This window comes from Falco cherrug, chromosome 1 (genome assembly GCF_023634085.1).
Source record: "Falco cherrug isolate bFalChe1 chromosome 1, bFalChe1.pri, whole genome shotgun sequence".
Lineage (NCBI taxonomy): Eukaryota > Metazoa > Chordata > Aves > Falconiformes > Falconidae > Falco > Falco cherrug.
In genome coordinates this window covers 88201248-88330282 of record NC_073697.1, presented here as the reverse complement: position 1 = coordinate 88330282, position 129035 = coordinate 88201248, and the positions used below count along the sequence as shown (strand labels likewise).

General features: G+C 41.8%; 3 protein-coding genes and 1 long non-coding RNA gene across 11 annotated transcripts; all 4 read left to right on the top strand.

The window, feature by feature from the left end:
• Window positions 1-21300: 21300 nt before the first annotated feature.
• Window positions 21301-37686, top strand: TOP3B (DNA topoisomerase III beta). Of its 4 annotated transcripts, none has more exons than XM_005445226.4 (18): window positions 21301-21426; window positions 23340-23509; window positions 24226-24357; window positions 25294-25400; window positions 26799-26873; window positions 27790-27986; window positions 29013-29169; window positions 30247-30360; window positions 31247-31337; window positions 31653-31807; window positions 32038-32143; window positions 33012-33158; window positions 33860-34033; window positions 34799-34927; window positions 35170-35319; window positions 35761-35861; window positions 36103-36304; window positions 37169-37686. In XM_005445226.4, the coding sequence occupies exons 2-18, from the start codon at window positions 23440-23442 to the stop codon at window positions 37648-37650; spliced, it is 2589 nt and encodes an 862-aa protein (XP_005445283.2). In that variant the 5' UTR covers window positions 21301-21426; window positions 23340-23439; the 3' UTR covers window positions 37651-37686. The 4 variants fall into 4 exon arrangements, with proteins under 4 accessions (XP_005445283.2, XP_027669850.2, XP_055560238.1 ...); XM_027814049.2 differs by having other exon boundaries at window positions 21365-21386; XM_055704263.1 differs by lacking the exon at window positions 21301-21426 and adding an exon at window positions 22999-23073.
• A 5299-nt stretch (window positions 37687-42985) lies between these two features.
• PPM1F (protein phosphatase, Mg2+/Mn2+ dependent 1F) lies at window positions 42986-71104 on the top strand. 4 transcript variants are annotated; one of them, XM_055704312.1, is made up of 9 exons: window positions 42986-43282; window positions 53660-53793; window positions 57928-58127; window positions 58764-58952; window positions 60118-60261; window positions 61231-61324; window positions 62455-62579; window positions 63032-63123; window positions 69985-71104. In XM_055704312.1, the coding sequence occupies exons 1-9, from the start codon at window positions 43107-43109 to the stop codon at window positions 70052-70054; spliced, it is 1224 nt and encodes a 407-aa protein (XP_055560287.1). In that variant the 5' UTR covers window positions 42986-43106; the 3' UTR covers window positions 70055-71104. The 4 variants fall into 4 exon arrangements, with proteins under 4 accessions (XP_055560287.1, XP_055560279.1, XP_055560273.1 ...); XM_055704304.1 differs by having other exon boundaries at window positions 42987-43282; window positions 62455-62856; window positions 63032-71104; XM_055704298.1 differs by having other exon boundaries at window positions 42988-43282; window positions 62455-71104.
• Window positions 71105-73976: 2872 nt separating this feature from the next.
• Window positions 73977-88512, top strand: LOC114017568 (uncharacterized). Of its 2 annotated transcripts, XR_003562706.2 has the most exons (4): window positions 80329-81150; window positions 81806-81926; window positions 82695-82845; window positions 87539-88512. It is a non-coding gene; the product is annotated as an uncharacterized LOC114017568 (long non-coding RNA). The 2 variants fall into 2 exon arrangements; XR_008730676.1 differs by lacking the exons at window positions 80329-81150; window positions 87539-88512 and adding an exon at window positions 73977-74175 and having other exon boundaries at window positions 82695-87226.
• Window positions 88513-90844: 2332 nt separating this feature from the next.
• On the top strand, window positions 90845-127912 carry MAPK1 (mitogen-activated protein kinase 1). The gene is made up of 9 exons (XM_055704208.1): window positions 90845-91221; window positions 108082-108264; window positions 109987-110176; window positions 115937-116053; window positions 117658-117772; window positions 118339-118470; window positions 120548-120657; window positions 121367-121494; window positions 123763-127912. The coding sequence occupies exons 1-8, from the start codon at window positions 91079-91081 to the stop codon at window positions 121481-121483; spliced, it is 1107 nt and encodes a 368-aa protein (XP_055560183.1). The 5' UTR covers window positions 90845-91078; the 3' UTR covers window positions 121484-121494; window positions 123763-127912.
• Window positions 127913-129035: the final 1123 nt, after the last annotated feature.

The following is a 129035-nucleotide window of genomic DNA, read 5'->3' as shown; positions in this document are numbered from 1 at the left end:
CTCTGCCTTTGGTGATCACCGAACATCCTGTTATTTACTGGAGCTAAAAATAAAGCATGTTTTCCCAGAGCAGAGAATCTAGCTTGTATGAAAAGGTAGGTGCTTCCAAATTGCTTTCCTTGTGGTAGGTATCTCTGGTTCATCCAGCGACCCTTGCCTCCTTCCCTAACCTTCCTAAAATCACTGCTTACCTTGGGTGGACGGGGACTGGGGGCTTGTCAAGTAGGTTTTTATTCAGTAGGAAAAGAAAATAAAATTAGTAGCTGTGTGTAGATTTATTTCTGAGGGAAAGACAGCTATAACAGTCTGTGTGGCAATTTTCTGAGGTTACAGCAACAGATACCCTTCGGGATTAAAAAAAAAAAAAAAGTCCGATATTTACACTGCACAGACACAATGTCTTGCCAGTAATTATACTGCTTGCTAATACTAAGATTATTGTTCCATCTGAACTCATCCGTGATACGTCTGCAATCAGCCGCAAGTGAAGACGAAAAGGGACAGATAGGCAAGGAGAGATGTGATAGGGTCACGATTTAAGGTTGGCCATGGACTGTATATGACATTCTTGTAAGTAAACTGACAGTGTCCAGGTTTATAATAACTAAACTCCTCGGTTTCCTTTACGTAAACATTTCACTCTAATGGAACATTATACCCGGGACCGTGCTTCAGCAGACATGCGTGTATATGAATTGCATAAAGATAGACCAATAGATAAATAGATATCTGGATTTAATAAACACTCATATTCTAACACTAATAGGCTGGTGAAATCTTACAGAGAGGGAGAGAGAGGATGAAGGCAAATACAAAATATTGTTGGGAGTTTACAGACGGGCACAACTGGAAGCGCTCGGCATCAAAAGAATGAGGGGAGGAAAAGGCCGAGATGGAACAGGCAAATTCTACATCAATAATGTTCTCTCGTCTTTTGGCAAGGGATGGCAAACAAGCCAGTGAGGTGGGTGCCTGCTATTTCTTCAGAGGTGAAATCATAATCATCATCATCATCATCTAAATCAGAGTTTCACTTATGAACTATGGAAGTAGAAGGATTCAGATATGTTTTTCCGAAGTCAGAGGTTCTCTAGGAGTTTATTGTCCTTGAAAGTCAGGTAGGTACTTTTGAAAATTTTATCCTTGGCTTGTCTTGGAGGCAAGAATGCTTTTCTAGTAGGGAGATATTTTCTTCAGGTTGATAATTTTCCTGTATACACTTCTTGACATTTTCTCCACTGTAATTCACCAAGGAGGGGCAGGGTGGGGAGTGCCAAACAAAATCCTCCATTTCCTGTCCCCTCTCAAACAAATATCTCTTCCAATTCTTGCTCTGGGAACCAAAATCCTATAACAATGGCAGTTCTTACTGAACTTGTTGAAATTGTGCCATTGATAGAATACAGTCCTGACAGCCAGCATGGAAAGTAGGAGGGTTCTGTATATGAGAGCCTGTGTGGGAAGGCTCAAATTATGTGCTTCAGTTATTTCCCATGACTTCAGAATTCAAGGTAACTAGGTGAGAAGGAAGAACTTCCTGACAGTAAATAAGCAACAAATCAAACAAAACCAAAAAAAATGACTCAAACTGGGAAAATTAATTTCTAAGTTACAGCTTGCCCACTCTGGTCTCTCTTTTAAACTGGCATTGTCTATTACCCAGGTAAGGTCAATGCAGCTATTACCTCAGCCCAGACACCCTTTTTCACTTTGCCTGGGTTTATTTTTCTTCCCTTTATTTGGCTCCATGCCATTTCATTGGCTAACATTCACCTTGGCTGGATATTCCAAGGAAGGGATGTTCATGGCTCCATCTGTGGTGTGCCCAGTGAAACCCACTCTTTCCAAATGGCTCATGCCATTGATTCAGTCTGCCATCATGTTGACCCACTGCATTTTGGGGAGCCAATGACTCAAGAAGCAAGCCTTCTTTTTAGCTGTCTTTAATTATCATTCTGAGCTGGACTACAGAACAGATTTCCCTCCTTTGCAAAGAGAAAGCAATAAAATTAAGGGGGCAAAGCAGCCAGGAGAAGAGCACAAGTGGAGCCCCCGCATGTGCGCGGGCACCATGTACTCTCCCACCAGGGATCTGGCAATCTTGCATGCATGAATTGCCTTGCAACGGCCACTCGGCTGTCATTCTGTCAGGCCCATTTACAAACCACATAACAGGTTTAATTTTGAAATCTCTCTCCCCCCACCTTATTTTTGCTGAAATGGATTTACAATGAAAGTATTTGAAAAGGAATAATTATCTATATGAGCAACAGCAACACAATGCCTGCAGCCTGCAGTGTGGGGGTAGGGCGCGATCAGAAGAAATGCGTCTTAAGTCAGAAATCTGCTTTTATACATGTCTACATATTTACAAAAAGCTAGATATTTGTAAATACCTTTAAAACATTTGGCATATGTGGATATGACATGATTTTAAATTGTGTGTGTATACATCAGACATGTGAAGCCTGATTTCAGCTTTTGTTTTTCTTGTGCTAAAGGCTACACTTTAAGTCTCCCACCATATGATTGTGTGCATTTTATATCTAAAATTATATTCATCAAGAAATAGGTTACCAAAACCTTAGAAATGTTTTCCAGAGCAATCCAGCCCAATTTATAATTTAAAAAGGGCAACTAGCTCACCCTCTGAAAGTGCAGGAGAGACTGTTCTATGCAGTAGTGGACACGAAGCTGAAGCTTTTTCTATAGTCTCTGTCCATTTCTCAGAGTGAATTGAATCCAGTCAAAGGTCAAACTGGCCAGAGGCACTTTTATTGTCATGGTAACCATGACTTAATCAAACAATCCTGAGATTCCAGGTTTGTGGGAACAGGCAAAGATCTGAAGAGACTGGAATGAATCAATCAAAGGGGGCAGGGAAGAAAATCCTAAGATATATGACTTATCCTTCCAAATCTATTACTCTGTCCTTAAACACACAAGAATTATGCCTCGGACAAAGCCTCTTTTCAGACCAAATACCTCTGATTTTTGTTTTCTTGTCCTTTGCATCAATTTCCTAACATACCTCTGTTCTACAGCAATCAAACCTCAGCCCAGACTTAACCAACAAGAGACAAAGAGGGGAAACAACAATTTAGGAAAGATGAGGATTATTTTGTAAAAAGATACTTAAAGGAAAAGAAAAAAAAAAGCGGAAAAGGAAAACCAAGAAAAAATACAATCAACCACCTTTGGTTTGAAAACCTATTTAAGCTTGTTAGTGGTGAACTAATGCAGATCTACAGGCATCTACAGGCAGTAAATGCATTTTTAGGCTTGCTCTGCTCTCTGGCCAACTGCTGCATCTTCTTGGGATCCTAAGGCTGTGGGGCTTGCTCTTCTCTCAAGCTCTGGAGTCATTCAGCAGTGCTGAGTTCATACAGCCTCTGCTCTTTTCTGAGAGCCCAACTACTTAAAGACTGTTTTGAGGCATCTGGTGAGTGCTGGGCGTTGGTTAAGCTGGAACTCAGCTGGGGCTAAGCCTACTCTGTTATAAGGATGTTTTGTGCATCTTTGGTTTTATTTCAGAAGCAATTTGTGTATGTCTTACCTCCTGTGTTTTGCTTGTGAGTCTAATGGCTTCATTTCTCAATTGGAGGAAGAGGTAGACATGTAGGCTTTGTTCCAGCACCATACTAATGGCGGGGAATGTCTTATAGTTTTTGAGGACTTGACTGCAAGCTATGTCCATGTGCCATTAAACCCCCAAAATAATACTTGCTTTGGCTTCTAGTAAAGTTAATCTCTTGTTTTGGCTTGCTCTGCCCAGAGAAGTGATAAATAAAATAGGAAAATCATGGGGTATGGTGGGAGTAAGAGGGCTTTGCTAAAGTGTTAGTGGCAGTAGGTTTGACTTGTTATACCTGGTTAAGTGGAGGTACCACTTGTTTTCCAATTTCAGAGAAGAATTAGCTAGAAACCTGAAATACGTTTTCTCTTGAAGGCTTTGCTGAAATCAGGTGTCTGGTGGGTGGGATCGGTTGCATAGTATGCATGCTCAGTTACTTTGTGATATACAGTCACGGAAACATTGACAAGCTGTTGGCTGCAACGCTGTGCTGGAAGCCTGGTTTTAATGACATGTAGAGATGTTCACCTTTCTGCCCTGCTCAAATGCAAGGCAGGCTGAGAAGCAGCCACCTATTGTCTGGTGACTACTCTGTCCTAGGGAGATTGCTGCTGAAATTCTGCCATATTCATAATATATAAGGAATGCAGGTAATTACTTGCAAACCCCAAACTTGCGTATCTTAATAGCAATCAGAGCATGAAAAGAACTGATTGCTTCTTGTTCTTAATGTAGAGGTATCCTTACAAGAAAATGTATCTTCTCAAAGCTATTGTGGGTGATCTCAGCAACCAGTCTGTAACAGGTGAATTGTCCCAGAAGACAAATTCCTTTCTCACTGCCAGATGAGTGGGGGGTCACCTGCAGAGACAGTTGTTGGTAATTAAAATATGCAGGAAAAAATTTGTATGGTAGACTGTAGTAGACAGACTCCTGGAGTGCCAGGGTACTGGCAGAACAGAAGAGAAATTACTGAAGCCTGAGCATCAGACAGGGAAAAGGGAAACAAGTAGCTGAGGAGGTCTGGAAAGAGGGAACACTGGCCTGTGTACAAGGAGGATGAGTTCTTCAGGTGTAAGAAAAGAAAGGTCCCCTTTTGGCTCAGCTGTAAGGAGACCACTGGTACCCCTGAGAGTGCTTGTGGAAAGAGATGTTTGAAGCCACATGGGAGGAATGGAAAAGGGTCTTCACATGGAAGAATAGCAAAGCTTAGAAAATGATGGAAGGAGGAAGCAGAAAGCTGCTTATGTCAAGAAAGTGCCTTTTCCAAGATCTGTATGTATAGGAGCAAACAAAGGAAATAGAAAATAACAGTGGAGATGAAATGAGAGAAAAGGACAGGGGGACCAAACCCGGGAGCTTGGGGACTGGATGAGCAACTACCTGAGAAAAAAGAAAGTGATGCTTCTGACATGGGGGTAAGGCTTGCTTAATAGCAGAACAAGAAAAAACTTTGAGGAAGAAAGGCTGTACAGGGCCTGCTCTGAGGATGAAGAGGGTCTGTAGTTAGAGATATTGGTATCAACAAAATTGAAGAAACTTTTGATTTTTTTTGATAGGAAAGGATTTTCTTAATTTCTTGTCCACAGGGTCTTCAATAATCTTTAAAGACCAGGGCAAAGAACAGCACTGATAGAGATGAATTGCTGCCTCCTGCAGAAGTGCTGAGCATTCTTCCTATCAAAACTACTAGGAGGAGCAGGCACTCAGCACCACTGTGAAAGAAGGCTTAAATCCTCTTTGCTCCTAATAATTGATCTTCTTGGGACAAAACTGAGGAAACTGGTGAGATGAGGGACCATGGGTAGGTTATATGCAGAGCCAGCACCACACGTGGCCTATGTTGAAATGAAATCTAAGTCTGAGACTTAAAAGCCCCTGTAAAACTCCTTCCCCTTTGCAAAAATACACTCCAAGTTAGCTTTAACATTTAAGTACCATGGTTCCTGAATGCTACCTTTAAAGGTTAAAGCATTTAAACTATAGGAACAGCCAGGGGCAAAAAGAGGCCCATTTCAATTTGATATGTTGAGGTCCTGCAAAAAGCCAGGCTGGGGGGTCTCTGAGCTCTTTGTGCTTTCCTTCCCTCCTGAACCTGAGATGGCTCTGAGGCCCAGGCTGGGCTGTGTTTCACTATCCTTTCTTTCTCTCCCTATGTTGTAGTAAATTAGCCATTTCCAAAGGGCTCAAGCGGGGCGGGGGGGGGGAATTCTCCATCCCTGACTTGCTGCACAGGGCTGCTTTGCAGGAAGGAACTGAAAGTAGATCAGGAAAGACTGGTGCACGAAGAGAAGAGCTACACTTCTCTCAAGGGTTCAAAGCTTTGTGGAGACATACTACATTTGTCTGCCACCATGAGTACTGCCAGGGACCGGTGGGACTGGCCCCAAGCAGTGTCACTGTCTTCTCAGAGGGACCTCATCTGCCTTTCATGGTAGATCACAGGACGCCTGCCTTCCCTGGAGGGATCAGGGTCTGTCCCAGCACACTGTGATGGACATCAGTGTTTTCCCATTTCCCAGCCTTTATTTCGTCCCTGCTTTTTGAGGCCTGACTCTTACCGTTTTACACAGCATCTAGCAGAGTCATCCCCTCTCCTGGTCAGTCTGTTAGGTGTTACTGCAATACAAATAGCAGGACTGTCCTGGTGTACGATGAATGTTTAGCTTGCAGAGATATGAAAACACCCTGCAGACTTTACCCTATGCTGTAATCGAAAAAGTACTCCTCAGTTTACTCTAGCCTAAGCCTTTCTGCAAGCTGTTGCCTTTTACTGTATTATCTGGTATGATAGCAATGATATTAATAGCAGGAACCTTCCCTGCAAACAACCAATTGCAGTTATAGCATGGCTTCCATTGCACTCCTTGCTTGCACTGCTATCTCTGTACAAGAAAACACTTCCAGGTTTACCCCAGTGGTTACAATTAATGGAGATCTCCATCCATTTATTCTGCATCAGCATAAACAGTTCTATCTGTAGGTTGTGTCTGCTGTCAAGCTTCTGCTCTTTAAAATTATGCTGGAACTTCCTTGTACTCAGAGATGTGAGTGAAGGTCTCCAAAACTTTCTAGGCAAGAGCAAGGATGAAGGTGACTACTGGGGAACAGAAGTGTAAAATCTTTCTGGGAGCCCTGCCACAGAGAGGTCTTCTGCCATTGTGTTTCCCTCTTTAACAAAAATTTCTTTAAAAACATTTACAAATATATGGAGGGATTTGCAAATGATCATTTCGGGGATCAGGAAAGCCCAACTACTTGATAAAGTCCTTTTACCTTTAGTAAAAGAATGTTAATACTGGAAAGCTGCCATGTGCTCTCACACTGTTGTCTTTACAAAGAGATTTCTTAGAATAGCTGCTTTTCAGGAATGAAGAATAGCTGTGTCTGATCAGGAAAGCTTTCTGAGGGTCTCTTCCAAGGCTTGCTAGCTGATATAAGGAGAAAGCTTTGAAAGTTGTGTGAAGGTTGGGGTGGAAGGCACCTGACTCAATTCAGAGGAGAATGTCTGATGCCTAAATATAAATCAATTCCTCCTCTAAAAAAAAAAAAAGTAATGTCCATTAATTTTTATGTAAAGAATAAAACTAATTCTGCCTCCCTGCATTTTTATTACAAAAAATCCCCAAACCAAACCCTTCCAAGCTCATGAAAAGAGAATAATACTGCTAAATGAAGTCTGCAGTCTTATTCTGACTTCACTTTACAACAGCATGTGAATATGAACTTCGGTAGAAGTTGATGAATTTACACCCCTTAGTGTCCACTTGCAGAGCATGCAAGTATTGAATCAGAGCCCCAGCAGTGCGAGACCTGTAGGCAGGAAGCTGCATCAAGCTGCTTTTGAGGAAATCACACTTTTTGGATAAATATCAGTCAGCTGCAAACATTTTTCCCTCCAGGATGTGTGTGCTTTTCTAATGTTTAGAATAAAAATGTGGTGCTAGGAATTGGGAATATAGTTTACACATATTTGATTACTTCAGCATTAAAGCAGCATGATAATATTAGTGGTAGCCTTTAACATGAACTTTGTTCTGTAACTTCCAGGCTTCCAAAACTAATGAGGAGTAAAATTGGGGAAAAAAGAGTCTTCCGACAAGCTGGTCTTCAGCACCTTCTTAATGGATAACAGATTTGCCGTCATCGCATATCACTGGGAATACATTATGACAGGACACACAGGCTAATATAATGCATTGTCTACAAAAGGCTACAATATATTAGTGAATTTCTCTTTAACTTGCTAGAGGTTGAATCAGTTCCAGCTACAGAAGCTTTTGAATTATTTTCTCTGAAGAACCTAAACCCAGAATCTTCCAGTGCTGGTACCCACTGTAATCAGACAGCATCATCAGATACTTTGCTACAGAAGTTGCAGAATGGTCCCTTTGCTTCTGTGGGATTCGGAAAGCAAAGCATGAAAGGAGTTTCTGACTTTCAGCACTTAAGAACAAGTTTTCAGGAAACTGGGCAGGCAGTAAGAAATGTCAGGTTTTCACTGTACTGAGTTCTATTCCCAGAGGTACAGAGAGTTTGATGCACCCTGAGTCTGGCTCATTTTCGTTTCCAGTATTCAGATGTGAATCCTGGGTGGGCGTTTCTCAGATCTTTCAACTACTGGCTGTTGGATGCTTGCTGTTTTCATCAGTTTGGCTAGCAGGGGAGCGTTTTCGACAGTGTAAAAGCATCGAATATTCCTTCCCATACAGGGAAAGCAGGGTGATAAAAGAGATATAAACCTAAAACTTAAAACAAAATACCTTGTGTTATTAAAAGGCTAGTACGTGCAAAATATTTTTAATTAAAAAAAAACCAAACTTGATCAACAGAACAGTATTAGCTGATGTGAATGCATGCTTCCCTGCAGCAGGCACAACTATCTAATAGGCTACCATCAAGACTCCCTCTTCTGCTCTGTTTCTTCCTCAGCTGTAAATGGCAGATCCAGAAATCTTCCATTCCCACTTCCTTGTCCTGGTTTTGCCTTTTCAGTCAAGAAAGTATAGTGCACACTTAAAACCTTTTTAAAAGTGCTCTTCAAACTTCTCCAGGCAGGTTGATGGATATGTGAAACCCGAATGACCCAGCAGCACTGAGTCATCTACTGACTTTTTTCCCCCCCACTCTCCACTTCTACAAGCAATGATTTGTTTTCCTCCTTCCTCTTGATTAGCTCTATAATACATTCAGATTGTAAAGTGAACATAATTTTGTGTCTCATATTATCTGTAGCGTCTCATTAGCCTTGGTACCATTATAACCCCTCTCTGAATCATCGGTTTGTACATGGATGTCTGACGTATCAGCTGATTGGCCCTTTTTCTCTTTCCTTTCCCATCTCTTCTGAAAGGCAATGAAGCTATTTCTGTTGATACTTAAATATTGCAATTTCTCGCAATATCACTAACAGCATAACGGTATTATGAAGAACCTTCCTGCAGTGTGTTTTTGTGTGACATAATGCAAACAAGGTGGAACTCAACGAAAACATAATTAAAAGTTGCCCTCTTAAAATTCATTCAAATAAGAACAAGCAAGATGTTTGGATCAAACAAGTGTTGTTTTGGGGGGCTAAACACTGAATGAAATATTTCCATAACAGTTTTGGTCAGGGCAGGTTTGACATGGAAGAAGGTACCATAATGTTTATATGCATATGACCATAAAATAGGCTCTAGTGCACAGAAAATCGGTGTCTACATGCTACTGCAGACCATTGTGTCACAAAACTAGTCCTGTTTTCACTATTCCCATAGGGTGTGCTGAGAATAATTTCCCTAGGGCTTATAAGCATTTTTCCAGACATATGCTAAAATGAGATGTAGTGTCTCCTCCTTCAATATATTGGGTAGTCAAAGTAATGTTAAACTCCCTTTGGCTTTCTCTGTTTGTGTGGTGTAGCATGAGACTCTTGCATGCATATTGCTTTATTTTTGTTTTCTTGACACCCATAGTCACAACCTGTTTTTTTTCTTCTTCTGGAGACCTTTGTACAGGGAGGGACCTGCCACTTGCAAAAAATAAAATAATGAGAAATATTGTTGCTTCTCCCCACCCCCCCACCCCCCCCCGATAACAAATTCTGGAAGGTTTTCAGTACTTGGTATCCCACAGGAACTAGCACTGCTTTGCAAACATCCCCAGATTTTCAAGATCTTGTTCCGCTAAATACGACCTGCATTTTTCTAATGTTTTTCTTTGCTTAGCTTCCCTGTTGTCTCATTCCATGTGGTCTCACTTGAGTATTACTTTAACTATGATAAATTCTTTCATTTCCCTATTCATCTTATCTTCACAGCCACGTTTATTTTTCCTATTAAAGCCAGGCAAAAATTTCTTAGTGTCACAGCGCTGATGTAGCGGTACCCAGAAAGCCAGAAAATGCTTCTCAAGAAGCATGGCTTGTATGTACAAGCGAAGCTGCACACACATACAGCATGCACTTTGCTGGATTGGGGCTTTTCCTTGATGCAGTTTGCAATGTGTTTGAGCAATTATTTCGCTGCAGCAATGGGATGTTGAGCTGTCATGCTTTCCTCATTCTGTGGTTTCCTGAAAAGGCATATGATTCAAAATAATCTTAGAAAACTACAGTTCTTTGCTCTACAAGACTAGGGAACATTGAGTTCAATTGGTATTCTTGATGGATTTTAGTTTTGCAGAATTTGCTGTTAAAAAAAAGAATCACCCCTAATATTTAGGGCTTAATTAGGAACTTACTTGAGAGTCAAGTTGTGCTTGGTGATGTCAGCCTACCTGGGAGTATCAGTAAAAGACCTGATGCTGCTGTTGCTGTCCTGCAAAGGCACATTGGTGGCCCTTGTCTAGGCTCTGCCCAGTGTTGGCAGGCAGTCCTGGGGCAGGAGAGTGGTGGCTGCTGTGTTGGTGCTTGGGGAGGCAACGGGCATTTTGGCAGAAATATTTACTGCCCAGCACCTGCCAGGGTTTGTTTACTTCTCTCTGTGTCCTGGGGAAAGGAAGAGTGCTGACAAACAGGGCAGTGAAAGGTGGCAATGAGCTCACCTTCCTTTGCATGGGTGTGAAAGCAGGTGGTGGGCTTGAGTCTGTACTTTTCCAAATGCAATAGCTTTGCCTGTGCATCCCTCAGCAAGTAACTTATTGGGGAGATCCCTGTTCTTACTTGGTTAATTAAGTGTTAACATGTGAGTGTTACCTTGCACAGGTAGGTCAGGACTTGCACAGAAATTAGAAGGTTCCCTTTCCATCACTTGCTTTATTTTGGCTTGTGGAATGGGTGAGGATTTGTTCTCCTCTCCTGAGTAGTCATGCTGTTACGATGGAGAAGCTGAAGGGCCCAGTTACCCACCCTGTGATGTTGTTTGTGAAGCAATTAGAACTGACAAAGTGTGATTAAAACCCAGAAGTTACCACTTTTTTCTTGAGGCAGGAGGGTGACTGTTTACAGATAAGTATGTACCAAATCTACAATGGGAATAATTTCCTCACCCACTGTGTAATCTCCTCCACTTCATTACTGGCTGAATGTATATAGCTATATAGTTTTCTGTACATGAATTAACACTTGTAGCTAATAGCAGTAAACTCACAAATGGACTATTACTTTTTATAGCCTTTTAGCAGAGTTAGCCTAATGGAGCAAAACTGTTAACAAATTAAGGTACTTTTGACAAGGCTTCAAGCAGGAATCATAACCCCGGAGTCACCGTTTGGGACACAAATGCAAACTTCTCTGTAGAACTAGACTGTATCTCAGCTGTTGTGTGATGTCGAGTGCCAAACCACAAAATAAAAGAGCTAAGGCAATAGTTTTCTGTTCTTGGAGAGATTTTTCAGAGCAAGGAACTGACTGCCTTTGATGTTTGTAAAGATGCTGCCACATCTGTACTGCTGCAGGATATAATAACAACAATAGTCACAGTAAAAATAGTAGTCAGATTTGTTTGTGGCACTGTACATCTTTTAGGTATTGCATGATTACCAGGCTACAGGAACTGGTCTGGGGAGAGTGTCTTTAAGCCATGGACAGGATATAAATACAGTGCAGATGCAGGGCTCGTGGTGGTGGTACGTAAGCATGAAATGAACTAGAGTAAGAAAGGCTGTAAGAGCTACCAGATATGTTCAAAAAAAGACACCTTTTCTAGCAGACACTCTGCCCTAGCCTAACATGGCGTGGGCTTTCAGGGGGAAGTATGTGGCTTCAGCTCCATGAATCTGGGGTTTTTTTGTGTGTATTTTGTTTCAAGTGAAGAAGTGGAGGTGTCTGGGCAGAGGCTATGTTTGCAGAGCAGCTAGATGTGCACTGGTTCCTCTGGTGCATAGGAGTTAACACAGGGTAGCTGCCCACCTCAGGGCTTTCAACCTCTCCTAGTCTAGGCTTTCAACCCTGTCATTCTGCTTCTTATTAGGGGTTTCATAGAGTATCTAACGTCTTCTGCCTCATCAAACCCCATCTCAGTAAACCAGTGTCAGCTTTAGCACTTCCCTTGTTTTGGAGCTGGCTGACGGGATGCTTGCATCTGACACTGGTTCATTTTCTGCCCTATTTTTCCACAACTCAACACTGCATTTGTTAAGACAGAGATGCGAAGTAAGTCTTGAAGCCCCAGCATAAGCTGTACACTACCAGGGGGCTTTACTCCAGTACATTCTTATTACTGGATCTTGTTGACTATGTGCAGCACCACATCGTGCACCTGTGTATACTCCTGTTGAGGAGTTCAGTCCATGCCACCAGCTCCCCAGTTGCTATATTAATCAGTAACTCAAAGCCCAAATCTAGAGACATTCAGGTTGTTTTTACTCCTCTTTATCTTGAACCTTCACTCCCCCCTAGGCTTGATAAAACTTCATTCAGTGTAACGTGAAGGCTTGTTCTCTCCCTAATACCTTGTGATATTCTGCTAAGAATATCCAGAGTTACAGTTCCAGCATAATTATATTTCTCCATAGGTATAAAATGTGTCTGCTTATTAAGAGTGTAATAAAAATTATGACCCCATAGTTCTGCTATTAATATAACAATTCAGAGCCAAGAAAACTCCCTGATCCTTCTTATGCGTCTGCTGTAACATGGTACAAGAGCAGAACACCTTAAGCCGATTTAATCCCTTCTTTTCACCCCCTAGCAATATACATTGGCCCAAGAGAGTAACATGAATTGAAAGTTTAATTTATTAATATGCAATAGTGATAATGTCAAAAGAACAATATATAAAACCCCCACAGAACAGGATTACACAGTACATAGGGGAAAGCCTAGAGCTAATATTTAATATAGCAAAACACAGCCAAAAATAACTTCTCATCCAAGGACCAAAAGACGGAGAACTGCAGGTGCTGAAGCAGAGGAGCTGTGGAAGCAGCCTCTGCCTTCAAGTGCACAGCTGGTCCCAACCAGCCGTGCTCTGGCTGAGCCTCCTCCCCGCTGGCAGCCCACAGAGGCTGTGGTGCTTTCTGTGAGTGCCAACTGTAGGGGCAGTGACTGAAGTTCCCCGCTATCACTTTGTCTACCTTAAAGTCTCTCACTGCTCTAATTTAACGGTGCACACAAGAATCAGAGGAGCAGACACAAGTGGCACACATGGAGAGCAAGCCACATGCAGTGCACAGCAAACTGCAGCAAACGGGGAGCTTCACAGCTCAGAGCATTTCAGTAAGTGAAGCATGAAACCAACTGTTCGCTTCAGCTATATTGTTCACTTAAGCTTGGATGATTAAACTTTCACCAGTAGCCAAAGTATCCTACAGCCTGAGCAGGGGGATGGACACATTATCGTTTCACTAGCTTTGTCATAAATGAGCATTTTGCCCTATAGTCTTAAACCAGTAACACTCATGTGAGTGGAAAATGTTTGAGCCTCCAAGGAACTGAAATGAACAAGGGAGGAAATAAAAAATGCAAAGGAACAAAATCCAGTACTTTCCTAGTGTTAGTGAGCATTCAATGTACCTCTACCAGGAGAGCAGAACTCACTCTTAGAGGGCAAGCTGAGAGAGGGATCAGATGGGGGTAGATGCCAGGCCAGGACCTGGCTGCCCTGCAGAGTTCCTGCTCTGCCATACATTTCTTGAGCAACGGGCTGAGGTCCAAGCTGACCATCTAGCCTGCCTGCTGCTTGGCACTGGCACATCCCTGTATGCGCACACCAAAGGAACTGAAACAGCAAATAACTATGTGGCCAAAATATGGGACCTGCTTGTTTCTGACTGAATCTGGCAGGCAGGAACATGATGCTGAGGACAGGTGAGTCTCACTGGTAAAGTGAGTTTTACACCAGTGCCTCCCTGGCTGCTTTCTGCTCTACCATTACATAAGGGGGTGCGTAGGGTGGTGGGAATCTGTTTTGCACATCTCATTGTATTACTTCAGTCAGATGTGGGGATGTGATAGATGGGGTGAAAAAAAAAGTGGGAGACAGAAAATGAAGAAAAGTGCCATCCTGTTCAGTACAAATGATTTTGCCCTGAGCTGAAGAGGGCAGAAGGAGAGAATGACAGACAAGTTATCAACCAGAAGTTGAAAGGCAAACCTGAAAAAGAGCTGAGAGGAAATAGAAGGAAGTGATTCTGCAGTAAAGGGAAAAAATATTTAAGATCTGACCTAGATACAAAGATCACTCCTACCTTGCCCCCCATTTGCTAATTCAGGAGAGGTAATGAGGAGAGCAAGATGTCCCAGGGATTGCTGTGAAATTCTTCCCAGGTTCTGAGCCTACATGAGGAGGCTCAGCAGGAAACACAAGGTACCTGTGCTGCACCACGTGAGAGCTGGTATCTGTCTGGGTGCTGGTGAGGTCAAGTGCAGCAGAAATAATCTTGCTCACTGTGTGTCCCCATTCCTCAGCTCCTCACAACATCAGGTCAAAGCCAAGAGGTGGAGGAGGAGGATGTGTGTGAAGGAATGGGCGAGCATTATGTTAGCCTGCAAGTGAGATGCTTTTACTCAATGCTCAGCTTAACAGCAGCATCTCAGCTCCCACTGTGTGCAGAATCTGACCTCCTCAGTTCTTTTTATATGCTTTTCCCCTGCCCTGTGAAAGGTCATGCTCTTACTGTTGTCCATCTCAAAATAAGGGTGCGTAGCTCAGCTGAACAATGTAATCTAATGACAAAATGCCGGTAGGTGATGAGTTTAAAAATATCAAGACATATCATGAGAAACAGAAGAAGAACAGAACTAGGAGTAATAAAATGAGGTTGATAAAGGAAGAATCACCTGAAAAGTCTCCTGGGAGGTCTGCTATGCTGAGGCATGGCCTCTTGGGATAAATGTGAGCCTTCCTATGAAACCATTCATAAATTATGTGAACTGTTTGCTTTTAAAAGCCTTGTGGCAGAGACAGCCATCCATATCAAGTCACCTGTTAACTTTTGTTATTTCCAGCCTCTTTTCTTTGCCTGTTGTCAGTACCCTGATTGCAAAGCTTTCTTACACTGATGAGTTACCAGTCTTATTTGTACCAGCAAGGCTTATGGAACTTATTCACAAGAAATTCAACAAAAATATTTCTTGCTCAAAATTCAAGCTATTTTACTTGGACATTGATGTTCTATGTTTGTATGCTGGACTTGAAGTAAATTTTTAAAAGTGCTCAAAGTGACTGTTAAATTCTAGTTTGATTTTTTTAAAAGTGACTTGGGTACCTCATTCATGGAGAATTCAACCCATTTGAATTTGGGTCCATGTAAATTCTGGCCAGGTTTTGGATCACATATCCCTCCAGCCAGGGTTGGATCTTTAATGGTAACTGAATCCAGACCTTTGTGCTTATACTCTCTAGTGTGAACTGTGAAGGAAGAACGTGCATGCAGACTCTTGTTGATAAAACCTTTAGGTACTTGTGTGAGATGTATTTAAGTAATGTTAGGTTGTTGTTGGTTGTTTTTTTTGTGGAAAAACATATTCAATATTTGTTTTTTACCGATCTCTAGAGACTAGCAGTGAACACAAAAAAACAGTGTAGCATGAAAATAAATCTTTTCTCTGCTGGCTTTCCTAAACATGGCACACAATACTTTTTTTCGACTCCAGAATTTGAGAAAACATTGATTTGATTCATTGAAGTGACAAATGCCCACAAAGTAAAACCCTTTTTCTGGAATGATGACCTTGGGCAGAGTAGAACAGCTTGGTAAGAAATCCAGCAAGTATTTATCAAAGACTTCTAAGACAGTGCAAATTCTAGTGAGTTCAAAAGCAGGATACTTTTAGTCTTCATACAACTGACAGGGTCATAACGTTTCAAGTATGCCAGGAATCTGTGTGGCTGTTCCATTAAACACCCCTGATTAGTGAACGTGCTGATAAACTTTGAGAGTCAGAGGTCAACACTGTGGAGCCAAGGTACCCCAGGTATCTGAAAATGTCTCCAGAATTCACGCTTCTTTTGCCCAGTTAACCCCTTCCATCACTCCACCCATGGAGACTCAAAAATGGAAAGAGAAGTAAGTGTCTTGGACACAATATTTTCCAGACAATTCTGCAGAGATGTTGAGTTATTCTGAAAACTATGGAAAAATTACCTCAGGCACAAATGTTCTCGACAGCTGGTGGTTCTTTGATTTCAGCTTGAGCTCATAGTTAATACATGTGTAAAATACCACATTGCCACTGGCTCATCCAGCCTCTCTCCCCTCAACTTCAGGTGACACGATGGCAGCAGGCTGTGCATTAAAATACCTCTAGAGCTATCAAATTGCAAACATGACTGCAGCTTCAAAATACTCGGGACCAGTCGCACCAGCCGGTCACTGTGCAAAGCGCTCTGCTCTGTTAAGGTTTTGTTGCAAGAGCTATGGCTATACTCCTGCCAAGTGCCTGCAGCAGGCATTGGGATATCTGTGAAAATATGGGCAGCGTGCCTGACTGTCACTTCTGCAGGGCATTGGTTTAACAGCAGCACAGGCAGGAGGGACCCAGGAGGGCTGAATTATCCCAGCAGCTCCCCAGGGTGGTAGTGCATTTTTCAGGCGATTTTCCTAACTGGCAAGTCCACCCCAGTGCAGTATGGACATTGCTTCTGCCTCAATCGGCCAGGCAGCAGTGCAGGGCTCAGAGTTTAACTGGTCCTGCAATACATGGCTTTTCACTCCACGCTCTCTTTATGAGCTGCTAGACGTACTGAGAATTCATGTCTGCTGAGGGCCACAGTGTGACCCCATCAGTTTCTTTTGAAAATCAAAAGGAAAAATGTTGTAGAATGCAAAGGAAGCAGGAACAGTCAAAGTAAAGACAAGCGATGTCCTGTAATGAATCTGAAACACGCAAGGTCACAGATAATTAGGAACCTAATTCTCCTTTGAAAGAATCTGTCAAGTTACTTCCCTACCTCAAAAACAATTGCTGATTGATGTTATTTATGGGCTAACAAATTAATTGAAGGTAGTCTGAATGGGAGTTGTACAGCCTTTACTATCCAGGTGGAGTTAGGTAGCTGCAGCTGTAAAAGAAAACCCAGGTAAAGAGGTTTTCAGTGTTCTAGTAAAATAGTCTTGATAGGACATGTTTCACAAAGGTGCCAACGCTGCTGCAAGTGAGAGCCACAGTGCAGCAATTCTGTAATCAAACCCTCAACAGTTTATGCTAGAGAGCTAGCATTTGGATGCTTTACCTGTGCTGCAGTTGTTCAGAAATGACATGGGAATGGCAGAGTTGCCTTGGGACCATGCAAAAAGCATGCAGAGCCCAGGGCAGGCTGGGAGGTTGAGGCACTAACATGAGCTTTACAGAAGGAAGCAAAATTCAGGGACGCTTTCTCAGCGTATGTTGCAGTTAACACTTCAGGAAGCAGACACTGAGCTCTGTAGGCTGCATCTGGTAGGATTTTGAAGCCAGTTTGTACCAATGTAGGCTACAATGTGCTGCTGAGAGCTGCAAAGCAGGAGAGTCAGCAACAATAAATGTCAGATTCCTTCCTCTCTATTACATTTCTACCCAACTGGTTTTGGTTTTACTTCTAGTTGTAAAGAGTGAGGAAAGTGCTGGTCTCCTGTAGGAGAGAGGTAAAAGGTTTTATAATAAGTAATTGGGCCAGTTGTGAAGAGGGGTGGCTTTTTTCCCCGGACTCTGTGTGTGCCTGGAGCTGGTGGTGAGGGAGCTGTGGCATGGATCCAGACCCAAAGCAACTTCCAAACAGTGGAGATGCAAGGCAAATTTGAACTTCAGCACAAGCGCGTGGGTGTTAGCTCAAAATGTATAATGCAAAATTGACTCACAGCTCAAAGGCCAGGGCCACAAGCAGTGAAACAGCAACCCCACAACTCACAAAGTTTTAGGTTTAGGCTAGGTGGCAGAGACAGTCCCTGGAAGGAAGAGGCTATATGAACCTCTCACATAGATATAATTTTCAAAACACTGTAATTGTGAACTGTGTTTTGAGACGTTTCTGGTAATGAGGACTCTTAGATTTGGGTTTGTTTGGTTTGGTTTGTGTTTTTTTTCAGAGTTTGTTCTTTGTTTTTTCCACAGCTGCTTCAACCTCCGCAAGGTCCTAGACTTGTAGGGAGATGGGTGGTCTTTCCCAAAGAGTGAGCAATGTAGCTACAATTTTTTTGATCATTTTAACTTCAGAGATGTGAGATAGAAAAAGGCCATAAGAAAATGTGGTTGCAACAAGAAGGATAGAACATATAAAAATATGATGAAGTTTTCAGAGTCCGCAATTCTGCCCCATCCTGAGTGGAGTGAGATGTGAAATTCAGGCAAAGATGAGCTTTTGGCTGGCTCCGCATGGGTTCAGCTGGCGGAGCCCTCTCTGCACTGATTCAAAGTAGAAATACCACGTTCCAAACCCAATAAAAACTATAGTTCAAAAACCAGCTGAGATTTCTGCAAGACAGCCAAGAACCCTGACTTACACAACTCAGACATTTAGAAAGCAGGGACATGAATAATTAGGTATACACTAAATATTACAAGGCTGTCTAAATCTCCCCATATGGTCATGAATTACAAATTATGTATTTCTTCACATCCAGGTATTATTTTTTTTTCCAGTGGCGTTGTTTATGGCATGCTATTTTGTAATCTAGACTTGTATCATTTGAACAAGAACTTCAAAACTGCAAATAGAGTCAATAGTCAGTGCAAGCACAGCACGGTCAGAGCACGTGTGGGTCTGTTCTGCCCGATCAGTGCTGGGTTTCTGACAGGCCAACTGGAGTGTCTCCGTGTTACAGTATTGTAATTGGGGCTGCAGTGTATGTATAGGTGGGGGGGACGTGGAGCAGACATGAGCACTCTACATGATCTGGCTCAGCTGGGCAGTTATTAGCCTGGTCTCAGCGCCAGCTCTGCCTGAGCCAGTGGAAGGGAGGGTGGGCAGCAGTAGCTGGTCTTCAGGGTAGGAAATGAGAAACTCCACAGTGCAGGGCAGAACAGAGCCAGTTTTCTCGGGTGAAACTCAACCGTGGGAGCTGGGAAACCCTGCGCAGGAGCTGGAGGGCTAGCTCAGCTCTTGGGAAATTTGCACATCAATGTCCCTGTGCCAGAGGCTTCCCTGGTGTGTGACACGAAGACAGTGTTACCTTCCCTGGGAGCGCTGGGAGGATAAGCTCTCCTGAGGTGAAGCCTGCTGAGTCTGCTGATAGCATGCCTACATGTAGGGCGTGCCTACACCGAAGTGGTGAGATTGCAATTGATGCAGATCTTTCTACTCAGGCTCCCACGTGGGCTGCGCTACCCAGGTCTCAGCTACTTGCTCAGAGGTTGGGACTTTGGCCACGGCTAAGTTGCTGTTAATTTGCAGGTAACCCCATGAAAGCAGGTGAGATCCGTGCTTCCTCCAGCCATACTTGTGGGTCTGCAGTACAGCCCCATATAGGTTCCAATGTCGCCTTTGGGTTTCTTTCTGCTGTTTTGTTTTGTTATTGCACACTACATTTGGAGAGGGACTGTCTTATCCCACCTGGATTATGAATTATTGTCAGTACCACAAATGAGCTGGATTGTACAGCTATTGGTGCGAAATCAGACCTGAACAAAAGTATGTGTCTGGTTTGTCTTGTTCCATCCCTGTGGATCCATTCACACAGATCCCTTCCGCATCTCTTCGTCAATTTAAAGTGGCCTTAAAGTGAGAAGAAATGCTGCATATGGTAAATGGGCACTTTTAACTCCACAGACTCTATTCTGGTATTTCCACACACACACATTTTAGTAGGTGAGCCTTTGTTTCTAAGCAGTACTGTACTAACTGGCAGATGTACGTTGGATATGTATGGAACTGAAACCTGGATGTTTGCTAACACAGAGCTTTGGTTATCTGTGAATTTTTGCATTTTGCTTTGAATGACAGGCTACTAGTTCAGGGGAGAACAGTCAAGACGCAAGCATTTACCCTCTTCTCTCCCTTCCATTATTCAAATATTATTTCTTTTAAAATTTCTTATAAGAGACACAAGCATAACTTTCATTCCAGCATAAAACACTTCAAGCGCTGTTGTTGCTCTGTATGTGGTAGGCTCTGTCTCATTTTTCCCAGAACTGAAGTATCTGGAGCCCAGATTTGTAGTCAAGATTCAGGCACATTTTTGTGGCCTCTTATTTTGTGGTTTGTTTTTTTTTTGTTTTTTTTTTTTTTTAAAAAAACACCCAAGTTTTAATAATTTGACCTGCATTTTCATAATTTCTAATGTCTGTGGCATCCTTCCAGATGTGTTTCTGCCTGCCTGACCCTCCTGTCAATACTTATTAATTTCACGGCAATCTTTTCAAGTGGCTGGAAACAAACAGGGAAAAGTTACTCTAAGGTCAAGAATGAGCCCAGGGAAGCAAAACAGGGATGGTCATGCTCCAAACAATAGTATACATTGCTGTAGCTTTTTCTATTCTTGCTCTTAAAATGGTCCTGGAGGTGAGAGGAGGCATCAAGGTGCTGGCCACTGGAGTGAATCGGTGAGTCACTGGTAGAACAAGGAGGTCCAAGGCTCTAACTGCTGTGCAAGATCTTCTGATGGAAAGTGATATGTGGGCATTATAGTCAGGGTGAGGGCTTTGGCTTCTTAAATAACCATTCACTGGAATAACCTGGGGGGTAAACTGTTTGGAAAACTTGGGACTCTACGGGCAGCAGGACCAGGGAGGTTGAAGTGTCCTCAGCCTGCAAAGTGCCTACCTGGAGCAGTAGCTTTCTTGATGTGATACGCTTACCAAGTCGATGTAAAACAATACCTAGCTAATGATTTAAACCTAGAAACAAACTTGATTTTCTCGGAGAAAACCACAGGAGGAGCTACTTGCTTTGGGGTTTTATTATTGTGCCCCATGCATACAGCAAGAGCGCTGTGTTCGTGGGTCTCGGTGAGCAAGTGAGGAAGCAGCGAGCAGGGCCGAAGGAGACTGGGGGCAGCTGTTGGCAGCCCTGGCTGCAGCCTGCCCCGGGGCTGCTGGCAAACGGGGCACGTTTTTCCTAGTAGGGCCGAGGAGCCTCCCGGGGCCGTGGGGTACGGCAAGATCCTCTTTGGAGCCGCCGGGAGGGCTGCGGGAGGGCGGGCAAGCCCGGAGCAGCGGGAGCCCGCGGGGCAGACGCCCTCCGAGAGGGGGTCGCGGAGGGAGCCGGGCCCAGCGGAGGGGCTGTCGCGGCGGGCGGGAGCCGGTTCCCGCGGAGAACACGGTGAAGCCGGGAGCGATGTGCCTGCGCGTCGCGCCCAGCCGTAGCCCAGCGCTGGGCGGGGCCTGGCCGCCGGGTGGGCGGGGCCTGGCCTCAGCGGCGGCTCCTGCGGTGGCAGCGCCCTCTAGCGGCCGGCGCACGCTGCACGGGGCCGGACGAGCCGCGGTCGGTGCTTTCGGCCGTGGCGCGTCTCCACGCCGGGGGCCAGAAATGGGGTGAGGCTTCCCAAAGCGCCGGGGGCTTCCTACAGCGCCGGTGGGTGAGCGGATGGCCCGGTGTGCCCCCTGGGTCGGGCGGAGGGGGGCTGGCGTACCGGCACGGTGCGGCGGGCTGGGGTTCCTTCCTGCAGGCTGGGGAGGTCTGCCTGCGTGTGCCCCCAGGCCCACCGGGACTCGGTGCCCGGGGTCCCTCGGCCCCGCAGTGGAGACCCCCGCCTGCGGTACGTGCGGGTCTGAGTTTGCACATCACGTTGCGCATTCAAAAAGAAAAGGTTGGGTTTTTTAGAGGGCTTTTACTAGAGGAAATGAAAAAATATGTATCTGACATATTCGAAGAGTTGGTTTCAACTTGCATCCTGACTGTGCCAGATGTTCCCCAGATGTCAAAGGGAACCAGGCACTGAAACAGCAGAACACATTTAAGTTCTAACTTTGGTATTGTCAAAGAATGAAGAGTCCTGGGTTTGTTTTGATTTTTCTTTCACTTAGTAACTTTGATATCTATTAATTGTCTACTAATCTCATTGAAGGTGAATTAGTTCCTTTTTTTTCCAGGCATTGTGAAGTCTATACACGTCCTGGCTGCTGCCCAATCTCTGCTTTTTGGGTTGGTGTGGTGCTGAGCAGCTCTTGGAAAAGCGCTGTGAACATCGGCAAGGATTGATTCATGCCGCAAGGGTAAAAACAGAGTGCTGGGCTCCTCCATGAAGGCGTATAAGTCTCATCAACTTGAGGCTTGCCTCTTTAGTGCTGGCCTTGACAAAAAGGTTTCAGGACACATGGAAGAGTCAAAGGCTGCGGGAGAGGTTGGAAACCACTCCAGTCTGCTGATGAAGCCCCATCGGCAGGGCCCAGCATCCTCGGGAGTGGCAGCAGGGCAGAAGAGGGGCTTTGGTCCCGGGGGCAGGACTTGGCTGGGGCAGTCCTCGCCTCCTCCCCAAGGAAAGCGGGGTGGGGAAAGAGCGTGCTTCTGCCTTGGCCGCCCCTTCTCCCTCTCCTTTCCCTTCTTTCCCTTTCTGCCTAAGTAAGAAAGCAACATTCAACTAAAATTTAGTGTGCAAAAAAAAGCATTTTTTTCAGTGCACAATTCTGAAATCAACATGATTTCCATTACCTCGTCTGGGTGCAAGGGAGTCAGGTGCTCCGAACGCTCCCAGAGCATCTCTGCCCTGCAGGAGATGCTGTGCGTGGCACAGACTGTTCACAGCGTTTGGAGGCTGCAGCAAGTAGGCACGGGGTGACGGGTGTGCGCGGGCGCGTTGGCTGGCTGCCTGGATAAAACAGATCCAACGTGCATGCAGGGGCGTTCTTGGAGAGCTCTGTAAGGTGTGTTTTGTGTAGGTCTTTGCTGTTAAACCGAGGGGAGGCACCCGCGCGCTGCTGGTCTGCTGCGGGGCACCGGGCACGGAACGGAGCCGGCGCTTCCAGCGTGCGCGGCGACTTCTGGAAGGGAATGGTGGCGGAACATTTTTCTGACGTGCTTGTGTTGGGCTTTGTATCCATATGAATCCCTAAGGACCTTTTCCGTGTTGAAGTCCTCGGAATAGCCCGGGGATGTCTGGGACGGCGTGGCTCCGCCGGGCCGCCAGGGGGCGCGCCCGCAGCCGGTTCCGCGGGGGGGCCGCCCGTGCCTTCCGGCTCGGTGACCCGGCAGCGCAAGGCGAGGCCATGGCCGCCTGCTGAGGTGCGGAGCGCGGCCGGGCGGCGGCGGCGTGGCTGCCCTCGGCCTCTCGTTGCCCGCCGGCCGCTATCGAGCCTGGGGCTGGAGCGGGCCGCCGCCGCGCTGGGCTTCTGGCGGGGCGGGGCGGGCCCGGCGGAGCCCCAAGGGGGTGGCGCGCCCCCCCGGCCCCAGGAGCTGCCAAGTCTGTCACCGCCTGTTCCACAGTTTTGGGGTGTTTTTTTACTGGAAGCGGTTGTGCGGCAAAGCTGTTTCATACTCTCTCTGTTTAGGGTGAGGACCGGCTTTCGCTGGTGGGCCGAGCGCCGTGGTGGGCCGTGAGCCAGGCCGTACCCCTGGGCCCCGTGGCACTCTGTGTCCCGTCAGCTGAAGATGAAGACTGTCCTGATGGTGGCGGAGAAGCCTTCCCTGGCGCAGTCCATCGCCAAGATCCTCTCGAGAGGTAGGGAGGGAAGCGTGGAGTTCTGTCCCGCTGGTTCTACCAGTGGCACCGTCCAAGTGCTCTTGAGCACGGGCCCCAGCTGCGGGGGTACCGGTTAGTTGCCTGGGGGCAAACTGATGCGGAGGTTGCCAGGCATTGCTGTGGGTAAAGTGAGATGGAGAAACATCCCGGGCAGTTATCTTGGGGCAGCTGCCGCTGGGAACCACAGTTGCAGTTTATAAAAGAACTGGGTGGCCTTTCACATTCGGATTATTTTTATGTGCTGGTGCCTATACAATCCAAGAATCAAGGAATCTGGGGTTATACTTTATGTAACTGTGGCATATGTTAGTGCACAGCGTTTCCAGAAAGTGTCAATCAAGTAGCTGTGCTGAGATTTTTGAAGCTATAGTAAATATTTTATAAACCACGTGGAAAATAGAATGAGTTAATTATAACTGTGCGGGTCTAGAAAACTAGCTGTATTTTCATAAGGATTTTTTGGTGGGAGGGAAAGGATGGAGGAGAAAAGGAATAGTTTCAATTGAAAATGAAATGTGCTTTAAAAAAGGTGTAAAGCGATAATTAACTGAAATAAAAACATTGATTAAATGAGTAGAATTTTGCGACCAGGAAGACCCTAGCCATAAGATCTAAGAAAAGGAGGATGTGATTTTGAACAAAGTAACTTATTGCAATAGTTTTTCTTGTTGACATTTATGATGTTATTTTCACAGGAAACATGTCCTCTCGCAAGGGACTGAATGGTGTGTGCTCTGTGCATGAGTACACTGGATCATTTGTAGGACAGAGTGCCCATTTCAAGATGACATCTGTGTGCGGTCATGTCATGACTTTGGATTTCATAGGTATGTGTCTGTCCATAAGATATTTTAACTGATACCACTTGTTGAGCTGTCAAGGACTTCTGATAGGAAAATGGTTATTGTGGAAGTCATTCAGGAAGAGTTTTCAGGACAGAAGTAGAGAGAAAAGGAGGATGAAAATACCACTGGGGTCAGAAGTTCTTGATTTTTATTTGTAGATGTCTGGCAGACTTCTTGCATGACTTTGATCGTGCCACTTACCTTTTCTGTGCCTGAATTATGTCCCTGGAAAATGAGGGGAGGCAAGGTTCAATTCAGATGAAAAATGATTAAAGGGTGCGGAGTCCAAAAGGATGTTTTCTGAAACATTGTAGGTTATTACTGCAAAATAGATGTCTGCTAAGGATTATGCACAAAGGATCCTGTCACTAACTTGCTTTGAAATTGTTGGACTAGTCGTGTAACTACTGTATTTCCTCTAATGGTAATTGCCTCACAAGTTTTATGAGGACTGAATTTTGAGTTATTCACACAGTGCTTTAAAGAGGTTTGGTTTTGTGTAGCTGCTAAGCAATGTTATTAATGGTTACTTCAGAGAAATGGAACTGAACAAATGGATTGTAATGTAAATCATAAGTAATGAACAGTAAAACAGACAACGTGCATGTTATATGTGCACTGTGAAAACAAGGAAAGAAAGCTATTTCCTCTTGGCTTGAGCAATTACTGTACAGCCGAAAGTGTGTTAAAATTTCTAAAAGATGTGTAGTATTTACTTTTTTTTACTTCGTATGTCATGTTTCAAAGTGATAGTTGCAATTCGTGTAAAAAGCTAAGGCGTCCCTTGATACACAGTAAAGCAAGATGTGTTAGTGTAGAAAATTTTCCAATATGAATTTTGAAAGCAAAGTTTTGCAAAGTAACGTTTTTTTTTAAATATAGATTTATAGCTCTACTTCACATACTTCTACTTTTCAGGAAAATATAACAGCTGGGACAAAGTGGATCCAGCAGAACTTTTTAGCAAAGCTCCCACAGAAAAGAAAGAAGCTAATCCAAAACTGACCATGGTGAAGTTTTTACAGGTATTCTTTTTTATGAGTAGTGTTTGAGAGATATCTTTTTCTCTTGGCATTCTTTTTCTTTATTTCATCTGGACCATATTCCATTTTCAAACATTCATTGTTTGTATTCTTCGTCTTTAGATACAAAGCAATGAGACCTATTTTTATCCTGCAAGAAAAAGAAGTGAAATTATTCTGTGGTTCTGGAAAGCAATAAAAAATACTAATAAAGTTGAAAGAGATGTAGCATGTTGTTATGAATTAGCCTTGCTTTCTAAAAAAAATACTCATAAAGTTAGGCAACTTTATTTAAGAACCAAAAGTATAACCCTCTTCCAGCCCTTAGAGTGGATCAGTTATGTTCACTCTAGTATAAAAAAACTGAGTCTGTCTTCACAACAGATAGTTTTCTGTTGGAGGGCAATGCCAGAGGACTCTGTCCTTTAAAACATTTGTTACTTATCTTCCCTCTACTGAGGCAGACAGGCCATCTGAATGTAGTGTTTCTCACACTGCAGACTTGAATGTTTGATTTAGCGGGTCTATTTATCTGCTTCCCAAAAATGGGCGGTGTTTGGCACTATGCTGTACAATGTGCTAGCGTTCTTCTAGGGTTGAAAAGAAGTATGTTCCTAAATTAGGATTTTCTTCCCTGCAGGAAGCAACTTTTTGTCATGGTTATATCTGTCTCAGTAATTTTACTGTTTCTTACACTGTCTGAAGTCTTTGCCATGTTGAATTCACTTTTGCCATCACCTTCTGGGTTTTTTGATTGTTGATATCCTGTTTCTCAAAATTGGAGCATTAGGTGCATGTTTTGGTTCTAGCTTATAAATGCCTTCTTTAAAATAAGCCTGTGTTAGTTACTGATCACTCTTCACATGCACCCCTCTGAGAGGCAAGCAGTAGTTGGATGCTTTTACAAAATAAAACTTTCTGAAAGGCAAGCACATGGGGTGTGAAACTGATTTCTGTCAGATTAAATTCATACTTTGTGGTATCTTTATGAACTAAAAAAGTGGTTTTTGTTTTGTTTTTGTTTGTTTTGTTGGGTTTTTTTAATGAAGTAGAAATTAAGGTACAGAAAGGGGAAGGGACTGTGCCCAGGGTTGCATACACGTATTGTGGCAGTTTCAGGAGACTTCCATTGCTATAGAGATATGCTGATTTTTTTCAGGCCCTGCAGAAAAGCAGCATGTAGGCAGACTTGTGCTCCCATGAAGCAGCACAGCTTGCTTCTCTCTTTGACCACTGTTCCAGTACATGCAGACTTCTTGTCACTTCTGCTATATTCTTCCAATACTTTTTGCACCAAGTAAATTATCACTGGTACTTTGAAGTAGAAATTAAAAGTACACAGTTAGTGAGGGCTAACTCTTTCTTTGAGTTGCTGAAGAACTGTGCTAATTTTTCTCACAGGTGGAAGGAAGAGGTTGTGATTATGTTGTGTTGTGGCTGGACTGTGATAAGGAAGGAGAAAACATCTGTTTTGAAGTAAGATTTCAATTTCTAAGACTTATAATACTGTACTGGATTTGTGACATACAATACTAGCAGTGTATTGTTTTATTGGAATATACAGTAAAATTCAAGCTAAGTTGAATAATGTTTTAAAAGCATGGAGGGTATTGGTAGAAAAACTTGTGTGCTTTTGAACTCCTAAGTTAAAGAGTATAAATCAGTTTCATAGATGTTGCTCATCTGAGGTGAATGCTTAGGTTTCTTAAATGTTAGAACTTTCCAGTGCTTTGGGACTTGGTCTGTATTTCGCAGCTGGCGTAGTTATTTTGCTGTCCTTATAAAACTTCATTATTAAGCAATTAGACACTTTTGAGCTTGGAGACTGCTTTTAGATGTAGGATTACTGCAGGAATTTGGACTCTGCACATACAAGGTATAGAATTAAAACTTTCATATGCAAAGATGATTTCTTAACATCCTATTCCCAGAGGTCTACTTGAAGAGTATTCTTTATTTTTGTTTAAAGAAGCACATCTTATCAAGTAATTGTTTTAAGTTCTTTAAATGCCACTGTATCATAACTGGGCCCTGGCAATACGTAGGTAGAATAAGCCCAGATAGAAACTGGTATGTTCTTACCAAAAGGTGTTGCAGCTGCACTGGTGAATGTCTTTGCACTTAGCTACGATTAGTTCTTCACTTCCAGCAGTTGCTGTTTAATAAATAAATCCTTCAGTTTTTCTAATTCCTAATATGCTTCTGAGTGGATAGACAAATACTGCTTTTGCTTATTAGTTAGTGTGTTGGTGTGACACCTTAGTGAATTAAAAAAGTAGTTACATATAAGCGAATATTTTTTGGAGAGTGGGTTTTTTTTCTTTAGAGAGAAAAACTAAGTTAAGCCCTTACTTTTCAAATACTCTTAAAATATGCTTCTGATCTTCATTAGGTTCTTGATGCTGTTCTTCCTGTTATGAACAAACCTCGTAGCACCGAAAGGACGATTTATAGAGCTAAATTCAGTTCTATTACTGACACCGACATCTGCAATGCCATGAATCACTTGGGAGAGCCCAATCGCAATGAAGCTCTTTCAGTGGATGCCCGCCAGGAGTTGGATCTTAGAATTGGCTGTGCGTTTACAAGGTGACAGCTTAGATTACAGACAGGTTTTTGAAAGGTTCAGGAGTACTGCTCTGTCCACTGTCATGGTTTAACCCCAGCCTGCAACTGTGCATCACACAGCCACTCACTCACTCTCCCCACCGCTGGAATGGGAGAGAGAGTCAGAGGGTAAATAAAAGTGAGAAAACTTGTGGGTTGAGATAAAGACAGTTTAATAGCTGCGCATGCAAGCAAAGCAAAATAAGGAATAATTAGTTCACCACTTCCCACCGGCAGGTGGGTGTTCAGCCATCCCCAGGAAAGCAGGGCTCCGTCAGGTGTAACAGTTACTTGGGAAGACAAACACCATCACTCTGAGCATCACCCCCTTCCTCCTCCTTCCCTCAGCTTTATACACTGAGCGTGACATCATACGGTATGGAATATGCCTTTGGTCAGCTGGCGTCAGCTGTCCTGGCTGTGTCCCCTCCCGACTTCTTGTGCACCCCCGGCCTGTGGGGGTGGTGTGAGAGCAGGAGAGGCCTGGGCACTGTGTAAGCGCTGCTCAGCAATAGCTAAAACATCTCTGTATTATCGATGCTCTTTCCCGCACAAATCCAGAACATAGCCCCATACTAGCTGCTGTGAAGAAAAGCAACTCTGCCCCAGCCACAAGCTGTGCCCACAATGTACATCTCGGAACTCTGGTGGCTGTTTCTGCTCAGCACCAAACTGAACAGTTTTATGCACAGACAAATAAAAAGAAAATAAAAATTGTTTTACAGCTTTAACTGAGCTAGGTAAAGTACTTAGAGCAACTATGGTATGATCTTATGATGTTCTCCCACTTTTCTCTGGGAATAAACAGGATTCAGTGGGGCAAAGTAATTTTGAATTAGGTGTAAGAGATGATATTTCTCAGAATGCTTTTTCCTGATGCCTGAATGATTTAATAAATTACTCGTGTTTGTGTGTATAACTTAATGAAAACTTCTGCTTTTCATAGGAATGAGAATGTTAATGTACTTGTTCTTGGGGTTTTTGTGTTTTTGTTTTTCTCTCTCTCAGGTTTCAGACTAAATATTTCCAGGGGAAATACGGGAACTTAGACAGCTCCCTTATCTCCTTTGGGCCGTGTCAGACTCCAACACTTGGATTCTGTGTTGAAAGGCATGACAAAATCCAGTCATTTAAGCCTGAGACTTACTGGGTGTTGCAAGCTAAAGTAAGTTTTACAATATGTGTTTGTATACGAGGACCATACATTTTTAACAAAGAAATGCACTTATATGTTCATTTTGTTCATTCATAAATTTGTAGCTGCTGACAAGAATTCACAATGCCTACAATTTACTCATGTGTTCTCATTCAGTTCACATGTGTGTCACCATTCTCTCGAGAACACATTCCAGGATGTCAGTTTTGTATTTCAGTAGTTATTGTCTGCTGCTTTATAAGAATTTTTCAGTGCTAACCATCTAAGCTTAGATTCAGCCAAAAAGAATACTTAAAACGGTTTTCTTTTGTTCCCTGGGGTCCTTGGACTGACTCTGTTGTTAATTTGAATCCAAGATTAATTAGGCTGCCAACAAACACTAGCATTGCCAAGTATTGGAATTTTAAAGCAAATAAAATGCTCATTGTGTTAATTGGCAGTTGAGCTCTCTGAGTACTTTGGCAGCTTATGGCAGTTTTATAGCCTCGCTGCTGTCCAAGCTCTGAGAGCAAACCAATATGGTTTTACTGCTTGTGATGACAAGGATTTTTTTAAACAAATAAGGGATAGATGGTAAAAAGTTGCCATTTTTAGATTTTAAAATAAAGGAAGATGAAATCTGCTGTCTACTGTCATCTCCCTTCTGACACGTCTCGTGTCATGCTAGGAAATATTTGTGCCTGTTTTCAGAGTTTAGTGCTTTCTTACATTGGTTGCTTCGTAGTTATTTTTGTACATGGGAGTTAAACCACGACCTAGTTACAGTTTAATACATATGATTGAATTTGCTAGATCAAAATGGTAAACTTAGAATTTCTGCCCATTTCAGCCTTTACTGTTCCCAGCACTAAAACCAAGAACAGTATTTCAGTTAACCGCAGGAATAATTCCAGTCATTCCCTTGGCCCCAGAACTCAAAGTACTCCGTCTTTCTCAAAAAGCCCTGTGAAAAAGAGTACAAGTGCATGTTTGAAGCACTTGTGTCCTAGGACAGGTGGTGTTAGGATTTGCTTGCTGGATTATTGTTCGAAATGCGCTTTCTCATGCTTCTGGTAATAGTGTTTGGGTTTTTTCCCCCTCCAAAAGGTGAACCCTGAAAAAGAAAGTTCTCTTACTTTGGATTGGGATAGAGTGAGGGTATTTGATCGTGAGATTGCTCAAATGTTCCTGAATATAACAAAGATGGCAAAAGAAGCAAAGGTAAGAATATTCACTAAATGTCAGTGGAGCCCTCTTTCATATAAAGGAAATTAGTATGTCATTTGCTGCATATTGAGGTTTTTTGTTTGTTGTTGTTAAAGACTAGTGTAGAACGTCTGTATCTTGGATTTTAGTCCATTCAGCTTTGTGTAAATGAGAATAGAAGGCAAGAGATTTTTTTATTGTAGTTCATATTATGATAGTGTGGTCATCCCAGCAGAAGCCCCTTCTTAGTATTGACTTTGGAAATGATCATCGCTCGTGATAGGAAGTCTTCATTACTAAACCTGCTAAGAAATACCATTCAGATCTCTCTGAGCAGACCTCTTATTTCCTGTGAGACATTGTATAAATCAGAATTTAATTACTTATATGGCAATATTCCTGTAGTTAGATTTTTAATCGTGTATGGTACAGTCTTTATAGCCAATTAACTTCTAGTTCTGCTCTGTTCAATACTTGTTTGACAGTATGTTTGGATTTAAGTGCTTATAGCCATCAAGGTTCAAAGACTGCATGAAGCTTTTACAAATCTGGATCCGTACAGTTAGGACCCCTAAATGCTTGTAGTGCTGAAAGTACGTGCTGCTGAGGTAAATGGGAAGTAACAACAGCAATACGCCATCTTGCTGTGTTCCCAGTTGTAGGACTGACCTGGTCCATAGCACAAAGGGACCTTAGGACTGTAACTTTAGAATATAGTAAAATTGTCTCCAGGCAGATTTTCTAAAGTAAAAATACATTAGTGGCTACTGTTTTAAGAAAACAAAACAGATGTGACAATAGATAATGGTAGGTATGCCACATGTTTATAGGCATGATTGAAATTACACATTTACCAGTTACCAAACTTCAAAACTTTTACTGGGAAAATGCTATTTTCTAGGTAGAATCTGTGAGTAAAAAAGAGAAGGTGAAGCAGAGACCACTGGCTCTGAACACGGTAGAAATGCTACGAGTGGCCAGTGCTGCTTTAGGTATGTGTAAAAGTTCAGATTTTCACACTGTTTTAAAGCAAAATATTTTGGCTTCTCAGATGAAATAATCAAGGACATACCAAATATAGTTAGATAACCTCCTCTCCTTGTAATACATCATTCTGGGGAAAGGATCAAATTTAGAAAGCTTGTCAAAAGTGAAATGTTGGTAAGATCAAGGTACAAAAGTCTTATGGAAAGGACAAACCATGATTTATTTAAATGCTTTGATAAAGTACACTTTCAAATGCAGCAGACAAATCATAATCACAGTAATTTGTGACTGATTTTTGCTTTTTCCCTATCCCATCTTAGGAATGGGTCCACAACATGCCATGCAAATAGCAGAGCGTCTTTATACACAGGGTTATATTAGCTACCCTCGAACGGAAACTACCCATTATCCAGAAAATTTTGACTTGAAAGGATGTTTGAGACAACAAACCAATAATCCTTACTGGGCAGAAACTGTGAGTATGCAGAGCAAAACCTGTACTGATTATTGACTAGTCTGTGTTTTAGAATATATCTTACTTGGTGTATTATGATTTACAGGTCTTCAGAAACAATAAATATCTGTAATTGCTTTTCTTTATGGATGTTGTATTGTTATGGATTTGATCTGCAAAGTTTTTAACCTGCTAAGAGACCCCTGTTTCCCACTTCAGCCAGCCTGTTTTCTCTCTCTTCGTTCACCCAGGTAAAAGCATTGCTATCAGAAGGCATTAATCGTCCAAGGAAAGGCCATGATGCAGGAGACCACCCTCCCATCACCCCAATGAGAGCTGCAACAGAAGCAGAATTAGGTATAGGCAAATTCAGTAGTGTTGGAACACTGGATGAGGAAAATCGTTCCTTGAGGTGTAGGAGCCAGTTTGAAAATCCCTGAGTTTCAACAGAAAACAGAATTACTTGAATGGCAGGAAGTGAATAGAGCTTGGGCTTTATCTGAACTTAAACTGCTGGTGACAGTGGAGTTCACAGCTGGTCTGCTCTTCAGTAATTGATCCTAGGGACCATGGTAGTGCTGAGAAAAAGGAGTAGTTGACAACTGAATGCCTGCATTCTCTAGGAGAAATATGTCCCAGAATAATAGCTTCCAAGTATTGAAATTCTATTGTATTCTTGTGCTTGTAGGTCAAATTTCAACTGCATTTTAATTTAGTCTCTGTGGTTTGTGGGCTTTATGTTAAGGTGTAGTATTTCAATTTGTGCACACTGTGATCCCTCAAAAATTATTTTAAGGTTATAATAAAGTGTAGGGAATGTATTGTATTGTTTATTAGATATAGCTGAGATTGTTGTAGAAGATTGATAACTTCTGGTTTTCATGAACTGGTGAAATAACCTCTGACAGAAAAATTTTTTTAAGCAAAAAAGAAAAATCTTTTCTGCTTCACACTGTCATTCAGACTTGTTGCAAGACTGGGAGATAGGCTGGCTAAATTGGCGGTCCTTTTCCAAAAGCATCTGCATGCAGCTCATGTCTGTATGACATCATGGTTTTATAGGCTGGAAGTTTTAAAAAAGAAACTGGAAGAATTTTTGAATGTTACTTTCTTTTAGGTACCAGTTTTTCCTGTGCTATCTGTGGAAATCTGGTACCTTTTAGTGCAGATTTTATGTAGAGCTACAGGATGTGAGTTCTGTGGGTAAGATGTTGTTTATCCTTAGGTGGAGATGGATGGCGACTATATGAGTATATAACTAGGCATTTCATAGCCACTGTCAGCGCTGATTGCAAGTACCTACAAACCACCATTTCTTTCAGTATTGGCCCTGAACGTTTTACCTGTATTGGAAAAGTGGTAACTTCGCCAGGTAAGACTAATCAGGGAATAAGTAGTTAGCTACAGACCTATTTTTTTTTTCCCTGCATTAATACATTGAATGGATATAAAGTGACACTTTGGGGACAAGGACAATTTTAAAGATATTTTTTAAGCTATGAAGACCAGAGACCAAAGCTTTGTCTTTGTTTCCATACTTCAATGACAATAGAAAAAGTCTTACTTTTCATGTAGTCTGAAAGTTTCAGTGCCACATTTGCCAGTGTGAAGACCAGTCATTTTACAGACAGCAGATGTCTTTTGGGGGATAAATTACACAAAGGCCAATTTTTTTTTTTCTTGGGCCTCTGTAAAAAGAATGTAGCACCACCACTGATATTTTTGTGGTAAGCTGGCCCAGTAGCCCTTATTACATTAATATGATGTAGTATTTGTATTTCCTTTTTAAGAAACTTTTCCCATCCATCCTGGCACTGTGCTTTCATTCAAGGGAAGTGTTTACTCTTTTTTTTCATACATCTGATGTGGTGTAGTGAGAGATACTGTCTTGTGGTACCGTGTTTCCTCAGTATTCCTAGCCTCAGGCATTTTCTGCATGGTATGGCAGACAACTTCTTAACACTGATCTGTAAAATGCAGCCCAAGTTAAGACCAGAAACATACGCCTTGGCTTTTTGAAAGCTGTGAAGGTAAGCTGTCATTATTTTTTTTTGTTTCTTTCTTTACCTCCAGGGTTCACAGAAATTATGCCATGGCACAGCATCCCATTAGAAGAGAGCCTTCCCCACTGTGACAAGGGAGATCTTTTTCCAATTGGTGAAATAAAATTGCTGGAAAAGCAAACTAGTCCTCCTGATTACCTGACAGAAGCAGAGCTTATCACTCTGATGGAAAAGCATGGCATTGGTAGGAACTTGCTTAACTTAGATTATCCTGTAATACATCCACCAAGAGTGCAAAGAGTCTGAATTGCTCCTTTGAACTCTGTCAGTAGCGACCTTTCAGTAATTATTTGAATACATACAGTAATTATCCCTTTTCCCCTTCAAATCACAGTGTCTGTAGCAGCTCTTAGCAGATGGTAGATTGTCTTTTCTCCCATATTCCTTTCCCTTTCTTATCCTCATGCCTCATTTCTGGCCAAAGCAGTATCCTTTCATAACATGTCCGTGTCACTTCCCTGTCAGAAAGACATTCTTCCACCCATCAGGTATCTCCCCACTCTTAGGAATGATTTCTTGTCTTTACAGCTTGCTTCAGCTTTGCGGGCTCCAGTAGTCCTTGTATATCTTATTATACAGTTTACCATAATATTACTTTTCTTTTTCAATCTGACTTGTTTCTGTTGGTGCATTTTCATAAATTTTTCCAGTCAAAACATATCATACTCTACTGTGTTCTTCCGGAATGAGTGATTGTGAGTGTCTTCCTTGGAAGAGACAAAAGGATTAAGGTTAAAACATATGTTTCAGACTTCTCAGAACTGAAAATTAATGTAAGAATTACTAGAGAGAGAAGTTATCCACTGGAAGTTGGTTAACAGTGAAAAGGTATCTAAATTTTAAGCAGTCTCAGGAGCCTTATAATTTGACATAAACCCAGAGAAATCAGGAGTAATTCGATGAAAACTTTTTGTTCAGGATGGATATATTGTTTTCCTTTGTGTGGCAGGAACTGATGCAAGTATTCCAGTCCACATTAACAACATTTGCCAGCGAAACTATGTCACAGTGGAGAGTGGTCGGAGACTAAAGCCTACAAACCTTGGCATTGTTCTGGTTCATGGTTATTACAAAATAGGTCAGTTAAATATTCTTTTTGCATCCTTTTACCTTCTTTTCCTTCAGTATGTCAAGGGCTGTTGTCACTGTATAAGTAGCATTTCTGTCTCAAGTGATGCATCTGGGAAAGTATTACTAATTCCAAAGATTAACAATTGAAACTTGTTTATTTTGATGTCAGTTTATGTATGGTTTTCTACCCCCATTTTTTGATCTTTCATTGCTGCTTCTCTGTTGATGCTGTTTCTGGTTTTCTGTTAGATGCAGAATTGGTTCTTCCTACAATCCGCAGTGCTGTGGAGAGGCAGCTCAACTTAATAGCTCTGGGTAAAGCGAATTACCATCAGGTCCTGGAGCACACCCTTGACATTTTCAAAAGGAAATTTCACTATTTTGTGGATTCTATTGCAGGTAAAACCTTTTACATGTGAAGTTCCCTACAATTACTTAATTGTTGCAAAAATGCTAGTAGAAAATAATGTATTAGGTTCCTTTTTCAGAGGTTTAGACTTACTGAAAAGTTGTGCCAGGACTGTAAGTTTCCAGTGAAATTAAATTGCTGTCCAAAAGGAAGTGGACTGAATCATGGCTCCAAAACTGTACTTCAGATTTTTTTGTGACTGTGTAGTGCTGAGTTTTTTAAAACTTCAGACTAGCTGAAGTGCTTAACCTTGTGTGTTTGTGCATGCTCAGTGCAAAACACTGTGTATTTAAAGTCTTTGTAAACAAGGAAGAGCATTGTGACTAAAATATTTTAATTCTCACTTCTTCACAGGTCTTGTAGATGATTTTGTGCGAGATTTCCTCATAAGAGCTGGAATTCTAACATAAAAATGATTATCTCTTTGGCAGGTATGGATGAACTGATGGAAGTGTCTTTTTCACCCTTAGCTGCCACGGGTAAGCCTCTTTCCCGCTGTGGTAAATGCCATCGTTTCATGAAGTATATTCAGGTATGTTGACCTCATGTTTGGAATTTAAATTTCACTTTCTGGGGAGCATTGAGTAGAAACCCCTTTGCCATTATTGAATTTGGATTAAAATGTAGTTGCAAAGAGTGCATTTCTAAAACAAAAAGCTTGATGGAGGTTTTCCACAGGCAGCAAGCCAGAGAGCAGCCCTACTTGGATTTACTACAAGTTTTGAACTCTACTGGCACTGCAGTTTTTCAGGAGATTTGTATTCCATTTGCAGGCCAAACCAAGTCGTCTGCACTGCTCTCACTGTGATGAAACCTACAGTCTCCCACAGAATGGTACCATTAAACTCTACAAAGAGTTGCGATGCCCCCTAGATGACTTTGAGCTTGTGCTGTGGTCGTCTGGATCCAGGGGAAAGAGCTACCCACTCTGTCCATACTGTTACAACCATCCTCCCTTCAGGGACATGAAAAAAGGTAGGATTTCTGCAAACATGCAGGAATCAACTTCACTTGAAATAAATTAGGTGCAGTCTGTACAGTGTGCTTTTTAGAAGTTTTTAATCAGTGTTGTTTAGTATAAAGTGCCATTCAAATGAGATTACAGATGACCTAAAGTTCACATCAAACCTGCTGACCAAAATTTATTAACTCATTTCTGGGTACTTTTTATAAAGTAAGAAATTAATGTACATGCACGCAGAGTAGGTGACCTTCGTAACACTCAGTATGCAGTGAAAGACACTGAGATTCTGACATCTTGTGAATTGGAGTATGCTTGGTATGGATAGGGCTATAGATTAAGATCAGGTCTTGTGAGTGTTTTGATACTGAGTTAGACGGTGTGTCAAAAGCTGTTTGAGGAGCTAAGAAGGGGTAAAAGTTGCAGTTGGTTTGGTAACTGTGAGGCCAAAACTTACCTGAAGTAATGCTTTGAAGCTCCTAGCATCAGGAGCTTTTTGGCGTCTTTTTCTTACCATCTTTTAATTAAAAATGTCTTTGCACTAAGAGGGTATAGTGCAAGTATAAAACAGCAGTTAGGAGCTGGGCATTTAATTGAAAACATAATTACTTTCCGTCACTGATGTATCCAAACTGCCTGTACTGTACAGTGGCAGGATCTGGCAATTCTGAAAGCCATTCTAGAAGAAAATTTTTGAGCAAAGGATTATTCTGAATCTGTGAAAGGCAAGTTGCTATTTGGGGAGTGGTTAGTGATTTAGAAAACCTATAATATACTAAGCTGTCTTTGACTCCTGTGTCTCACTTCCTCCAGACTGGGTAGTGCGGGTAGTGGTATAAAGGATTCCTTGTAGTATGGTTTTACTCTTCTTCCACCAGGAATGGGCTGTAATGAATGCACCCACCCCACATGCCAGCATTCTCTTAGCATGCTTGGAATTGGGCAGTGCGTTGAATGTGAGAATGGGGTTCTGGTGCTAGACTCGACATCAGGTCCCAAGTGGAAGATGGCCTGCAACAAATGCAATGTGATTGTGCACTTCTTTGAGAATGCCCACAAAGTCCGAGTGTCGCCGGAGACCTGCGACTTGTGTGATGCAGCCCTTGTGGACGTAGATTTTAACAAAGCCAAATCTCCTTTACCTGGTGATGAGACCCAGCATTCAGGCTGCATATTCTGTGATCCTGTGTTTCAAGACCTGGTGGAGTTGAAACACGCAGCCATGAGGCACCCCATGCACCGTGGGGGACAAGGGAAAAGGCAAGGTCGAGGAAGAGGTAAAGGCCGGAGGCCTGGAGGAAGACTCAATCCAAAGAAACCCAAGGACAAAATGGCAGCTCTGGCTGCTTACTTTGTATAATGGCCACACAACAGAAAAATAAACTTCTTATAAAAATTTGTTTCCCTTCAAGTTAATTTTTAAGTATTTTTGATCTTCACTACTTTCCTGTTCTCTGAAAAGTTAAACACCTTAGATTTACACCTTCATTTAGTCACAAAACAAATTCTTCTTGATGATCAGTTAGTAACTGAATAAGCTTTAAAGCTTTTAATTGGAATTCATTGGTCCAAGTAGAGCTCACAAATAGTAGGAGACTCAAAAAGTCTACCTAGACTGTTACCTGTGGCTGATAGAAAGGAAATTAAATTTCCCTCTACTGCCCTTCCTGGGGCTTCTGTCAGCAGTACAAGCCAGGAGTGTAAAAGCTGATTAAGTGCTATGCTGCTGTAGTCTTTAGGTGTGGAATGAGACTTGTTTCATCTGACTTTGAATCTTCAAAAATAATAAATGATTGGTACTGTTATATTTTTAAGTTACATCTGCAATAGCAAGAGCACTACTTCAAATCTGTCTCTCTGCTGCATAAGAGGATATTGCCAAGAGACATACAAAATGGAAATTATAAATGTAAAGGGGAATATCTGCCTTAGCAGTGATTCCCAGATTATGGTCTATGCAGCCAAGTTGGTATCTTTTGGTCAATGGGTCCCAGTCCTGCTGCTGGAGGACAGGTGGCATACCTTTGCTGCTCTTTTCCTCTGAAGAAAAGGAGCCTCAGGGGAGACCTTGCCACTCTACAACTACCTGACAGGAGAGTGTAGCAAGGTGGGTGTCAGTCTCTTTTCCCAAGTAACAAGCAATAGTACGAGAGGAGACTGCCTCAAGTTCTGCCAGGGGAGGTTTAGATTGGATATTAGGAAAAATGTTTTCAATGAAAGGATTGTCGAGCACTGGAACAGGCTGCCCAGGGAAGTGGTTGAGTCCCCATCCCTGGAGGTGTTTAAAAGCCGTGTAGATGTGGTGCTTAGGGACACGGTTTAGGTAGACTGGTAGTGCAGAGTTAACAGTTGGACTCTATGATCTTAAAGGTCTCTTCCAATCTAAACAATACTATGAAATACAGTTTGTACTGTTTGTGCCCCAGATTGTCATATTGGTGTCAGTTAGTTTTGTCGTCAAAAGGACAGTGTCCTCATGGTTTTGTTTGGAGCTGTATCTAACCACTGTGGCACTGGGTGCCACACTGCAAAATCTAATTGTACAGATACATAATACTCTCTCCTTTCCTTCCATGTGCGCATAGCTGATCATGTCTGGTCATCTGGTCAAGTACAGTTTGTATCATCTGTACCCCCAAAACAGTTTCAGCACTAGTTGTGGCTGGGTGGGAGGATGCCATTGCAGTTTTACATGGTGCAAAGGCTACTGCATTTGAACACAGAATATGCAGGGAGCAACTTGACACGTGATTCACTGGCAACAGGGAGGAAAGACAAGTCCCTACAAAAAGGTAATGTACAACTCTGCTGTTTTAATTGGCACGGTGCGTGCATTTACCGAACAAGAGAACACAGACGAAACACCACAGCCCCAAGCCTGTTCCTCTGATCAAATGTTTATACAGTTACAGCTCAAACATGAACTATGTTTTAATAGTATTGCTTAAAAGACCCAGCCATAGGTAGAATGTCTTTCTGTGGTTCTTGTTTGTTTTTTTTCCTAAATATTAAATGTTCCTCCTGGTAAAAACAAATGGTCTTTGCTTCTCCCTTAGCCTGGAGTGAGTATCTTCTCATGTTTTAAAGATCATCTTGCTATAGTGTCTCAGAGCTGCAGATCTTGGCATAAACTAGAGTAGCTTTCAGGGTGCTTGTATTGATTCAGTTGTCCAAGTCCTCTCTTAGCTCTGTAGCCTGCTTTGGTACACTAGGATACTGCTCTGAAAATACCTGTGTGCTCAGCTGGCTTGTGCTGCTGAGAGCTGGCTGTTGGCTGGGATTTCCGTCCTACTTAAACGATGGCCCTGGAAGTGTGGGAAACCTCTCACTAGTCATTATTCATGGCTTTTGAGGGGTGCGAGAGCACTTTCCTCTTTCTCCAAGCATGGCTTTTATTTTGGCCAATTGCAGACAAACTTCTGCTTGTAAAATCTCTTTGCTGTATTAGCCCCGGTGGAAATAAAGTGCTGGGAACTTTCTCTCAAGTGCTTAGAATGAGCCATTGATGTGTTCTGGCAGATTTCAGTGGCTCCCTTGTAATTACTGCAAACAGCAAAGTTCTTTCTGATATAGGTATGTCAGTAACTGTGAACAGTTATTCCGAACTGTCCGTGCCTGTGGCTGAGGAGTGAAGGCATTGGGTTTGTGCTGCACCAGCAGCCGTGGAAGCTTGTCCTCCCTCTGCAGCTGGGCAGCGCGGGGTGGCTGTGGCCCTGGAGAAGGCTCACGGTGCGGGAGGTGCCACAGCGCCTGTCAGTGTTGTGGCCTGGCACACAGGCTGGTGGTGGCAATGGTCTCCAAAGTGGAGTGGAAAAAATGCAGGGGTGATGAGTGGTTTGGTTTCTGTGTAAAACTGACAGGCATATTCCTGGGATTGCTTTAAAAGGTACAAGAGAGCAAGAAACTTCTTAAAATTACGAAGTCCCTGGATATGTGTATCTCACCAACATTCAGGTGAAAACTGCATGTCTTGTGTTTATGGTTCTTACTGGGAAAAAAAGAAAAGAATTATGGCATATGAAATTTCAGTTTACATTCCATGGAAAAACCTCAGGGGAGTTTTTAGTACTTAGGAAGTTACCTTTGAAATAGCATCGTTCACTCAAGAGGGGAGAATTGATTTGGCTCCCATAGCTGATAAAAGAATAAAAATTGTCTGTGTGATACGGCTGCAATGCTTGTCCCTGCTGAGCTGGCATTGGTGTGCCCCAGGGAGCTTGCTTTTGTCGGCCTGGGGAGAGGGAAGTAGCAGTTGGTCTTCCAAGAAAGTTGGTGCTAAAAGACAGACAGTGCTCAGGAGTACAAAGAGGATCAAAATGCAGTCGTTTGTTTGTTTATTTGTTTTTTAAAATTCAGTAATTATTTTTGTATGAAAGGAAAAAAGAGAATATATCTCCGATAGGAGCAGGGAAAGAATACAGTGCAGACAAAAAGCACCTGACTGAAAGGGATCAGCGGCCATTTCATGGTCAGTAATACCGAAGGGGTGATTTCATTCTGTATCTAAGGTTACTCTCCTAAATCACTCAACTATTTAAAAACATTTCTTGTTTTTTGGAACTGCTGGTAGGGAGTGATTACAGCAGGGATGTTGCAGGATACAGGTCGCTGTAATTCAGTGTGGGAATATGAAGGGAAGAGGTGGTATAGGAATCTCCTTAACGTCAATGGCTTGGAAATCTCTGAAAACCTCAGCAGTCTCTGTTGCTGAACACAGTAAACTTTGTGCCTGATGCTTCAATCTGTCATGAATCCTAAAATTTTATTAGCTTCAGCAGGAGTTTAGAGCACTCAGATCCTTTACAAAATGGAGCGTCCAACTACTGAGTTAAAAGCCTGCTTAAAACTGTGATAACATTTTTATGTGATCCTCTGTGAAGTATCCCGGTATAAAAACAAGCAAGTTTTGAAAATATTAACGGTGCTTCCCGTTTCTTTTCAGAGATCTCTTGTAATTTTAAAAAAGTGTGAAGTATATTGTGTTTGCAGACTTTTTCAGTAAAATGGGGACAGCACATGAGAGAGTACTCTGAAATAAAGGTGTCTGAGAAGGAGAAGACAAGAAATCAAGGTACCACACATGCTTGCAGCAGTGTTATTTCACTGAACATGTACTAGTGCTTCTGGGTAGTTTGCTGTCTGTCCTGGCTTTGCAGCCTCTGGTATTTTATTCCTTCCTCCTCTAAAAATGTTCTGTTATATGCAGTTACCCCTGGCAGATGTTCCAATGTAAGGACAGAATCCTTACCACTCTTCTAATACCTGAAGTAAAAAAGTATTTCTAGTTGTGCATGCTGGAAACTGCTGCTGTTTGGAAGACATCACCTGTTCATGTCTAGATCTTTGAATGTTGAGGAGGAGATGGGAAATACAAATAGGATTAAAGATGTCGGGGGGGGGGGGGGGGAGGGGAGGGGGAAAGAGTTTGGAAGTTCGGGTGGGCTTTTTTCCCAAACTGAATATTCAGGTTAATGGCTTGATAAAACTATGTGTTTAATACTTCCCAAACGAAAGGCCTGTGTTTTACAGTGTTAAAAATCAGAAAGCCAGTAGACAAAGTAATAAACTTAGAGTCCTGTTTTTGGGAAAAACTTCTGCCATTTCTTGGTTGGATGAGATAAATGAATGGCATTGTGCTGTGGTACCACACTTCAGCGAAGTCACGCTGTTACACTGCTCTGTGTGAGGCAAGATGGGATTTTAGTTGATACGCTGTGAATTCCCAGAAGGTCCCCAAAGATCTATGAGCAGGGTCAGATTCTAGGTGCTTGCATCTTACTAACCTCACTGGGGGTTTTGATACCATAGTCTTTTTGTGAGTCTAGGATGCAGGATTTTCATTCACTCTTCTTGGAAGATTCCAGCTTGGGACAAAGATCCATCTAGTTTACTGACACTCTCCCTTTTCTACACCAGAGCTACTCTTGGACGAGACAGAAAAGGTTAAATTTGATTGGTGGATGTGGTTATTTAACTACAACTAGTTTGAGAAACAGGTCAGTTTGGTATAGTTCTCTTCAAACTCGCTATGGCTTTAGTGAGCAGTCTGTTGAAGCGACGGTGGCGTGTATTTTCGCCAGTGGTAAGGTTTTTAAAGCTAGTGCCAGTGTTTTGAAAGTGAATAGGCAACAACCTGGCTCGGCTGTGAAATCCGGCTTTGAAGCCAGTTTTTATAGGCGATTCAGTGGAAATGGAAACACGAAGGGATCGTGAGGATCAAGATGGGTGGGTGGGTGGGGATGGGGTGTCTCCGTGAGTAACTTTGGGTGAACCTGCAGCCTGTGCAGCCTTCCCAGCCGCAGGTACCGCTGCACCCGACTTGCCAGGGCGCGTAATTCTTTATAGTCTGATGTAGAATTAGGAAATCAGCGTTTTCGGGTGGGACAGCCTTCGGGCGGGAAGTGGCGAGCTCGGCGCGCGGGTGTCGCTTGCCAACGTGCGTCTGTTCCGCGCCGGCTGGTGCCAGCCCTCCCCGGGGGGCAGAGGGGGCAGCACTGCCTGCTCGTGTCAGGGAACTGCCGGCCGGCCCGCCCGCCCCGGGGGGCTCCCGCCTGTGTGTCCCCCCGCCCCCGGGGGGCTCCCGCCTGTGCCGCCCCGCCCGTCCGGCCACGTGGCTGCCGCGCCCCCCCGCATTCCAGACATTGTTCCCGGCCCCGCCCCCGCCGCGGAGGCCCCGCCCCACCCCCGCGCTTCGCTTAAAGGAGCCGCGCCGGCGCGGCTGCCCGCTGGCCGTGCCCTCCCCGGCCTGCCCCCTCGGCGCCCGTCCCTGCCCAGGGCAGGCGGCGGCCGGGCAGCGCGCCTCAGCGCGGCGCCGCCATGGCGCTGGACGTGGAGGCGGCTGGCGCTCCCCTGAGCTCTTTCCTGAGGGACTTCCCGGCGCCGCTGGGCCCGGCGGAGCCGCTGCCGTGGAGCTCCGCGGGCAGCGGCGCCCTGAGCAAGGCCGAGGTGCCGGGCGCGCTGGCCGAGCGGGCGAGGAGCCTCCTGGGCGGCAGGTGAGCGGCGGGCGGGCGGGCGCCCCTCAGGGCCGGCGCCGCGCTGACAGGCGGCGGGCGCGGGGCCGGAGCAGGTGCAGGCGGCGGGCGGCGCCTCCTGAGGCGCCTTCCCAGGCCCGGGGGCCGCTCGGGGCCGGCCGCGGGCACCGCTCAGCCTCTCGTGGGGGGTTCTGGCCCCCCGCCCCCCTCTTAACTGTTCTTGTGCGTATGCTCCTGAAAGCGGGGCTTCTAGCAGCGTGCTCCTGCCACAGGCCTGCCCGGGTCGGTGCCTCTGTAGTAACTCGGAGATGTTTCGCTCCCACTCTGGGTGCAGGAGAGATTACGTTTCTCTCCGCAGTTAGTGTGACAGGGCCATCCATTCCTGTGGTACAGGGCCAACAGCTGGAGCTCAGCTCCTATGGGAACCTGCGCGACACGCCTGCAGGCCTGCGGCGGGAGGGGGCTTGGTGGGCTGCAGGGCTGCCAGGCCTGGGCAGTGGGCCCACCGCACGGGCCTTTGGCTTCCCAGCCCTCTTGGGTTGTCTCGGCAAGTAGGACACGCTGGCATGGGCTTCTCAAGTAGATGTTTCCTCAAAACTTCCAAGAGCATGCTTGCACCGCCACTGGGAAACGCAGCACTTCTCTCAGCAATGTTTCTGTCAGTCCCTGATTTCAGGAGAGACGTCTTACTGCCTTTATCCTGACCAGTTTAGACTTCAACACCGCTAAGAATTTGGATGCAGCATGCTTCTTTCAGTCTCCACCAAAGAACAAGTTGTCTTGCTCTAACCTCTTATCTCCTGGTAACCTCTTGTCTTCGTGGCTGCTTCCTGAAGCACTTCAGTGGTAGGGCCTGCACATTCCAGGTCTTACAGAGTTCCTACCGTGGCCTGCTTAGGTAACGTGTTTGTTAAAGAGTGGGAACAGGGGTTATGGATGGCCTGAAAGAATCTAAGTGGGGAGCTGACTTTGTGCCGAGGGTAACTAGTGAAGACAAGGAGTTAAGGGAGGCCAGTTCTCTTTAGGTATATGCTGAATGTTACCTCATTACTAGCGGAATTTGATAGAAAACAGGGTTTGAATTACATGTCTGTCTACCATCTGGTGCATTTATGAACACTGGATAGGTATTTTTTTTTATTGTTGAGTAGGTATATTGTTGTTGAAAGTGTACAGGTGATTTTTAGGCATGCAAATTGCCATTAAAACATGAAGTTACTTCTTATATTACAGAGGTGCTCCTGGACATATCCTTCAGGTAGATGGTGTGCCTAAACCTGAAGTTGAGAAATGCATACAAAAAAAATGTTTTTTAGGCTGCAGTTGAAAAAAACCCAGATGATCATTGCGTTGCTTAGTCCTGTTTTAACTAAATTGCTCTTGAACAAAACATAGCTGTTGCATTCCTGAATGAGATTGCAAATTCATTGTATGCACTTAATCTTAGAACTCTGTGGAGCCGCAGTGGTTCTGGATGAGCACTTTAAAGAACACAGCAATGCCAGTCTTGAAAAATACTTACCATATGGTAACCCATTTGCTGCGTGGGGCAGGCTAATGTTTTCTAAAATACTTCTGAGAGGACGGTAGGAAGCTGTACAAGATATGGGGTATAGGTTCTTAAAACTGTAGTGATTTTTTTATAACAGCATTTCAGAGTTAACATATCTGCTAACATTCTGTTGTTCTCTAGTGGACATATTAACAGGTGGAAGCAGCAGAAGAGTGCTGCTTTTAGAGTGCTTTCATCTCACCTGTCACTTCTGGTGTTTACACAGAAAGGAGCCTGCCCTGTCAGAAGCTGCATTTTTCACATACCTGCCCTGCAGCCAGATCTGATTAGACAGCGTGCTTTGTGCAGCGTCTTAAGTTGCAAGCTGGAGGAAAAGAAAAAAGGAAAGAAAAAAAACCAGGACAGATTCCTAAAGAAAGTAAAGCAGAATACAAGTGCAGTAATCTATTTATCTTTCTTTTCACAAAATGTACTTGGAAAACAGAAATATGTAAGGAAAATGTTTTTACAAATTCTTGTGGCTGCCGACAGGCAAAACAGTGAAGCAACCCTGTGTGTGATGCTGTGTGCTTGGGTGCAGTGTATCGTGCCTAAAGTGTCAAATGTAGGGATCCCAGCAAATTTACAGCTCAGTTTTGGACTCCTATGATGCAAAGAAACCTCATTTTGCAATTTGAAAAAGGCTGCAGTTTCCTGTTGGGTGTGCTAACTTCTTGCATGTGGAGGAAAAGACCAGTAGAGCCCAAGAGAAGGATCTAGTATTTTGAAAGTGGAGGCCGCCTTCTCGTAATCCATGTAATTAAGGACCAAACCTGAAGTCTCTGATTGTGTGAGAAATCGCCAAACATTACGCTTTCTTTCCACGTTCACTGCTGCAGATCAACTCAAAATGCAGTTTCAAAGGTTAAATAAACTTCTTAATTGATCAGAATCCCCTAGATCCTTGCTAAAATAGATAGGGAATGTAAGGAAATAGGAGAAGGAAGGATGCTAAACATTTTAAGGAAAAACAAGGGGAGGGAGATGAAGCTTAGAAGACATTTAAAAGTTTGTGTAAAAGTTGTTAAAGGTGCAGAAGTGATGCCAGATTAGGAAGCGAGTTCACGAGAGGTCACTGTAGCTTAGATCCAGTGATGTGCTGTTGCAGGCTATCACAGTAGCATCCCTAACACGCAGATGGCAGCTCAGTGGAAAATACACACGTTCAAATATCACAGTGTCGATATAACTCGGTTTAACACCATGAAGATGTTATTGGATGTACCTTGCTGGCAGGTGGCATTCATGATTGTTCTGTATTTCCTCAGTTTGAAACTCTTCTGACACTCCGGCATCATAGAATGTATTGTACGTGATGATTAGTAGTGATGAAGGATTTCTCTGTAGATCAAGGAAGTGTTAGGAATTGTATTTGGCACACAGTTCTGCTGTTCTGCTTCTTATTTCTGCATTGTCAGATACTTCATTTACACTTGCACAGATGTGTGGGTCATGCCTTGAAGGACCCAAGCCAATACAGGTCCAGCAATATCCTTGGCTCATGAGATGACATACGGTGATGTTTAGCGTGTTCTTCCAGTTGTTTGGAGGCATAAACCTTTGTGTCTCTGCAAGGCAAAACAATCTTCCTCCACCACCAATCAGGATTTTCACTGAGAAGAGAATGGGGTAAGGAATAACATTTGTTAGGTCCAAATTTTCTAATTTGGAAGGAGTTTCTGAATGCTGTTGCTTCTCTAAGGCTACACACATCTCTTATGTGGAAGCAGTTGGATATCTCAGGCTAACCCCCTTGAATGTCTTTACTAATCTGAAATGAACTATTTCAATGGACTCTGGCAAATGCAGCTAAGCCAAACGCTAGCTAAAACAGCCAACCACTTTTGCTTCCTGGCAGGACTTGCACTTAAATCACTAATCTGGTGAAGCTTTGCACAGGTTCCTTCTTTGAATAATTCATTCAAATCAATGGAACTGCCTGCCTTGTATGGAGCTAAATACATATGTAAAATTATGAAGAATTTAGACAGGCTTAAATAATCTCGTTTTGCAGAATTTGAATTAATACATGGTTTTTGGTAAGAGCTATGTGTTCTGACAGTCTGTGGAAATGGATGAATGTGAATGTAGAGTCCATTAGTTACTTCCAAAACTTTAGAAATTAACGTGAAATTTTACTAACTTGCTCTGAAACAGAACATGAGATTAAATCAGACCCCCAAATACGAAAAAGCTTCTGTCAAGGGAAAGGAGAAAGAAACTTTGTATGACCATCTTGTGACATAGCTAAAGAACAATGTGAAATTCCAGCAGCCTTCCTGTTTGAGGAGACTTTACTACAGTAACAGTTGTGAGACTTCAGCTTCCTGTTCTGCCCCCTCCCAAACGATTCACTGTGTTTCATCTCTCAGTTGCCTCAGCATCCTGTTTTGTGTCTTTGTGTTTTACACTGTAAAGCTTACACCCAGGGTGTGGCCCTGGTATCTCTATTTTCAGCATTTCACTGCTCTTAGAATAGTTAATTCAGCAGTTCTGATATTTTGATGGTTTTATGTGATATAAGCCTGAAAGGGGTGGGGGGAGGTGGGTGGACTGTTGCCTCTGGTTTACCCAGTCTCTTCTTAAAACTCCCTTTAGTCTCTTCCTCTGTGAAAACTAGTAATACCCTGTTTACCATGACCTCTGCTTTTAATAAATCCCCTAAAATTTACTTCCTTGCTCCTAATTTGTACCATATAGTGTATGTTATTATAATGCACTATACTTCTCGTTTCTAGGAATCTATTTACAGTATCGGTGATCCATCTACTTCAGACAAGAAAGTCAATTTCACGTGTCATTGCGTGCAAACAAACTTTCTAGTTTTCATGGGACCAGTTGTGTTTGGTAGCAAAAGCAAGCATGGGATTAGCAGAAACAGCCTACTCTTTCAGGAACATGAGTGTTCTCGCTGGTTTATGATTAATAAAGTTAGAATTGGAAGTCTGGATAAAGTTAACGCATAGGAAGAATGTGGCACTTCTGCTGTTTACTAGTTAACAAAACTGGCTCTGGTAATTTTGGGTAGTGGTTAAAACTAGCTTATTTTCTGTTGTGTGTGGTTTGTTTGCTGCTGCTTCTGAAGATGTTGGGAGGACAGTAAAATGGCTTGAAAGAAATGCTGTGTAGCTTGCGTCAGTTCTGACCTGCCTCTAATAGTATATAGAGGTTGGAGAAACTCTTAATTTTGTGATCAGTAAATTGCTTTTTAGAATACATTTCTTAATTTAAAACTCTCGGGGAGTTTTCCCTGTTACAAGATACCCTCAGTAGTAATTTTGGGAAAGAATCATTTTGCCTTTAAAAAGAAAGTGTATGTATGGGGACACCTGCAATATAAGAGAAAAGAAACTTGATTAAATGCTGAAAAAAAGATCAAATCTTAATGATGAGGAAACTTTTAGGGCTTGCCAGTTTCTTTGGTTTTGCTTGGAAAACTGAAGTTGTCTTTCCTTAGGACTTCAGTATTTTGCTCTTACAATCTGTGTGAAACATCCTTTCTATTGCTGTTCAGATTGGGCACCAAGATAAGAAATACTCTATTTTGAAATAACAGATTTAGAGCTTAATTGAAAAGTAGCTTTTGTCAAATTAAGCCTCTCATGTTCTACTGTGTGGTTTTTCTTCCTGCTGAGAATGAAATGCAAGTAGCAGGTGACTCTCCATTGCACATTTTCTGTAAAACTGTTCAGTGATGACTGAAGGGCCTAAACAGATAGATTCTGCATTCTAAAGCTGCTTCTTCTAATAGTTGCAGAAATAAAACTGAAAAAAACCTGCTTCATGTGAAGATGGAAACATAAAAGATTGAAATTATGTGTCTGGCATTGTTTATATATTTGTTTTGATAACATCTTGTTCATCTAGTGAAAAGACCTGATGTCATTAACACAGGAAACAGCTTTCTATGTGTTGTAGGATATCAGATGTTCTCTCCTCAGCAGATACATATTTGTACTTTTCTGGTCACTGTCACCCTGGGAACTCTGGGTGCTGCTGTAATAAATACTAATGCTTAGAGCCACTTGAGTGGAAACATTCTGTCGTTGATTATAAGAATAAAAAGGGGGGAGGGAAATAAAACTAGCAGATTGGGGAGAAAATACTGAATACAAGCAGCTTTTGTTTATGAGGGAGCTTGTGACCTGCTATTATTTTGGCAGTATGAGAGGATCTTTCACTTACTAGAGAACTGCTAGCATTTGCAGATCTGCACTAGAAACACTTTGCTGATATAGCTGTAATGTGCTAGAAATGCACACTGAGTCCACAGTGACAAACTTTGCTTTACTGGCAAAGCTGTGCTGTATGTGATCTGGTGTTGCAGAGCCCGTGTAGCAAGCAAGTAAGTGCACAAATACCTCTTCCCTCAGGTATGCAAGCTTGTGCTAGAAGCTATTGCTAGGAGGTAGAGCACCTCTTCACTCAACAACGTACGTGTGTGTGCGCGCGTGTGTACGCACACTCTGAAAGCAAAAGAGTATCGTACAGTGGTGCTTGCCTGCAATACCACTGCTGCCTTGTTGCCATGACTTTGGTAATGATACCTAGAAAGAACATCATGTAACCTCCCCCTGCCCCCTCCAGTATGAATGGTGACAAATGATCAACTACATGACCAATACAATTAGTAATCTCCTGTGCTTCTCTTTGTATAAAGGTTTCCTGACAGTAGTGTGGGAACTTGTGGCTGGGGGTTGTGAATTATTTTCCTTCCAAAAAAAAGTAAAAAATTCAGAAGGCTTTGCATAAACACTGGGTGTTTGATATGGCCTAGTGAGGCTTTGTACCACTCTCCGCCAGGTCACACAGAGCTTGCTTCTCTCTGCTCAAAGTGCTGAAGAGCAGCTGTTCAGAGTCTGCCATCTGCTGCGCTGCTCTGCTTTCTCAAAGCTGCTGTAAGCTGTGGACATAGAGCACAACGGAAAGTCTGTCATCTATTTTCAAGCCTTTGAAAAAAGTGTAGTCATAGTTGAGGCTGTGGATGAGATGTGGTGGCCTGACCTTTGATGCTCTGGATGCTTCCCCCTTGCCCTGCAAAGCTGTTTACTAGAGACTTCTGAATAAACCCTCTTAAATTTGAGAGGAAGAAGAGGTGGGGGCATCTTTGAACTTGGGACTTGTTTGCAACACTCACTGCAAGGGTACTGGGGATCTTTTAACCCAAATAAAACCAAATATGTGATCTTACTAGGGTTTCTGCTTCCTGAAGGAAGATGCGTATATTCTGTCTTTTCTTTCTGAGGGCTGATACGTAAGGGGTTAATAACAGTCTTACAATTGATCTGGCATACATGAATATGCTGTGGCTGTGGTGGCATGACAGCTTGTCTTTTAAAGTGAAATAAAATAGAGAACTAAACTGAAAAGAAACAAGATAAACAAGAAGAGAAGTAAGTTCTGTTCTGTAACTCATGCCAAATCTAAAGTATGCAAAATAGCGTAATTGCTTTCTACTTCCGTGTGTAACTTTATTTTGGCCCACAGGTACGTGTACCAACAGTAGCTTTGCATAGCTCCTTTCAACAACACTGCATGTGTCCAGTAGTCCAGAATCTTTCGAGGAGGATGACATATACATTTGTGTTCTTTATTAGCATAAGTATTGGTTTACTGTTCAACTTGCCACTTTTATCTATACCCAAGTTTTAAAAATGAGGCTTGAATTTTACTGTAAGTGGCTGGAGGTTATGAACTCCGTGCTGCAGGCACTGGCGATCTGACTTTAGCTGGCGGTGAAGCTACAATGCCTCATCTGCACTGTTACAACATGCATTAATTCTTTTTTATTATTTTTTTGTTGTGGTCAAAACACACCCTTTTTGTTAGCAAAGAAATAGCCTGTAGCAAAGAAATTCTTAAGTACTACTACTAGCCTGTGTATGCTGAGGCTAGTAATTAGTGTTGTGTGTGTCATAGAAATGGGGCTGACATGATTCTCATAAGAAAAGGTAACATGTTTTCCACATAGCATGCCCCACCAGCTTCTGTCTTCTTCCCAACACAGTTGTTTTTCCACTTAGGAAGCAGCTACAGTATTTCTTATGATTCATGAAGATTAAATTATGCTTGGTTCAGCCTGTCAGCAGGGTGTCTTGGGCTTCTTTTGAAAGTAAGATTTTAACAATAAGTGACATTCTTCTTTGCTTACAGAAGAGGTTTGAAGTCTGTTATGGTAACTGCAGTGGGCTTCTACTTTTACACTGGTTGCCATAGGTACTGTGCCTGCTTCCAAATACTCTCGAGCCAAGTGAGACCTTGTAGCTCTCAACTAAAGCAGCAGTCCTTACTCTTCTTTAATTGTATATTTTGTTAACTCTTGAAATCTTTGATTTAGAGGATGATACTAGAACCAGTAAACGTTGAAACTGAACGGAACATGCCATTGCTGTGGAGCTCTGTTTACGTGAGCTTGAGAAGAAAACCAGGTTTACCAGTATGGTAGTACTAGCATTAAGATTTCATTAAGCTATCAACAAATATGTTCTGTTCAGAACCAAGGTAAATGGGTAGTGTCATTTTTTAGGCTTTTATTTTATCGTTTGTCAATGTGTCGGAATCAACTGCTCAGTGTTGTTGGTGGCTGCGTAACAAATAAAATCCTAATAAACAACAATTTTCTTTGTATAGATTTGCAAAACCGTGGAGGGGGAGGAAATGCATAGGAAGTAAAGCTGAATGAAGTGTATCGTCACTGAGGAATCTGAATTTCCTTTTTAGGAACTGGGTGGCAACTGGAAAAAGTTGAAGGATGTGACATAATGACTTGTAAACCTTTTCTTTGTTACAGGCATCCTGTAAGCAGAGGATTATACAGGACTTGTGAATTACAGCAGTTTGTATACTGCCTTTTGTTTAAGCTTCTCTGTGTGGACCCAGCTCAGTAAGTCAGGGCTGTGGAAAGCAGAAGTCTGCAACGTTTAAAATCAAAGTATTAAGCCCTTTTCTGATGCTGAGCTGGAAACCCAGACAAGATTTGCATTTTTCCTCCAGCATAGCAGAGAGATTCTGAAGATGACTGAAGCTGTGGCCCTCACTGTGCATTTAAATGCATAGCTGTTTCATTTAATATTTTTTTGTCTCTGTTCTTGGAGCTGAAACCTGATTTAACTAAAGCTTCTGACTTTCAGCAGCATCCAGCTACACATCTGACATTGTGTGGCTTACATCTTCATATTCCTTTCTTTTTCACCTATACAAACAAAAACAGGAAGTAGGACTTTGTGTGGGGGTTTGCCAGAGCAGTTTTGGATGTATTTCTTGCTTGACTTTTTAAAAGGTTGTCTGTTAGTGTCAGAGTGATTGTAAGCAGGCATTGTTACTTGTATCTTGGGTAGGAAAGGAACTGACTCCCTTAAACATACTAGCCTTAAAAAAGAAATAAAAAGCCAGTTTCTGGCTTCCCTTGATGTGATATGACTGTAGCTAGCACTGAAAGGACTGCAAACACGTTGCCATCTATTTGAAGTACCAAAATGACTCATTAAAGTAGGCCATCACTGTACCGAATGCGTAGCATAAACCACGGTTCTGTTAGCAGCCTGCTGACTAACACAATGCTTTCTGTTTGCTGCCACAGGAGGTACTCATACATGGCTGTGAGGCTGTGACAAGGCCTCTCTTTCAGAAGCACAATGGCAAAATGCATTTCAGCTTGTTGTCACTGGGATCTAAAACCTCATGGTCTTCCCCTTCCCACTCTTCTGTACGCGCAAAACCAGTCATCTCTGTTGAACATCTGCAGAGACTGGTTGCTTCCACCATTTCTTACTCTGTAGCTAGTTTTATGTGGGACTTTCTAAATGTTTCCTGGCAAAACAAAAGTCTTGTCTTTGACTTGCTGCAGGTGCCTTAATGTGTTGTTTGCTTTGGTTGTATAATTTGAAGCTTTGTGGGTGTCAAACACACCATGAACGGCAGATAAAACGCTTTTTATGGACATCCACGCTTATTCTTCATTGTGCTTATAGGCAATGTCTGGAATGCGCGTTATGTACTGTAATTGTTAGTGCCTGCCATGGGAATATAGTGAATAGAAAAGAGTTATTTTCTAGTAGCCCCATTTTAAAGTTGGATTGGGCTTATTTGTTTATAGATTCAAAAGCATTATAGCAAGTATGAGCTTCCTGTAAAGCACATAACTTGCATAAAGCATTAAGTAAAAAGGAGAGGGTGTGTAGATTGTGTATCATTATTGTCTTCTAGATGCTTCAGCTGAATCATAAGCCTTGGAGTCTTTTCTTATCCTAGTCCCCAGTGCCAACTCTTTGCACCTTCTTCCTGGGTGATTTCTTTGGGGAACTTCTAGTCAGGAGAAACTGAGTGTGAAGGGGCTGTGGGTTAGTACTGAGCATGACTTCTCTTGTGGAGGGAAGGGAATTGGAGTCTTAAGTAACCTTTTTGGAGATTTGCATGTACCACAAGGCAGAGATCCTGATACTGTCTGTGGTGAGACAGTAGACTGCAAGCAAGAAATGTTGTGTAGTGAGTAGAGCCAAAATGTTTGTATTCAGAGGCTAGAACTGAAGGTAGCAGTTCCCATCCAAGAGCTCAAGAGAAGAAGGTACCATCTGTGACTGGAGCGTGAGGCAGCAGTTTGAAAACATGATTCATACGCATCTTCCTCTTTGCATTCTTGAGAAAGCAGTTGTCTAACTGAAGATCTTACTAAAGATCTGTGAATAAATATTGAACATATGGTTTCCTCTACTAGTTTACTAATGAAGTTGGAATTACTGATTGTGTGTAATCTTTCTAATTCCGAGGTCACCAGCCATAAACAGCGAAGTTGTAGCTCAATTTAAACTAATGCAGTCTGTTTTGCTTTCCCTTCCTTTTCTTACCAGCAGAGGTGTTTCACCACTTCTTGCAGCATCATTGATCCATGCTGCGGTTGACGAAGTTCTCCAAACAGACTTGACTGAATTTAAGCAGCAAAGTGTGGAAACAGAGGGAGAAGGAGATGAGGAAAGGTTCACCTGTAAGTATACTTTTTTCCTTCTGTGGTTTTCCTAGAGGATGTCTCTTGGAAGACTTCAGTGTTTTGAAATGTTTCCCAGAATATTTGGTTAGGCTGTCTGGCAAGCAGCAGTGAACAGAACTTTACTTGCTCCTGCTGCGTATCTGTGTGATGAAAGGTAGCTATGCTAGTTTTGTGGGCAAGATGCAAACATGGTGTCTGGAGCCCCGGACTGATTGTGTGGATTGGCTTTCTGGAAAGGGAAGAGAGTTTCTCTTCCCAAAAAGAATTAATGACTGTGTCCACTGTGCTTCCTGAACTGCGCTGATTCAGAAGTTTTCTTTTCCTTGTTGAATAATTTCATTCAAATTGAACTGCTTCAGTTCCTACCTTAAGTTGATAACCTCTTATATTTTTGAAGTGTGCCCTTTTCTCTTTGGTGGATTGACCTTAGCTAATGACTCCTACGTTTTGACACTGGCATCATCACAGTTGCTGTTGTGCAGCCATGCTGACACCTTAAATTCATCTGTATAATCCATCTTGCTTTTGTTTGTCCTTGGGAACCAGATTTTGGGACCTGTGGCCCCCTCCACAGCCTGAACATTGTGAAACTCCAGATTTTTCTCTTGGCAAGTTTCTCAGCAGTCTCTGTCATTATCGATTACTTCTCTTCCCACCTTCCTCTATAAAGATGGGATGCTGAGGGATGAAAAACGTGATGCCTGAGTCTCCTGCCTGATGCCTGCATTCTCTCCTGTCCGCGTGAACTGGAGTGAGAACAGACCTTGGTGACTGAGTATAGGGTTTGTGCCTCATCTAACAGATGGCCCTACGGCATTTACATGCTGAAGTGTTTAAGATTAGACTTCACCAAGCCTTCAGTCCCAGTGCCAAGGATTTAAATGCAGCAGGATGCAGGCGGAGTGGGAGATAAAAATGGAGCACAGATGTCTTAGGCAAACTAGTGTGTCTGTAAGGGGAAATACTCGCCCTTCCATTTCCCTGTAATGACTTGAAAGGTGGTTCAGCGTGCCCAGAGGATATGTCTCCAAGCAGAGCTCTGGCAACAGCCAGGATACCATACTTCCCAGACACCTATTTCAGTAGTCACCTGCAAGTCTGAAACGGCAGGAGGGGGAACATATGTGATGCAGTTCTGCTGCACCCTGAATATTCCATCCCTTGCCTTAATGCTTGTGGCCTTCATCTGGCCGGAGAGATTCAGCAAGCTTCCAGCGCATTGCATGGGAAGAGCTGGCATCGCATCAGCTTGGCTGGGGTCTGAACGACGGGCCGAGCCCCCGCTCAGCTCCTGCGGTGCGGGGAGGGCAGGCTGGTGGGCAGGGGGCAGCGGCACGGCCTGGACCCCTGCCCCTCACTGCCCCGCGCCCTCTGGCGCCCTCTGGCGGATCGGGCCGCGGCCTCTGGCGCCCCGCGGTGGGGCTGCGGGGGCCCTCCCGCCACCCGTGCAGAAGCAGGTTCCCAGATCATGCCGCAGGCCTTCAGAGGTTCTTGCGGGTGCCTCTGCCACTCGCTTTGAATTGAGCCCCCCCGGAGCGCCCTGTCCCTGAGCTCCCTGGTGTCTGTCTGGGAGCAATTGTGTGGGTTTTGCTGCCACTGAGGAGTTTTACGTGGCTAGGTGGCTTTGTGCAGGGGAAGATGAAAGTACACATCTTCCATAACTAGAAGCCCTATGTCACATTTGCAGCGTTGGCTGCAAGGCACATGATAAGATACACCATTGTCAAAAGCGATATAAATGCATCTATCATACTTTCTGCCTTACATCAGAGAGAATTGTGGCTTACTTCGTTGTGATTTTGTGCTCCAGTAGTGTATCTTTACTTGCTATCACTCAACCTCTATAGAAAAATAAGGAACAGCATATTGTAACCCGCATACAATAATTATGTAGGTTTTCGGCACAAATAGTTGACAAAGCAGCTGGAAACTGGTCAGCAGAGCATGTTGCAGTCACTCTGCTGGGTACTCTTCATTGACTCCCATGTAATGACCTTTGAGGTGAACTGTAGCAGTAATACAAGATGTGAACTGCTATGTATTTGTGAGCCTAGGGTTATAATTTCTAGTTCTGGGCCTTATGAAAATCTTGGGCTCGTGGAACTTCAGTTAGTGAATCTTACCTGAACACCTAAGAAATTATAATGTTTAGAAACAGTGGGTAATGAAGAACTTGATAGCACACAGGCATTTGCTTGGTCACAAGCATGTAATGTCTCTGAAATTGTGTATGATCCCATTATACTGGTGACACTTGTACAATAATTCCTGCTACTGTTTTGCTGTAAAAGCTGTAAAGGTACAGGATTGGAGTCCGCTTTTAAGATAGCGCAGGCAAAATCAGAAATTCCTTGGATGAGTTCTATCTTGAACTAGTTCAGGTCCTCTCTCACCACTCCTTGTCAACAAATGCCCTAGAATCTTCCCTGTTCTGATGGCTGAAACCTTTTTAAATTTCTATCATATGTATTCCGGTCTATTTTATGTTTGGTCGTTTTTGTGCCACCATTGTCATTTCAATTCCCTATTCACCATTCCCCTATCAAACTTTATGGCAATCTGCTTACTGTTCAGGTGTTTGCGTTATCTAATCTCAGCAAGGAGTATCTACTTTAAAGGCATTAATTTTTCTGTGCATTTGGATTGTACTTGTTTTCCCTGTCTTGTAATAGCTATTACATCACTTTAACTGTAAAACTAGGAAGAAAGATGTTCCTTGTGCTGCAGCATAGTGTGGACTCTGTCTTCCTGCATTGCAATAATAACTCACTGGCAAAACAACGTAATTGGAATGAAAGAGAAATGATTATATGAAAGCAAAGTATGTACGTGTGCCTATATGAGTACCACTGTTTGATGTGGTATACTACGGAATTATTTCTGGTGTTAAGGTGCTAAATTTAATGTCATATTTCACAAGCTTCCTATTTAAACAGCAATGTGTGTCCAAGTCTTCTGGTCAGTATTAGTCAAGACATTTACAAATATGTAAACTAATAATAGCTGTAGACAAAGCTGTCTAAGGTGCTGTCCTATTTAATTATATTTTTATATGGGATGACCTAATATTTAAAAGTTTTAATATCTTGCCCATTCAGACCGGCATATTAAGCAAACTGAAAGTAGTTTTGGTTAATAGGTAGTGACTGCTAATCAAAGATCTGTGTTTAAATTGAAGCTTTCAATTCACCAGGACCAGAGCTGCATCTGAAGCTTTGAGGCAGGGTTCTTACTCAAATAACAAAACTTTAAATTATTACCTATTCTGAGAGACACGGCATTGCAAAGCTAGACACAGTGCCAAACACCAAACCATTTAGTCTAATGAACAATAAGTTTGGATTAATTGATCTTTGGGACCTGTCAGAAAAGGATTGGATTTGAGTGTCTGGCTGGAGCTTTTCACACTATGCTCAATGGATGTTTACAGTTCTGCTCTGTAATGACAAAGCAGGAAGGTGGCGGAAGTGTTCTTCTGTCCCTCTAGCTCCTGCAACCATGTGTATTTAAAAAGATTTAAAAAAGCTTAAAATTCTAATCTGTTCAGCTCAACTGTGAGTTGAGTTATTGACCTCAACAAAACATTCTCAGACTTCCTTGTTGTTTTCTGTGGAAGTGGTTCAGTAGGACATAACCTGACCCAAAACCAGGCTAATGCTTTTTCAACCCTTGTGTCCAAGAAGACAGCAGTCTCTTATCTCTGAGGCTTTTCTGCCTGCTTGATTATTCCCTTTGTTTTTTGTTTTTGTTTTTTTTATAAGGGGTGCACTCCTACCACTATACCTTGTGCATTTCACTCATATAACAACATTAATATCTAATATGCCAGATGGATTTTGGGGTCTTTGTTAGGATTTTTGAAATGTAATCACCTACTTGTTAAGCCTCAGTTTTGAAAGAGAACTAGTAAGTAAAGAAGCTGCTCTTATCCTTAGTATTGTATTATTTTCCATTGCCACTTTGTCTCCACATTATTCTCAGGAGCCTATTTTAATTCTTACAGAGCCTGTAAAGACAATGTGTGTATGTAGCTCTACGGAAAGAGACTTGAAGGAAAGAGAGGCCAAGAGATGGAGTAGTGTAGGAAGATGGGGTGCACAACAATGGTTTTTTTTTCTCTTTGTCTGTCAGTGCTGGATGGAGAGTCATTGCAGCGCTGCTTCTTTAACAAGCTTCGGGATGTTTGCTTTGAGTGGCAGAAGCAGCTGCCACCACTGAGACCACTGAAGCGATTCCTGCTTGTTTCCATCCACGCCATCCGTAACACTCGCCGGAAAATGGAGGACCGCCATGTTCTGCTCCCAGAGTTCAATCAGCTGTTTGGTTTATCAGTAAGTCTGGGCAGAATTGGGGAGGGCAGGTTGTTAGCTTTTCAGCATTCCTGTGAACACAATGACCTCATGATGGATCATCTGTGAAATGGTAAGAATTTGTTGCCACAGATTATTTATCACATCTGTGCTGGAGGCAAAGACTTACTGACTCAGATCACTAGGGGCTAACCACTGCCCTCATACAGAAGGATCCTGTGACCTTGGGTTTCACGTTGTGATACAGGGTGATGGGTGGTTCACCTGGTGTTACCTTGTTGGAATTACAACGTTCTTGTGACTGAGGTAGCAGATATATTAAGAAAAGAAGGGGGGAGAACAGCAGTTGTACAAGTATAAGCACCAATTAATGAAGCTGCAGTGGGACTACGTAATCAGCTGTCTGCTGTTTCAATCCCAGATTATTTTCAAGAATATTAAATGACTTAGCAGCAAAGAAAGAAAAGTAATTCCCCTGCAAATTGCCCATTTTATGCATTTTGTACATGGTAAACTGACTTAAATTGCCCTTACCTATGTGGTATTGTATGGAAGAAAGTCCAGAATAAAGAATCTTTGCTTGCTGGTACCAGTCTGTGAGCTGTTTTGGTTTTGAACGTGAATGTGTCTTCCTCTCTCTCCCCCTCCCCGCAAAAGGATGACGTTGATCGCGCTTACTTTGCGGTATTTGACGGCCATGGTGGAGTGGATGCTGCCAATTATTCAGCAACCCATTTACATGTAAATGTTGGGCTACACAAAGAGATTGTTAAGAATCCAGCTGAGGCCTTGAAATGCTCTTTCCAGAAGACAGATGAAATGTTTCTTTTCAAAGCCAAAAGAGAGGTGAGTGGGTAGAGATTAATTCCATTGTATTTAAATAACACTGAGAACTGTTGGACAACATGGTATTATCTAGAAAATTCTGGCAGTACAGTTTCTTTGAATCACTGACTTCTTTATGAAATTATGCTACGTGTAAAGGTTTTCTTTGATCAAATTATTTCTTTTTTTTTGAGGAAAAACAAAATGACAGTGCTTGCAAGTTCAAGATGAGTGATTAAAAAGAAGTGTTAAGTGGTTTAAATGATCCTGACATACCAATTGTTTAAGAGAACACTCTGCTGCCTCTTTGCCTAAATTAGGCAGCCTCTAGATGTTCCGTTGTACTACCTCTTACCTGGAAAAGATGTCTCTCTCTTCCTGATAATACAGTCACTGTCTTCCTCTTTCTTGTCCTGCCACTAGTGTCACAGGTGGTTGTAAGATGAAAAATATTATGTGATTTAAATAGGACTTAAATTAATTAAACTTATTGATCAGGTTTCAATCCAGTTGGTATGATGAACATCCTTTCTTCAAATCTACGTAATGGGAGGATGGTTTATTATATAGTTTAATGAGAACTCTTTTATTGTAGCAGTAACTGAATATGGAAGTCTGTTGTCAATATCGTCATTTCTGTCAATGAGGTACAAAAAAAGGGACCAGCATCTTCATGAGGTCTGACTCTCAATAATCTTTACAGGGAATCTGGGAGAGTTCGGTTCCTTGCTTTGTTGACATCCTCATTTAAATACCCAAGGATAATGGGTTATATGCAGAGCAAGGTGTCTGTAGTTGCTAGTAGCAGAGTGGAGAGTGTGAAAGGGACTGGGGAGACCTGTGTGTATTTGTGAAATGTTTATACTACTGAAATTCAGATCCTTTTTTCTGTGTGTCTCTGTGTTTTGAACAATAGAGGTCTTAGTTTCCTGGATCAGTTTTGGAATTGATAGCAGAGAAGGAAGAACATAACAAAGGCATTATTCTCCATCTGCATGTTAGAATATGTAAATAGTTTCTTTCAAGTCTGTCTGATATCTTGTACCTTTTTTTCAGGTGCCTGAATTATGATTGGCAGATCTACTCTGCTGCATTTAAGTGTGATTAAACTTAGGTTTATAATATTGCCATGTAGCCTAGTAGGGCTTGTTGAATATTCACCTAACATACCTGTTTTCTTCTGTAGAAGCTGCGGAGTGGTACAACAGGTGTATCTGCATTGATTGTAGGAAACAAGCTACACATAGCATGGCTAGGGGACTCACAGGTAATGCTTGTGCAGCAAGGAAAAGCTGTGACGTTAATGGAACCTCACAAACCAGAGAGAGAAGTAAGTCTGACTTTATTTTCTCTGATATGTGTGTTGTCAGAATCTTTCTTGAAATGTTTTGGAATCAAGCCTTCTTGAGTGCTTGGTTTTTTACATAATTACGTATATTGTATGGTAGGATTCAGAGAATTGGTAATTTCTGGTTTTTCCATCCACTCCTGTGTCTTGAAAAGGTGATTCCTACAGGTGTGCCCTCTTGAATGTACTGATGGTACTGGTAGTCCTGACTTCAGTTCCCACTGAGACTGTCATTTCAAAATTTGTAGTAATTAAAGACTTCCATGGGATTTTTATGTGTGTGAATTTAAAACTGCCTGTTACAAATTAACTTATTAATTTGAGACTTACAGCTTTGTAAAATCTTAGCATAATGCAAGTCTTTCATAATATGCTATACCATCTTTCAAAAGCTAACGATAATCTACTAGCTTAACTGGCTTAAAGTGTATTGTGTAGCCAGATATTTTATTAAATGAAATTTGATGGGGATCTTGTGAGTTCAGATAGCATTGCATGACTCTGCCTTCATAGCATGAATATTTGTAATAACTGAGTAATTAAAGGAGGATCAATGCAAATACTGTTTCTACATAGTCTTGTTATCTTGCTTTTCATTCCAAATATTTACATATTTACCCACTTGTTGTATGGGATGAGAAGAAGTGGCAGGAAAGGGTACCTATCTATATGGGAAAGAACGTCATGATACAAAAAATCAAGAATTTGTGGTTTTGTGGACAAGCCGTGGTACAGTTGCGAAGTAGGTGGGTTGTATCCAGAAATCTTAGGAGCATGTTTCCCAGCTAGATTCTGATAGGTGTGTTTGCTATATTCATAGTATAAATACAGAAGCTGACACAGCTCTTAGTTTTTACTTTTGTCTTTTTTTTCCCCTCGACTGGGTAACGGCAAGGTCAGTAAGCCATGGGAAGGCTTTCAGTATAAAAATTGTATTCTTCTCTCTTTCAGGATGAGAGAGCACGTATTGAGACTCTGGGTGGTTGTGTAACCTATATGGACTGCTGGCGGGTTAATGGTACCTTGGCTGTTTCCAGAGCAATTGGTAAGATAAACCATCAAAATTGGTATAGTTCATATTAAATTTGATTGAAACACCCCACCTGAGACTGTATGTTTACTGTGAATGCAGTTTTGCTTAGCATCGACCAAATAGTAAACCACTCATTGTCTTTGCCATAAGGCTAGCTTACAGGTATATCACTTGCGTAGTTTGCAAGCTGTATAATCTTACTGGTTTTACCATAAGCATAGAATATTGTTTTATTTTACATACTAGCCATGAAAGTCCTAATTCTTTTATATTTCTAAATCTTCTGGTTTTTGTAAATGTCTCTGATACTGTTGTGTTCTACAGTAGCTTAACAAATGTGGAGCATTTAATTTGTAAAGGTGGAGGAAGTGACAGATGTTCGTTTAGCCTTCTTTATGTGTCTGAATTTCTGCTTTGTGGCTTTTTTTCCCTCCACTTTAGTATATCTTTCTCCTGACTGCAGTACTTAAATCAGATTGCAGATTGCTCCTTTGAATCACACATAGCCAGCAAGTTAGGTCATTTTAATTGTAATTTTTCAGAATCTTATTAAATAAGATTAAGGGCAAAAAGAGAAAAGACCCTGGGTAAGTACAGTAGATAACTGTAATGCATGAGTGGAAGCAAATAGTATTATACAAATGTATAATAATTTGGATCAATAGCAGCCCGTGTTTAATAGGTGTGCCCATATGAAACTGATGAACTAAACACAATGAGGAGATTCTTATGGCATTGTGCTGTATATCTGGATAGCTAAGAAAAATCTTATTTTCATAGCATTCTGAAGGCTGTACAAGAGGCATCCATGCAAAACGAAAGCCTGGCTACCTCCTGGCACAGATATATTTCAGAGAGAAAAAATTTCAAAATAATTTTCTTAGTTTCCCTGCAAAATTAGGAAAGTGTGAATTAGAGTAACTCCTTAGAAACCCATTTGATTTAGGTAGGTTCCAAGTGTTTATAAAGAAAAAAAGGCCTTCCATGCTTATTACATAGCTTTTCACTATTCTTACTGTGCATCAGGTACCTCTGGAATATGACCTGGCTGTCCCTGAGTACGGAAAAAACCAATTGGTGGGTGAAGAAGTAACTGTTGACATTTGAAGTACTAAAGCCTTTCTTTTGATTGCTTGTTTTAGGTGACATATGTCAGAAACCCTATATCTCTGGTGATGCAGATGGAGATTCGTTTGAGCTGACTGGTTCTGAAGATTACTTGCTCCTAGCCTGTGATGGATTCTTTGATGCTATCAAGCCATCTGAGGTTGTAGACTTGGTCCTAGATCATTTAATGCAAACCAAAGGAGTGGGTCTCAAAGCAGCAGAGAGACTGGTGGCTGCTGCAAAGGAAAACGGATCCAGTGATAACATCACTGTTCTAGTGGTGTTCTTGAGGGATCCTCAGGACATCTTGGCAGACTGTCTCAAAGACCCTAAGAGCCTTGGGGCTGGTGATGATGTTCGGAGCTCACCCTTTAATTTCCTCAGCTGTGAGGCAGCAGCCACACAGTGACAAAATCTGCTTAATCCAGAGCGTTCAAGTAAGTTCACGTAAGGAGCTGCCTTCCACTGAAGAAGCCTCTAATACAATAGGCAAAATGTATCAGGAGAAAAATGACAAATGGACAAACATTTAATAGAAAGGCAAGACTGCTTTTACTGAGTTCTCATTTGTCTTTTCCTTCCTTCCCTCTCCCTTCAAAAAACTGTGAGCAGATGTGGAGATTTGTACAGCTCTATCGTCTCTGGGAGCAGAATTCTAAAGTGTGTCTCAGGGCTGCTGGTCATATCTCTCTGCTCTGGAAGTGGTAAGAAACCATAGTATGTATAAACTAATGGGTGAGGATACCTGTTTGTGAATTCTGAGTGAAAATCTAAATTAGCGCTTAAAAAGAGTGTTGTATGTTGTATTTGCTTGTGATGTTACTTTGGAGATTGGGAGGAGAGGAGCTGTCACTATCACAGAAAAGCTTGTTGCTGTGTGTGGTCTGTAGGGACAGGCTTGGTGTGCAAGAGACTGGGTGGGTTACAACATTATGCTATGTAAGTTGCTTTTGTTTTGTACCAAAGATGATATTACAAGAATGATGTGGTCTCTTTATTCGGAGACATTTAATTTTTTGTGTATGGAGAGGAGAAAATGAAACTGAATGCTCCAGAAAAAGAGCAAGAAAGCAAACTGGAGATATCCCAGGCAAATACAAAATTGGCTGCTTTCTGTGATGCTCTGGTTTATAAACTGGAATCCAATATTCAACTGCACTGGATTATTTCTCCCTAACAAACACACTTTATTGGCTGTTTGGCTGAGAAGAAAGGACCCTTATTGTTGTATTTGAGGGAGATCTTTAAAGTATGTGTGCTGTAGCAGTTAAATCTGCTCTTTCTGCCACTTCTTTGTGTACTATAACAAATGAGGATTTTATTTTTATTCTGAGTGTTTATTTGTTTATTTACTGAACTGTACAGTTGGAGGCATTTTTTGCAGTGTTACTTTTTTTCATTGTGGTTTTTATTTAAATTAGAGTTTTAAAGTGGCTGTGTCTTTATTATCTGGTTTTAAAAACTGACAACCCTCAAGTGCCTTAAATATTTCACCCAAGGATTGCTGGCTTCTTGTCATATTCTGGTGAGCCAGTTTATAACATTTTTAAAATGTGACCTTTTTTATTTCATTAATACTAATGTTTAATGCACTTAAATGTTTCATTTTTGTGAATTATTTTAGTGGGAACTAGGTTTCAGGAAAACATCTCTTTCATTGTTGCCAGAACTTGTGGCTTGTAGTAAAAGCTTCACAATACTTACTGTGACTTACCCCCTGCTCCATGCAAAAAGCTCTGGTTAGTTAATCATAAAGTAATGGTCTGATTTGTTACGACTTTCATTAAAAACAAATACACTTCTGACCTTCACAAGAAAATTTCATAAAACAAACTAGAAACAGTTTGGTAATAGTTTTTGATTAATAGATGGTTAATTTGGCCATACTTCATGAACTTTTGGGGCCTAAATAACTTTCTAAGGAGATGTGAAGCTAAGGTGAGGATGAAAGAATTTTAATGAATGTGTAGGTTGTTGTGCGACTGTTAGATCCATTACATGCTGGAGCCTCTGGTTGTGTTTTGTCTTGCCTGGCTAGCAGGACTCAACAAGATCTGAAGGCTCAATGGTAAATGTGTTAGTAATTTCTGTATCTAAACAAAAAGTACTTTACATCTGGCAGCAAGATTGTATGCCTAATTTAGAAGCACATGGCGTTGCAATATGTCAGTCCTGTTGATTAAAATGTGTTGAACATTAATGTTGCTTCGGGAGGAAATTTAGGTAGAAGAGTTGAAATGGCTAAATGGAAGAACAGAGCAGCACAGTTCATGTTCGTAGTGTCTCTGAATCTTTAGCTGTGTGGGGCAGTGCAGTTACCTGAGCGACTTGAGTATTTTGCTGGATTAGTGTGGATGATTGTAGGGTTTAACAGAGAAACACCTCGGTGAGCTACCATCTCATTACATAGCAACTTGGACAGTGGCTTCCTTGTTTGCTGGGCAACAACAGGAGCTTTTCCTCTGAGAAGGTTGCAAGCACTTTTCCATCCTGCATTTTGCTGTCCTAAAATAACGTGGGCAAGGCTTTCTGTGATGGCACGCTGGTAGGGTAGGTAGTAATTTTTGTAGTGAACCTACCTGAGCTAAGGACACCTTTAGACTTCAGTTGTAATACCTTTGGATTTACCATCTCCTATCTCTTTAATTTCTAACCCAGATATTCAGTGTTATGCTAAATTCTGATGACCACTAGTGCCTCTTGGTGTCTTGGAAATAGTTCTCATTAATGTTCTCACTGTTATCTGAGGTTTATCAGGAGAGGGAGAAGCTATTGTATTCATGAAGGGAGATGTGAAATGTTGGTAAGTTTGGTTTCATAGTATGGTTTAATTTCTGAAACTTGCCAAATTTCCTGAAACATTGAAGGTGAACAAGCCAAACTCTTTGTAATGATCCTTTTATTTCAAACTTTTTGGGGCAGATTTCCCTTACAGAGGAAAAGGTCTTAGGTCTTTCAATGGATACTTATAGCTATCTGAGAATATCCTTTTTTGTTTCAAAATATGATAGATTTCTTTTTTTTTAATGGGATCTAAGTGAAATGGGCTTTTAGAATCCTGTCTGTGGTAATCAAATATTTTAATTCTTAAGCTGTGCTCTAGGGAATAAATTCTGCATTCTGAGAAGCTGTTCCCTTATATAGATGTTTTCATTCAGAATGACCTAGTGCCTCATTTTCAGATGTGAGTGGATAGGAACAGTCTTTGGGAACTCATACAGATTTCAGAAACTTCTTACTAGCTTTGAAAGGTCTGGTTGGGTCTATAGGAGTTGTAATTGGGTCAAAAATGGCAGTTTGTATCCTGTCAGTGGAATAAGTAAGTCTTAATGTGTAGTCTACAGTAAAATTCCAAATACTATTTGGGAGGAAGGTTGGTTTTGGAGATGTCTCATCTATTCTTGACAGCCTGATCATAACCTACGGAAATGTCTGTCTTTTTTTTTTAAAAAAAAAACCACTGAAAAATCAACATTTTAATTTGATGTTAAATCAGCAATGAAAGCGTGACACAGAATGCAAGTATGGATTTTGGAAGTGCGCTTCTAAAATTCTACTGAAAATGGTCATCAGGATGGTCTTCTCTTGGGATGACCAGGCAACCTCCAACTTTTTTTCACTTGTGACTTTGATACCACTTTTAGAAGCCACCAGTTATAATGCATAATACTGTTGTAAGATGTGCCACTAGTATGAGTGGTGAGGAGAGAGGGACAGGAGCTCTAGCAGAAGGTATGAAGTTAAACTGTGTAGTTCAAAATATGGAACGGTGTTAGGTTTTGAATTTGCAGTACTAATCTGCTACATTAGCTTTTCTTATATCTCTCCTTTTAAAACTTCTTGGATTTCTGGTGTTGGCTGTTTTGTTCTGTTTTCCTGCCCTCCTTTGGTTAAAAATAGTATGTAGTTTGGGTGAGAGAATGCTCTCACCTCTCTGGGCCTTCCCAGTGTCATCTCCAATATACTAACACTTGTCCACCAATGTCAAATTGACTAATGACAAATTAACTAATTTGCTTGTTTCCTTGTTGTCTTTCCTGATGGATCTGCAACGAAATTCTTGAGTCTAGCCAAAATCCTTGAAGCTGCAGAAGTTAGCTGAGGATTCAAGGCAAATGTTCAATGAAAAATAAAAGTGTTTTCATATTTTATTAGACTCCAAATGAATGTTTGCTGCTGTATTTTTAACATCCAGCATCAGAAAAATTGCTCTTTAAAGGAGCCTGCATTTTTAAAACAGAACACACTTAAATTCTTATTGTGTTTGGTTGAAAACTAGCTTTAGTCATGCTGCGTAGTGGGTATCCAGCATCTCTTTTGCTTATGGCTAATTCGTACTTCTGTCTTTCTTTCCCTTCCCTGTCCCACCCTCTCCTACGAAGAAACACACCTAAGACAGTGAAGTCTTCTGGGTCTGACATAGACAAGATTACAGTTTTACAAATTATGTTTGTTGGGGGCTTGGTTTGGGTGGGTTTTTTTTGAGAATACAGAGGACAGAAATGCAGGAAAATTTTTAGAACAGAGGGAGATTAAGTAAAATCCACCCTCTGAGTGATGGAGGAGTGAAAGAGAGAGACAGGAATGCATTTAAGTATTATTAATGCCTATTTTAAAATGGAAGTGGGCTGGAAAATAGAGCTACAAATGTCAGTTCTTTCGAGTGAAATACCAGTGCTTGAAAGGATTGGAAACACACCCATTAAAAAGGCAAAACTCAGATGTGGTAGCTGTCTTCAAACAGCCAAGGAAGGAATCACAGTAAAAGCATCCGAGGTGACTTACTGTGACCCCTCAACACTGTCTTGGAAGCTAATGATGCTAAATGGGTTTTTCTAAGCATCCTTATGTGTAAGGTAGTGCTAAGAGGGAGCATTCAGTATATGCAGTTACTGGTCACCGTGCAACTGCTGCCATGAGTAAATGCCATGAAGTGTGTTAATGAATCGATACGGCTGGTGAGCTCTCAGAAGATGAGTAATTGGGCACGGAGTGGTTACAGCAGAGTTGGCAGTTGAATAGTGTTAATCACAGTGATGACTTTAATAGCATTTAATAGACACTTATCTGAATTCAAAGTCAGATGAGATACTGCTCTTTTTAAAAGCATTTCCACTGCTATTAGCTTTCATGAAAAGCCACTAAAATTTCCATATTTTTGTTGGCTGTTGGGAAAAGTGCTTCTCTTGCTTTCTGAATTCTGGAGATAAGTTGGCTGTCTGCACTGGAAAACCCATTTTGGGTTGACAGCTTAAAGCAGCTGTTTGGGGTTAAAACTTCCCTCCCAGGCAATCCTTTAAAAACTTAACAAAAAGGTGCTTCCAAAACAAGTGGCTGAGGAACACAGGTACTTCTAAATGGCACTGCACAAAAAACTCTTAAACTGTAAAGGCCATAGACAATTGAGCTGCTTGAAGTATAAATTCAGATTGCAGCTCCACTCTTGTGTAAGTGAGACTCTGTTGGTTAAATTACTCATACTCTTGTGGATGCAGGTACTTAATGCACAGCACCAGATATGTCTATTTCTGTTCTTATAGTACTGAAGTATCAAGCAAATGCTTTAGGGAGAAGGCGGGGGGATGTTAGCCACAACAGAGCAGATTGCAGATGATTCATATGTAATTTAGCTCTAGTTAAGCCTGAATTAAATTTCCCTGCTTACTTCTTTTTCTGTCCCTTTTACAACTGGGCCTGTGCCATCAGACAAAATCCTACTAGGAAGCAATAGTCCATTCCCCCTTTCTGAGGAGCAAACAACTCCTGATGGACAAAGTGTCATTCAGGAAGGGTTGGAGAGGGAGAAAAATGAGCTTTCAAATGAGTGCAAAACTTGCCAATGTACGCTAAGTGATGTATGCTCTATGAGCACACGTTTCTAGCAGGTCTGATCGCATTTGAATAGTTGGGCTGGAAAACAATGGGCTTTCTGCCAAGGGTAGTCATAACCTTCCAAAACTGACAGCACCAAAACCAAGGGGCTAGTCCTCCCTGCTTTCCTAAATGGAGCCCACTAAAACAGCCAGCCCTCTTGAGCATTTGCTTTGAAGCATTGACAGTTCTAAGAGCTAAGCCAGCCGCTTTCTGCGTATGTTTTGATTGTTTGTAATACATTTACTGGATTTTACTTTATCTAAAGTTATTTTTAGTGGTATCAGTCATGTCATCTGAGGAGTAATCGAATGGAGAGATGAGGGAGAGTCTGGACCTGAACACTTATCTGTCATAGACCTTCTTAAAATACTACCTTAAAATGGACTGGTAGGCTCTTGCAATAACCTTATCTGAATAGAACAGGAAACCAAAATGTTAGAGAGAATCACTTAAACCTTTATTTTGGTGTGACCCATCAGAACCTGAACACTCACACAAGACTTCCCCACAAACTGATCAATGTTGCTAGTTTAATGTGTTTTCCAAGCTGTGCATGCGGCTGCTGGTGCACACAAAAATAAACAAAAGACAGCTGTGTTGGCAGCATAGAAAATTCAGCAAGATGCAGCTTTTGTCAAACAGAAGAGGACAAAATCAATAAGAAATTTTTTCAAGCTTCTTGGAATGCAAACAATGGTATGAAAAAAAGCAACCTAGAAGAGTTGGCAGTGCACTGTCAGCTGAAAATCACTGTTTTAAGCAAATGAATTTGGCTGCTTTGTAATGTCTGCTTTATTTTGTTAACAAACTCCTCTCAGTCAGGGTTTTATGTCTTGTTGTTATGTGCTTTTTAGTCTGAAGAGAGAAGATATATTTAACTTTCTAAGGAGCTGAATGTATCTGGGCTTTGTAACCAGTTAGATTATGATTATTGAATTTTCTCTCAAGTATTACGCCCGATTACTAATTTCCAGGAGATATTAATATAGCAAGTACTGGACTTAACTAATGATTAAATGGTTCTGGATTTCCACACACAAGAACATCAGTCTTCCCTGATCTAGCGGATCTTCTTGAAGTTCATTATCATTTGTGTGGCATGTGGAAGGTTTGTCACTTCGGCGAACAGCTGGAAGGTGTGACCATCGCTCCCTGCAGGAAGTATTTATCCTTTTATCTAATGAGTAATGGTTCCTTTTGGATGTCTAAGGATGAAGAGATAATTGCTGGGAAACTAGAGAGATCCAATGGGGACCTTCTCAGGGCAGTGAAATACTATGACTTCCTCTTTTTCATGTTGCCCCTTCTAACTTTGTTAAAAGGCATTCTGCTTAATACTGGATGATTAAGGCTGCTTTCTCCTCCCTCTCCCCTTTTTTTCCTTTTTTTTTTTTTTCCTTTTCATTGGGTTTAATAATAGCAAGATGTTTGTTTTATTGGGGGTTAAAACTTCATACTGGCAAAAAAAGGCCAGTGTAAAGTTTTAAAATTAAGTACTTTGAAATACCTTTTCTGAAAGTCAGTCCTGTTCTGTCTCCTTCTTACTCTCTTCCCAATTTTCTTCTATCTTTTATGTCCTTTTACATTGTCATCCCCCCTCCCCAAAATGCTGCTCTTAGACTGTAAGCTCCATTAGCTCTTAAGTCAGTTTAGTTGCCACTTTATAATTTCAATTTCATCTGTGTTCTCAGTGAATGTGATCTGATCTTTGGAGTTGGAGGTCTGCAACACCGTGAGTGTAGAAAGTACCATGTCAGCTAGGAAGATAAGAGATTACAACAACTGTTGTGTCTTTGGCATTGACCAGTATTGGATGTGTAAGAAGAAAACCCTGTTATTTGCATGTTATTCTGCAGGAATACTTAAGCTTATTTCAGGTAACAGTAGCTCTCGTCCTGAATACAGGACTTCAGAAAGAGTCTTTTCTCTGTATTTCCTTGTTCCTGCAGTTTGTGTGTTCAGACATTTGCACTGTTTAGAAGGGGGGGGGGCTTTCTAACTTTCTTTACCGCTTCAGTTCTTTCTCTTTCTTGCCCTAGCTGACGGAACAGGCAGGTTGGTAACTGCAGCATACCCCATGGCTAATCAACCTCTCAGTCAGTGTAACTCTTCAGTGTCTGCTCTGTACAGTATCTTCAATCCTGTACTTACTTAGTGGTAAGTTAGACTTCTGTAACTACTCCTGCTGACTTAAAAATATGTGTTCTTATCAGTATTAAAATAGTACAAGAGCAGAACTGTTGCTTTAGGCACATTTCTTGCCACTGTGTTGGCTAACGAACCTTGAATGAAAGTAAGAGGGCCAGTGACTTTGAAATAGGAGCTGTTAGCCAAGTGTTGTAGAATCTTAGTCCTTATTTATTTTGTATGCTAATCTGCACTTGTGACCCTGAGCAGAAAAGCTGCAGTACAGCAGGTTTTATAAGCTGTGGCTTAACCAGTTATCTAGTATCTTAAAACTCTTATTTAAGCTGACTGGTTTTGTGCACAGGTCAGAAACCTGTTGTCATTGATCCTTAAATGCTATGCATATTGTACATTCATTTACATGGATTGTTCTAATAGTGCTCGTGTGTATTATGCTACATTACCATATTTTTATATATATATATATATGTATGTATTGCATGAGGTTTCATTGTTGGTTTGGTTTTTTTTATTGTCACTTTTGTATTCACACGGTGCCTCATGTATCTGTTTGCATATTGCAAGAAGTTGTTTCAAAGCAGTGATTGGGAACAGGTGGGGAGAACTCTCCACTGTATGATCTGATGTTTCTGAAGTATTAATAAAGTATTGTGATTCGAAGTATTGCTTGTTTCTTCTCTTAAATGTATTTTTCATTCTAATACTTCCAAGTAGCTGGATCCACGGTGGTCATATTACACATCTTTGAGTGGTTACCCTGTCACCAAATCTTACCTTCTTCCATAGGGCCTTTCTGGGAAGAGACCAGTGGAAGCACTAGAAGGAGACAATCTTGGGATCACACAGCATGCTTACTTTAAAAGATGATGTCACTTAAAGCCATCTTAGAAATGGACTGTGTACCTCTAATTCATTGATTTGATCTTCGTTTTCTTTTATTCTTTTTACCAGCTAGGAAAAGTAATAATGCAGGTTAAGTTAGGTGTATGATCTAATGTCTTACAGTAATGGGATAGTGATCTGAAAGACCCTATTGCAGCAGAGATCATGACAATTTGTTGTTCACTTGAATACTTACTAAAGAAGTGATCTTTAACTGCCGAAGTGGGAGGCTGGACAGTGAATTCTTGGAGTATGTTAGGGTTAATTTACTGCAGAATACAGGGGAAGTTTTGAGAAAGATGTTAACTTTCAAAATTTAAGTATGGCTTGGAAGCTAAACTAATCTTTCTTTTTCTGTGATTGTTTCTGAAGTGCTGGTGTTCCTATCCTCAGGAAAGGAAGATGTAAGGAGAGCAGGACAGAGATAAGAGACCTGAAAAAAGTAAGCTTTAACAGTCTTGGGGGTCTCAGAGATGCAGTCTTTTAGGTGGTTTGTCAAAATGCTATTGTATTTATCCTAGTGAAGAAGAACTATAAAACTCTAGGAAGAGCCCAGGGTGCTGCATCAGAAGGAAGCAGATAAAATATTTCTTGAAATACAAAAATAAAGATAACTGTAATCAGTCATCAGGTAGATTCTGCTCAACATGTTGTGGGCATACTTGAACCTACTTCAGGTAAAACTTCAAATCTCTTGAAAATAGCTTTCATTTCATAGTTCTAAATGTTTTCTGGGTTTGGTGGTGGGTTTGGGTTTTTTTAACAGTAGGAATTCCAGGGGTGAAAACTCACTTGTAATAACCTCTAGAAAAGTAACAAATTCTCAGAAAAGGTTGGGGATTTGTCTGACTTAGGTTTAGCAGCAGTTAGGGAACTTAGAAGTTAGGTTATGCTCACGAAGGAGCATAAGCAACAACTAACTGCTGCTGTTCTTTCATGATCATGTAAAGCAACTACAGGAATCCATCATCCAGGTAACTCTACACTCCAAGGCTACTGCAGCTACTCTGTGCTGATCACACAGAGCTGAACAAAACCACTTTAGTGTCTTGTAGGCATCTTTGGTACCTCCTAACGAAGGGTGCCATCTTCCTATAGATCTGAGCCCATTCCAGCTGCATTTGAGAAAAGGACTGGACATCACTGTTGTTTCTCCTTGCTGGTGCTCAGCATTGACTTTACTGTCTCCTTTTGATTAGTAGGAGGTGAAACTGAGACGTTGCTGATTCTTGTTGGCTGTGCTATCTTACTGATGAATGTGTTCTTTTTCATCTAGCAGATCTCCAGTAGACCATGTTGAGCATGGGGCTCACAGCCAACCTTCTGCTCTGTGATTATCACTCATCTGCGGTCTCTGTTGCTGGTGGGTTTGAGCAAGAAGCAATCAATAAGCCTGTGGAAATGAGTGTAAAACTTTGATTTAAAGCTACTTGACATTAAACTTTGATGCCATTGATGGGGTTTGTGACACAGAAGCATTATCCACCTCAACTGTTTGAGCAAGAAATAAGAAATCTTCATGTCCTGTTTAACCACCCCCGTTTGATGTATTTGCGGACAATGTGCTGTAGAATCTGTAGCCACTTATTTCCTAGACTATAGAAAGTAATGAAATAACAGCAGTGATGAGGCAGATGTTTGTTTTAGCCTGAATTAGTGACTGTAACAACACAAATGAGGGCTATAAATCACGTAGAGCTGCTCAGTTTACCTTAACTAGGATTTGTTGGTTCCATTGAAACTTTCCTGGAGGCTGCTATACAGAAATTAATTCTTCAGCTCCACCAGGTCAGTCTGGAAATGCCTGTCCTTTACACCTGGGAAATGGAGTGAGCAGAAGTGCTTCTTCAGAGCCTGGGAGAACTTGTAAGAATATCGGCCTTTCTTCTAGTAATGCAGACTTCACATGTCCCTGCTCTTTGTGGAGGGCCAGACAAAACATTCTCTGCATCTAGATAAAGTTTGCTATTCAAGTAGCACTAATGTAGATTACAGGCTTTCATGTTACTTTTTTTTCTTTTAAGAAATCAAGCGTGACCTTGAATGTCATGCAGAAAGTTGCTTGCGGATTGTGTGGAGACTATAATGGATATTTACCTGTTTCACCAAACTGATAATGCAGTTTTGCATATGTCACTGTGCAGATATCCTATAGTCAACATCCCTTTTTTTTTTTCTCCAAAGTGTTAAGCTGTTCTTGAACTTTTCTGTTTTGGACATCTAGCAGAATCTATTACCTGTTGGACTACAGCTAATTGTGAATGTCTTGTTAGATGCTTTTCGATACTTGCATTTTGCTTTTGGTTGTTGTCCTTTTTTAACCAGACTTAAAATGTTTTGAAGTTTGGGTTTGCCACATTCTCACGTTTTTATGTTGAGCTGTTTGGAAGGAATCTTAAGTTCTCATTAGAATGAGAAAATATTTAAATGTTTAAATGGTGCAGCTGTTATCTAGCCTTCAAATAGAAGTAGCTCTTGGAAAGAAATATTTTGAACGTGCCTTGACAAACATAAACCTGCTCATTTTATACAAGAGTTCATTGTATGCTTGAGGCATACAGTAAAACAAAACCAAGTCTTTTGCGTAGCCTAGAAGAAAAAATTCTAGCTATGTTGTGGTGGGCCAGACTAGCAACAGTACTTCAGCCTGCAGTGTGGTGATGTTCTGTTTTCTCTGACAAAGGTTGCACAAACGATAGAAAAGAGACTGACTCCCACAGCATGTTCCAGGCGGTAGGGTGAGCACTTCCAGGAAGAGAGCCTGTGACCTCCTTCTAACCGGCCTCATTTTTCCGCGTAGACCTCCGGCTTCTGAGCCCTGGCTCAGGCCAGGAAGCTGCTCCGGGCTGCAGGTAAGGCAGGAGGGCCTGGGGGGGAGCAGCTGGCCAGGTGCCCCAGGGCTCCCCCGGCGCGGGGGGCTCTGTCCCTAGAGGGCTCCCGCCTGCCTTGGCCAGCGCGCAGCAAAACCTCCAGGGAGCAGAGCCTGACCGTGCCCGTTCGAGAGCGCCTGCTGCTTATGTCTCACTCCCGAAATATTTTTGTCTTGCAGGTGGGAAAGCTGAGTGGGAAAGGTTTCTTTGCATGATAATACCTTCCTTCCTTCCCTGTATCTTTTAAGAAGGCGCAGTGTTTCTGGCACTGATTCTGTGTTTTGCTTTTTGCTAGTTAAAATGCAAGTAGTTTGTCCAGACTGGGGTACAGCTGTCTGATATACCAGAGCTCTGAGAGCAGCCAGCAGCAGTAATCAAGGGAGAGTGCAAAAAACTTTTTAAATGGGAGGCAGGAAAGAAATCGCTCATGTGACGAGTGGGACTAAACAACTATAGGTTAGAATAATACTCCTTTTTGCATCTCTTAGCTGAGATTAAAAAAAATCTGAAGCCTCTCTCATTATAGAAGACATAAAAGGTATTTTGCTGTGTGTTTATCAGGCTAGAAGAGATCCCTCTCTTGTAGTCTACAGCCCAGTTCTTCACAGAACCAAGTTCTGGTGTCAGTGTGGGAGAAGGAAAAAAATACTCAACAATGGACCAGAAGACACTTCAGGCTTTCTGTATAATTAATTATAGTCATTTAAAATCTTGTGCAAAGTCTATGCTTGAAGAAGTTCTACATTATAATTAAGCTGAGCTGCTAACGATGGATGTAATTGTTGGGTTACAGACAGGCGCACGTAATGCGAGTTGGGCCACTGACATCAGATAATTCACCCAATTGCTTTCTGTTGATGCAGCTAATACCACACAACTGTTCCAGCAGCTGGAATGACTGGCATGGGGTGAAGCATGGACGCATGTCAAGAGTTTTCCCTGACAGACTTAACTGGCCAAATGTCATTGCTCTTTAAAGGTACCGTGTCCTTAGTGTTGGCTCCCAAAAGACTCCCTGGAGCACAGCTGCTTTAGTGCTGCTCCTGGTGAACCCCGGCTACTGAGGGACTCGAGGTGGGAGAATGAGTTAGACACTGAAATGGCCCTGCCAATTCCCCCTTTCTAGCGTACCAGTCACCTGAAGTCTCACACCTTTCTGAAGAAATGAAACATTGCAGTTGAGGCAAAGATCTGGTTCTACAGCATGGGAGGCTTTGTTGTTGCATTGGTGAGTCTGCTTCTAAAAACCAAGAGTAATCCTCTCCCTTGCTCTGTCCCACCCTTCAATGGATTTTTATCTCTTCAAAATGTTGGAAATATCAAATCGTACATGGACAGACCTTCCTCTTACCACAGATCTGAGCTGATTACCTGTACTGGTGAGTGGTGAAGATAATAAACATCAAACCCTGGACATTCAGTGTTAAGGTTACATTCAAAGTCTAAACACAGTGTTTGGAAGTTAGGGGCTGACCCAGTGAAACAATGTTCCTCCTAGCACAGTGCAGTATATGCCAACCAAAAGATTACAAGGACAGCATTTCAAGTGCTTGGTTTTGGACTGACATTAAACCTTTTGAAAGAGAGTGTAATCAGTTCTCCCTCGCCCCAATATTCCTCCTCCTGGAAAATGTTTCATAAGGCTGTTTCTTGCCTTAATTTTAGTACCCGAGTTTGTGTCTTGGTTTTGTGTGCCTTCTAAGGTAAAGAAATTAAGGATCCATGTTCTCAATCTTAATCCCCATTGGAACAGGTGGCTGTTAATTTTTAATTATTTGGTGATGCTAGCAGGAGACTGGAAAGTAGCTGTTTTCCGCAGGGGAAAAGAGAAAGAGGGAGGATCCAAACAATTCAGTATTTTTTACTTTGAAGTAGTTTAAGGAAAGGTTAATGAATAAACCCTAATACAAATACCCTCGGAAACTGCTCATTTCTTCCCCCTGCCAATAATCACCTTTTGCAATGGGAGGATACGTTGCAAAGGCCTGCCCCTACCATTAGACCATTGTCTTCTAATATTTTCTTGTTAATGAAATCTTAAGTCAATGATCTGGCCAAGCCAGGATGTGCATTAGCAGGCTAATGGCAGGCGTCCCGCGCTGCTGAAGGCCGTGTGTCTCATGGCAGTCCTCTAGGAGTTGGCTGCATCACTTGGAGCACTTAATACTGGCTCTGCTAAAGCACTTCTTGTGCTCCCATTGCCTCCTTTGGGAGGCTACTCCATTGCCTAATAGATCTCACTGTCAGGAAGTCTTTCCTGTTCTTCAGTCTTACTGATCTCTGTTCCAGCATATATAACTGTAACTTCTTTGACTAGTCTTTAATGAAAAATTAGAAAAGAAAGGCAAAAACCATCATGCTTGTATTAACCCCTCCCCCCAATCTGTTTTTCCATCTTCACTGTAAAACTTGCAGAACTTGGGTTTTTAGTTGAATGCTGCCTGCATACATTTGAGGCTGATGGCAGCAGGATGTGGAAGCTGGCTAGCATAAACCCACTCATAAATAAAACTGCTGTGACTTTGAATCTGTCAGTGACCGATGTGTGTGCCTGTGACATGTACAAAAGCTGGCAGCTAATGAAAGGCGAGCTGAGCTGCGCAGGGCTCAAGGGAAGTTTGTGAAGTTACACAATGCGCTAGTTGAGATGTCACGGGGAAGCCAAGGGCTGGGGGTGTGGGGGGAAGACCACCGGGGCTGCATTTTGCAAGGGAAATGGTGTCAGTCCAGCAGCTGCCTGCAGAGCTCCCAGCCGGGGCAGTGGGAGCTGCTGGCGGCCATCGCCAGCCGCGGAGAGTGGCTGGTGTGCAGGAAGTAGCTGGAGAGAGGTTTTCACAAGGACCTGTTGTTTGGTTGCTCAGATTATATCAGTGTTCTGGCTATTGAGAGGGATTTGGCCTTTGGGTTTTGCTTTCAGCTTTATTTATTTTTGCCTGTTCTCAATTCTCTTTGTGAATACCAATATTCTGAGTCACGGAGAATGATTTCTGCCTTCATTAAAGATTCCTTCCAGCTCCCCTTCAACTGCTTGTAGGCTGTTGCCTGCCCCTGCCTCCCCCTATGCACTTTGCTGCCCATATTTAGCTCTCAGTATTCCATCACCCGTCAGCTCCTGCAGCTCTGGCACTTTAATACCTTCAACCATATTAAAGTATATTGTACCTTGGGTTCTTTGCACAACTTCCCTTCTTCACCTGACCTCTTCTGTACTGTCCCTGCTACTTCTGGAATATGTTTTCAAGCATTTGAGATACAGTATGAGGCCACAATTTATCCTAGTCCTACAGCAGCTCTGCTTAGAGCTGGTCAAGTTAAAAAGTTAAATCAGGAAATGGGGCATCTAGACCCTTTAGTCTGTTTCTGTTACACTGCATCCTTCTGTGTCACCCTGGATAAATCCATTTACCTATTTGTGTCTTTGTTTCTTTGATAGACAATTTAAACACCAAATTATATGGTATCCACACCAAACAGATAGGACTACGTTTCTATAAACCAAAATTAAAAGATGTAATATAAAAAAGAAGTAATTGTATAGTTCTTTAATAGGTATTCCTACATGAATTGCTGAGTTCTGTGTCACTCTATATCTTGTGTACAAGAAATTCTACAAATCGATAAAGAAAATAACCTGGAAAGGAGGATGGGTCTCTTATTACAGCGCTAAGTGTCGATACTGTAGATGTCTTAATGCTAGTTAATGACTGTCCCTAATGGTATTCAAACAATGTGCGTTTGCTTTAGCTTTTTTCAAAGTCCAGAGAAGCTGCTCAGAGCTCTTTTAATGATGCAAATTATTTAACGCTCATTTGTATGCTGTACACTCCTGCTTTGAAAGTACTTCACAGGATTCAAGCCAAATTCAGCCTTGTAGCTCCACTGAAGTCAGTGCTTGTCTGTACATCTGTTGGTTGCTTTTCTTTTTGGTTTTGCTTAAAGAGTTAACTTCTTGTTATGTTGGTTTTATTTTTTTAAGGTAATATCTGCAAAGGGATTTAGTCACCCTTCTCTCCTCCCAGAAAAGTAGCTATAAGTACAAAAGCAGTTCTGTTGATTCTCGCATCTCCCTCTTAACCCTTGCAAAAGGAGGACAGGTTAAGCAGAATACAATTTTGTTGAGTTCTTTTCTTTCCTCTACTTTGCACCTCCTAAGCACAGTTTCAGTGATATCTGGCGCTTCTGAAAATTATCCTGCAAAGAATCTCTGCCATCTGATGTATGCAAGATACTGAGTTCCTCTCTGTGGCCCATTTCTGGTTTAATACAGCGTGAGCTGGTGGAGGCCCAAATCAGGTACAATTCTGCAGGTTTAGTTATGCTCAGGATAATTATGTCAGGATGCACTTTCTTATAGCCAATTGCAGTATGGTGCAGGAGCCTGACCTGATATTTTGAATTAAAGTAGCTGCTGTAAAGGTGGAACAGGCATTCATAGTTCAGGCATATACTAATTTTTCAATGTTTGAGTTCATAACCACAATATTCATGTAATGTAATTTTTAACTCATCTCAGCTGTGTTTTTAACACACACATTGAAAGAAAATGAAAAATCATCTGCAACCGTATCATTCACTCCCCCTGGGTAATGGGTAGGAGCATGATTTTCAGCTTACAGCACAGACCCACAGCCATCAACTGCCTGCGCAGAGTTAAGTGGGAGTAATGGAAAAGCATCCTTTCTAGATGTGCATGTCACTAGAATGGGCAGAGATGTTTCTTGTCAGCTGTTAGATATTTGCTGGCAGCACAGGAATGAGTGTTGTAGACGTGGGAATAACAGGTTCATTTCCAAGCTCCACAGCGGATGAATCTAGATGCCCTGTTGCCCTATTTTGTATAATATTGTTACACTGTGTGACTGCTTCCCTTCTCCCTTTCCTGCAGTACTGTCCTCCAGCTCCTGCCTGTGTTCATCTTGGTATTTGCTACAGCTAGCACCTTCCCCACCTCCCCCGGCTCCTCCCTCCCCACCGCTTGCCCATCCTTTTTGGCCTGCATCTCTCTTCCCTCTCTCCTGCTGGGGATGGATGTAATCCCTGGAGGAATGTGGCCCACAGGCCTCTGCAAGACTGAGGTGTATGACTCTGGAGAGCCTCTGATGGTGAATGCCAAGCAGGAGAAAGCAATCCCAGTCACCTGGCAGCACAGGGAGGGAAGAGCTGGACGTCTGTGGGCTGTTCAGTGTGCCTGGCTGTCCAGCCAGCTTATCAGATGAAAAATAGAGGCTAGACTTTTCGGCTGCGTGTGCTATTTCCCTATTCATTGTGTGGGGGTGATGTATTCTCTGCCTGTGGTTTTAATAAATATCTTTCGTAGCTACTTTCTGCTTTAGTCCCCTTTGGGATAGCTCTTTCCAACTCAGCTGCATCAGCGTGCTTAAGATTTTAAGTCTGTGTGGGAAAGAGGAGAGAGAACTTCACATAGAGCATCGAAGAAAGCTTAACTTTAACCGTATCTCTGTGGAGCTGCTGTATATTACACAAGCCTCACCTGCAGTTTAAGTTGCAGAAAACTTTCTTACTTAATCATATTATCTCTTCTTCCCTTTCCTCTTTGTATTGGTGTGTCCACAGAGCATGAAGAAGTGTTTGCAAGGAGAATCCCAAGCTACTGCTAGGACCCAAACTTGTGTTGGTTTTTAATAAGGCTTTGCATGTAGGGCATTGCTGTGTTTTAAGAGTATTCTGGAGATTCAACAGGGATGTAGGTGGGGGGGGGAAAGATCACAAATCTGTGTTTGGAAACCGAGTTTTGTCCTGCGTAGTAAGCACCCGTCTTAACCCTCCTAGAGCAGAACAAACCCCCTTTTCTAGCAGAAACAGGAGTTGTTAATTAACGTCTTGCTGAAAACTAAGTCTTTGCCATCTGTTCCGCCACCTCACTATGAATGCCACTCTCATTATGTTGATTATGTAATTAAAAATGAAAATACATTTTGGTAGAGTGCTGCATAGGCATCTGTGCTGATTCTTCTCCTGTTCCTATTTACCGTCCCCTGCCCCCACCCTACAAAAAAAAGGAAAAGGCACCAATTGTTTGACTCCTCAGTAGCTTTATCCCAGCACCGCGGTGCCGGCGGCCAAGCTGGTGTGTGTTGTGAGAGCAGCTGCTTCAACCCTGCTGTGCTCAAGCCACGAGTCCTTTGGAAATGCTGGTTATTAGGTTCATGAGAAATCCGTGGCAGGAAGATGCCCCTTAAACTCAGGCTGCTTTAAGAGCTTGTGAGGGGTTAACATGAATCCAGAAGAAGAAAAGTGAAAAGAAAGAGGCCTGGTTACTTCATAAGTGATAGCATGACCTCTGAGATCAGCCCGGCTGCTCCTGTTACAAGTATGGCCTCTGTCTCTACAAGGGTGGAGGAAGAGAGAAAGAGGAGGGGTAGCTTTCCTGTAAGTGGGTTAGAGCAATTACTGAGGTCTCTTACAGCAAATGAAGTTGTCGGTGTGAGTCACATTCCCTTTTTTCTCTCACTGCCAAGTTTTAGGCAGTAACCAGACAGAGGGAGAAAAGGGAAAAAAAAAAAAAAGGGAAAAGCAACAATGGAGAAAAGTTGAACTGAAACAACCCTTCATTCGGGGTATTGTTTGACATTTTAGTTCTGATTGTACGTAGAGATAAAGGGTCTATAAATATCCTGTCTGCTGAAATTCCTTATCACAACATCGCCTGTCAGCTGAACAAATAGGTTAGGTTCTCCAAATAATACATAATTACATATGTAAATACAAAATTACTGATTATATCCCTGCACCCCGTGGAATGAAGGCCTGAGTGGTGGAAAGGACATTAACCTTTTCTGTTTTATTGAGAGATGCCCCAGCCTCAGGAAAGCAAATGGGACGTACAGCTGTTACTGCTGAATCTGTGCGAGCTCCAAGACCCAGCTGAACTAAACAAGGAGATATTTATCTGCCTGACTAGGCTAGATGAAAGCATCTTCTGACATTGTTTTGAAGGTATCTTAGCATTTAGCTCTGTTTAACAAATGGCTGTAAGCTTTTCTACTCTGCTTTAGAGCTTTTAATGAAGCATTGTGATTTCCATTGTGGTCAGTTGTTTGACACTTTTATTATTACTGGTATGCATAGCATTTTTTAATGTTTGACAGCTGGAGAAAGAAGTATTTTGTGCATTCAAACTTTTAGCACAAAGCTGCTGTTTTCCATTCTGCCTTTGTCTTTTATTCTTGCTGATGCAAATCAATGAAAGACAGAACTGATTAAATTACGTTTGTTTACTTTTTCCTTGATGATAATAAGACACAGCCTGCCTTTTATAAAAGACAGAAATAGAGGATGCGAATGTTTCTACAGTATTTCTAGAAAGGTTTGGGGGCTTTTTATTTTTAGAGTATAAAGGCATTTATTTGTTTCTTATGTCTTGATGTACCAGATAATGCGCACTTCTTAACATGTGTGGAATAAGAATAATGAACGATGGTTAGCAATGGATTCCATTTGGAAAGCCTCTATCTTGTAATTTTTATTAGTTCAACAGTATAAGTGATCAGACCACATCACAAAACAAACACGGCAAGATACTTCTGTCCTTCACAGTAGGACTGCCTCCGCTCATTACTATAGCTGTACAAAAAGGTCCTCTCCATTGCAGGCGCTGGGTTTGTACATAGCAGTTGTTACTGGGTCCTGGCTTCGGTGCATGGGTACGATGCTGGAAGGAAACAAGCACTGAGAGGCAGGGCTGCAGAAATAGGATACCCATGATTGTTTTGGTGAGTAATGCGCATGTCTTGTGGATTGTGTAATGCCTTTTTTTTTTTAAAAAAAAATGCTTGTCCTGAGAAAGGAGGCCTGTGTTTGTCTGTCTTGCTTGTGTAGTGTGTATGCAAAGGAAAAGATCCTGGATCAGGAGTGCATTTCTAGAGGTCAGCAGCTGCTTGTGACATGTTAGGACAAGGTCACCAGGAGCATGGAGAATTAGAGCAGAAAGATTTTGGGAAGGGTAAATGGCAGAAACAGGAGAGGAAGAGGATGAGCAGAGAGGAGGTGGTAAAGAAGTCACTATAAAACTGCCTTCATGATTATTTTGTTTCTGTATTTTTCAAGAACAGAGAAAAGTGCAGCAGAGGATGGCAAAGGCAATAGAAGTGTCTGAAGGCTTCTCAGCAGTGACATCAACCCTCCCTGTTTCACAGATGAAACTAGTCTTAGGGAGTGATACCGCATGGCAGCTGAGCCAAATCTAATGGACTGCTAGTATCAAATGGGACACTGCTTCTGCTCCCAGCCTTGCTGCTTTCTTTGTACAGGTCTGGTGCTTGTCTGGCCCTTTGAGTTCGTGCAGCTCAATAAACTGTAAGAAAATTATTTCAGAAAAAAATATCCCAGCCCAGGAGAGGAGGAGAGTTTGATGCCGTGGGAATGGAGACTGGAACTGCAATGAATGGGAAAAGTACAGTCAGATCTTTGCTGCAGATTTGGGGTGTGCTGGGGGATACCTCACTGCTGTTCTGTGCCTAACCTCCCTCCTCACCTCATAGGTAGTGACACCCTCAGAAAGGCACAAGATCAACACAGCCTGATCAGGGAGGCTGACTGGATAGGTGAAGGGAGGTCATCCACCTGTGCCAGCCCCCACGGCAGAGAAAGGACTGAACAGAACTGCAGGAGCCCAGGAGGATGTTGTCATGGGTAAGGGTAGTGGAAGAAGAACCAAGGAGGAAAGGGGGCACGTTCACAGCAACCACAGAATATTGCTGCAACAAGCATCAGAAAAATGCTTGAATACAGGGCAATGGTCCCATCTTCCTAATCCAGCTCTTAAAGGGTTTATCCTTGTGTATCCATGTAGCTGTCTCTGAAGGAGGAGTCCTGTTTATGTCCCTTATTTAGGTATACATTTCTCCAGATTGGGATTTCATAAGAGGACAGCTGCTGCGTTTTTACTGTGTGTGACAAGCAGCGGTAAAAGCTGTTCAGGGTTCGTGATGCAAATGTGTCTATATACTGACATTTATCCAGCTGCACTTCACAAAGGTAAATGGGACATGAGAGTGGTACACTGCCCCCTTTTAATCCATTTTCTATAGACAGGGGTGCTTTGCCTCTCTGCGGGAAAGGCCAGCGCAGCTACTGTGTTAATAAACACTCATTTCTCACTGCAGCATATGTGCTTCCCAGACTCATAAATCCAGGCAACCTGTAGTTGAATAACAATTAAATATCCACACGTGTTTCCATTCCACAGTCTGGTGCGCAAAGCTTAGGCCTAAGTGGCTGGACATCTGCCGTCTGTTTCTCCCACACGTACTGTTTGACAGAGCACCATTACTTAATCTTACCCTACTGCCATTAAAGGTACCTGTAAAACTGGAATCAGAGCATCATCCTACAGACATGTTGCCATATCTCTCAAAATGAGTGGCGTTCTGTCTCTTGCCCTTTTTTTTTATTTTTTTTTTTAAGCAGACTTTATTGTAATAGTAACAAATACTTTTCATGGTTGTTGGTCTTTCTCTCAGGGTTTCAAGCTAGGGATTCAGTTTGGCCCTGTTAACATCAGTGGGAAATGAGACATCATATTGAAAAGTTAGTTGAGGTGCAGGATGCTGATAGATCCTCACAACAATTTTGTCGCTTGTACGAGACCCAGAGACGCAGTAATGCGGTAAGATAAACGTAGTGCCTGATTACAATGAGTGTATTGCACTTATAAGAGGCATCTCTTATCATTAGGCTCTGCATATCTGGAGTAATAACCACCATATGTCAGGCAAGACAATGGTAATATGAGCCAGATAATTTTTCCATTGTTAAAACTTCCAAAATCCAAAAAGCTACAAAGTCTTAATTCAATTTAGCTAGATGTAGTGCTGGTGGCTGGAGGGAATGGCTTGCTGAGGCTCAGTCTTTCCCCTGGTCTAACAGGCGGAGTGTAAAACGTTATAGCCACCTAAAGAAGTAAGGACTGTATGCAGTTGTTACTCATCTTGTATTTCTGTGTGGCAGGATTACTGCAGGTACTGCAGTTCAGGTGCTCCCAGAACGTCAGACATTTGTTCCAGAAAGCTTGAACAGATAAGCCCTATAGTTTGCTCTGAACTTAACAAGCCTCCTTCGGTGGTGAAGCTGTATGAGACACAAGGCCTGTCTTTGCATTGTTGTATAGTTACCTATCAAAATGCTTGTTCCCTATAGAACTGGCTGAAACCTTGAATTTCCTCCCCGACCCCCCCCACCCCAAGCGCCTGGCTGCAGGCAAAGTCGTAGCTATGATGGCGAGAACATCCTGAATTAGTCTCAGTAATCTGCATTTCCTTGCCAAAGATTTTATCTGCTGGGGGTGCAAATTGCAACCATCGAGGTTGCTAGTGTTGAAAAATCTGCACCCTTCTGTTCCCCAGCACTACCTTTTTCAGGCTAGGTTAGTTTATCCAGACAAATTAATTGACACATCAAAGCTGTCAAGTGAGAAAGGCCACAGCGAGACAGCACTGCTCTGAACATTTGCACAATTTGTATATTTGATTAGGTACCTCCACACTTGTGGATCATTGTTAGAAGCAAATCTTACTTTTGCTGTTTTCATATAAGGCTCTGTGCTGTGATTCTGCAGATGTTCGTTCTCAGTGTACCTACGTTGTTAAAAAAAAAATATGCTGAGAGTAAAAATTACATTTGCTCATTCAAACATCTTACTAGTTACATGTAAGAAAAATCATATGCCAATGACCTAATGAGAGGCGCAACATGGACTTCAGCGGGAGGTGGATGGGGCCCTCAAAAGCTGCTTCTTTTACACAAATAGTCCCCTGATATATATATATATATATATATATAATGAAAACCTTCTTTTGTTTATAATGACAGATGCCACAGGGGGTTGTATATTTGGATATTATTATTTTTTCTCTAGGACTGTTTATTAACAAATGCTTGAAAGTTTTATGATGTGGTGAAAACGGTATCGCTCATGATAAACAGGAAGCGCTCGGCGGTATTGCATTACCCCCATAACGCAACACAGATTCCAACAGCTTGGCTCTTTTTTTCAAAATACGGTGACACCACTTCCTTCAGGAAACCTCTCGTCTGCACAGTTCTTATCTGCTATAGATATGCAAAACTGCAGAAGAAATGGTTGTTTTAAAAATGAATGATGATTCATCAGTTTTGGACTGTAGTAACTTATACAGTATCTATTGAAAATACACAGTATGGGCTCCTTGGACTCTCAAGTCCGTGGACTGAACAAATTGCGCGGAGAAGGGACTACTGCCTTCCCTCCTTGCCGCAGCACAGGTACAGATGAGAGAGCAAAGATGCAGATTTATTTCCCTGCAGGTGCTTGAGGTGTGTCTCAGCTGTAAATAGGAGGGTGCCTCTTCTGCAGTTCAGTGTCGGCAAAGCCAGGATCCGGCCGGGAAAGGAGAGGCGGCAGTCCTGTTTCCTTGTTATCTGCCAAGGCTAGCAGCAAGGAAGCCAAGTGTGACAGTGCATTTGTGTGGAACCTTATATTCAGAATAACTGTGCTGTGGCCTCCAACTTGCTCAGAAAGGCTGCCACGCACTCACCGTGTGCTGTTGTTATCAACGTTGCTTGAATTTTGAAGCCATGTCATTTTTTGTGAAGATACCAGAATCCCATTAGTGTGCTGATCCCTAGTGCTTGTTTCTCTTCAGCCACTGCCTGTCATTTACACTAAATAAATAAAACCAGCAGACAACCAGGAAGCATACCTGTGCCACCAGAATATCAGTAGCTGCACGTGTATTAGTGATGAGCAACAACATCAGTGAAAGCAAGCCCTTCCTTTTAGAAGAACTGACACCATTCTCCAGATTGGTTCCCCATGAGGGGACTTGTGTGTCTCCCAAGTGCCTTACTTGCACAAAGCTAGAAGCAGTGGGGTCTGGCTATCACCCCTCCAAATAGAACCCTTCCATTCCCATAGCTCGTTCCCCATTCATTTTGCTTTTATTTTACATTCTCCCCCCCTCGTATTCTCTTTTATTCTGTCCTTCATCATCATTTCTTCTCTGTCCTCACATCGGCCCACTTCTTCATCACAAATGCTCCCTAAATGTTTAGGTAGGAGCAAGAAATGCCAAAAAAATGGAGTTACTGCAGTATCTGGACAACATAAAACCCTGATAATCGTGTTTCTGCATTCTTTGACTTCTGCCTCTGTTGGAGGCATCACTTGTCCTGTCTACAGCTGAACTGAAAACAAGTCAGGGGAGCAGGCTGCATATTATAGTATTTGTAAATCATTAGATTTCTGAGGTTTTGTAATAATCTTACTTCCTTTTTTGTATTTTCTTGTATTTTCCTAGGAATCAATAATACCAGAAATACAGAAATTGAGAGTGTGGGTATTATGCACTAACTAAATCTTCTCGTAAAAACTTGTAATAGCCTTCCAGTGCAGGAAGCATAGGCACAAGAAAACAGCGGCCACGTACCAGGACTTCAGTGGGATCCTCACAAGTCACTATAACATTCTGTATAAATATTGACTATATGTATGTGGTGTTTTGTCCGTCCTGTAAAATAACTTTTTATCTGGTGGCTCGATTCTCTTATCATCCATGGCTTGTTTGCTGAATTTTAAGTTTTGGGCAAGATGAAGCAACCTCCTGAAGAGTAGTTGGTTTTCAAAAGATACCAGCTCCAGATAACTGAGGACAAGTAAAGCACACAACAATATTGAAATCACTCAGAGTTTTATTGCAGCTGACTGAGACAGAGTGTGCTTTGAGGCTGGGAAATTTCCATTACTGAAGTGCAGGACAGTGCCTGGATACTGCTGCTACTGCAGCTGAAAAATAAAAACAACTTAATTTTATATAGACAACAACAAAATGTCAGTATATTAATTGAAACGGTTAGAATTATATAACAAGCTTTTCAGGTTGCTGTAAAATGGATCCCTTTTAAAATATTTATAGTGTAATTGTAAACTACTTGCACAAAACTAAGGAACATAAAAATGACTTGAAATTGCAACTGTGTTTTCAAACTATATTTGTGAACAGCAAATCCAACAAGAATGCAATAGATAATACAAGAGATCTCCTGTGATAGTGACAGATCCTGACAGTGACAGAATGATACCCAGTGCAAGATCAAGGTTGTTGCTGACAGTATAGTTCTGCAATTAATAATCGTTTGTGCTCCCCTTGGCATGCACAAAACAAACATAGCAATCTGTTTACTGGTTTCAACTCCGTGGTGTGTAAGCCACCATAAGCTTCCTGCAAAGTCAGTCAGAATGCTGAAGGGAGGGGGGGAAAGGAAATACTGGGGTAGGGGGGAAGTAAGTTTGTTTTGGCATCAGTTGCCCAGCATTTTGGGTGAGAGACTGTTTCTGACTTCCCAACAGCATAAGATCATGGCGAGATCCTCATTTTTGTTGAGGTCACTTTACACCGTCAGAGCAGCAGTCAACATTGAAACAAGGATCGGTCTCAAGGGATTTCAGCTATATGTCACCAGTTAAATCAAGCCCAGGTAGGTACTGAGTAGAGGTTGTTAGCATCTGCTGCTCCTTGTGAATCTTAGGATAGTTCCCTGTGGATCAGAGCTCATATCTAAGCAATTTAAGTTTGTATCACATTCATCACCATGGTTCCTGAGTGCCTTAGAAGTTAAAATTTATCTTTATAAAACATCTTACATGTCTTATTTCTCTCTCCCGTCACCCCCACACACAGCCTTGAGGTCTTTTAAAATAATGCTGGGAAAATTGTTTTATGTACTTAATGCCTGCATTTTGTTGGGATGACGGGGAGGTTCAGCGTCATGCAGAGGTACTCTGAAAGCAAACACCATGGTTCTTACAGCAGCTAGCAAGGAAGGCATGTCTTCAATGTCCCCACGCAAATAATGCAACTAATATAATGATGATGATGATAATCTTGGGAGATGTAGCTTTAGTTTTAGATTAGGACCAAATTTTGAAATCGCTCCTACCCCCACTAAAGAGTGGCACTGCAGGGCAGCTGCATAGTGTTTGTCCTTTGCCTAAATCTGAGAATGCTGTTCCCAGGACTCCCAGGGCCTTTTGTAGGAGGACGTTTACTTTTGAAGAGACCTATTTACAGAACATGAATTTAACAGTTAAAGTAGATATGTATAACAGCACAGAGAATTTCTAGATCCTGCTTGTAGGATGAACTCATCCATGTGACTCCTGAACTTGATATGAAGATGGAGACCGTCCAAATCATGGCATTTTTAAACTGACTGATTGTATGGCTCAGCTCTTTCCTAGCTTTCAAACTGAAGGTACTGTGTTTCTGTTTGGACAAACTCTGCTTTTACTTCTGTTTGAAATAAAAGTGTTTTCCTTCCTCATGTTTTCTATTATCTGCTATCATTTTTTAGTAAGCATCACCTCCTCTCCCCCAGCATAACCCTTTATTTTGATCTCAGAACTAAGAATTTTCCCAAAACATGTTTTATCTTCTTTCCAGAACTGAGGCTTTAAAGTCACCTTGTTAAAGCAAAAGACCCAACATTAAGTGCTGGTAATGGCAGTGTATTTAAATAGGCTGAAAAGCAATTGATAACACTTCTGTCGGGTCTGCCTATCTCAGTAACTTTAGTACTTCATTGAAATGCATACACTAAGTTCTGTCACCGGAGAAATTGTTGGGAAAGCATGCCATAGCTTTTTGACCACTTATTTAGGTTTAATTGGATTAGACATATATTTGAACACAGCAGTCAGAGGAGCTGACAGTCTTTCCACAATTTCCTAGTCTGCCCAGTTGGTTTCCTTTTGATCAGACACATCCTGGTTGAAGGTAGAAAATAATCTAGATATACACCAGTTCTTAATTAAATTTACTGTGACAGGTTGTGTTTAAGCTGGATTCTCTATTATAATTTGTTTTGCATTTGCTGATGACAGATTTATTTATGTACATAATCAGAACTGTAAGCGTAATTTCATTTTTAGAGTTGAGAACCTTTTAAGTAATATTGTATATGGTTTCAGAAAAGTTAAACACGTTAACTGCTGTCTGAAATTTCTGAGAAAAATAATGCTGTCTTTCTCGACTGCAGGAGGACACATCATGGAAAGCGTTATATACAAGTAAAAAAAAAACCTAAAACACCACCTCAGAAGCATTATCCCACTCAAATACATAAACCCCCAAGCTGAATAGTTGAATGCTGGTTAAATAGAGAGGAGTTTATTAGATGACGCTGCTCATCATGCCAGCGTTTACTCCGTCTGGCCAGGCTGGGGCTGTGCGGACAGCTCTGGCTCTGACTGCAGTGTGGCTAATGGTGGCCACACGGCTGGAACCCCTGGCTCTTCCCTCTCTACTGCTCAAACTGCAACCCTGATGCTTGGAGAAGTGTTAGCACAGTTGTAATCAGCAGGTTGTACAGCTTTTGGAAGCAGCTGTGGAAAACTGCAAGTGTTCAGCTGGTGGCAGAGGAAGCTGGCTTGTGGCAGGTAGTGATGGGAGAGGGTGGGATGGCAGCATCGAGCCTCTGGCAGCTGGGAGGAGGAGGGCAGGGACACTTGCAAGGCAAGGGCAGACACGGAGCAGCAGGATTGCCAGCAGGGATGTCAATAGTGAAAACGTCAACAGGAAGAGAGCAGAGCTGAGAAAGGAAAGTTGAAAAAGAAGGGGACAGAGTACAACCGGTGAGAGCTTGGGAGCAACTGGCTTGTCGTGCCACAGCTCCTGGCTGAGCACCATTATGCAGCAGTGCAGAATTAGGAACTACGTGTAAGAAAAATGCTGGGTATTCAAGGGGCAACGGGATGATTCCACACTGGGGTCTTCCAACGGGCTGTGCTGGGTATAAACGTGGAGATGTGGGCGTGCCAAGGATGCAAGGCCTGCGTCCGAACGGGTTTGCTAAGGCACGGAACATGGAGCACATCTCGGGCGGCACCAGCAGGAGGGTTTCAGGGCAGGGGCTGATGTGTTAAGTGGAGTCAAGATGCTTGTGCGTGACTTTTGCACAGTGCCAGTCCAAGGGAATGTCGCTGCAGCAATGCCGCCGCCCAAGCCAGCCGTGCGCCCGGGCCTCCCGCTCGGCCCGGGTCGGTGGGAGCCACCGCGCAGGACGCTGCAGTTCTGCATAAAACCGTTCGCTAACGAGCGGCTGCAAACCCGTGCGCCGGAGCCAGGAGGTGTCGGATGAACCCGCCCTGGTTACAGCAACGCGGCTTTCGCGCACGTACCCTTGTGCGGCACGGCCCGGGGCGGCTGCCGTGCGGCCGGGGCACCGGGCACCCCGGGGCCGGCCCCCCCCACAGGCACAGCGCCAGCACCGGCACCGGCACTGGCCCGGGGCGGCCGCCGTGCGCTGCTGGGGGCGCGGGTCCCGCTCCCGCCGCCTCCCTCGGCCCGTCCCGGCCTCCCTCAGCAGGCAGCGGCGGGGGGCGCGGGCCGGGCCCCGGCTCCATTTCCTGCCCCGCGCCCGCCGTCACCTGACGCCTCTAATGGCGCCGGCCGGCCGCGCAGCCCGCACAGCCGGCCCGCCCCCCGCGCCGCGCCCCCTCCCCAGCGGCTGCGGTTACCGCAGTGCCCGGCCCCGCCCGCGGCCCCGCCCCGCGGCCCCGCCCCGCCCCCGCCGCTCCCTGCACGCGAGCCCCCGCCCCCTCCTCCCCTCCCCCCCCCCCCCCCCCCCTCCCGCGCCGGGCAGATGCGCGCGCGCGCGGCCGGCCCCGTCTCCTCAGAGCGGCCGCGGCGGTGACGGCGCTGAGGGGGCCCGGGAGGCGGCGGCGGCCGGTGCGGCGGAGCGCGGCGGAGCGGGTGGCGCCTCTCTTCTCCCTCCCGCATCCTTCTCCTCGTATCCCCCCGCCTTCCTTCTCCTCCCCCCGCCTCCGCCCCCCCCCCTCCCCCCCCCCCCCCCCCCGCACGCAGTCACCGCGGTTCCCGGCACGGACAACATGGCGGCGGTGTCGGGGGCCGGGGCTGCGGGCGGCTCTGCCAACGCCGGGGGCCCGGAGATGGTGCGCGGCCAGGTGTTCGACGTGGGGCCCCGCTACACCAACCTCTCCTACATCGGCGAGGGGGCCTACGGCATGGTCTGGTGAGTGCCCGCTGCCCGGCCCCGCCGGGGCAGCGCCCTTGCCCTCAGCAGCTCCCTCCTTCCCTCCCCGCCGCCCCGGGCCGGCCCTCGGCGGGGGCCCAGGCCTCGGGCACCCGGCCCTCCCGCGCCTCCCCGGGATTGTCCTCCGGCATCACCCTCCTCCCTCGCTGCTCCCCCCTCCCCCCAAACATGCCTCCATCGGCGGGTGCCGCCGAACGCCTCGTTTCCTTTCAGCCGTGCCCAGCTTTTCCTCAGGATTTTCCCCTCTGCCTGCGGAGCTGGGCGCTCGTCTCGCGCCCTGCAGGGCGGCTGCGGCGCCGGGGCGGGCGGCGGGTGCCGGCACAGCCCGGCCTGGCGCGGTGTGCCCGCTCACCTGGCGGCGCGGCCGGGGGCCGGGGGCTGCGTGCGGCGGCCGCAACGGCCTGGCCCTTGCCGGGGGGTGGTGGTGGTGCTGCGGTGCCGGCGTGCAGGTGAGAGTGCGCTCGGCCCTTCCAGTTCCAGGGTGTTGGTGGGTCAGGGAGACTTGTGCCAGATCTCGCTAAAAAGCGGGCGTGTGTCTTTGCTTGGCTTAATATCGGGCGTAAGGAGCGAGGCGAGTAAACTGCAGCATGCTGAAATTGGGAGCAGACCCGATTGAGAGTTTGAGGTTTGTTTGGTTTGGTTTTTTTTTTAAAACAATCTAAATGTGTTGGGATGATGCTGCGTGGTGGTAGATCTAGTGTCATGGTTATAAATGTGACATGCCTGGTGACCTTACTTAAGATTTCGTATTCTGTCTTCTATTAGTAAAACAGGTTAAAAACCCCCTTTACTTCTGAAATAATTCAAGGGATGCAGATGGAATTTTTTGTTGTTATTGTTTTGTCAACTTTCTTCCAGCACTGCATCTGTTTCTTCAGCATTTTTTGACCAGAGGTACTAAACGAGGTGGTTTACAGGCTATGACTTCATGAAAGCTTTATCAGCATTTAATTTCTCTCTCTGGTGCTTAATCTTCTGTAAACAAGTGCATTTCTCAGCAAAGGTTCTTCAGAGCCTTCAGCTGTATGTTACAGATTTTTGCAGCTATCGGTTCTTGCATATAGTCATGGAATTGTGCTGGCCTGTTAATATGAAGTCATCCTGCGTTTCAGGGTGGCAGCTTTCATCTAGGCCTGAGCTTAGCTGTGAGGTGAGCCTCTCTTGCAAAAACTTTTGAGTTGCGGCCCTTGCTTTTTTGCTGTGGGAAGAACCTTGAAAATGTAAATCAGAAATCTTGTTTATGGTGTGAAGATATCCTTGTTATGGGTTTAGTGTTAGAAATCACAGCAGTATATCCAGTGCAAAACTTGTTAGCGTAGCTTATGGTATAGGCTGTGTTTTATTAAGGTGTGCTTTTATTATCTGAGCTAGGGCGAATAAACCGGTGCAGATAACCTCGGTACTAGCTGCACTGATTGACACTCGCAGTCCCATTTAGGAAGGTGCTTCGAAACAGTAATTCCAGGACGCATGCTGTGTACAGGCAGGTTCGTATCAACAGGGTGTTAGAAGTGTGTTTAACAGCCAGCGCGTTAAGGCTAAATTATTTCGCCACAGATCAGAGATTACAAAAAGCAGTAGGATGGCAATTGATGCCCTTTTTTGGCATCACTGTGCCAGTAAGCAGCCACAGGGGAAACGGGGCCACTTTCTGCCCCTCCAAACGGTAAGTTATTAAGATCTCTACTGAAACTGTTTCCCCTCCAAAACTAAGGGTTATCTTTTCTTTAAAAACTTACTCTAACACATTGTGTCTGCTGTGAACACTATACAAAATTACTAACAAAAAATTGAAATCTCTGGTTCGGCTGAGATATACACTTGGGTCTCTGTGTTTTCTAATCTAAAATTACTGATGTGAAAGACTAAATTTGGTGCGTTGTGCTCTTTAACTATTGCTCTTCTGTCTTGGGTATGAAATGATAGGGAACAAAGTCCCAGTTGATGTTGTATACTTGATAAGGAAAATGTTGGATGCACTTGTAGTTTAATGCCATAGCAACTGTAATGTATTGTAGTGCCTAACATACAAGCTACTGTGATTAAATAAGATTACGTGTCAATCAACAGACGTATGGGTTGTGCAGTTTAACACTATGTTTCTTATCTTGCTTTGATTGCTAATGCGGTGGGGATCCACAGAAGCTTCTCCCTTGGAGGGCGGGGTAGAGGGCAAGCTATGAGTGTGCAGATGGGAGATGTTTCCTGCGACTGCAAAATCCATTTGAATTTGTACACTTTAACGAAGGAAAGAGACTGCAGGCTCTAATGGTTTTGTTTTAGGCCCACAGCTAATGTGAACAAGTTGGGAGATGCTAGTTGTTTACAAGTGCATTGTGCCGTAAGGCTTGTTACACGGAAAACCAGTGACTTAACTCTTAAAAACCTTCACTCTTTTCCTTGTTTTTTTTTCCTAATCTTTCATGTTTCTGGATTATTGGATTAGGGAGTTGAAAACGAAAATGTTCTTTTAATTCTATTAATGAAAGGGCAAATGAAGTATCCTTAGGATAGCGCAGTTAAAGCCAGTCTTCCATTTTGATTTTGCAGCGGAGAGAATAATGTTTGAGAAATATTGATCACAACATAAAATAACAGCACAGGAAATAGAGGAAGATGTTGACTGACTAAACTCTATGCGAATGTTCTCTCATCTGGATTTGAAAACCTTTAAAGGCATTTGACTGTTTTCCCTAGTGCAGTCATTTTGAACCTAATCAGGTTTTGGGTAAAAATAAACTTACCAGAGCAGTATATTTACTGCTGTGTCGTGGCTGCACTTTCTCCGCTTCGTAAGCAGAAAAGGCATGCTCTCAGGCAGCCCCCCCATCTTAATGTCCTCCAGCTAAACTCTGCCAAAAAAGGTTCATCCTTTGATACAGGCTTGCCTCTCACTCATTTGTTGCTGAGGGTGAAGTGGTTAATATGTGGCTATCCATGTCAGTGTCCTTTCTAACCTATTTTTTGTTTTCAGTATTCCTGCCTGTGAAACTAGGGGATGACCACAGTGCAAACAAAGTTTAGCCAAAATCCTCAGCACTTCCTAGGACTGCAGGACATTCTTTGAGCACTTGTTTAGTCATACAGTCATGTTTGTTACTCTGAATTAATTTATCCAAATACATGCAAATATTGTGGGTTTGTGTTTTTTTTGTTCCCCTCCTCTTTCACTTAAGAGTTGTTTTGTGGGGTTTTGGTGCAATGTACTTCATGTGACTTTCCCTTTCTTCCAGTGATAAGGGATTAACAACCTCAGAGTAAGCTTTCAGACCGAGTCTGAAAGTTTCAGAACTACCTTTCAGACAAAATGTGAAAGGTTTTTAAGATTGTCTCCTCCTCCTTAAATGTGTGTGGGTTTTTTTCTTTTGTTGGTGGTGGGTGGGGTGGTGTGGTTGGGGGAGCTACCTGTTAACAGGCCATATTTTAAACACACTGAAACAGCAATAAAAACATGATAGTGTTGAGCTTTAAATTTCCAGTTCATCTAGTTGGTCAGTGGTAATTTGGCAAGGACAATAATTTGACAGTATAAAACAAGTAATCGTTCTGGAAACAAAAAGTGAATGGGAATGTGATAGGGATGTTCTGGTTTATAGTCTAGTTTTTGGAAGCCCTTTTTGTTGTCAGGCTTATGTGAAGTATTATCACTGCTGCAAATAACTCCATATAAATAGTAAAGTTGAATGCAGCTGGAGGAAAACAATCTTGACGCTCAAATCTTGCATTTCTGAATTTGATTGCATTGTTACAAAGACATCTTTGTGCTACAGATGGGTGATATTAGAAGTTAAGGTAGTCAATAGATGAATGTGAAAGTAATACAAAAAAGAATATTTAAAACATTTAGCAATTTGGGTTTTTTTCCAAAGTTCTGCTGCTTTCTACTGTCTCACAGAAGAGCCCTGCTTTTAGAGGATGGATAATTTAAAATGAAATCTGGAACTATATTCATAAAGAGACTCAAAACAGGAAAAAACCCCAACCCACCCCAGAAATAAATGATCTGCAAGGCATAGATATTTATATTAAAAGACAAAAAAAACCCACCTTGATGGGATTGATGGTTGTGTAATATTATTTTGGGTGTGTCCAATGTTACATAAAAAGGTAGACCTTGCATCCTTCTGTCAGGGTCAGACTGGGGGGGTTGGGGGATGGACTGCCTAGTGGCAGGGATAAGAAACAGCCTGTAATTTTTTTTTTTTTTCCTGTGAACAGTTGCTTTAATCTGGAGAGAGTACTCTTCTGTGGTAGAGCAAGTGTAGCAATTCATGTCCCTGTTTATGTGTGCTTTTAGGGAGCAGGGGTTGTGTATGGGTGTCGATACCTGGTAATTAACATGCTCTGGTCTGCGTGATAAGGAGAGCGGGGAGCTGATACAAGTTGGCCAACCCTACTACATCCTCTGTAGTGCAAGGATCAGAGTAGAGCATTAGGGAATGTAATTGGTGGCTAGTTATCAGCTGCTTCCCTCTGGGGAGAAGGCAGAGGTAAGCATTTCCTTTCAGTCACTCAAACTTGCTTAACCTGTGGAAACACCAGAGGAGCAGCGAAGGCTGCTTTCCCCGCTCTCCCCCGTGATGGACAGGTGGTCAGCAAGCTGTGCAGCAGGCAGCAGCGATGGGACAGCAGCTACTGCCCAAGAGTTACGGAAGGTGAGAAGTAGCAACTTCTCCTGTCTGCCCAAAGTAACGGGATACTGGCTTAACAGTTGAAGAGGGCAGCTCAGGGACACTTGCATTTTATAAATAAATACACATTTCCTTAACATGGCATGATCCAGCCCACAGAAACAGGTAGAGATAACTTGTGTTTAGGGTTTTTTTGAAACATGATTTATTAAGGACATAAGGCTTATACGTTCACGGTATCAGTATGGGGTTGCATCAGTCTGTCTCCTGTACCCCTACATGTGATTCTTGAACCTGCTGCCTGCCTTTCATCAAATTTGACAGTTGGTAGATGTCTTAAGGATGGAAAGTTTCTGCAGGTTTCTTAAAAATAGGTATTTTGTTAATGCGAACAGATCATATATGCTGCTCCTCTGAGGAAGAGACTGCATCAGGAGGTCACACGGGTGAAGTCGGACTCCTCCAGAGAGAAAATGACAGATGCCCCAGTTCTACGGATGGATTTATCGGTACTCTTGAGACCAGAAATGTGTATTTGTAGGACACCAGGCTTTGTTAGTTCACTGGGCTCCTTGTTTAGGAGCGGAGATCTACAGCCCACAGAAGAGTTAATACTTGCCAACTGAGTAGGTGTGCAGCTCAACTTGAGTTGAAAACTAATGCTTCACCAAAATAGTAATTTTTTTAATGCTTTTTATGTTGATGCTTTGTCATAGCTTTCAGCTGTGAATTAGAAATGAAATCAACTGATCAATATGGTATTTAATAAAAATATTTTATGACGTCTTGCTGTGGAATATTTCACAACATAGTATAGATTGAACGGGACTTCCTGAGGTCATGTAGTCCAACCTCCTACTCAAAGCAGGGCTGATGTCAAAATTGGATCAAGTTGCTCAACTTGTCCACTCAATATTTCCAAAATCTCCAGGGATGGAGATTCCACAACATCTCTGGGCACCTTCTGGTTCTAGTGGTAAACCAAGTGCCCAGTGGAACTTTTGCCCTTAAAAACATGAGTTTCCCTTTCTGCAACTTGCCACCATTGCCTCTTGTCCTTTGTAGTTTTTACCTCTGAGAAGAGTCTGGATCAGTTTTCTCTCTGATCTCCCTTTACGTAACTTAAAAGAGAAATTAGATGCTTTCCAATCCTCCTCCCCACCCCCTTTCCCCCCCTCCTAGCCTATACAAACCCAGTTTTCGTTTTCTCTTTTTTTTTTTTTTTTTTTTTTTTTTTACTTGTATGTCATGTTCTTCAGCCTCCTGTGCATCCCGCATCCCAATGGTTTTCTGCTGGACTTGCTCCAGTACTGGGAGAGAGGAAGGCTGGACGCAGTATTCCAGATGCGGCCTCACAACAGTAGTCACTTTCCTTGACCTGCTGGCTATGCACTTAATAACACAGCCGGGTCTGTGGTTAGCCTCATTGCTGTGATCAGGTGCTGCTGATGTGTGAAGTTGGACATTGTTCTGGTGATACAGAAAATACTTGAACTTAAAGTGAGGCATTTTAGGCAATTTTAAATAATGTCTTGGAAAAAAACCCCAACCTCCACAACATTTTATTAAGTGATTTCAAATCTATTTGATTTTGATTCTCAAACAGCTCAAAGCATATGGAGCCCTAAACCTATTTTTAGAATGTAACTTATTTTACTGTGTGTAAGGTAAATTAAACTAATAGTGTATGTGAAGTGCAGCAAAGTGTAGTTTGTTTTGTTTCAGGTGAGTTCCAGATTCTATTAATTGCTAGGTCAGTTTTTAAAGAGTTGTTTGCTTGTGAATGAATCTTTTTCAGAAGGGAGCTTATTTCCCTTTGCGTTATTACAACTTTTGGGCATATAAAGAAGCTATTCTCAAACTCACCTTTTTGCAAGGTACATTAAAAGCCACATACGCATTAGTTTATCAGCTTTGACCAGGTAGGTTAATCAGATCCAAGTAGTAATAAATGTCTTTAATTCAGATGGGGTTATTTGATGAGGTATTCGTAGGTAATTTGGCAAGATGAGATTTCTTGTACTTCATCGGTGCGCAGCAGGTCGGTTTCTGTTTCGGAGAACATTCCTGTCTCCACCCTTTCCACTGGGCGAGAGCTGGCGCAGAGGCAGCCTCATGTCCCGGGCAGAAGGGACTGCTTTCCGCTGTGCCCTGGCTGCCTGCAGGCAGGGATGCTGCTAGGCGGCTGCTGCGTGCCTCCCCAGGCCCAGCTGCCTGTCAGCGGTGGGGGAAATTCTGATTTGTGTGTGTGTGTGTGATGTATTATCTACCTTGTACAAATGCTTTACAGAAATGCTGTTCTGTTGATTTGAGCAGCATCTTTATGACAGTCCACTTCTTAACCGAGCTGTGCATGTGTTTGTACTATCTTGTTTCACAGTACCAAAAATCACAACAACCTAAGTTCTGTTAAGGGAAAATCCCTTCTCTTGGAAGTTCTTTTTTATTTTGAGAGAATTTTTGTAAAATACTGAAATGCTCTGTGGTGATTAGAATGTAAATGAGAGGTTTTTGTTACATGGTAGAAAGTAATTCATCTGTGTTGTGAGTATGTTTTAACTACCAGCAACTTGCAATTAGGCTTACTATTTATAATATGCAATTACTTAGTTTTGCAGTTTCTCTTAAAAATAACAGCTGTCACTACAGTACCTTACCTCTCACCTGTTTGGAGGGAAGGCAGTTTGCTCCACCAAATATTGCTGATGGGTCCCAAGTAAAACTTGAAGCCATTTGAGCACTGCAGATCAGTGCTCTGCTCCTCAAACTGCTTCAGTCTGGAATGTACCCGGTTTTATTGGGATGTGGATGGTGGAAAGTACCCCAAATGACATTCAGGCGGACTTTTATACTGGATTTTTCTGAGTGTTTCCTAATTGTGAAATATCTTCCTTTTAGTACAGTAGCCAACATGTCTTTATGCTGTGACCCTGTCAGAATAAAATACAAAGCTGTTAATACGTTGAGGGTCAGGGGTTTACTGTTGGCATGGCTTTTGAAAAAGATGGAAAAACCATGCAACAAATGCCTTGTAAGCTGATACTGAAGGGGAGTTACTTCTGATAGTGGCGAGATGCATGCTCAGTGCTGGCAGTTTGGTTTTTCTGTTTTGTTGTGTTTTCCTGGTGGAATACTGAACTACCTGTGGCAGGGTGGACGGTAGCAATGAGCTCTCTTTCTCTAGTGCTTTTTGATAGTTTTCATTTTGCACTGATGTTCCAGCAGGTTTAGGAAAACCTCTGCTTCTAAGTATGCACGATTGATTTTGTTCAGCAGTTTACTTCTTTATTTTCGGTTGGGGTGAAACACTGTGAACTCTCTCTTCTGAAGGTTTATATTGTGGAATCAAATAAGTTAATTACTGAAAAATATAGTAGTTTTCTGGATCTTGCGTTTTTTTCCTTTCTCTAAAGCTGGTTTTAGGAGTATTTGGGATATAAGTGAAATCAGAACCTTACTAGACAAAAGAGTACACCATGTTGGGGGATTTGTTGACACCATTAGCACTTACAGCCCTCTGGTGGTGCCTCTCCCCCCTCTCTAGGAAAGGGGAAAAGTTTCCTACACTGGTTTGAGGAGCCTGCTTTGCTGCTAGGGGTGGGGGTGTTTTCCAGGTTCTGGAGTAATGTTGGTTGTGTACCTGGCCTGTCCTCCCTGTCTTAGTGGCTTTTTGTTGCCTCTTGAGAAGCCATAAGCCCAGGAGGAGGAAGTCGGTGCTTCATCCGCACATGCGCAGAGGTTGGGTTTTCATGGCAGTGTGGTTTCCATAACTGCCTTGTGCTGATCGCAGGCTGTGCCTGGCCTGCTGTGCCTCAGGTCCTTCATCCGATGCTTGCACAGCTGTAGTTAGCTGGGTTGGAAAACTGATTTAACTGAAAAGTTCCTTCAGAAAACATGTGACACAGAAAGGGAATAGGACTTGTACAGGTGAAGACTTCTTTACTGTTCCTGTTCATAAGCTGCACTGACTTCGAGCTGCTTCAGTTCTCCAAAGTGGCACAAAGAAAGGCACAGCCCCAGCCAAGAAAGTGAGAAAGGGGCAGGGTTGTCAGGCACAACAAAGTGTGAACCACAACCACTCCTTTCAGTTCACCGAGCCCTTAGGTTGTCTTGTCTCAGATGTTGTCAGGCTCTTTACAGCTTTACCCTGAAATTGATTCCTGCAGGAATTGTCTTTAAGTTTATATATAGAGAAGAAAGGCAGTGATATTTAATATTGTATCTTATTAAAAGCAGTACATGCTTTTGGAGTGAGGGGGTTATTTTGCAGTTAGCCAAGGGGCCTTTAGACGTAATAGTGAAGTTAGTCTAAGTATTAAATTTGGCATGGATGCTATCAAAGGAAGTATTGGCAGCAGAGAACCTGTAAACCTCTGAAATGGGGAGGATAAGTGGGAAGGCAAGAAGCAGATGAAATACTGAGATGTAAGAGTTGTCTGTTTTCTGAAGACCAACTTGAACTGAAGTCACATGGAGTAGGCACATATGATGATTTGAAGTCACCATGCTTCGTAGCTTAAGGTATAGGAACAAAAAATATATATTCAAAGAGATTGAGAGAAGTGATCCCTGCCCCGCCCCAGCCCCAACAACCAAGATAGATCAGAACACCATGAAATTAAATGACATCTTTAGCCAGATAGTACAGAACCTTGGGTGAAGTAGCTAATGGTTTTCTAATACTAATGTTTAGGTGTAGTTCTACAATTGCTGCTTTTCATAGTTCTGCTTAGTAGGTGCTAACAAAACATAAATCATCTGTTCTGCCACACCTGGGATTATGAATTGACTGAGCTGCTGGCAAAAGTAATTTATTTAACAGACTCCATTTTGCATGACTAGCTATTTGTTTTCAAAATACTAGGAGTGATCTAAGGAATTAAACTATTAAGTTGTTATTATGTGCATAGTAAATAGTTTAAAATTGTAATGCTTTGGAAGGTTTCATCAGATTCAGCCTTTCAAATTCTGAAAAATAAAGTTATGCCTTTGTAACCTAATAGAATTAGATATCTGAAAACAGATCTCCTATGGGAGATTACAAAAGAGCCTTAAAAATTTGTGGTGTGAAGGGCAATAACCTGTAGTAGATCAGAAAATGCCAAAGAGTAAAATTGCTTATGAGTAATTACTCACTTTTGTCATGAGAGGAAAGACTTGGCATAATTGTACCAGAAACTTTTTAATATTAGGATTGATTTTGAATGTTATGAGAAAGGTGGCTGAAAAAGTGGGTGGTAAAGGTGAAGGTTATTTTCTGACCCAGTAAGCCTCAGAGGTTAACTAACAACATCACAGAGCAATCTGCTGTCATTACTTGGGCACTTTGCCGTGGATTTGTGCTAAAATAAAGGATGCTGACTTAGAAATTGTATTTATTTTCCCCCTTACTGGAAAAGAACAAAAATCAACTTTATAAGACAAACAAAAAATAGTTTGTTTAGATATTTTCTATAATAAAAACAAAACCATTGTAGTGATCATTTGTTGATGAGCAGCAGAGAAAGGATATGGATAAACTCAAGAGGAGTTTGTAAAGTATGACAGTTGCTTTGCGGAGGGGTCATGATAAAAAGTTTAGAAACAGGGATTCGTATTTTCTTAGCCCCAAAGCAATAATCTATCTACTGATACTAGAATCCTGACGAATGAAAAACTACTTAAAAAAACCCAAAATGACACTAAAACAAAATCAGGGTTTTCAGATAGCATGCAATTAGGAGTTTTCAGCTAGGGCCAGATTAATACTACTGCAAATTGGATTGCATCTACTGTATATTTATTTCAATATTCTCTTGTTGCTGTCTTCCTCTGCTGCCATTTTTGTAGCATGAGGTGCCAGAAAATGGGGAGAAATTGTCAGTTTCAGCATCTGCGGGCAGCTGTGTGTCACAGCAGTGTGTATTCTCTTTCTTTCCCTGACAAAAACAAGACTTCAGATAAATCTGAGCTCATCCTGTAGTTCACAGCATCAGGTAGTTTTCTGACACTGATGAGGTCCACTTCTCAAACACTAAGCTTTTGGTGATTCAGCACGTAATTCTTGTGTCTAAGCTTACTCTGAAGTATTTCAGTTTGAATTAAAGTTTTCTGGCCTCTTTATAAGCTATTAGTGCTTATACGTGTTTCCCAGAGATTGAGAAGATAATACATACAGCTGTGTTTTAATAATCAATGGGGAGTGCCTGTAGCATACCAACAGATAATTCAAGAGTGCTGAATGATGACTGGTTTGACTTCTGTCCCTCAGAACAGGATGAAAAAAGTGGTACTTGGTTATTGTAAAATTTTGTAGCTTGAAAAGCAACTAGAGCCTTCAGGGTGAGTTTTTTGTTCTGGTGGGTTTTTTTTTTGTTGTTTTTTAAGAATCTGATATTTCGGTAGTTCTCCATTTTCATGGGTCTACTGACTTTACTACATGGTAGGAATTAATTTGTAAAACTAAATCTTTAATGGAGAAAAGTAGAAGCATATTAAGGTGCCCTTGTGTTTCTATAGTTTGTGTCCTGAATTCACAGCTGAGAAGCCTGGGAGATGTTCTCTTATTGAGAACCTCTTCTACAGGAAGCTAATAAAGCAAACCAAACTCCCAGTGAGGCATGGGCTGTCTTTTCATAAACTGGGGTCTGTTAAAACAAGGCAAATATATCTTCGTATTAAATAGGCGTGTATTCCTTTTAAACCAGATGCTGATCTGTAAGTTAGTGCTGATAAAAAAATGTCTAATGAATAATATACTTAAAAAATATTTGAGACTTTGTTCCATTTATTCATAATATTTCTAGTAAATGTAGGTGTTTACAGTTGGGGGCAAAAAGTATATTCAGTCATATAAAAATGACACATTTCTCCATGTTCTCAAATCTGCAGCTGTCTTTGACTGCTTCTATCCTTTTTCCAGTCTTTTCGGTAAAACAATAATACGCTACAGCTGCTCCCTATATTTTAATCTAGAACTAAAACCTAATTATTCTGAAGACTCTGAAGGGGTTAATAATCTGACTAGTTGGTTTGGGGACGTTTTTTTTATAAAAAAAAAACCAAAACAAAACCCAACAACAGTCCCCTCCACAAATCCGCACCCATAACACCACCTTCCCCCACCACTGAAAATTGTAGCAAACAGCCTGTTACGGTACTGCTGGTTATTACTCTTACCATAATACTGCGTTATTTTACTTACAGCAGTCTTAAAAATAAGTATAAGCTATTTGTGTTGTAACTTGGTAAATGTCAGCACTGTAGAAATGTCCGTGATTGAGCTAAATGTAGGCTGAGTGGAAAGATTAAAGATCTTCACAGATCAGCTTGTTTGCTGGGAATTATTTTTGCCTTTCCTCTCCTAGTTGCAAGCAGAATTATTCAGTATTTCAGAGAGATTCTTATCCCTGGATATGCCCTTGGAATCTTGTTTCCACAGCAACACAAAGCTATGATAAAATATCCCTTTTAAACTTCAAATTAGGATGTTTGCCGGTAGCGTTGTGTATTTCTGTGTGTATGTATATGCATATGCTGAGAGCAGCCTGTAAAACAGCCGTAAGGTGAATAATCCTCAGAGTGCTGGAAGAATATCCCATGGTGGGGCGAGCCTTCAGGCGGCATGGCAAGGAGTGCACTGAGGATGGGGGATGCCGACAGAGTAGGCAGTTGTTTTTCAATGGTTATATGAAGAAACAGCCCTCTGTGGGATGCAACTATTGCCAGGAGCTGGCTTCTTTCCTCCCGGCAGCTGCAGCATGCTCTCACTTGTTCCAGCTCTGCTCTGAAATGAAACATGTGAAGAATAGAAATGGATGGAAGAACATGCAGCAGCCATTGTGGGGAGAAGGAGCTCAGTGTTGGCACTTGTCCCGGTCGGCCTGGTGAAAAGCTTTCCTTCCTCGAGAAGGAGTTAATGGGAGAGGGACGTGTCAGAGGTTCCTCTGAGCAATTAGCTGCTGTGTTCTGTAGTCTGCAGGCAGCTCAGGCACTGCGGGCACTTGCTGGTCACTGCATTTGGGAGCAGCCCCACCCTGGGCTGCTTGTTAGAAAGGAAGCTGGTACCGGGGAAGTAGAAGGATAAAACACTGGCTTTGAAAGTTGTGTCATGCAGCTTGTTGGGTTATAAATGCTCGTTTGTTTATTTTGTACGGCTGTGCAAGGCATTTGACTTAGTCAAAACTTTTGTTACGTATTTACAAGATGGTTAATATTAGGAATGATAAACTGTACTGCTACAGCTCATGTTGATTTTCACGTGGTGCGTTAGAAGTATCCAAACAATGGTGCTACTGCAGGTTGTCACAGGGTGGTAATCGCAGCTTGCGACAGGAATAATGTTGTGTATACTGGAGTTGGGCAGTTGCAAAATCTATATTTAAATTTATCACATTACAGATAAATAGCGCTCACAGCTGAATGGTTGCATCAGCTTGTGAAGCTGCACATCACTGGGCTGGAAATAAATCCTTCTCAATATTTAAAGTGTCAGTAACTAGATTAATCACAAAGTGAGTAACACAATGACTGTTAAAGGGAAAGTTCTGTGTGTAGTCACTGGTGCCTGTGGTTAAGGATTAGAACCCAAAAGCTATAAATTAGCACTCTAAAAATTGTTTGTATGTGGACTGTTGTTCCCACTTTACAAATATTTATTTTCTCCGGAAAAAAAGTAGATAATGGAAGGTTCTTGCCCTTAGAAGGTGTCCCAGTTAACTGCCTTGGTGAAAATACAAACAGTTGTTGTGAGGTCTAGTGGCAGCTGACAGTGTAGACAACTAGGTTAGGCCATGCACACTGGGACAGCGCTTCCAGAACACAAATAATGTAAATTTAGGATGTGCTGGGTGGTGGATGGAATGTGTACGTGGAGCTGTTCCTTTCTGGACTGTAGGGGGAGCACAGGTGACTATTAGTCATAAAATTAGATCTCTTAATTCTAGCTGAGGCTAAGCAAGATGAATCCTGTGTTAAGTGATAAGCTGTTATATTAACTGCAGTGAGTTAATGCATCGAGGGTTTGGATTTGCACTTTTTATAGCTGTTTCATTTGCGAACACTACAAATGGGCGTTGTGTATGAGCAGCACATTCCTTCAGCAGCGTTCTGGAGAGGAGTGGGTAAATCTGGTGCTGGTGGCAGGTAGCAGTTGGATGGAGATAGTGAGGAGCAGGGAAAGCTTTGGGAAATGGTTCAGTCTGACCCAATTTTGTCAGTTTACAGTGTTTCCTAGGTAGTGAAATAGATACTGCTGTATGGCTCCATAGGCCAAATGTGTGTCTGATCATAGCATATATGCATGAGAGGACACATGACTCTTCGGTTCTACTGAAGTTCACTCTAATATGTAGCTTTTACAGTTTTCTGTAGCATGTGTCAAATTGAAAAAGCACTGGGTCGCAGAGATTACTCAAAGCTGTATTGGCTTTGGGGGCTGTGATGGAGAATGTGAAATGGTGTTAACTTTTGTGATACGGATTTGCTGTGTACCTGAAGTATGCACCACATTTGAAATACTATGCATAAGCAAGCGTACTGACTACTTGTATGATTAGCTTCTCGCTCGTAGGAATTGAGATAATCTTTCACATGTTTAATCAAGTTACCGAAAAGCTCCTGTTTCAGAAAGTGTGACAACAGAAATAAATCCAGCGTCCCTTTTAATGTTTCAACTAGGTAGTATTTCAGTTGTGCCCTCCTTAGCTGAGGCGTTGCAGCGGTAACAGCGGTGCATGCTTAGCTACAGTAGTGTGGTGAGATCTTCTGATAGGAACAGAAAAATGACTGCATGCAGAGTATGCACTGGAGAGGAAATTGATTGCATCTTTCCTGCAAATAGTCAGCTTTTTTTTCCACACTGAATCATGTGCTTTATAGTTGAACCATCTGAAAGCAAAATTACCCATCCTTTTTTAAGTAACAGCATAAACCTTTTGCTAAGAAAATGCTTCAAGACCTGTAAGTGAAACAGCTATAAGAGAGGAAATATCGGCATACTTAATTGATTTACTCAGGTTCATTGAATCTGTACAAGGAAAGATGCAGGTTTTCATCAATAACCAGCCTTGGCTTGAGAAGCAATAACTTAGACATCTAACAAATAATGTAAGAGATTAGGAACTTTTATTTAAGCATCATCAATTTACAAATACTGACATTTTTGCCTTTTTCTGCTCTGCATAGCTGCTGCTGTCCAGTAGTCTGAAAGGAAGAAAGATTCTGCATTGTGGGAGAAAAAATAGTAAGCTTAAGTCAATACAAAGAAGGAGGTAGGAGGTTTGTTTATAATGGTAAAATGGTCCATAGGATTCTTTCATTTCTCTCCCAAATGCAGGTTCCTTGTGCTTCAACATTATTTCTAGTTTTGTTTTCTGCTTGTGACTTGCCTTACTGGTATATTGTAAACACTGCAGGTGGTTCACTAACTGATTAACTAAGAAAATTACTGTAGACCAAGTGCTCTTGAAGGCTATGCCAAGTTCCACTTATGGCACTTTGTTATTATCTATTTTGGGACTTAGGATCTGCTAATGTGTTATCTATACATATGTAATAGCAACAGTTGTAATGAGGACTTGCTTAGCATGTGGAATTCCAAAGCACCCTATGGAGCATTTGAGTTCAGTGTTTCTAGAGGCGAATAAATTGTGCAGTCGGTCTGTGGTTACAGACCGGAGTTACGGATGCAGACAGGTCAAAGGGATTCTGTGGAAAAATCATGCAAAAAGGGTGCCACTGCATATGCATGAGGTGTATGGAAATCTTACTAGCGGCACAAATTCAATGTCATTTTTCATAATGAAAGTGAGAAATGTTAAACCCTTTTGTATACAGTGGTAACGATACTGTCTCACAAACACCATGTTGCGCCGTAACTCTGCTTAGCAGTAGAAGGACCTTGATGTGGCCAGGCATTTGAGTTCCTTTTCGATCTCCTTTTCTAATTGGATTTTCGTGGTTCATTCTGCTTTATCTGATCACCAGATACCTGGACATCTCAGCAGAGTAAGGCCAATTAAGAGCATTTCAAAGAATGTTCTGGGACTTGATTATAGAAAACAGGTAGTATGTAAACCCTGTTTGTCTATTATGTTTATATTGTTATAGGAAATATCGAGGCTAACAGATGTTTAAATGTAGGCTTGATTGTTCTTTAACTTCCAAACAATATAGTAGTAAGGATGAAGAAATTTGAAAGGAACAAGAATCATATATGTACATTTAAATTCTAATTAAATTACCATGTACTTTTAATACAAAGAGAAGTTATAATGAGATCTTTGTCATTCGTATAAGCTATACCATAGAAAATGTCTTAAAATTTGTAAGGATTCACAACATTTTCACTAAATAATAATGCAAGTCCAAATTTTAGAAGATTATGTGTTTTGCTGAGCCTTTTTATTAGGCTCAGGCTGTGATATTCTTCGTAAAGGTGTAGGCATTTTGAACGGAAACGCCGAGGCTGCGTTGTTGGTGTAGCTGGGAATGCTGTTCTGAGCCTCTGCAGTGACGGTCCTGTAAATGTAGCAGCCAGTGTGTTCGTTAACGTGGGTCACAATCACCTATTACCTCATCATGCTGCTGCTTGCGTTTGCTTCATGTGGGGTCACATACAGTCTTTCTCTTGAACTCTTTTATCTTTGGAATTGAACTTGGAAAGGTGTTTTCACAAATTTTTCATCCCTTTTGTTCTTCCATGTCTGTTTTTCGTGGAGGTGCCAACAGTGTAACTCAATGGAGGAGGAAGAGGTGGTGACAATTGAAATTACTCACATGAGTTAGAGGACGTGGAATTTTGCTGCTTGGAAGTTGATTTCTGAAGGCTTTTCTGCACCCCAAAGTGAATGGGCTAACTCCAGATGAACTTTTTCTCTTAAACTTCTTCTTGATTAACAGCCTATAGAAAAAGGCTCAAACTTGTTTGTTCCACAGGCTGATAAAGACGAGGAGTACTTCTTTCTTTGTTCAGGTACCTGAGAATCAGCAGGCTGTCGATGCGGTTGGAACTAAGGACTTAATGATACTCAAATAGGCCAGTGATAGAACAACAATATTTGGTCTGTTTATCAAACTAAAAGATATGTGCTGCTGTCACCTCTCTGCATTTGATAAAAATAAATGTAGAACATGTTCTGCCCCTATATTCAGTTGAATTCACATTTTTGCTTTCTGAATTGAATGAATGTAATATTCCTTATAACTAACGTTGCTGATTCTCTTCTAGTTCTGCCTATGATAACGTCAACAAAGTTCGAGTTGCTATAAAGAAAATCAGTCCCTTTGAGCATCAGACATACTGCCAGAGAACTCTGAGAGAGATTAAGATCCTACTGCGCTTCAGGCATGAGAATATTATTGGAATAAATGATATTATCAGAGCTCCGACTATTGAACAAATGAAAGATGTGTATCCTTTCAAAGTTTTAAGTTTTTTCTGCATAGTTAGTGATGGCTGCCGCCAACTCTTTTATTTCTTCCTTTTCATTCTCTTCCCTAGTAAGTTTTAATAAAAGCCAACTTTTATTACTGTAAATTGAAAGGGAAGTTCATAGCATTTTATTGGTTTATAGATACATAGATAGATTTGATAAGTAGGTGAACACTAGTTTTATTTGTTCTTTTTCAGGAAAGAAAATACATGTTCATTTCTGTCTTCCAAGACAAAGAACTCAACGTTGTAGAGATGATTTAATGTAGTCGCTTAATCCTGAAACTGTATTTGCTTTTAACAGAGCTGCTGTTAGAACTGATTGCTTTGAGGAGAAAATAAAATGACCAGACTCTGCTGTTAGTTGTCTACAATGTCAGTAAAGAACAGAATGGATACACCTGGGGGGTGGGGGGCGGGTGTAACCGTACAGCAAAGCACAGCACCCAGCTCTGCAGTGCTTCCTGCATATGTGAAAAGTCTGAAACTGCACGTGGGCAGGTAAACCTTCTTGGTTAATATATGCAAAACTGTCCTTTCTGTTACACTAATTGTTCTTCTGTGGGAAACTTGGCTTTGTTTAGATACAACTTCATGTGGATATCTAACATGAGAATAGTCTTAGTCGGGCGACTCTGCCTGAGATAGAAGGGCTCGGTTAGAGTCAGCCACAGCTTAGCAAGTCCGTGTGCGCAGGTTCCTGCTAGTTTTGCAGGTCTTGGCAGGTGTCTGTCCCATAACAGGTGTAAGTGCATGCAGGCAGAAACTGAATTGAATCTGTTGAATGTTTTCACTTTGTAAATTATCGATATATTATTGGAGTTCAATCGGTCCAATGTAGCGTTCCGAGGTTCCGTTTCTGTGGCCAGTTTGACTGATGTAAGCGTGTGCTGCCTCCAAAAAGACACCCCAGCTGTGTGATCCAGTCTGAACGTCCAGAGGAGAGGCTGGGAACGCCAGCTGGAATGGCAATAGTAGTGTGTTTGCACTAAATCCTGTTTCAGTGAAAAGTGATCATGGAACTACACCCCCAAGGGCTTTGCAGCCAAATTGAGTTAAGGGGGAGAAAATTGTACTTAACTTATTCTTGCCAAAGCAGAAAAAAAGCTCTTTTTTTTGTTTGTTCCGGTCTTAGGGCGGAAAAAAAAAAAATCATCTGACTGAAAATACTAGGTTTTAATTTTGGTAAGCAAAGGCCTGCTCTGTTCAATTTAGCATAACAAATATTATAGTAAAGGAGAAGAGCAGCTGAATTTTTGAAGTGGAGAGGTGGCAGAGAAGACTGATCAGAAATGATCAGATCTTCTACCTTCATGCTTTTATGCAACTGGAAGTAAGTATCTTGGAAGCTTATTAGTCATTAAACTGGAAACCAGTCTTTATTTCTTGTCAGCCAGGGTAGGAATCTGATCATATTAAGGTTCCAATAAAAATCAGGCTCTAATATAAAAAAAGAGGTTTATGGTGATGAATTTGAGAGGGCCACGTGCTGATGCCTGTTAATTCTGTAAAGGGCTGCATCATGTAACAGGATCGATTTGATTAAAAACTTGTAAATCAGGGAGCGGCTACATAATTTTGTAATTGTCATCAAGCAGACAAAGAGAGGAAAATTGCTACAGACATTTCGTTGGGTACTGTATGTTGTTGTATAACCTGACACCCCGTTTGTTTTGCTGCCTTACATCTGATGCCTCACAGATACATTGTGCAAGATCTTATGGAGACAGATCTTTACAAGCTCTTAAAGACTCAACACCTCAGCAACGACCACATTTGTTATTTCCTTTACCAGATTCTGAGAGGGTTAAAATATATCCATTCAGCCAACGTGCTTCATCGCGACCTCAAACCTTCCAATTTGCTGCTTAACACCACTTGTGATCTCAAGGTTAGTTGAAATTTCTTACAAATTTTGCTCCCATGGTCTTTGTAAAGTACCTGCTATAGTCAGGAGTGTGGTTTTGTTTGGGGATTAATGTGATTTTCATCCTGGAACAATTGCCAAAGCATTAGTAGTTTTGATAAAATAATTAAGATTTGAGTGACTAAGAACTTGCTCTTACACTATTTTAATGAGTCCCTTGCTGTTTCCATCTGGAGGCTGACTTTGAAATAGCCCTTAAGTGAAAATATTTACCTGAAGCAGAACTGTATTTACCTAGAAAGTAAACTTAAAACTGTGTATTTTAAGTCATAGTTTCTCTGTTTAAACTGTTTATTATTCATTGTTGGAAAAGGACTTCCTATTAGTGGGCAGCTAAAATTGCATGTGAAATGCAGTGCTGATTAAATGCACAGCAATTACTTAAGAGAACATCCTAATTTACATTTCCCATGATGGGCTCTGTACTAGTTAATACTACAGAAGGATGATCTTAGAGGTGTTGTAGCTCTTGGAAAATGTCAGCTCAATGCTTAGCGGCATTCAGTAAAGCAAACCAAGTGTGAAGAATTAGAACAGAAATAGAGAATAAAACAGAAAACATGCCATTCTACAACTTTGTTGGGTTTGAGTCTTCAGTTCTGTGTGATCATAGTTACCACACTTCTCCCTATGATACCTTTTTAAAATGAGACCGGCGCTTCACGGTACCTCTCTCTGTATCAGAAAGAACTGTTTAGCTTAGGTCTCCTCTGCTGGCAGGTAGTGCTTGAGGAAAAGAAAGAACACAGTAGAATGTGATAAAATTGTTACGCCTAGGGAGGGTGAGCAGAGAGCAGTTGTTCACTGTTTTTACCTATTAAAAAGGCTGGAGGGGGGAATGAAAGGAGCAGGTGGCATGGTCAGAGTGTGAAGGCGTAGTAGTTAACGTGCAGCATTGTTGAGCTGTGGAATTTGGTACCACAGAGCACTGTAGGTGCTACAGATGGTGTGACTTAGAAAAACACCAAGCAAGTGAGTAGAAGCAGCAGCTATTGAGTGCTGCTGCCTCGGGATAAGAGTCTCAAGGTGGCAAATCCGTGGAAGATGAGAGGGACTAGTAGAGCAGCACTGGAGTATGTTCCCTTTTACACACTGCATTACGTGTATGCTGTTGGCCGCCGATGGAGCGAGATTATGGAGCTTACATTACTTTGATCTGACGTGGTACAACTGTGTTGCATACTGTGTTGCACCTAATTACACTTTGTTTTTTAAAGTAGCTCTAGCTTTCTCATTAAAAAAAACACCCAAGCAAAACAAAAATAACTTATTAAAAATGCAAACCAGTTGTTGGCCATACAAGTTTGTCACAATTCCAAGAAAAGTCCTTGCTTTTCAGATGCTGGTTCATTCTAAATACTGGCTATGTGATCAGTTTGCTTTACATTCCCATCGCTACTTGTCAGCTTTTCCTAATGCACGGTGCTGCTGGACCAGTCACCTCTGACTCCTGCTATGGGATTTCAGCAGCTGTTATTACATCAGATGGCTTCGAGGCATTAACCCGTTCATGAAAAAAATGGAGTAGAGTCTATGACGACTGTGTGATAGAAGTAGAAAAGAACAGTATGAGCGTAGCTCTGTGCTATGTGCAATTAAAGGCAATAAAAAAATAAAAGGCAATGTTTTAACATGAGTAAGATGGTCATGAAAAAGACCGTAAGCTCACTGTATGGCAAAATAATAAATTGTAACAGTGTTCACTAAGTTCACATTATATTTATAACATTTTAAAAGCAGCGTGCCACTGCAATATGTGCTTCCTACTGCAGAATACGGTAGTCTGCGTGACAGAGCATATGCTTCTTCATAACCTAAAGGGAACTCTGGTGCTGTATTAATACCACACATAAGCTTTAAAACAACAGAATTGGTGAGAAAACTAGTGCATGTTAGGCCTTGTTGGATGAATGCTGAACTTGTACTCACTAGTTTCTTTTAGGGCCATTCTGCAAGTCTGTGTGTCAGCTCTGTATGTGTGTGTGCTTACACAGTTGGTTATTGTACATAAACTCAAAACACAGCATACTGTGAAAATGAACAACTTAATCACACTTTCGGAAGGAGGAAAATAGAAAGGTTGTTCATCTTCAGTGGTAATGCCGTTAGCTTCTTTCTTTAATGGCGTTATGAGAGCAAGCTGTTGATCTTTTCTGGAGCTCAGAGTACTACAGGTTGTAGCAAGAGCTCCTTCTTTCTTTTCCCTTTAGACATGATCTTGACCTCTGGATCATAGTAGATTCCATTTCCAGGAAAGATGTGTTAGAAGTCTTTATTGACACAGTTTGTCTGTGAATCCTGTAGCTTGTCCTAAGCAGCTGAAATGCTCAGGGCAGAAGTGCAGAACCTAAAGCTGTTTCTGTTTCCTTAGTATATGCTACAGAGTTAAATGAGACCTTAAATACGACTTACCACATAGTGAGTGAAAGCTCGTGAAAGCACATCCTTCCACCTACCTGCTGTCTCTTGTTACGCATTTTCAGTGAAAGGTTAGATTTGAGAGTCCATGAAAACTGCTAGCTTGGGATCTCTCTCCAGTGAGAGTCCTGGGTGGTGAAGATACTGGTCTTCTCTTTTGCAGCTCGGCATCTTTCCATGAAGGAACTTAATGTATACAGGCAGGAAACAGTATCTAACATTTTTAGAAATACTTTCACATGCTTTCATTATTATCTGCATCCAACAGTTTGACCTGTTTTACAGTTCTGTAAACGAAATAAGTTACATAAAAACTCCCAATACCATATAATTTTCCTAGGCCAGTGGCATTAGTATTTCAGAAAATGAGGTCAAAGTAGTTTTGAACAGATTCTCAACTAGTGCCTTCAGTGTACCAGCTTACCCTAGCTGAGAATCTACTCCTTTGACTTGGTTGGAACGTTAACACATTATAGCAATATTATTTATAAGTTGTGCTTTTCTATCTACATAGTGAATACTCCCAAGTATTAGACATCCAAGCATTGTTAGATACCTCAATTGGCTTGACAAAAAAGAGATGAGAAAGGGGTTTTTGAGGAAAACTGCAAGTTATTGTTTCAGGATTTTATCAGTTCCTCTAGAGACGTAACTTGTTTCAAATGTCATCTTACCACTGACAACTAAACTTAATGGAAGCCTCTCCTTTTCTTTTTATACAAACACACACACACAGAGGCTACTGAACGATCCAACTTCACATATTTCAGTATAGTAGGTGCACTGCTGAGTGTCATTTCATTTGCTTTGTGAATGTCATATGTATGTGATCCTCATAAATCTTCCTGTCTGCTTGATAGCTTCATCTGATTTTAAGCCATCTCTGTTTAAAAGGGAAAAAAACCCCAAAAAACAACAAAAGGCAAAGCAAAGCATACCTGATACTGATTACAAGAACGTTGTTTTCGAGAAGTGGAAGCTAAATGTATAAATAGGATGCTGACTATTTATTTATTTAGTGGGGAAGTCATTCCTTTGCTCTTGGTAGTGTCTGTTCTGTCGCTCCAAGGCATGAAGCACTGACTGACATACCTGGGTCTTCCATTATGTAGTTTTTTTATTCTGTGCTATGACTATGTCAAAATGCCAAGAAATGTTTGCCTGTCATTGTGTTGCTCTCACAGATTCTTCTGTTCTAGTTCTGACCGAGAAGCCTACCTCCTTCTGGTGCTTTGACTTTCACCAATTATTTTAACAGGCATAGTGGACTCGCAGTTTCCTCGCCCAGCCCTAAATAGGGTAGCTGCTTTGGTAACTGCGTTCCACTGTTAACTTGCCACAGGGCAACTCTCTGCCCTCACCAGGGTGCAGTCAGTCTGTGCTTGGGCCCCAGCGCCTGGGAGCTCAGGCAGAATGCTTGGCCCCTCCAGCTTCTCTTTTATTCTGCCCTGCTAATGCTCCTGGTCAGCTCTGCAGCTGCTGAACACACTGCGCACAGCCAAAAGCCTCTTTCATGCAGCTTCAACCTTGATGCCTTTCTCACTAATGGTGTTTCTTCTTTTCTGCTTAACCTGTTCCTGCTCTAGTCAGCAGGGGCTCTTTGACATTTTAATGAGCTCTCTTTGTCGTTAATCTTCCTTTCCATCCCATGAGCATTTTTCTGTTTGAGTTGGGAGATTCACAGACACTGTAATTCAGTTCTTTCTCCTTATTGTGGACCAGAGTGTCTGTCTTCTTTTGTCTTAGTAATAACAGATCATAGCACTTTGCTTAGGTGTGGTATTAGAATTCTGGTTAAGTCTCCTTGCCTATAGTCTAATGTAGCTTTTTTCTGAGGTTAGGAGGAAGAGATTACAACAGTTTTGCCTGCCTGCACGTTATATTCTGAAGTCCATAAACTGTCTTCACAGGAGGCTCTTCTGGTTATTTGTGCTGATTTAATATGTAGCCGAAGTCAGAGGAGTCATCCCATGCAGCCTGGCTCATGAATGTCATCACTGCCTTTTCCTCAGTCCTGTGTGACAGCCAGCTGCTGAATCTCATCTTTCAGATGTAGCCTTTAGGCAGCTGCATCACTTCTTCCTTAGCTGACCTATCAACTGTTCGCAGGCTGCCCCCCCAGGAAGACAAAGGAGTAGGTTGCCAGGGTACAGTGAGGTTTCTGCGGGTTTGATAGGATTGTCCATTACAGTCTTTATTGACTACAACATACTTTTACTCCACATTTTTAATATAATCAGTGTCCACAATTAACTGTCAAAGAGTAACTATTACAAACCATCATCAGATGTATCATCAAACGGCATCAGAGGAACCTCCTGTTTGCCACTCCTACATCTGATGCTGTGTTTTCCTGAGAGTACATACTCTTTCATGCAAATGCACTTTGTGTGGAACTTGATAATTATCATAAACTGGTATTTGTTTGGTGGTAGCAAAAGCATGTGGATGTGTGTAATGTACCACTCAACAAGCTTGCCATTTACCTTTTGGAAGGTAGGAAAGGAACAGCTGCTGTACTTAGAACACTGCACATTTTCAGTTTTCTTAATTTCTCTCTGGAGAGAGGACACTAAAATAGCTTAGAAAGCTGTGGAGCCTTCTTACCAGTGTATAGATAAAAACACTTTTTCCTTTTTGCTGAACTCACTAGATCAGTTTATTTTTCTTTTCATGGTTAGATAAAACTTTTTTCCTGATACAGGGTTCAGAAATACTTTCCTGTGTTTTTTTGGTTTTGGGGTTTTTTGAAGCTCATACTTCCTTCAGCAACCTATAATCTCTCCGGTCTACCATTATCTCATGACTGGGTAGGATGGTTCTTGTGCAAAGATGCAGTTGTGATGGTAGCTTTTGTAAAAAGGGGTATTGAACTTTGCTACAAATGTGTTCGTTGATAATTTTGGTTTTTTTGGAAACCTTAGTATCTTTCTCTCTCTCTCTTTTTTTTTTTTTTGTAAATTTCTAATAACAAGTTGGAGCAGTGTATCTTGTCACCTGTCTGGCAGAGAAGGTGTTACATAAGCCCATAGTGGAACATAAATTGTGCACCAAGAAATTTCCACCCCCGCCCTTCTCTCCCCCAAATCTTATTCTTCCTGGCCCCTCCGTGGCCTAATCAGATACTTGTTATACTTAACGAAAAATATTTTCCTTAACCTTTATGCAGTAACCTGTTTCTAAAAATATAGGTGATCATCACTGTATTTGTAGATGTTACGTCATGGGTTGGGATAGGGTGAAGTGTTGGAAGCTGTATATCTAATACTCCTAGTGTTCTCTCTCTCTCTCTTCTTTTAAAACCAGATTTGTGACTTCGGACTGGCTCGTGTTGCAGATCCAGATCATGATCACACAGGATTCTTGACAGAATATGTGGCCACGCGTTGGTACAGGGCTCCTGAAATCATGCTGAATTCTAAGGTAGGAACCATGGTGCGCTGCTATGGCGCTTCTGTTGCTGGTTGTTCACCTGGGAGTACCAGTTTTGCTTCCCCCCTACCCTGCTCCCATGTTTTTAGGATAAGGATTTGCAGTACATCTGCTGGCTTGCAGTAAATTGGTGATTTCAGATACAGTTATTGGACACTACAACTGAGTAATTGTGGGCATGAGTTCCATGTGTCCAATTCCTTGCCAGTCATGAGACTTCTTTCCATCAAATGCTTTTCCAGAGGAGGACAGAAGTAGTAGTAATAAGAGCATTTTACTGCTTCCTTCATCAAGGCTTGCAAATTTTGCCTTAATGTTATCTTGACATCTTAATTTGGGTTTAGAATGTATAATGAGGGTGCATCTGATGCTGAAGGCTTGTGATCTTTGTTGTGTGTCAATCTGAATTGCATTCCCATAGTCTTAATGAAATCATCCCTTTGTGGTTTTTATACTTGGAATTATTCTTATGTTTTTCTGCGGCTGTTTGAAGGTGTACCCAGTCCCTGTGTGGTGTGGGTAATGGGTACCTTTCATAAACTTTGCATTAGTTTCTACAGCCGTGCACTTGTTAGCAAAATACCTATGTGACATCTGCACCTGCGTGTTATTATATTCCTTGAAGACTTTGCTGTTTCTGTTGGGTTACTGCTTCATCGGTTGTTGGGTTTAATTTGTTTTGGCAATAGCGTGTCTAATGCACTTTTAGAAAATAGTAAACTCTGCAATCAAGGGGGTTTTTTTCCCCGCTACTTCTTGTATATTAAACTCACATTAAGGCCATAAACGTAGGGCAATTTAACCGTATTTCTGGATATCCACATACATTTATCAGCAGCTTTTGCAAGCAGCTGCTTTTACATCAGCAGCTTTTACAAGAAAATACTGTGTGTGTTCCATGAAGAGGTGGTCACCTAAATTTCCTGGCCTATAGCCTGATTCCTTTTAGAATTCAAGTGCCTTGAAAACAAATGGTTAGGTGATCAAATGCCGAGGTGGCTGTGGATTCAGCAAAGTTACTAGCGATTGTTGGAAGGTCCCTGCTAGTTGGGAGGGGGAGGTAGTGGGCAGCAGGGTGTGGGACAGTCAGGCCAGGGAGCTTATGGGGCCAGGGGTTCTTGAGGTAAACTTGCCCCACGTTACCCAGGCACTGGTGTAACTAGTGTGCTTCAGGATAAAAGCCTGTTCTTATGCATGACACGGGCAATTCATACGCATGAAAGTATGGCCTCTTGTTCCATTCTTACATCCCATTTACTGTTGTTGGCCTTCCCACATCATCTTTACTAAAATTTCCTATGAAATCAGGGAGTCTCAAAAGTTTGCAGTTGGTAATATGTTCAGCTAAACTTAGAGGATCCTTTTGGAAAAGCAGATCTTGCATACTTCAGTTCTTGCAACCCCTTCAAAGCAGTGTTTTGATATACAATTCTTAATTATTTCGTTCTGTACAGAAAACCAAACGGCTTCAATAAGCACGACTCATCTAAAAAAAAAACCTATTTGCGTACACTTTCACAATTCACTGAAGTAACATGTTGCTGCAATTATGCAAAAATTTCTTTGACAAAAATGTGTTTTCCCTTTGCTTGCAGGGTTACACCAAGTCTATTGACATCTGGTCAGTAGGCTGTATTCTGGCAGAGATGCTCTCCAACAGGCCTATCTTTCCAGGAAAACACTACCTTGACCAACTTAACCATATCCTTGGTAAGCTTTATATGAAGTAGCATTTCCACACCTGTCTGTCTCTCCACCTTTATCAGCTACACTGGGCTTGGTCGCTAGTTTCCTTCCCTTGTTGGCCACTGTATAACGTATGGATCTGTAGGTGTATCATCTGTTCCCTGGAGTTATTTCTGCAGTGATTTCTATAACAAATAATTGATTTGGGGGCCAACTAGAGGGTATTTATGAATTTATTTACTACATCAGGGGAGGTGGTTTAAAAATAAATAAATTTACAATTAAAAAAAGCTCAGATATACTATTAGGTCCAGGTCACCTTTTTGCAAAAATGTCAATAGATGTGCCACTTAATGGGATCTTTTAAACATATTACTGATCATTAGAAAACTCAAATGCATTTGTTTACAAGAAAAAGTAACTTAAACCTTTTTACTAAAGGTGTCTAAAGTTTCTAAGGCATTCTGTACTCTTAAAAACATGTAGTCTGAAATCTTCTTCCCAGCAGTCTTAATATGGAGTTTTAGCAAATGTGATATAACCGTTTTAATGTGTTTTTCATAGAATGCAGTACTGTTTGTATTTTTTAGGTATACTTGGATCCCCTTCCCAAGAAGATTTGAATTGTATAATAAATTTAAAGGCCAGAAACTACTTGCTTTCCCTACCACACAAAAATAAGGTACCATGGAACAGGCTGTTTCCAAATGCTGACCCCAAAGGTATTTTATGCTCTATTACACTGTATCAGAAAGTAATGGCAGGGTGGGATTTTTAAAACCATCCTAAGAATTTATCTTTATCCATATTGGAAATAGAACATGCAGGTCCCTTAAAACGGCAGTATAAGTCTAATATAAAATCATGAACCAGCATGAAACCCTCTACTAGCTTATCTTTTTAAAGCAATTTCAGTAACTCAGATTGTGTTGCGGTGTTTGATCTTTAATTTACATGTAAAACGTAAATCCTGACTCCTCTTACAGTCTTTGAGAGCACCATACATTACTCAAGTGCGGAACACAGGCTTTGGATTTTGACAGAGGCATCAAACAAATCTTGAAACTTTGTTTCTAAAGTCAGATATGAGAGAGCTGCTTCTTGCTGAACTCAGTGTAGTTTGTGCAAACCATGTGTCAGCTCTAGCTCAAGCAGGGTAATACCGAAGTGTGGCTTCTTACCCTGTGTGAAAGGTTAAAATCGAATGGGTTAACAAACGCTTTTATAACTTTTGCTCCACTTACCATAACTGCAAGGAAGGTAACGATCGTTGCCTCTCGTAACAAGGCTTTCACAAAGGCTGTATGTGATTTTGTTTTGCTAGATGGCTATTAACTTGCCTTTTACATTCTACTTCATACAGTTTTAGGGTGGTTGTGTGCACAGTACAGTGCTCTTCTGCTTGCTCTGACACAACTGTTAAGTCACTTTTTGGTTTTTTTGAAAGTGATAGGATAATTTACTCTTCGTGAATATGATCAGGTACTGAACTACCGTGTAAAAGCTGTTTTCTGCAGATGTGATTATCTGCAGGGTGATTATCCTTATTGTTGAGAGAAACAGCAGTGGTTTGTTCTGCTTTTATGAGTGTGCTCATCAGTGTGGGAATTTTTACCATGGGTTTGTGACTGCTGAAATTGTAGCGATGGTGATAGGCTGAGCTGCTAGGGGAACATGCTGTTTGCAAGACTCCTGCAGCACCTTTTCATCTAAATCCTCAGAGTACCTTTGACAGAGCAGTTTCCAGCATTGAGAAAACCGCATCAAAATATTTGATGTTAATTGACATGTAAGTTTGTGGCTTCTTCAAGCTGCCATTGAGTGCAGTGGTAAAGTTCTGCCTCTTCTGCAGTGCTTGGTAAGCATCTCATCCTACTGCAAAGCTACAGCTACTTGCTGCAGTAAGCAGCCTCCGTTAAAGTTCTGTGTCATAAATGATGTGGTGAGGAGAAGAAATGGAACAGAATTTAGGATAGTGCAGATATCTTTGGGCTTCTTGGTACTGTCATCATTCTGTTTTCCTGGAAAAGGAAAATGTTTTACAATCAAAGTAGCAGAGCAATTGCAGTAACTCTGACTTGTAGCATTTGTCCAGAATTTCATCAGACCTCACTGTCTGTCTTACTGGATCTTCAGGTTCTCTATGGATTCTTTTTGAGTTGTCTTCAACAGATTTTGCCTGAATCTCATGAATATGAATATATTTGCTTCTTAGCTGGAGAGTATCTTCTGGCCTGCTAGTTGTGTTACAATAGTTTACTTTGATCTAGAACTCCCAATGACTTCTGGATGACGCTTTTGTCAGCGAACAGCCGAGTTTTCTTTTCAGAACAAGAACATATTTTTGATTACTTACTCGCTTCAGAAAAGCTCTACCTTGGTTTGGATTTTTGGCACAAAGCATCTATTCGAGTGAAGAAAAAGCCTAATCCTATTCAATTTCTGCTGTAGTTAAAACCAGGTTGTACCATAGGGTTCTACGCATTTCTTCCCTCGACATTCATCCCGACACCGAAGAGCCCTTGAAAGGAGGGTGCACCTCCATTAGACCAGGTGGTGCCAAATGCAACTGTTGCCAAGGAATGCCGATCCACTGGGACAGCAAAGATACTCTGCCCCAGTTACAGGAAGCAGTCTGCTCCCTCTGTTACTGCTGCGGCAGCTGGGGAATTCCAGATGCAAATTGAAATTAGTGCAGAATTTAGGGTAGCATATATTTACTGTGTGATGTCAATGTTATAACGCTTTTGTACTTTGAAGTGTGTATTTAACTCTTGCTAACTTTTTTTTTCCTCTTAGCTCTTGATTTGTTGGATAAAATGTTGACCTTTAATCCTCATAAGCGGATTGAAGTGGAGCAAGCTTTAGCCCATCCATATCTGGAGCAGTATTACGATCCAAGTGATGAGGTAAAGACATTGTTTAAGTGTTGATTAAATGATGCAACAGGTTATTTTCCTCAGTAGTTTAAGGGCAGTATTTCTACTGCTCTAATGGCATTGAAGAATTAATTGCATCAGTTTACCAAAATCTTGTGCCTCCGCAATGGTGTACTAGAACAACGCTGTAAATAGATGCTATGGTGTGCTCTCCTGACTGTGGAGCTTGTCAGCTCGCTATGGTCTTGTTCCATAATGTCTGAGATAAAGGAGGAGAATAACGGAGTTTCCCAACAGATGATGCATTTAAAATGCCCAAATCTGAACTCGCTGTAGTTTAGCACACAGCTATGATGAGATTTCAGGTTACTTTTGGTGAGAAGTAGGGGAGGAGGAAATAAGCTGGTTTTCCTAAAGGAACAGATATGTTTACTCCAAGAAATACTAATGTTTCGGAAATTTTTTCTTTGGGAAGATACTCGGTTATGAGCCTTTAATAAATGTTTTAACTTGTGGTTTATATTTGAGTAGCTACTTACTATGGTTTGATATAAATTTGGTAAACTAATATATAAAGCCTACAAAGGACTAAGAGAATGAATTCTTCCATGAAGACTGCACAGTGTTAGATAATTCCATGAAGCACATTTTCAGACTTTTCCCCCCGTAAAAAGATGATGTGAAATTCAACAGGACAGTAATATTAAAAAAAGTAATAATATTTCTTTATATTATTAAGCCTGTAGCTGAAGCGCCCTTCAAGTTTGATATGGAGTTGGATGACTTGCCGAAAGAAAAGCTGAAAGAGCTGATCTTTGAGGAAACTGCTAGATTCCAGCCAGGATATCGATCTTAAATTGTGCATAGGTAAAGTCTCACAGCAATACGGAACCACTTGGGCAGGGGGAAGCATTTTGGAACTTTGTTACCACCAGTGCAACATAGAACTTAACCTTTTCTATTGATACCATAGCTAGCTGTTCAAGGATAGCTTTATGCTTATTCATTTGACTTCAGTCCTATTCTGTTTATTCAATAAAGTTTTGTGATTGTCAGAGACGTTTACCTAGGTTTTATGTTACGTTTAAGGAATAAGAATTAAATTTAAATAGTGCTTCTCAGAATAAAAGCTGTGGTAACACTTTGAAATGCAAATTTTATTCAAAAAACTTCTTAAGGGGGGCAATGTTCTTCATATATTATAGACTACTTTGTCACATGGCTTCGAAGGCTTTTAAAAATTCTTCCTTAAATGTAATGTACAGAGGAGAAATCCCTTTAAATTATTTTAAAGGGGAAAAAACCCTATGAACCTTCAGTGTGATTTAACTTCAGTTTTAAGTACCTCTGAAACTGTGAGTAAATAAGAATATTTAGATACCTATTCTTAAATTAGTTACAAATAATCTTTTTAATCTTTTGAGGATTTAAAATGTTAATTTAAAATATACAGATATTCACGGTCTCAACTTTTTTTTTTAAAAAATCAATGAACTTAACTGGCCTTCATACACCACGAGGCTTGCAAGTCTTAGTAGTTTCATACAAAATTGGTCAAATAATGACTTGAATAATTTTTGTAATACTTGTGAAACTTCTGTGATACTAATAAGGTATCCAAGTTTTGTGACTGGAAAAGAAAAACAAACTGAAGAAGACAGGCTAATCCAGATTGTCTGTTCTACAATCTTTAAAGTAGTTTCTGTGCTATTCTCCATCCGCAGCAGCGTCCTACAATTACCATCTTTTGTTGGCAGTCACAGCAGAAGGGTTGTTTTGAGCCAGTGAACTTCCTCACTGCAAAAAATCTGTGGCTCTGATAGCAGTGTGTAGAAGCTTTGTTGCTTTGCTGTAAGCAATGATTCTTCTGCACTAAAAATGGGGTTTCAGTTTCAGTATTGCGTATTCCCCATTTTCTTATTTAATAGTGAATTCATAGGAAAGAAATGTGGAGGAAACTCTTGAAAGCAGTTTTTTACTTCAGTAGGGTAACTTCTGTTGCCACTGGCTTGAATATTCAAATGTATAGAAGCTCACAGTTGAAATTTTTATCTTTATAAATACTGTATTTTGTTTATTTGAGCTTATTAGTTAACATTTGAAACTATTTAAATAATCAAAAATTAGGTAAATCTGAGGTTCATACATCTGGCTCTTACTAGCTGAGCATTGCCCACAGAAATAGACCTGGGACACAGTGACATGAGTGATGCTTATTTCCCATCCATGTTTTCTAAAGCTAATTCTGCACAAGAGGCATCAGCAGTACATGTGTATGTTCTGGAAGAAAATGACGTAAATTTTTAGAAGTACAATGAAACCTGTTACTAATAGGCCATGTAGTATCAAGGAAGGGAGACCAAGTAGCTAACATTGTGGTAGATCATAGTTTCTGATCTCTGCTGCTTGCCTCTTTGCCCAGACCATACTTACCTAGGTTGTATTAGAGATTAAGGGATAAAGAGATTAGGGGTAAAGATATCAGTGATCAGGTGCTGATGGAAATTTCTGGTTTGCTAAAAATGTTACCTCCAAATGCTGCTGTGAAGAGTTGATTTGGCTGATGTGATACTGAAATTTAAATATGGTACTTGGCTTGATAATGATATGCTGGTAATGTGTCCTAGTCATTTGTGGCCAGAATTATTAGCTGTTCCACATCACGACAGTTTAAACATCAGTCGGCCTCCCAGTGAGGGCCAATTGCCACGAACTGGCTTAAAATGGACAGTAACGGTCTCTTCCTGTGCATTTCTACTTCCCCTGCACTCCCCCCTTGCACTGTATCAGCTAGCTCTTCTCAGCATGTTATTTCTTGAGATTCAAAACTTCCACCTTGACCGTAGTTTTTGGAATTGAGAAGCAATGTGAAAATAACAGATTTTCAGACAACCAAATAATGTACTTCATTTGTTAGTTACAATTAATCTTCCTAATCTTTCGAAGATCCAAAATGTAATGTACTGATATCCAGTCTGATTTGTTCAAAATTTTTTTTAACTTATATTGATACCACTGTGTCTGACTCATGGTAAACATAGTGTACCTAAAGCACAGAAATAGGAAAGTATGCTTGTTTTAAAAGGCGATGTTAAAATGTTCTTCACTGAAACATGTCTCTGCTCTTTTTTGTAGGGCAAGGACTTAAAGGACTGGGCATGCTCAAACGTTGCTGTTCCTCTTCCCAGTTCTTTATTGTTGGTCATGTCTTGTGGCCTCTCTCAGCTTATCCACTAACTCCTTTGAGCCATTCAGGAGGGCAGTTCCTGGTAGTTTTGGCTTTTCATGCTTTCAATGAATCTTTTAAGCCTGAAGAATTGTAATTGACACTCCTATGCGTAATGCCCATTGTTGACCTGTTGCAGTACTGTACTGTAAGTGCACCTACTGCTGGCCGTATTTTAACTGCTTGCTTTCTGGTTTGAAAGATGCAGTGGTTCCTTTCACTCCTGGATCAATATCCGAGAAGATAATTCATTAACCTGTAAGACGTTTACACCATGAACTATCTTTTTCTGACTCTTCTGAAGTCGCTGGCATTTTTTTTAGAAAAGCTACTATTCAGGGCACTTTAAGTCAGTGACATCCCAGGTTTTTTTTGCACTTCCTTTTTAAATAGAAATGGTTAGCATCCAGCAGAGTTTATACCATTGTGCTATGGGTTACAGCATAAGTTGTGTTCATGTTAATCTTGCTTATGCACTTGTTTGGGTGTCCTATGCTGTACATACAGGTAATTCTATACAGCGTTAAGAGCCACATAGGAACCCAACTTAATTGAATTCATCTAAGAACCATTTTTTTCCATGTATTGACAAAATTTGTACCTTTTTCTCCCAGCCTTTTCTAAAAGAGATCATTTAAAGTTTAACCATGTTGGGGAGGCATAGTACTTCCAAAGTTCATACCATATAGTAGTGTTTATAAGACTTGCACAAAGAGAATGAGTGGCAGCTCGCCAACTTATATTTACTGACCGTGTGGTGGAAGATTAACAAAGAACAAAATGGCATGATGACCTAATGGTGAATGCTTTTCTCTGTGGAAGGCATCCATATCTGGTGGCAAGCAAGAAACCAAAATATGATGTTAATAAACCCGGTCTACATCCTGCATACCAATGAAATGCTTCAAAAGAGGATTGATAGTTTTTACATTTGAATCTAATCACTGACGTTCAGAATTCTTGCAGAGAGGAACACTGCATCTTTAAATGAGAAAGTTTGATTTTACTTTTGCTCCTACAGCATGTCAGCATCTCAAGTTCATTTCTTGCAACCTACACTATGGTGATTTGTAATCAAGCCTCCATGAGCTCGTGACATGAAGTACTGTTCTGTTGTCAAGTACTATCAAACTTTTCTGATAATGCTGAGTTAGGACAACCAAACAAAGCTAGCACTAAATAACATTTAAAATTGTATACCTTTTAATGATCTTTTCAAGTATTTGTTACTGAAATTGTATAATGTGGAGTTTACTAGGTGTTATGTTCCAGTGCAGTGCCTCCTTTTCTTTCCCCACTGCTCTCTGTGGTGAGAAATTTGCCTTGTTTAAAATAATTACTGTGCCCTCGCATGACTGTTAAAGCTTTCTGTGCAAAGATGATTGTCTAAGTGCCACATGCCTATGATTGAGAAAAAAAAATAATCTATTGTTACCTCTGAGTTGTGTTCAACTGAAATGCTATTCAACAAATAACTTAGGAAAAATAGTTCTATTTTTAGCTTTTCATATCTCTGCTGTCTTTTTCTCATTTTATTTTGGCAGCAGTGAAGAGTGGATTGTATAAAGACTGCTTGCTAATATGAACAAAATGCACTTGTAATTCCTGGAAATAAATTTAAATCTTATATCTTCACATTAACATTAAGAATTAGTTTTTGGTTTCCTCTTGGGTAATGTGTTTGAATGGAAATCAGGTTCAATTGCTACCGTAGTATATAAGGATGCTTGCTGGTTAATAACTCCAGGCTTCCTCATACCATTTAGTCTGCTCTTCAAAGAAATCTAGAAAGCCATTAACTTAGACTTCAATAGATAAGGGTGCTTACAAGATTCCATTTCAAAATTTTCTTTTTCCTATAGTTTTAAGTGTTAGTCTGCCAAAACTCATTTTTGATAAGCAAGGGTTCATCATTAAAGGGCATTTTCTATTAGGAACTTCCTGTGGTACATAAATATCTGTTGTGGGGAACACATTAGGAGCATTGTCAGGACACTGCACAAGTGATCATTGAGTTGTGGTATGGAACCTATGCGAAAAACATTTCTATAGAAATATGCACTTGACTGTTGATACTAGTGTAGAAATTCTCTTGACATTTCTACACATCTTTACCAAAACGCTTTTCTCAGTTTTGAAAAGTTGAAATATTTCTAGAATCTCTGCTACTTGTACCATCATCATCACTACAGGAATCATTTGTGGCCTGGTTGGAAAGATGACTGTTACTGAAATCAGTTTGTAACACCTCAGTTTTAAGTTAAGGAAGAACTTTGGCAGCTTACTTCACCCTTTTCCTTCCCAATTCTTTTTTTAGTACTTTCTTTAATTTTGGATTTTTGGGGAGATGTAGACTTACCTGTGTGTTCTTCCTTGCTTTCCCAGAGTGAGAAGCCGAGGGTTTGCTTTACCTAACACCTGGTGCTTTCGGGCTTTCTTCTTCAGCTATTCTTACTGCATCTTAATTGGCAGCCATTGGTATCAGTAACCACATTCATCAGTCTTTTACTGAATTTAGTAAATGTTGTTGGGTTGAACTTGTTGATGTGTCAAATGCAGAAGCATGATTTTTTTTTGGTCAGATTTTGAAAATAGTTTAAAAGAAGGTGCCTATAACAACACAGTTAGGTCACTTATTTCATCATTTTATAAATTTTTTTTTCTTTACGTAGTTTTTGTATTTTAGAGCGGAGAACAGCAACTCTTAATCAAAGTAACATGCATATGTCACGGTAAAGATGTTTTGGGAATAAGGAATGTAAACAGTTCAGTCAAAAACATTCCAACCTTACAGCTGAAGAAAAATATGCAAACGTAAAATTCTCATGGATGCTTTGGCAAACAAGCATCTTACTCTGCTATCCTGACTGTCGCCAGACTCTTCCTCATCAATCTTACACGCTGTATCAAATCTGAAGTGTACAACACACTACATGGGCTGAGCGGTGTGGTGCACTATGAGCTTTCAGGAGTAGCAGTGATGATGTAACTCAGCAGTGGCCAAACGAAACCCAAGGAGTTGAGCGTGGTTTTCCTTACGGAATGAGAAAAAGAAGAACCTGTTTTTGCTGCCCACTGTAATATGCTACGATATATTTATACCATGTCGAAGTTGTTTGCTGAGCAACTGTACTATAGATTTAAACTTTATTAATATATATTTGCTTATGTTAGTGTAGTTTATATAGTCCTTGGTTATTGATAAATTTATTGTGTTGTTACAGCACAGTGATATGGTATAAATATAGGTCTATACATACATACCATATACTCATGAATCTGGTCCCTTGCATAGTACTTTTATATTTGTACAGCAATGTCTTCAAGCAATCCCAGATTTTAGGGGAAATATTTTTGTAAATGCAGTGGTTTAAACAAAAAAGTCCACACAATCCTTTTACTAAGTTTTAAATACATTTGTTGTTCAAAATGGTTTAGTTAACAATTGAAATCAAGACACTAAATTAGTGAAAAGTGCACATTAGTAAAGTGAAGCTTACAGTGTTTTTTGTAGCATGTGCTGTGATCAAGCTAAGTGAAACATTGGAGGAAATGTAAAAGTTGGACTACCTTTGTAAATCTAGAACAAATTTCTAAAGGTTGCAGCTGGTTTACTTACTATTGTTGCCTTTTCTTGTGTTGTATCAGTGTAGAGCACTCTTAAAATACTCAAACTGCTTTGTCTTTGCTTTGTACTGTTGGTGCCTTCTTAGTCATGTACCCCACAAGTCCTGCATAGCTAATTTAGTTAATGGCAAGTTTAAAAATAAAAAAGCAAAGGAAGATTTTATAAAAAAAATTAAAATCATTTTCTGTATGTTCTTATTCATTGTAACAATTAAACGTTTATATTGTGACAGATTTGTGATTTGGTTAATCTGTATAGATCAATTGTAAGTAGCAAAGGTTTATATTTCGTCTTATTCTTTTGATGTTGTAAACGTATGTGATTTTCTTTTTTAAATCAGGTAACTTAATGTTCTGTTTTGTTTTTGGCATCTGAATCTTGTAAAAACAAATGCAAAGAAAATCATTAAATTGTGTCCCTGTATTACCAAATCAGCATAGTACTGTGCATATATAGAATGACTGGAATTTTGCTTTGAAATGAACTGCTGTTTTATAAACCATGGATACACTGATGTGTATTACATTAGCTTATTGAAAAAATGACTGTCACTTGAACACTGCAGTAGTGAGTATCCTACATTTAATATTTGTAAATACTCGAGTGTGTGTGTTCCACTGTACTGACTATACCAGCTTGAAGTTAAATTAGGGAAGCCATCCAAAAGAACCACAAGTGAAGTTTCTCTGTAGACAGGCAGAAATGTTCTCTCTTTGGTGCCAGAAAGTTACGAAATCATCAGTGTTTTGAACTGGTGAGCATAGAATAATGCAGATAGATTCCAGTGTACCTGATGAGTCAGGCTTTTTTGATGATCCTTAAACTGATATTCATATAGCTATCGCACTGTTCCCATGAAATCTTGAAAATAATTACTTGAGCAGTCCTCAGAGACCAGATTTTTTCACTTTACTACAAAAAGGTTCTTCTCAGGCCAAGGGTTTGAAATGTGTGATTTCTGGGGGCAGTGCAAGTGAGCTTACATCACTGTAATGGGCTTTTAATGATTTCTTTTTTTTTAGCCTAAAATCTGATTGTGCCAAAGAAGTGAACTCTTAAAAAGGTATCATTGGATAATGGCAGCTAGAAACTTCTCTAATTAATATGAAAACACAGAAAATGTGACCTGAAACTAAAGAGAGCTTAGCTATAACTGACAGGTCTGTAACAACTCCAAGAACTGGCTTGTCAAAATTCATATCTCCATCTTCCCCTCTGGCTTTCACAGCAGACTCTAATTTTTTTTCCCCCAGAATATTACAGAATTTCATTTTTGCCATAGATAGGTTTATGCCTTTTCTTACTTTTTTTTTTACTAGCTGCCTCTTGCTTCCTGTGTTTCTTTCCCCCTAGCAGAAGGCTGCATTTGCAGTAGTGTGTTCTTCAGTGAGTTACTGCAAGGTACGGCTATGCTGCAGCTTGTCTCGTGGAGGTTTTGACAAGTTACTGATTGACTTAATGTTCTTGTAATCCTTTAAGTAGGTTAGTTTGAAATGCCGTTATTTCCTGTATTTCACCAGAATTGGACGCTGATCCTCTCCATCTGTGAGCTTC

Excerpts from the sequence above, each read along its gene's own strand:
- TOP3B (XM_005445226.4), top strand. The coding sequence starts at position 23,440 with ATGAAGACTGTCCTGATGGTGGCGGAGAAGCCTTCCCTGGCGCAGTCC. Across the intron at positions 32,144-33,011 it reads TGCAACAGAAGCAGAATTAG|GTGGAGATGGATGGCGACTA; the intron begins GTATAGGCAAAT and ends GTTTATCCTTAG. Across the intron at positions 34,034-34,798 it reads GATGGAAAAGCATGGCATTG|GAACTGATGCAAGTATTCCA; the intron begins GTAGGAACTTGC and ends TTTGTGTGGCAG.
- PPM1F (XM_055704304.1), top strand. The coding sequence starts at position 43,107 with ATGGCGCTGGACGTGGAGGCGGCTGGCGCTCCCCTGAGCTCTTTCCTG. Across the intron at positions 53,794-57,927 it reads AGATGAGGAAAGGTTCACCT|TGCTGGATGGAGAGTCATTG; the intron begins GTAAGTATACTT and ends TTTGTCTGTCAG. Across the intron at positions 60,262-61,230 it reads CTCACAAACCAGAGAGAGAA|GATGAGAGAGCACGTATTGA; the intron begins GTAAGTCTGACT and ends TCTCTCTTTCAG.
- MAPK1 (XM_055704208.1), top strand. The coding sequence starts at position 91,079 with ATGGCGGCGGTGTCGGGGGCCGGGGCTGCGGGCGGCTCTGCCAACGCC. Across the intron at positions 108,265-109,986 it reads ATTGAACAAATGAAAGATGT|ATACATTGTGCAAGATCTTA; the intron begins GTATCCTTTCAA and ends GATGCCTCACAG. Across the intron at positions 110,177-115,936 it reads ACACCACTTGTGATCTCAAG|ATTTGTGACTTCGGACTGGC; the intron begins GTTAGTTGAAAT and ends TTTTAAAACCAG.